This window comes from Phocoena sinus, chromosome 17 (genome assembly GCF_008692025.1).
Source record: "Phocoena sinus isolate mPhoSin1 chromosome 17, mPhoSin1.pri, whole genome shotgun sequence".
Taxonomy (NCBI): domain Eukaryota; kingdom Metazoa; phylum Chordata; class Mammalia; order Artiodactyla; family Phocoenidae; genus Phocoena; species Phocoena sinus.
The window spans coordinates 20,811,730-20,955,908 of record NC_045779.1 but is presented as its reverse complement, the minus strand read 5'-3'; positions in this window follow the sequence as shown (position 1 = coordinate 20,955,908).

Here is a 144,179-nt window from a genome sequence, read left to right as displayed (position 1 = left end):
GTGGTAGAATGGCTGTATTAATTCTATTTTGAATTTAGTGTTTTCTTTTCAAGAGCATTAGAATTTGTCATCACAACTAATTGGGGCTTGTTGATTTTATATAAAGTTATAATTGTCTTCACATTTGCTTTGTTGTTTCTCTAAAGGTTTGGCAAGGTTGAGGCCATAATTATCATAATTAGTAAGTAAATAATAGAGTGGAAATAAAGGTGATATCCTGGAATCAGTTTTCTAAATTGCTAATCATTAGCTAGCATTTTCTAGGCAAACCTTGGTTTAAAAGAGCATTCTGAAAATTATGTTCCTTAGTACACTGATCTCAGAATATTCTACCCCAAAAAAAGAGATTCATAAGAATTTGGGATTCATTTAAATGGCACTCTATACATTTTTTCTTGGTAATTCCTTAGCATATTTGTATACTAAATATTTTGAGGAATATTATAGTTAAAAGATAAAAAACTATCTTTTATTATTAATCAAATATTTTACTTCAAATGGCATTTTTAGAAAAAGCACTTTTCAACATTCCTTGGAACTAATTTTTCAATGGAGGAGTCTTTAGGAAACACTAATTTTCAAGGACTAATAAAAAAATAAGAAATAGGAGTTAAGAACATGAAGATAGCCCCGCTTTCTGGTGAAAAGAGTAGGAATGAATCAAGCTGACTTCCATGCTAATTTCAACTTTGCCCCTAACTAATGAGTGAGGTTAGTGTTTTACCTCTCAGAAACTCAGTGTCCTCATCTGAAGTGATAACAATGCTTAACCTGTTGCTTTATCATAACAATTACATTATATATAATGAAGTTAAGCACCAAATCTCTATTAGGAGCTTCTCTTAAATTTTTTTTCAAGCAGCTATAAGTTACCATTAGATTTTTGTTGTTGTTGTTACTGTTGTTGCTTGTTTTCAGTAATGCCTTGCAAACAGCTATTGAAGTATTAGACTGTGTCCTCCATATTGGACTATGTGACTTGTGCAGCCATACCGGACATACCATGACCTCTTTCCTTTCCCAAATCCCATACATATTCTATCTCTTTATACCACGGTAGGTTAAAATAACTACCTTTAAAAACTCTTGGTAAGTACTGAATACAGACCTGGAATTACAGGTTTAAGCAATTTGAGGTTATCTCAGTTCTAAAACATGTCCTAAGGCACTCAGACTAGATAGACCTGGACATAAGGGGGCATAACGTCATATGACAATAGCACCATGATTATTCATCCCACATATTTTGTAAAGATCCAGCCATTTGTGCCTTCCGAAATTCTTGGGACACTGTGTCACTGAAATGATCTAAAAGGACATTTATACTGCATTCTGTTATAGCTTAAACAACACTTAGCAATTAAATGATGGCCTCTGTTTTTGAAAGCAACATTTCTCAACAAAACTGCATATAATTTGAATTGTTTATATTCTATGTTTTAAAGAGAATAAGACACTTTTTCCTGAGAAGAAGAAAAAGTATCACTTAAATTAGTTGCTGAGCTGTGGAACAACATAAATGTATAAGAGAATCTGGAGGAGGTTAAAGATACACCAGGAGTTAAAAACTGCATTATTGGGGCTTCCCTTGTGGCACAGTGGTTGAGAGTCCGCCTGCCGATGCAGGGGACACGGGTTCGTGCCCCAGTCCGGGAAGATCCCACATGCCGCGGAGCGGCTGGGCCCATAAGCCATGGCCGCTGAGCCTGCGTGTCCGGAGCCTGTGCTCCGCGACGGGAGAGGCCACAACAGTGAGAGGCCCACGTACCACAAAGAAAAAAGAAAAAAAAAAAAAAAAAAAAAAAAAACTGCATTATTTTTACTTAATGCTTTTATGTCATAATAATTATGAATATATATTTTACTTATTAATCTTATTTATTATCTGTTTACCCCCTCAAGAATTCAAGGTCAGTGAAGGCAATTATTTTGTTTGTTTTTACTGACTGCTGTACCTCCAGGACTTAAAACAATACCTGGCACATCACAGGGTTTGAAATACTTGTTACATAAATTAATCCAGAGGGTTGTAAATGAGGACATATCAAATGCAAATACTTATAAAGAAAAGACTGCCAGAAAGAAAAGAAAATAATATATATATATATATATATGTATATATATATATATATATATATATATATATATATAAATTTCTGTGGCTAGAGAGAGTAATAAAATTATTATAAACTGTATTTCAGGAAATCAAAATAAATTTCTTTAGACTGTATTAATTCCATGAGAATTAAAAGCTGTTCTTCAAAAATAGTTTCATAGGAAATATTTTTTAAATCTCTGATCATCAAAAATTTCTGTATGTTATTCATAAGAACTCTACCTAGGTTTAAATGAATCCAAAATTGATTTAAATTTTATGGAAACTTTTCACAAAATATGGAAAAGCTAGTAGCAAAAAGCCACCATTGGGTACTTAAAAAAATATGATGAGTAATAAAAGGTGAGAGAAATAAATATAAAGATATCATTAGCCCCAAGAGTGAGGGAAAGAGGACACAGATTAATTTAAATAAATATGGACACAATTATCAATAGCATTTATAAGTGACAGCTAATAGAAACTATGATATACTTAAAGCAGAATTGATTAAGGACGTGAACTAGGGGCCCTAGCCTCACATATCCTTTTTGAATTCTGTGAGCAACAGCACATGAAAAAATTCATATGGTTCAAGGGTTTTACTTCAGATATCAGTTCCCAGGCTGCTATATCCCTATGCTAAATAGTAAGGTATTATCACAAATGTAAAATACTCCCCATCTGTCTGCATGCCAGTAAACCAGGTAATTTGGCAAGGAATTTCATTAAAGAGAACATGTACAATTTTTCCAAAGCATTGCAGGTAGTATTATTCCCTAATGTACAGTAAGATATATTCTCTTAATTCTGTATTTTTTATTCATTCATTCATTCAATTAAAAATGTTTTGGGCACTAAGGTATTATGCTAGTTACTGGGGCTAAAAAGATGAATAAAATATATTTATCTGCCTCAAGAGACTCACAATTCAGAAATATGAATATATAACCAAAACAACTGACGTTACAATTGTATCAACACTATGGCTTTAACAAATTGTTTCTTTGTTACACATGGACTGAAGCTTGAAGCACCATAATAAAAATATTATTTCTGTTTTATGTATTTTAATCATCATTGTGAAATTCCCTTTTGCAAGATCTGATTAACCCCAGTAGTCAGGTAAGATATACCTTAAAAATATGCTTTGTAACAATGAAAATGCTAACTTTAATTTTATTGTTACCATGATTATTATTAGAACACAGAAAATATTTTAACTTCATAAGTACATTTAATTTAGTCTTTTAATAAATCAGTTACAGTTGAAAATCTTCAAAGTCTTTTATATTGCTCCAAATAAAACACAAAGCTGTTCTCCCCAATTCAACAGGAAAGGGTCTGTTTCTGAGAAAGCATTTGAGTATATATTTTATTTGCACAACATACTTATTCAGGGCATATATGCTAGGTAAATCTACAGACCTTTTTGCTATAAAAGTTATGCAAGAAATATATACCCCTGATATTCCCTAGGGGAAAGACTTCAAAAGCATTACTTTCAAATAGAGATAGAATTTCCAGAGAAGTTCTTCATATCCCTGATTTCAAGCTAGACATCTGCAGGAAGAGAGAAATTTGAATTTGTTGGGAAATAAGTGAAAACAAATTCTGCACTTGATGAATATTGCTGAGTTCTCAAACTAGATGCCTGTCAGAAATAAGTCATCTGCAACAGTAAAAATAGTTTAAATTTACACAGCACGTTCCTCTGAAGAATTCATTTAGCACTATGTTGGAAAATGCTAAGGGAAGCAATATTATACTTAAAAAAGATACAGAAAGAGGAAAATAAAGCTGGTTGTGTCTACCTAGGAAGACAATAGACCATTTTAAGTCAGGAGTTAAACAAATCAAGCAAGAAATTTTACTGATTTAACTCAGGGAATTGGCCAGTTGCTTGAGATAAATGAATCAAGAAGCTTTCAGCATCATCTACATAGATCATCAGATTGTTTTCAAATAAAGATTAATATTTGAGGACAGTTATTGAAAAGTTAAACATTTTAAAAGATGTTTATTTTGATGTTAAAAAAAAATAACACAGCAGTAGACTCCTTCAGATATGAAAATACAATTACTTAGTAGCAAAATGTACCTAAAAGTCTAAAGGACAATCATCATATCAGAAATAATTTAAATAATCATTATTGACAAATTTCCAATTGATAGTATTGACTCCTCATTTTTTTCTTCATCTCTTACACTTCTATTGAGCTTCCTGTTTGTGTCAAGCAAGGTAATGGGCTCTGGAGGAATTTCATGGTGAATAACAACACCAAAAATGTTTCTTCATTTACAAAGTCTTGTTCAGTGAGGATATTACTCCTTGTAAAATGCGTTGCTTGAAAATCCAGTCAATTATTTCTTCTTAAAATGGAATTGAAGGGGTAATAGTTCTGACAGAAATTATGTTATTTATTTTTTAACTCTTTATAACTCTAGTTTTCTGAAACTCTATTTTATACACATGAAAATAATTTTATATATCATATATCATTATATATTCATATTAATATATTTATATTAAAAATTTATATATATCTACATGCACATAACATATGTTGCTATTATATATTTAAATGTATAATTTATATAAATAAAAATATTGAGTTGGCCAGAAAGTTTCTTTTGGGTTTTTCTGTAAGATCTTACAGAAAAACCTGAACAAACTTTTTGACCAACCAAAGAAGAAAAAACAAAAATTTTATATATATATATATATATATATATATATATATAATTACATTGTAATACCCAAAGACAGTAAAATTGACTCAGTAAAAGCCTGAAAAAATGCTCTTTTGTGAACTTATGTATGGTAATTTTCACCCCAATAAGGCCATGTTCAGCAAAGAGTCTCTTGAAACCAGAACCTGAGTCAAAGATTAAAATGCGGATTTTTTATTTGAGAAGTACAAACCAAGGGCCATGAGGATGAAAAAAAAAGCGGAAGTGAGGCAAAGGTGCAAAGCGCTACTACATAATTTACTGCACAGACTATCATGTCAAGAAGTGTCACTAAGAAGCATAGCAAGTTATTCAGAGTTGTGATAGTTTGATACACTGAGTCACACGTTATCTTGAAGCTTATATGACATCTCTTGAAGAATCTACAGAAAGAAGACCAATGTGCAATATAAGCTTAGAGAGACTCTCAACAAATTTGGGCTTCTGAGTCCTATTTTGCAGGACCCAGGTAAATTTTGCTTCCCAGATGCAAAGGGACTGAGCTACTCATTTGGTACATAGACCTTTCACAAAACTATGTTTATTTCCAAGCATCAAAATTATATATAGATTTTGGCAAAATATCAGAATATATTTTTGTTTGTCATCAAATCCATTAGAGGTCTTTTTATGTTGTACAGTAAGTATTTCTGTTCTGCATTCACGTGTCTTTATTCACTGTTTTTGTTAGTTATTGATATTACTATCACTCTTACTTTTCTAGATTTTTTACTCTTTCAAGAAGGGATTTTTCTTCATTCAGTGAATATTCTATGATTTCTCTAAACACTGAGCAACCTTCTACATTTCAACGAGGAAAACTAATCTCATTTATCACACCTCCTAAAATACATCAGCTTTCAACCAGGCAAACCTTAGGTATAAGTTTTCACTTTACATCCATTAAAAGGTTATGCTTTTGTCTGACAATTTTTTTAAAATTGAGAATGGGTGAATAAAATGCTGACAACCCAGTGGAGTAAAGAAATAGCCTTATCATCTTATGTTTATTAAAGTTTTTAAAAGCAATTTCAGTGACAAATTTAATATATTTTTATTTATGCTGACTAAATAATCTAAGTGGCTGATTCCAACTTCCATTTTAAAATAAACATAGTAACAGGCTACATTCCAAGAAAAAGCATTTTCAGGGAAAGAGCTAAGGCAGAGATTTTGTAATTGTCCTTTAGACAATTTATAATATTTAGCATTTCAAAATACAGATGAATTTGCTAGCAACATATTTGAAATAGACTTGGATCTACAAATTATTATTTCCAGCATATTAAAAAATACTCATTCAATGGCACATTTTTTTTTTTTTTGCTTTGGATATCATTAGGCATGTGAATAAATGAAAATCTGATACAAAAACTTAAGGAAGCATACTTAATTTTGTTCCATTCAAATAACAACAAGAAAAAAAGACTATGCATGTGTATTAAATCCTTAGAAAAAAAAAAGATAAGCATAGAAATGTTGTAAAAAAAACTTTGAGAAAATTTTAGAAATATGTAGAATAGACTTAAAAGTTAAGAAATCTAAATTCTAGTCCTAACTATGTCTTGAACTAGTAGTGGGACCTTTAGAAAAGCAAATATTCTTCCTGATTTCAAATTTTTTTCTCTTCACCAAATCAGAGTTGAAATAGATGTCACAAAGTCCCAGTCTTCTGCAGCTATGACAGACATTGCAAATGGATCCCAGCCCTCCTCACCACCGTGCCCAAACAGGTATCTCATTCATTCTCATCCTACAATTTCAAGCAGTTACTAGCAGCTAATAGACTGACAATAGAGAGGAAATAATTTTGACATCTTTTGGTTAGATAGCTCTAGGATTTCTTTTTTTTTTCTATAATAACATGATTTTATTGCAAAAACTAATGAGAGTCACCTATAAAATTTACATCTATACACATACAAAATAGAAGAAAAAATTGTTAACCAGTTTTAAAATTTTCAAGAGCTTCAGTGGGTTTTTAAAAACTCATTTGTTAAAATTATTGTAATGCCACATCTTGCAAATAGCATTTCTTAACTCCAGGTGTCAGTTCTTCATCTACATATTATGTAAGCAATTGTTCTTTAACAAAATATAATCAAATTCTGGTTTTCAGTGAGCCCAATACACAATACCTGTGTACTGCTGACATTCAGAAACAGGGAATCATTCCATCTAGCAGCTAAGGCCTAAGGGAAAAATCAAGCAGCTATTTAAATTAATGACAGCTGAAAATTAATTCAATTTGAGTGACTTAAGTATCACAGAGGCAAAATAAATTACAGAATTAGAAGGTCAAGATATATGGATTAAAATGCTATCTTCTCATCTTTACCCTAGTTGAAGTATTCATTCAACAAATATGTCTGAAGCCCAAGCACTTTTCCAGATGGTGGTACAATGTTGAACCAAACTGACACAATCTCTGGTTTTACAAAGCTCAAAATCTAGTGTACGTTGACTGAAAAAAATGGCACAAACTAAAAGCTGAGAATTATGTTTTATTCGTTGAACTTGCTGAGGACTCAAGCCCATGAGGCAGCCTCTGAGATAGCTCTGAGGGACTGCTCCAAAGAGAGAAAGGAGAAGCCAGGATATAGAGGGGGTTTTGCAACAAAAAGCAGGTAGTTGGAACATCAGATGATTACTGTTAATTAAAGAAAACCAGGCATCTCAGGGTAATGAATTTAGCATATTTCTATGTATGGGAAAATGGAAGAGCCTGGGCTCATTGAAATTATTTCTTTGATATGCATGTTAACTATCTAGTGCCAGTACCATGTTCTTTTCCATCCTGAATCCCCTCAGGGTTCACAGTCAGGTGGCGGCTGCAGTGGTTGATGCTTGATAGCCACAACATCCTTTGCTTACTGATATAGCAGTGTCATTCTTCATCCACATGTAGTAGAGTAATATATATATATACATAATACATAATTACAAGTTTACAAGTTGAATTAAATTATTTTATTTGTAGGGGCAGACATAAAAGGTATGTTGAGAAAATGGATCTCTAAGCTAAGTCTTGAAGAATAAGCAGAAGTTAGACTTGGTACTCTAAGGAGGAAAACATGAACAATTTTAAAATATATTTTACAGGAAAGTGAAATATGACTTGGTAAAGGATTACATTTAACAGATAAAGGAGATAGAAGTTAGCATCAAATTTCTGGCTTTGCTACTGGGTTGGTGGAAGCACTATTGACTGAAATGGATAATTAAAATGAAGGAAAGATTTGGAGGAAACCTTAAGAGTTCAGCTTTTGGAATCAGACGTTTATAACAACAATAACACCTTACAGAGATATGCCAAGTATTAACTTGCTATACAGACTGGGAAATTAGAAAGGAGTCCAGGATGGGTATGTAAATTATAGACCCATCAGCATGTGTATTGCATTTAAAACCATGAAAATGTTTGAGATTGCCTAGGGAGAGGTTTCTGCATGAGAAGTTATAAAAGCTACAAATGAATCTTGAGGATTTCTAATAATTTTATAGAAACTATTCCTCAAAATGTGGTCTGTGAAATAATAGCATCAGCATTTCTTGAAAGCTTGTTAGAAATTCAGTGTCTCAGGAACAACTCCAGACCTATTGACTCATAACTTGTATTTAGAAGACCCCTTGATAACCAATATGTTAAATTTTGAGAAGCAGTTGAGAGAAGGAGTAGGGAAAGTAACCTGAGAAAGGAAAAAGAAAGGAGTATCAGAAAAATATGGTGACATGTAAGCCACTGGGAGAGACTGAAAACTTAAGGAGCAATCATTAGTGTGCAATGCTGTTGGGCGAACATTAAGATGAGAAAAAAAGTTTGCCTTATATTTAACAGCATGGGATTTGATAAGTGATATTAACCAGAGCAGTTTTGATGGAGCAATGCAAGTGGAAGCCAAGAATTTAGTCCGTTGAAAAATGAATGGAAAGTGATGAAAAAGCAACAACCACATGGAGACAACCCTTTCAAGAAGTTTGTGCTTCAGACCTACTAGAGAATGGACTTGAGGATGGGGGAAGGGAAAGGGTAAGCTGGGACAAAGTGAGAGAGTGGCATGGACATATATACACTACCAAACGTAAAACAGAGAGCTAGTGGGAAGCAGCTGCATAGCACAGGGAGATCAGCTCAGTGCTTTGTGACCACCTAGAGGGGTAGGATAGGGAGGGTGGGAGGGAGGGAGACTCAAGAGGGAAGAGATATGGGGACATATGTTTATGTAAAATTGATTCACTTTGTTATAAAGCAGAAACTAACAAACACCATTGTAAAGCAATTATACACTAATAAAGATGTTAAAAAAATCAACAACAACAGAAAAAAGAAGTTTGCACTTGAAGAAGAGTGAGGACTAAGTCAAGAGGTGAAGGAAATGAGAGGCTGATGAGGGAGTCAATGGAGATGATATCAACACAAACAACGATATGTGATGGGCAACATTTGAATGTTAATGAGAATAATCAACTATAAAAAGTGTTTTCTTTAATAAATTTATTTATTTTATTTATTTAATTTTTGGCTGCATGGGCTCTAGGCACATGGGCTTCAGTAGTTGTGGCATGCAGGCTCAGTAGTTGTGGCACACGGGCTTAGTTTCTCCACAGAATGTGGGATCTTCCCAGACCAGGGCTCTAACCTGTGTCCCCTGCATTGGGAGATGGATTCTTAACCACTGAGCCACCAGGGAAGCCCCTAAAATGTGCTTTAAGAAAATAGGAGGTAGACAAATTGAAGGAGCTCAGTATTAACAAAGGAGAAAAGGAATTCCAAGTAAACATGAGGAGTTTGTCTTTGATAGGTGAGGGGGTTTTCTTCATCATTAGAGGAGAAGAAAAGAGTATAGATGACCATAGGCTTGGAGATATGGGGGAGGAATGATTAGGGAATATGCATCCAATGTCTCTAATATGAAAGAAGGTCATTTGCTGAAAATGAAAGTGGAAGGGTTGTCAAATTTTGAAGTAAAGGAAATTTTTTATTCTTGCTAAATAAAAATTTATTGAACTAATAGCAACTCTTCCAGATAGGCCATTTAATTGCCCCCAGTTTTACAGATAATATATTTCATATCAAGTAAATGAAAAAGCTTGAATACAAGCTCAGCAAGTTTATTTCAGATCCATTCTTTGTCAACTACAAAGACAACTTTTTTGTGGAGAGAGAGAATTTACTAGAGAAACATAAGAATGTTTGGTAATGATGAATTTTAACCACAACCATTAACTAGATTGTACAATATCCAGTAAAACACTGTTCTTACAGAAATGAAAAATGACTTAATTTTACTCTGACTCATTTTTTGTCTTCACATTGAATATATTATTATAGACCATTAAGAGAGCATAATAATAATTACTAACAGCAAAAATAATTAACCTTTGCATAACAGTTTATAAGGCATTTTTACCTACTTTATTTTACTATGTATTATCACATAATATTTAATAATTGAATACATTTTCTTATAAAAATGAGTTTTTTAAAGATTTTTTGATGTTGGATCAGAAGTAAATGCTATTAGGATGGTTTATTTCTCATAACATTGTTGTATAGTCAAATTAAATAAAATATATGAAAGCACTTTATTCAAAGAAAAAATTTAAAGCCCCAGTATTAAGAATACAAAAAGAAAGATAAACTTCAAAGAATGAATGTCACTGCAATTTTTAAAACCATGAGCAGAGTCCTGACTTACCACTCAATGGATTTTGATGAAAGTTATATTTTATTAAAATACCAACTACTAGGTTTGACCATAATCAGTGAAATGTAAGTGCCCATTGGTTACAAGCATAATTTTGAGATGACTAGGATAGTTTGGCACAGTTCTATGAAATAAGAAACTTCCATAGGAAACTATTCAGTACACTTAAAAACAACATGTTCTAAGAAACCTTAGAAGATTTCTTTCTTCTTTCTGCACAGCCCTTTGTAAATATTGCCAGGACAGTAGAATATTTAAGAGATAGGGTTTGGTAACAACTAAAGTAAAATTGGGAAAAGATCTGCATGCCAAGATGTAAAAGGAAATCATAACAACAAGGGGCGTGACACAAAGGATAAAAGGGTCGGGCACCTAAAAAGCAAACAATGATTGCCAACTCTGTAGGAAAATCCTGAGGGCCTAGGGCAATAACACTAGTGAGCAAACAAGCAATTCATCTTTGTCAAAAGGCCAAATCATATACTTACTGAAACACTCTCTGACCAAATCTACAGACAAAACAGTCTCTTAGGAGATTTGATGATTCTGGCCTACGAAATATTTCTACTAAATAACAGGAAAAGTAGGAGGCTACTAAAGAAATATCTAAAATTCAGCAGGAATATAACCACTCCATTCAAAAGAATTTGACCTCTTTATCTTTTACTTTTATGCAATACCTTATGATAAAGCTAGGTTCTTTTTACCTACAGTTTTTTTTTTTTTTTTTTTTTTGATAAATGTGTGCTGAATGCTGATGGGGCAACCCAATACTGACACCATTCTGAATGAGATGTCATTTACCAAGGACATCAGAACCTGGATGTAATTGCCAATTGGTCTAACTTTAAAAGGTTCAAGTTTTTATTAAGAAAAAGAAAGCGACACAAAATATTTATTGAAAGTAACCAAATGCATACTAAAGAATAAAGTATATAAAGTTTTAGTGAACAAGAAATGAAAGATAATTTTACATAAAACACTAATAATATAGAGATTGTATCTCTGTAATGTTAGAATTAGTTTCAAATTTTTCTTCCATAAATATTGTACAAAAATTTACTAAACAACACTAGGGAAATATCTGTTTAGACATTTTGTCTAGTCCTTGCTATATATAATAGATTCTCTGTCAGTATTACTGATAATCTTTTTTTTATATATTTCATTTGATCCTTTTATTAACGATAATTCCTGACAAAATGATTCCTTCCATGTATAGTGAAAACTATGATAAGTGAAAAAGATTCCATCAATAATTTTACAATTGATCATTATTAAAAATTTGACGTTTAAAATTTAAATTCATTCTATTTCAGCAAATCTGGATCATATTGTTTCTACTGACAAAGCAGAGGTCTCTTCAGCACTAGGGCACATAGAGTTATTATTACTTCTTCAGTGCATAATTTTCAAGAACACTATTGTTTACCCCACTAGTACTTAAGAATAGCTTCTTCTATCCAATTTTCACTCTATTGGCAAATGAAATGTAATAGATTGACTCAATTTTTGAAGAGAAAATAATCCCTTTCAATTTGAAACCCATGTGCTAAAATGTCTCCATTACTGAAAAGCATGTAACTTTATGAAACTTCCGTTTTTTAACAATTTATGTCAATTAAATCTTTTCTATGAAATCTAACTATTCTGATGGACAGTCTCAATAACCATAGTATCTGAACTTTAGCTCAAGAAAACTCACTAAATGCCCTGACATTTAATTGCTACTATGCAAAATACCAATAAACATACCAAGCACCTGCATGTATTTCCAATTTAGCACCATTCCATTGCCTAATAAGGATTTACAAAGTATAATAGCTGTTTCATCTTTTTATTCCCACTTTCAAGTAATTTCATTTTGTATTGTGTATTGGGGAGGAAAGCAAATATCCATAGAATGAAACAAAAATATGTTGGAATGTCCAGGAAGTCTACTACATGTTAATGAAATACATGAAAGGATAATTGATAGCAATTGATACCCTTCTAAGAAGACAGGTAAGTATATAAAAGTTTTATATAATTGTCATTATTTTATGTATGAGTCAGAACATATTTTAATATTGTACACTAATTTTAAGATAATAAGAAAGCTATTTTTAAATATTTATGCATTACTTTTATATATCCAATTGCTTAGTAATATGTCATTAATAACTCCCAGTTAACCTGGAACAATCTTCATTCAACTAGCACCTCTTTTTCAAGATGAGTATTTGGAATGCTCACTGATGAAACAGAGTGTGCTTAATCAGCAACAGCTAGGGAGGGCTTACTCCTCTAGGACGGTGGTCTGGTCAGAGAGGTATTTAACATTCAGCCCAGAAGGTCATGTGCAGCAAAATGCACAAAGTCATCAAACCACCATTCAGCTGGGTCACTGGGTAGCATAGGACATTATAGATTAGGTGCACTTGTTTATACTGGAAATAGAGGCTGAGCCAGCTTCTGTAAATAGCAGCCCAAATATTCTACAGTGATTTTACCGTGTATTATGTAAATCTAAAAAGATTATATTTTAAGTTTTTGACAATTTTTAAATTTTGTCATAAACCCTTTCACAGCAATGAGCTTATAAAAATAAAAGCCCATATTTAATGAGAAATTAAGTACCAAATGCCTGTTTCTCTAGAAATTTAGTGGTGATTTGTAACATACACAAAATGTTTATTGATATTTGCTATTCATCATGGATCATACTTTGATAATACAATGAAATCAAGATGTATTTGATGAAAAATCTTTTACCATATATTTCAAAATTTAAGAATTTATATTATGGAGGTACATTTAGACATTCACACACTGTTTAAAATATGACTTTTCAGTCAGACAAGATGAAATTACTAGTTTCAAGTTTCTTATACACACACAAAAAGTAAAGTGATACTTAATGTTTTTGCTTCATCATGCCAACAAAGAATTTGACAGAGTTGCATGAGGCCAGATTTTTTGCCTATGTTATTAGAAGCTTGAAAGAAAAATCAGTTATGTTGATTCCAAAAATGGTTCCTTCTTTTCTTCCATTTTATAAAATCAAAGTAAAGATTTTGGAATTTTACTAAGAAAATGGAATAGCTGACATTATTATCAATTTAAAAGTTCAATACTGAATATAAAATTATGTTTTTTTACATAGATAATACCAACACAAATTGTAGTGGACAGTATTTTGACAAAATATGTATTTTACATATAGACACACATTTACTAAATTAAGAAACATATGGAGTAGAAACAAGTTGGGAATTCAATAAAATATACAAAATCCAAAATTGAGTTCAAATTGTGATTGAATATTCTACTGCTATAAGTAAAAACTAAAGTTCTAGAGACTTACACAAATTCACAGAGTACAGGTACACACACAGAGTAAATGAACTACAAAAATGTTATGCCATTAGCAGTGATACAAAAGTAAATATACATCAGCATGACATACATACTTTCTCTTTTTGTTTCCTTAGTAAGCAGAATTTCTAAATGTTTGAGGCTTTGAAAACAATGTGCTTTAATGATATAAAACATCCTGTTTGTTAATGAGCCATGTAAATTATTTTTTACACCTTATTCAAAATATGTTGTAAAACTTCAGTTAAAGTATTCAATGAATAGAGTGCTAACAAATTTCAACATTGAACACCTTAACCAAATTGCCATTATTGAAAACAAAGCTTACAAACCAGAGCTAAAACAAAGTACAAGATTAAATTTTATAATTCTAAAATGTAATTTCGGAATATCTTGACCTATGTGAAGGATGTCTTGATGAGCCAATTAATAGTCTATGTTGGAATAAAATGAAATTGAGAATACCTGTTATTTTGAAATATCTAAATATGGAAACATATTCAAAAGAATTATATATAGAGACAAGTTATTTGTAATTTTTCTCATGTAAAAAATATTTGCCAGAGAAAGTTACTCTGATAGAGCCAAAAACCATTGTCTATTAAAATAATTGGGTAGAAATAATTGCACATTTTAATTGTGATTTTTAAAAATCATCCATTTAACATGACTGGCTTTGAACTTACCAGCGCCTCAGCATCTGTGGAGTTTTCTCTCTTTCAAAATATTATCATCTGGCCCAGTGCTATACAATACATCAGCCACAAGTCATATGTGCCCCTAACATTTGAAACGTGGCTAATACAAATTGAAATATGTGTAAGTATAATATACACATTGATTTTGAAGACTAATATAAAAGTAATCTTTATATATTGATCATATATTGAAATTATAATATTTTGGATATACTAGATTAAATGAAATAATTTAAAATGTTCACTTATTTCTTTTCAATCTTTTAAATGTGGCTACTAGAAAATTCAAAATTGTATTTTTGGCTCACATTTGTGACTTACGCTACATTTCTATTGCACAGCACAGCTCTAAGTCTAGAAAACAGCCAAAAGAAGGTTCACACAATTTAAAATAATTAACTTTACCTTCAATTTTTAAAAGTTACCCCCAATTTTATTTTTTAATGTATTTAGAACACCATTATTTTTAACACCATGTTAAAAATAATAAACTTTAGGGACATCCCTGGTGGCACAGTGAATAAGAAGCCGCCTGCCAATGTAGGGGACACGGGTTCGATCCCTGGTCCGTGAAGATCACACATGCTGCAGAGTATCTAAGCCCGTGCACCACAACTACTGAGCTTGCGTTCTAGAGCCTGTGTGCTACAACTACTGAAACATGCTCACCTAGAGCCTGTGCTCCGCAACAAGACAAGCCACCGTAATAAGAAGTTCATGCATGCCTCAAAGAGTTGCCCCCACTCGCTGCAACTAGAGAAAGCCCGCATGCAGCAATGAAGGTCTGATGCAGCCAAAAATAAATAAAGATCTTGTTGAAAATTTTAAATGTTTCTTTAAAAATTAATAATAGTTATAAGCTTTAGACAAATACTAGTCACATGGTATCAGAGAATAAAAGGAATAAAAGGATTTCGTGACTGATTAAAGCACACAAATTTGTTGTGAGAATAATTATTTTGTATATATTATTTTTAATGTTCACATAATCAATATAAAGGAGTGAGGTAATACATATTAAATATATCCATGGAAGAAGAGGAACTTAAAACAGTTTCACTTGTGGAAGCTAAATTCTCCCAGCTTATGAAGAATTCTGAAGAAAAGCCTCTGACAAATGATGCCTGGAGCTACAGTCCTAGGAAAGGTAAAAGGTACAACCATAACCTAATGATTTGGATCCAAAACAGAAGCATCTGGTAGGTATCTTACAAGTTTTAGGGGGTAATTTACCAGGATCTAAGCATTTTTCCATTCCCATCTAACAAATCATAAAAGTAGGACATGGAAAAATAAAAATTTCTTTTAGTAACTTAACTGCATCCCAGAACAAATCTCAAGAAAACATACAGATATAAAAAATAAAATAAACTAAAAAGCCACTCAATGAGGTAAAATTTCTAGTATCTGTCATCCAACCAAAATTCAAGGCATACAACAAAGCTGGAAAATATGACACATAGTTAACCAACTGAAATCAATCCAGAACCAACATAGCTGTAAGAATTAGCAGACAAATACATTTAAACTTAGTATAACTGTATTCCTTATGTTGAAAAAATTAAATAGAACATAGACGATATAAAAAAAGCTACAAGTCAAATTTCTAGTGATGAAAACTACAATGTACAAGACAAAAAAATGCATGTGATGTGATTTGTGGATGTTTAGATATTGCAGAAGAAAAGATTAGTAAGATTACTGAACCTGAAAACATCAATAGGATCTATTCAAAATGAATACAAAAAGAAAAGATAATTAAAAAAATAATAAACAGAGCACCAGGAAGCTGAGCAACAACATCAAATGGCCTATAATTGGCATAATTGAAGCCTCTAAAGATGGTGGATGAGCTGTAGAAGCAGAAAAAAAGATAGCCAAAGGAATAATACTCTAATATTCCAAATGTGGCAAAAAGTATAAGTTTGCAGATACAAGAAGTCCTATAACTCCAAAACTACACCAAAGTACAACATAATTAAAACACTGAAAACCAAGGATAAAAAGAAAACTCTTAAATTCAATCAGAAATAATGAAGTGCAATAGAGTGAGGAACAAAAATAAAGGTAACAGATTTTTCATCAGAAAGCACAGGAGCAAAAAGACAAGGGAGCAACATCTTTATTTTTATTTTTTTTCAATAACTGTTTCAAGAGGTAAATTTTACACACACTGTTAAAAAAAAAAAAAGCACATATGAAGATGCTTACCATTGCTTTGTGTTAGAAAAATGCAAATGAAACACACAAAGAAGTATCACCTGGAACCACTCAGAATGGCCATTATGACAATGTCCACAAACAAGAAATGCTTGAGAGGGTGTGGAGAAAAGGGAAACATGCTACGCTATTGGTGGGAATGCCAACTGGTAAGAGCCACCATGGAGCACAGAATGGAGGTTACCAGGGGATAAGCTGGGGAGGGGATAAATTGAAAATTGGGATTGACGTATACACACTACTATATATAAAAGAGATAACAAATAAGGATCTACTGCATAACACAGGCAACACTACTCAATACTCTATAATGACCTATATGGGAAAGGAATCTAAAAAGGAGTGGATATATGTATATGTATAACTGAGTCACTTTGCTGTGCAGCAGAAAGTAACACAACACTGTAAATCAACTATACTCCAAACAAATTGAAATTGAAATGAAATAAAATAAAATAAAATAGAGCTACCAGATGATCCATCAAGTTCACTCCTGTGCTCATATCTGGAGAAAAGCATAAATCGAAAAGACACATCTTCCCCAATTGGAGATACTGCCAGTTCATTCCATACCACTGCAATAAAGCAAATATTGCAATAAAGTGAACATTGCAATAAATTCCTTGGTTTCCCAGAGCATATAAAAGTTATGTTTACACCATACTATAGTCTATTAAGTGTGCAATAGCATTATGTCTAAAAAAATAATGTGCATACATTAACTTAAAAAGCTTTTCTACCAAAAAATGCTAACCATCATCTGAGCCTTCAGTGAGTCTTAATCTTTTTTCTGGAGGAGGGTATGCCTCAATGTTCATGGCTACTAACTAATCAGAATAGTGGCTGCTGAAGGTTGGAGTAGCTGTGACAATTTCTTAAAATGAGACATCAATGAAGTTTGCCACATCAATTGATTCTTCTTTTCATGAATGATTTTTCTGTGGCATGCAACGTTGTTTGATAGCATTCAACCCACATTAAAACTTCTTTCAAAATTAAAGACAATCCTCTAAACCCTGCTGCTGCTTTATCCGCTAAGTTTATGTAATATTCTGAGTCTCTTATCATTTCAGCAATCTTCACAGCATCTTTGCCGGTAGTAGTTTCCATCTCATGAAATCACTTTCTTTGCTCATTCATAGGAAGTAACTCCTCATCCATTAAAATTTTATCATGAGATTACAGCAGTTGAGTCACATCTTCAGGTTCCACTTTTAATTCTAGTTCTTTTCCTACTTTCACCACATCTGCAGTTACTTTTCCTACTGAAGCCTAGAACTCCTCAAAGTGATCCATGAGGGTTGGAATCAACTTCTTCTAAGCTCCTGTTAATATTGATATTTTGACATCTTCCTGTGAATCATGAAGGTTCTTAATGGCATCTAGAATGGTGAATCTTTTTTTTTTTTTTTTTTTTTAGAATGGTGAATCTTTTTCAGAAAGGTTTTCAATTTATTTTGCTCAGATCCATTGGAGAAATCACTGTCCATGGCAGTTATAACATTACAAAATGTATTTCTTAAATAATAAGACTTGAAAATCAAAGCTACTCCTTGATCCACAGGCTGCAGAATAGATATTATGTTAGCAGGCATGAAAACAGCATTAATCTCATTGTACATTCCATCAGAGCTCTTAGGTGATCAGGTACATTGTCAATGAGCAGTAATATTTTGAATAAATCTTTTTTTCTGAGCAGTAGGTCTTAACAGTGGGCTTAAGGTATTCAGCAAACAGTGTTATAAAGAGATGTGTTGTTATCCAGGCTTTGTTGTTCCACTTACAGAGCATAGAGTAGATTTAGCATAATTCATAAGGGCCCTAAGATTTTTGGAAAGGTAAATGAGCATTGGCTTCAATATAAAGTCAGCAGCTGCATTAGCCCCTAAGAAGAGAGTCAACTCTGAAGCTTTGAAATAAGGCAATGATTTCTCCTCTGTAGCTATGAAAGTCCTAGATGGCATCTTCTTCCAAAATAAAGCTGTTTTGTCTACATTGAAACTCATTTTTTTAGTGTAGCTACCTTCATTAATTATCTTAGCTATATTTCTGGGTAATTTGCTGAAGCTTCTGTATCAGCACTTGCTACTTCACCTTGACCTTTTATGTTATGGAAACAGTTTATTTCCTTAAACTTCATGAACCAACATTTCCTAGCTTCAAACTTTTCTTCTACAGCTTCCTCACCTCTCTCAGCTGTCACAGAATTGAAGAGAGTTAGGACATGAATTAGGCTTTGCCTTAAGGGAATGTTGTGGCTGATTGGATCTTCTATCCAGCCCACCACAAATTTATCCATATCAGCAATAAGGCTGTTTCACTTTCTCACCGTTATTGTGCTCACTGGAGTAGCACTATTAATCTCCTTCAAGAACTTTTCATTTGCATTTATAACTTGGCTAACTATTTGGTGCAAGAGGCCTACCTTTTGACCCGTCATGGCTTTCAACATACTTTTCTCACTAAGCTTAATCATTTTTAGCTTTTAACATAAAGTGAGAGATATGCAACACTTCCTTTCACTTGAACACTCAGAGTTCACTGTAGTGTTATTAATTGGCTTATTTTCAGTATTGCTGTGTCTTAGAGAATAGGGAGGCCTAAGAAGAGGGAGAGAGGCAGTGTATGTCTAGTCGGTGTATGTCTAGAGCAGTCAGAACACACACACTTATCCATTAAGTCTGCTGTCTTATAGGCACACAGTTCATGATTCCCGAAAACAATTACAGTAGTAACATCAAAGTTCACTGACCACAGATCACCATGATAAATATAATAATAATGTTTCAAATATTGTGAGAATTACTAAAATATGACACAGAAACACAAAGTAAGCAAATGCTGTTGGAAAAATGGCACCAATAGACTTGTTCTACCGAGGGTTGCCACAAACCTTCAACTTGTAAAAAAAAAAAAAAAAAGCAGTATCTGTGAAGCACAATAAAGCAAAGCACACTAAAAATAAAACGAGTTATGCCTACACCAAAACCACACATTGGGGAAGGATTGTCTCTTCAATAAATGATGTTGGGAATTGGGATATCCACACACAAAAGAATAAAACTGGGTCCCTCACACCACTCACAAAAATTAACTCAAAATAGAGATTGAAATGTAACACCTAAAACCATAAAACTTCTAGAAGAAAACGTAGAGAAAAGGCTCATTGACGTTGTTCTTGGCAATGATCTTTTGACTATGACACCAAAAACATAAGCAACAAAAGCAAAATTGAACAAGTCGGACTACAATAAAAAAAAAAAATCCTTCTGCACAACAGTAGAAACAATCAACAAAATGAAAAGGTAACCTATAGAATGAGAGAAAATATTTGTAATCCATACATCTAATAAGGGATTGATATCCAAAATATATAAACAAAAAAAACCCAATCTGATTAAAAATTGGGCAGAGGATTTGAACAGACATTTTCCCCAAGATTTAGAGATGCAACAAACACATGAAAAGGTAATCAACATCTCTAATCATCAGGGAAATACAAATTGATATCATAATATCACAACAAACCTGTTAGGATGGCTTTTATCACAAAAACAACTGATAACAAGTGTTGATAAGAACGTGGAAAAAAGGGAACCCTTGTGCACTGCTGGTGGGAAAGTAAATTGGTAATGCCATACTGGAAAACATATGGAAGTTTATGGAGGTTCCTCAAAAAATTAAAAATAGAATGATCATATGATCCATTGATTACACTTCTGGGTATATATCCAAAAGAAACAAAATCAGTACCTCAAAGAGGTAGCTGTCCTCCAATGTTCATTGCAATATTATTCATAATAGCCAAAATACATATGGAAAGAGCCTAAGTATTTGTTAATGGATGGATGTATAGAGAATATGTGATATATACACAGCAAAATATTGTTCAGCCATAAAAAAGAAGACAATTCTATGATTTACAACAATGTGGACAGACCCAGAGGGCATCATGCTAAGTAAAATTAGCCAGACAGAGAAAGACAAGTACTGCATGTTCTCACTTATATGTGTAGTCTTTAAAAAAAGTTGAACTAACAGCAACAGAGAGTAGAATGGTGATTACGAGGGGTTGGTGGGAGGGGGAGGAGAAATGGGAAGATGCTGGTCAAAGGGTACAAAACTTCAGTTATATGATGAATAAGCTCTGGGGGTCTAATGCACAGCATGTAGCATGGTGTTCAAAGTTCATAATACTGTGTTGTGTATTTGAAATTCACTAAAATAGTAAACCTTAAGCATTCTCACCACACACATGCACAAAGGTCCATTTGTGAGGTGACGGATGTGTTAATTAACCTGATTGTGATAATCACAAGTATACATATGTCAAATCATCACGTTTTACACTTTAAATATATGCAATATTATTTGTCAATTATATATCAGCAAAACTGAAAACAAAGCAAAATAAAATAATAAAATTAAATATTGAAAAGAGTAGGTAGAGGAAGAGCTCTGGGTTTTCAGCTCTCAGAGTCAGGAGGGGCAGGAGAGCTGAGAGAAGCCCGGTGAGTCATTGTGGGACTTCACAGAGTGTAATCCAGCTACACTCTCCAAATTGAGAGACATGCAGAATGACAGAAAGAGAGAAACAGCCAGCCAAACAGCTAGAAAGACAGACAGAGATCATCCAAGTTGCAGAAAGCCAAGAGGAGTTTCTTCCAAGCCAAAATGCTGGCAATCAGACTGTAAGATAAGGGGAAGAGAGAGAGAAACAGAGAGCCAGACAGACAGAGAGAGAAGAAGGGAGAGAGATCTTTCTCCTGTGGTTTAAAGAGCTTGTGATTTAGCTGTAAAGCTTAAGGAACCATAGCCAGTAATAAACTGAATCAGACTAAAGCTACAAAAGAGCCCAGACTCTGATCAACAACAATTGAGTTCCCTGCTCTGCAGTCTGAATCTTTAGTTTTTACTGTTTTTAATACAAATTTCCCATGTGTAATAAAACCTTAAATTCAAGGTAAAAAAATTAAATTCAAAAGCAAGACAATGTGATCCATGATCATAGAAGAAACTAAATAGAGGATGAAACACAAATGGTCCTGATGCTGAATTATTCTACAGGGACTTTTAAATAGCTATGTTAAAGGTGCCAACTTATCCAGTAAACATAAGGAAAAAAATTCCACAAGTGGGACAGGATTGACTGTGGAAAGAAAAGGAAGGCAAAAAGATTATGTTCATATGATTGCAGAAGAATAGAATCATAAGTCATACCTTCACATGCTTCCATAGTAATTATATCCATGGTAGCACTTACCATATCATTCATTTCTATTTCTCCAAGCAGTCTGTGCATACCTTGAAGATAAGAACTTCTTGATCTTGGTTACTATTTTATCTTCAATGAGGTCATCATACAACCTGGTACAGAGTAAGTGCTAAATAAAAATGTGTTGAACAGATAATGAATAAGAAATAGTAAGGTTAACGATGACTTCATTGGGAACAAAGTATAGAAAGGAAAGAGAAAATTCATTGAAAAATTAAACAATATTTGTGGGTTGCCAAAACAGTATCTTCATCAATTCTTAATTTACTACTAGTGAGGGTATAAAACACTGCAAAGACAACAGCTTAATGTATTTCTATAAAATATATACTTTGTTTAATTAAAATACTGAATTCCTTGCATAATTCTAACTTTGAACCATTATAGCCCAACAGTAGAACTTTACTGTAGATTAAAATTTGTAAAAAATTTAAAATCTCAAACTCTGTAATTTGACTATTCATCAATCATTGGTTGAAGAAAAATTTACTCTCATGTGTGACCTTTACTGCAGTCACCTTAGTAGCCTCACAATGTGGGAAAGACAAAGCACAGAAATCTTGAGAGAAGGTCTTCAATGTAGAATTCCAGGTTGCATAGTGAGGAAACGGTTGGAGAATTATTAGACTTACAAGCAGCAAAGCCATGTGGGAAGACAAAAGAGAACAGAGGAGGTGGCACTTCAATTGGCCAATGTCTTCGACCAGCTTTACTTCATGCATATAGCTACATGTCAGTCTTTCAAAGTCTACTTCCATTAAAAGTGCAAAGTAATTTACAAGGATCCAAAAAAAATGATGGATTTCAACGATGTCATTATAGGGAGCAGTGGAGAGAATAAATTCAGGTAAGAAAAAATATATATATTTTTTCATTTGGAGTCTCTATTCTAGTAATAAAGATTTCCCTCTGAACTCTGTTTTATGGAAAGGACTGTAGCTGGTTATTTATTTCCATCTTGGTAATCCCTAACCAAATAGAAACTCTATCACTCTATCAAAAAATGGAAGAAAAGTGAAAGTAATAAAGAAAGAATAAGAAAGGTGGTACATCTCAACAAAGAAGCCTCTGAGTAGGAAACACAATAAGAGAGGACAAAGCTGTACTAATGATCAGGTTCAGTCCTTAGTTATGATTTCCCCTTTATCTCTTGTATAATGTCTCTGCAATAAAAAAAGAGAAAGGCCATGCTACTCAGTTCAATTTCACAGCTAAACAGTATCATCTGTTAATGGTGTATGATGGCACAGGGGTGTTTAGTTCAGGAGAATGTCCCCACTTCATCTGCACCCCCTTTATATACAGAGCATGATTTATTACTTGATGTTTGGTCTTAAGACTCAGAAGTGAACAATTGCATCTGGCTTCCAGAGTTCTGAAATGTCTTTTTATTGTGTATTGCAGGAATGTATACCTAATATTAGCAACCTATGCCAATATTAATAAGGTACTACAAATGTTATCATCTGTTTAGGAGTAAGAATCCAAATTGGTAGGAAAGAAAATGTTACCTTTAAAACAAAAAAGGAAAATATGGCCCAATGTTTTTTAAAAGGCAAAGGAATCAATATACCTCTCTGAGTATATTATCTCTTTTGCACAGGGAAAAACTCCACAGATTCATACAATATGACTTAAAATTACACAAAAATCAAGAAAATATGAATTCAGAAATTTTAAGAAAACTTCCTAGTGCAATCCACTCATGTGTATTAAAGAAAATAGATTTTAAAATATCATTTTTTTCTACCATCTTGCAAACAATTGATTCCAATTTTAGACATACTCATAACATTGTTTTCTCATAGTTACAGGTTTTAATTTTTATTTTCAGAAATCAATAGATATGATCTCATTTGTAGGAAACAAATGCCATTATCTTGAAATAATTTTATATAGCTTTTTTTGAGTCTGATATAATTTGTTTTCTTTAAACACTTTGAGCAAGCAATGTTCAAGCTTTAAGATATTTTTTGTGCAATTTCTATGAATTCCAATTAAAGATTTATTAGGGCATCATGCCATAAATTTGAGCTGCAGCATGCATTTTTGTATTTATCCCCAAAGAAGCCTGATGCTGATGGACAATCCACAAATCTACTTAAGGAGGTAGGGGAAGAAATAGGGAGAGAGAGAAGGAAAGAGGAAGGGGAGAGGAGGAGGAGGAGAGAGGAGAGGACAAGAGAGGACAGAAGAGGAAAGGAGAGGAGAGAGAAATGGACAGATAACAGAATGAAGCACGTGCTAAATTTAATTCACAATGAAATCAACCTCCTGTCAGATCGCAGGGTGCCTGCTTTTGACACATATTTATCCTTCTGTGAGTCTTTATTGCTCTGTTAATTTGTATATATTTTAATGGATTAAACAGATCTTTTTATATTTATATTTTATAAGTACTTTGTGAAGCTGGCACGACTAAATAGGCATATTTATGTTTGGAGTTAAACACCTGTTCTTCTGTATGGATTGTTATATAACAAATGAATTAGAGACGTTAAAAACATCTATTCAGTTCAGAAAGTATATTTTCTGTGTATCTATTTCACTGGAGAATATTTTTTTCTCTTTATGTGTTTCAGTTTCCATCACTCATCTTTGAATGTCTTTAAATATGTTTTTCAAACCCCCTTCTATTGTGCAACTTTTCTCTGTGGCAGACTCCTGTCTGCAAAGGTCATTTACTATCAAGTTTACTGTATATGCCTAATTTTATATTGTGTAATAAATCTTCAACAACCCCTACATGTGACAAGTCTTAAGGTTCAATCTGAGGTTGGACGTATCAATGTTTAATGCATTTCTCGATAAAAAATTAGCACGTCTTCAACTAAAATAAATGCTTTTGTTTTATGTGTTCTGTTTTACAAGATTATTAAAATGTTTTTTTTATTATGGTTTTAGTATTCAGATAGGCATAGTATCAAATTGAACTGTTAGGTTAACAAAGTAAAATACATGGGGAAACATGACTACCTTAAATCTGAAAAATCTAAAAAATACAGGTGATTAAATGTGTGGAGACAAATAACATGGAACAAAATGTATTTGATCTATATAGAATAGTGAAATGTTTATATATTTGAGAAAAAGATGGCTATGCGTTAAGATTGGAAAGTTAAACTTGCATTCTTTTTTACTTTAGAGGTGAAAATGATTCAAAGTGTTTTATTTGGAACATCAAGTGTTGTATGAACAATTACAAAAAGAAAATCACTGAATTATTTTCCAGATTATCAATACCTGAAAACTTACTCCAAGATGTAGGTCCTTCCTGATTCATTACAATACCTTTTCTGTTTCAATTGTGTGATGGTCTGAAAGCTAAAATAAATAAAGTAAATAATTTTAAAAATTTTAATATGTACAATAAAGTGTAGTTTATTTAAATTAATGTGTGTATATGTGTATGTATATATCATAATTAAAATTTTAAAGAAATATATAGTGTATATATATATATATATATATATATATCCATTGTTTTCAAAGTGAAACACTGTGTAGTATAAAAATCTCATTAATTCTTCCCATAAATTATTTGAATATAGAGATTTTTAGAGGCCAAAACCATGTTTCAGATCTGAGATAGAAATCAACACAGTAACATATGCACATTAAAACTGATGTAATTTTAAGACTTTCCATGGTCATTTGGAGGGAAAATATAAGCCATCTTGCTGATAGAATCAGGAGGCTCTCATATTCAGTCATTTAAACCAATGCAATTTCTAATGGTTTTACTTGTGCTCTGGTGAATTTACTATAAATCCCACCCGTGTGACAGATTCAATCAGTCCGTTTGTTGGAATGACAGGTCATATTTGCAGCAGATTGATCCAGCACCAAATATTTCAAAATCACTAAAGATATTAAAAATGACAAAGAATGTAAAGAGCAAGAAAATCGCAATCAGGACAACACAGTTTCAGAAATAAAAAGCCACTTAGATAACTACAAAATTACCTGTAACTTGCTGCTGAAAAAGAAATTGCTATCAAATCTTACATTAAGAATATTTTGCACTTTAATTAGCTTCTCCTAATTTTGACAATATTCTCTTTGACACACATTCTCTGTATCATAATTTCCATTAAGAAACAGTAAATCAAGCTGAAAAAAAACACAAAAAAACATGCAGTGCTTGGAAGCTTTGGCTCCTAGAACCAGCTCTGTGACCTTGAGCAAATCTTTTAATTTCTCTAAGCCCTGATTTCCCCAGTTGGAACATACAAAACCACCTGCAGTCCTTTGTCTCACAGTTGGGACTTAAAAATCAAATTCTTAAAAGACACCATCATATGATGTGTACTAAAAGCTGTAAATCAATAGACACTTGTTAAGATGTGTTATTTTCAAAATTTGGTGTTAAGAAATTTGTTTAAATGAAAATTCTTCTGATTGACCCTTAAAATTACTCTCTCTTATTACCGCTTTGTAAATTATGTGTTGCTCTTGCCTCATAGAAATTAGTTTTCACAGTGATTAATTTCCTATATATTTTCTATCTCATTTTCATATTAATATATCTAAGTAAGATTAAGTAAATGAAAGACCAAAAAATTGCACCATAAGCTAATATACTGAAGTTACTGCTAATTTCTTTTTTTAAAATAGTACTATGACTATTAATCAAATTAAGCTCCATAAGAAAGTTACAGAAAATGAAATACAGTTTTAACAATGGTCATTCATCTCAATCTGGAGCCATAAATATTCTCTCTGAAATATTTGGAAGTCTCACGGAGTTAAAATGTAAACAGACACTCCATTTTCTTCTGGAGGTCAAAAGTCTTGCCAATACCTTTACCCTAGCCGAGGGAATCTAATAGAAGTTTCCAATAGAGAGTTAATTACTAAACTATTGACCCTAATTTCTATATATATGTAGCTACTCATCCTGTATAGCTACTTATACAAAGGAGTCTCAAAATAATTGCTTCATATTTTATTTATACTCAAATTGTATACTGCTAATGAAAATAGATGATTGATGATAGAGATAGATAAATAGATAGAAAGATTGATAGATAGAAGCAAGGGCTCTACTAAATACAGGTGACCCTTGAACAACACAGATTTGCATGGGTCTGTTTATATGTGGATTATTTTAATAAATATATTGAAAAATGCAGGGAGATTTGCAACAATTTGAAAAACTTTTAGAAAAACTGCATAAAAACATCGAAAAATTAAGGAAAAGGTATGTCATGAATGCATAAATTATATGTAGATACTAGTCTATCCTTGTATAAGCATAAGGTGAGTGATATTTAATGTAAAGTTAATAATGTGTCAGTTTTCTGACTGTTTTATAACTTTGCTTTCAAAGAATTACATTACTGTACAGTATGCTTCTCTAGTAATGGGAGAAAGTACGTATCAGCCTATCATAAGTAAGTGGGGTTTTAAAAATGTAACAATGTTTCCAATACTGTATTGTGAATATGACTGTAATACTGTATGCCATAAAAATTTTATAATGATTCATTTATTAGTGTATAGGCAGGTCTACCGTGAAACAATCCTATCGATTACACTAGTATACCACAAAGCAATCATATTGCTGCTCTTCTGTTATCAATGTATGAATCATTGTGCTCAGGTAAGTAAATATGAATTTCTTTGTCAGATTATCTTTTCATATTTTATGTCTAGTGTTAGTAATACGTGTAAGATCTACAGTGTTTTGTATCATGTAAGATAATACATGATATTTACATTGTACTGACAGATGGATGATTCAACTTGTAAATAGATGATGTAAACTTATGGTATTGATAAATACAGTCCAGTACCGTAAATGTATTTTCTCTTTCTCATGATTTTCTTTTCTCTTAATAACATTTTCCTTACTTTTGTGTAAGAATGCAGTATATAATGCATATAACATACAAGATATGTGTTAATCAACTGTTTATCAGGAAGGCTTCTGGTCACAGTAGGCTATTAGTAGTTAAGTTTTGGGGACTCAAAATTTATGCATGGATTTTTGACTGAGTGAGAGTCAGTGTCCCTAACCCCCATGTTGTTCAAGAGTAAACTGTGCTGCATGAATTCTTGGGCATATTATTTATTCTCTTTGTTTCTTGGAGTTTCAGCTTCCTCCTTTGTACAAAAAGGATAATAACAGTACCTAATTAACAAAGTTGTGAAGATTAAGTGAAGTAATGTCTATAAAACTACTGAAATAGGGCTTGACTCATAGTAAACAGGTAGTAAGTGCTGTGTATTGATATTATTACTATTATTATTATTAATTAGTTTTATCATTGTTATTCCATGATCAATTTTCTTACTCAACTGTACTTTGTAGAACATCCTCCCATATCACAATTTATAGGTTTACACTATGTTAAATGGTTATACATGGCTATAATATGACTGCATAATCCATTTTTCCAAACAGTACCCTATTTGGGTATATATAATTTTTTGCAAGTTTTTGTTACTTTTTAAAAGCCACTGTAATGATTATTCCTGAACATAGCTTTCACATACTTTGGAATTGGGGGCTATTTGTTAGAACTTTTTTTCAAAGATGGCTTATTTTTAATCTAGGATATGTTGTTAATTTAATTATGTTATTTTAAGATAGCAGTATTAATCAATATATGGACCATTGATACAATTCCATTGATACGATTCCTAATCACATTCTAATTAGAGAGTACATTATTGTTTCTAACTACTATCTAAACTGACAATTTTAGATTCTATTACCTTCTTACATAGTTTTAATTTTTGGTAATGCATTACAAGAGTTTTACTTGAATATCTGGCTGATTTATATTAGTAGCAAACATAATTTTAGAACTAATGACTACAATATTTTGATTTAAGGATCTGATAATTTTACTTATCCTTTAATCCAAACATGAGGTTGCAATTTAAAATTTTTAAAAATATTTTTAATGCCTCATCCTTTGTTTTGGTTAACAATAAAAAAAAAAAAAAAAACTCCTTGAACAAGCCAGAAACACTTCCACAGAATTTAGGAAATTATGTGCAATTATACACTTGGTCATCAAGTAGTTTATCTTTAACAAAATAGGAAATTTTTATTTGCGGAAAGTTAGAGTTTCCTTACAAAAGAAATTTTGAGAAGAGATCTGATAGCTTAACTGAGTTATTTTAAAAAGCACAAATGGAAATATATAAACATAGGTGTATACCACTGATTTTTTATATTGATTTTTATATCCTGAAACTTTACTGAATTTGTTTTAGTTCTAACACTATTTTGTGGAGTCTTCAGGATTTTCTATACATAACATCATCTCAAATACTGACATTTTTACTTCTTCCTTTCCAATTTGGTTGTATTTTATTTTATTTTCTTGCCCATTTGCTCTGGCTAGGACTTCCAATGCCATATTGAATAAAAACAATAAAACTATTACATAGTGTCCTTGGTGCTTGAAGAAAAAATGTAAAGATGAAATAAAATTATAATTTTTGTTTAACCTTCATAGTAGCAAAATTTTTATTTTTGTTTGAGTTCAGTGTAAGACAACACTGAATTTAAAATAGACTATTACATAGATTTCAATAGTAAAATTTTGCCAGTGCTGCGCCTCATTCATAGTCTACATAATTTTAGAGAATATTTGTATAATTTCTCTATGTAAATTTTAAAATGATTTGTAGGTGTGAGTGATGTCCATCATTTCAATGTATATAGCTGAGTTAATTGGGATACATGTTTACTTGATATTCTAGGTCCCTACTATATCCCATTAGATGAAATCACTTTTGGAGTTAATTTCAGTCTTTATAATGCATAGTACTATCATTAAATGCGTAACATCATTATGATATTATAATAATAAAGTGGTCACAGGATGAAAAATCTCTACTGAGAGGCTTGATTCCTCTACAACAAATTATGGAAGAGGTGGTTGAAGATATTTAGTTTGACATGACTTAAAAAGTGGTAAAGCTTGAAATATGCTTCTCATAAAAGATTGCATGTCTAATTTTGATATATTTCATTTTCCAATTAAAAAAAATTTTGTTCTGACAATATGTTTTTGAAACATGGACATTTATTTCCTAAACACAATTGTTGAGAAATGAGAGGTAGTATATTGAAAAGAAGATAGTGTCAGTGTTAGATTAGAGCAATAGAACTACTAGGGATGATGTAGAATAAGAGCTTTACTAAAGGGCTTGGACTTGATGCAACTGTGGTAACAGATAAAATAGTCTTGGTCTGCTATTTCACCTCTGTCTACTCTTGGAGACTAAAGGCACAGAACAGGTGGTAAGGTTCAAAAGATGAACAAGAAGTAAAGAAGAGCAGTGACAAATGAAACTCATGTCTGTATCTCATGGGAGCCAAAACTGAGCTTCTCACATCCAAGTCTCCAATCTCACTGCCATGGATGACTCATAGAAGAAGCTATCACTCTACCAAAGAACCAAACTTGTACCTGGCTCAGAGCTGAAATGTTGACAACAGAGTTCCAGCAGGAGCTGGAGATATGGGCTGGGCTGCTACCCATGCCAACAGTGAGTGAGCAGATCTGCAGAAACTTTGAAGAGCTGCAGAAGAGCCATACCTTATCAACCTGCATAGAGTGAACACAGTTCTTGCTTTATTTTCACCTTCCAAGTCTCACACAGATATCTCTAGTGGCCAAATCTAAGCAAAGACATTAAAGAAAAAATTCTGGGAAATGTACTGATAGTTCCACTTAGCCAAGTCAACACATTCAAAAGCCACCACAGTCTACGCCTTGTCAGCTAGGCACCAACACACCTCTTTTAACCATACTTAACTTCCAAATAAAGACAATAGTAATGCCATGCTTCTGCCTAATATTACACATCTATCCTGCATATAAATAAAAGCATGCTAACCCACCTCCTCATAAAGGGTACAATCCTTGTATCCATTTTTTAGTAATATTCATTTTTCTGGTTGAGTCACAGTCTCTCTGATATCTTAAAACTAAAATATTGAACAGTTTAATTAGCCAGTATTTACAACTCTGATGTTAGATACTAGGAGAATGAGACATGGAAAAAGAAAATTAGTTGTTTAATAACTATATAAATATATTCATAAAAATTAAGAAGAAATACACATAACTGGTGCAATTCTCATTTCTACAAATAGTAACATGATTGTAGCTGGTACATTTCTCACTTCTTCTATTCTGTTCCCTGTCTTCTTTGCCCTTAGCTGGTCGAAGTTTCTTACCTACTAGGTGACTCAAATTTTTAACACCCTCTGTATTGAGTTACTGAAATGATTCAATCCTGCCTGAATTGGGTTGTAGTTCTCCAATGATTCAATTCATAGGATTTAGGAGAGGCATCCCAGAGAATCTTCTGAGTTTCAGACATAACCCTCTTGTCATTCACATTATATAGTTAGTAACCCAATTCCCTCCTGATTTTCAAGATCAATCACCACAACCAGCACAGACTCATTATTTTGCCTGATAATTTATTGGCAACTGGAGCCCAAAAGAGACAAGTGACAGTCTCAACTAGCAATTTAAGATAACCCATTGTGTGTCCCATGATAAAAACACTGTCTTTGGAAACTAAGACTACTAGATCAGCAGAGTCCAAACTTCGAGGGATAGGAAGCAAAATTTTGTTAATGAATCAATAGGGGCAATATTGCGAAAAGCTACACACATTATAATGTTCTTTGATTACTGAACCCATGAATACTAGCTTAGGAAAAATCCAATATATATATACTACAAACTAGAAGAAATTGCCCCAATCCAAACTATGTCACTGGGAAATTTGATTTCTTTATACAAATTACAGGAGGAGTAGTCAGGAAGTATTATTCTTGCTTTGATTGTGTATTTTGAAATGCACACTCTTTCTCCAGATTTGCTTGCCTAATTGTGCTATTGCATTTCAATTTCAGCTACGTAATTTCTGTGTTGTCACTATTCCACTGAAGTATAAGCATTTATTTCCTAAGTTATGCTGATTGTTGAGAAATGGGAGTTAGTATACTGGAATGGAAACAGCATGAGTGTGGAAATAGATAACGTGAGTTACTTCTTGGCTTTGCCATGAAGTAGGAATGATCTTCAGGGAGTTAGTTAATGTCTCCAAGCCTTCTCATCTTTAAATGGGTATAATAATAGCCTCACAGTGTTTTGTGAGAATTAGATAAAATATATATAAATCAGATAAAAATAGACACATAATAAACATTAGTATTCTAATTGCCTTTTTAAATAGAGATACATACTTTTCCATAAATTAATCAGATTGAATATTATAAGGAAATAGAAAAGATCATAGATCAAGTAATTTTATTCAAAATGCATCTGAGAAGTTGCATTTTGTCCTCCATAACAAATACTGAAACAATGTATTTACATTTGCTTTTACATATCTCTGTTAATTATTGGAAGAATCCAATTGTATTTATTTAAGTTTTTAAATAAATATTTTTAAAGATTAATCTTTTATTAAATATATACCATATGTATTATATATTATATGAATTTCTTTCTCTGTAATATTTGTATTTGGAAATCTGACAGAAATTTGTCTTTCTATTATTGTGTTTGGTAGTTTATTTTCCATCAGAGTTTAGTTTGAATCTACACTGTTAGTCAAATCCCTAAGCAACCTTTTAGCTAAAATCAATGAATTTATAGAAGCTCTAATGGTGAATTAAAAATATATATATATTATCTATCCGACCTTTGATTTAACTGACTGCATCAATGTACCCAAAGCATGATGTTTTTTAAGGTATGTGAAGTCAATATATCAGCATTTGGTCAAGATTGTGTGTTTTGAATCTTTCATTCTTCTTATTTTAATTCCAAAGTATCTCAAATCACTCATAAAAACATAGCCAAAGGTATGTACTTACATTTAGTATGTGTGTTCTCTAATCTTATTTATATTCCAATATCTAGTTAAAACATGGCATCATGAATTCCTAAAATAAATTTCCCTCTTTATATTCTGTTCAAATTACTTCCCTCTTTATTCTAAGTGTTCTTATTCTGAGGATACACCTGTTTGCTCTATTCTAGGTTAATATTTATAAGACTAAGGTCTAAAATCATCAACCCTTTCAATAGTTCTTTGGAAACCTAATGCAACAAACAATAATTGTATGGAAACATTCTGAGTTTTTAGTTGTAAGTTGATGGAAGATAAAAGATTCATTCATGTAAATGAATGTAGAAAATTAGCTTGCCACTGTACTTATTTCAGGAATAATTTTAAAAGCAAAAGACAAACAAAGAATTAGAGATAAGCCAGTTCAAAAACACAACACTATCATTGACATAAATGGCTTCCATTCATTTGAACATCACAGAGACAATCCTAATCTTTATTTTTTAAAATTGTTGCTGATTTATGTATTTTTCTTCTGTATTGTATGCTTGTTGAGTTAAAATGTAAGTGTCTCAAGAATTGCTGGGTTGAAACACAAAACATTTGAAAAGGTTAAACCTTTCATATATAATGGGAAAGTAATCCACACACTTAAGAATAAATAGTCTTAAAAAAAAGATTTCTGTAAGTGAAAGAAAAACCTGAAAATAAATAGAGTCTACTTTTCCTATGAAATTTTACTATAGGCTATAATTTTTCCAATGTATCATTGTCCATTTTGAAGAAATCAATTCTCATTTATTTAATGCCATGCATTCAGATCCCAAGAATTCTGAAAATAAACTACACATGACATGCAGAAAAAATGTAAGTGATGTATAGTTGAGTGTGATGTGCAAAAGAGACATGGGTGAAAATGTGAAATCTTTTCAGACAATCTATGAAAAGTAAATGTAACTGTCTCTCCATCCCTCTATCAATAGCTTCACCAACAATAATATATGTCTGTCTTAAACCTACTTTTAATGATAATGCACTATGGATTTTGGATTCTATGAGGAATGAAAAAGCAATTCTTGTTCCTTCCAGAGCCTTACAATCTAGAGAAAGTAAGTAAAGAAAAAATTAACAGGGTAGGGTAGTTAAAATAAATACTCCAGAGATTAAGAAATAAGAGCAATTATCAATGGGAGACCAAAAGGATGAACCTACAGAGAAGGTGGTTTGTGAAAGATAGTGCTAATAACTGCTTAATACATATTAGCTATGTACTAGTCCCTCCCTAAGTACTTTATAAATATGTTCTAATTTAATCTCACAACAGCATTATGGAATTGTTTCCCGAACTAAACAGATGGAGAAAATGGAGCATAAGTCAAGTTGTTCAGAATTACACCACTAATAAATTGCCACAACCTGGATTTTTCCCACTCTGAAATTTAATCTGAATAAATGGTAAGAAAAGCAAGATCTTGAAGCTAGGGAGGAAAAAAAAGGATAATCGTAAGGAAGCATAAATGTCACATACAAAGCCCTAACACAGGAAACACTATGGAGCACATTTCTAATATAATATTTCTAATACCATATTCTGATTATAAATGAACAAAGATAATTTTGTTTACTGTAAAGTTTGTATATAAAAAAAGGATAATGTTTAGTCATTGGTTTCTAGAAACTGAGTTTCTCTAGCAAGAATACTAATTTATATTTCTAAGTATTGATAAGATCTTGAGCCACTAAATATTCTGTTGGTCATTGTGACAAATATTTTAAATCCCTCAGGCCCAGGCTACAGGTTTGTGGACACAGCACTACAGCTTCAACAAGAAAATCAAGAAAAACGTCAAAATCATACAATTTTTACAGTCTTGATTTTTCAATTTTACCTGCGCTTACAGAGCTACTCTTGAATAACATTTATTTAAACTTTGTATTTAATATTTTGGGAATATTCTACTTGAAAAGTTTCAAATAGAAAAATAGTTTATCTACTTTATTTTTTAAGATTTGCATTCTCCTGGGAGAGAAAGACAGAGAAACTTTTTAAACTAGCGAGTTTCTAGCTTACAATTAAATTGGAAAAGTCTTTAGAGGCACTTAAAATTCCTTGCAAACTCATACTGGAAATTAATAAATGGTTATTGAATGTTTATAAATAACATTTAACATAGCATAATGTTTATAATAGTGAGAAAGGTATTCATTTTAATTTTGAAATGTATAACATTATATCAGAATCTTTTATAAATATATGACCAGTATTCTGGAAAGAAAAAGGTAGGATCTGTGGATTAACAGGAAAAAAAAAAAAGTCATGAGATTATTTTAAGTGGAAAAAAAAATAGAATATGTGACAGTAAAATATAAAACATTAGGAATTCAATAAAATAAAATTTACATAGAGCTCATAAATTTGACAATAGCAAGAAAGGTAATAAAAATTTATACATACATGAAAAGCTTGGCTCTGGTGTACTAATAAACCATCTCTCTGCGGGGGAAAAAAATCCTGGTCTGAAGCATTTGCCAATTTCCATGATGTAAACATTCCTACCATGGTCAGTTTCAAGCTTCCAATATAAGATCATTGAACAAGGAATCGGGAAGAAATGCTAACAATCTGATCTCACGATGCAGTGGTGACTGGCTCCAGCATACCTCTGTGCTTGTTCCTCCAGCAATTATCATGAGAAGTTCCTAGCAAGCACAGATTGAATTTCCTATTTTTGTATGTATGATATATATGTAACCTATGAAACAGTGACCATTACATAGTGAAGTAGAAAAGCCTCAGCTGCCAAAACAATGTTTACTTAAGTAGTAGTATAGCATCTACATTTCACTTCCATCCAGAACCATATTAGCTTTGATCCCAAGTCACTGCTCTTCTCAAGGACAGAGAAACAAAACACACCTTTCCTGACTACATGAGTACAATACAAATGACCAGATGATATGAGCAAAGTACACAGCTTAGGGAGTAAGCCTAAGAAAAGAAAATATTCCCTGGGAATTTTATATTATAAGCAGAGAAGGCAATGTTTTGCAGCAATAACCAGAGTGAAGGAACACATTCTTAGCTCCACAAACAATTAAATCTGCTACTAAAAATCTATTATTTGAAGAAGTATATGAGTAGAAAATGAATAATGAGATTTCTTATACAAGAAAGTAACATTCCAATATAGCACAGTATGGTTCAAGAACAGTGTAGGATACACAGTAGAGTGTTAGAACATGGATAAGACAAGAAGAAGAGGAACATAGTTTCAGAAGAACATAGTGTTTGAATTATTCCCTAAGGAGAAAGTAATAAATATGAAAACTATACTGAATGTCATTTTTGGTCTGTTTTATATAAATTATTGTTGTTAACTGTAAAATTGACGCCACTCTCATCTCATAATGTGCCTCTTCCAGGAAAAACCTGGGAAGAGTAAATCCAACCTAATCAACATTCTTGAACCAGAATGGACAAAACCAATCTCAGCAGCATTCCCTTACAGACTTTTGCTGAAACAGGACTTGCCTTCACTTGAATGTACTAAATGTATTTATGGCTACATGTGAGTCATTTGCTTTCAAAATTTAGTGTGTCTTAATATTGGCCAGTTGAATGGTTTATTTGGGGGAAGCATGAGTTAACCATAAGCTGGGTAATCAGGGATGAGAACTATTTCTCTGGGCGGAAGAGGTAGGGCATTCAAAATAGAGGAAAAGATATATGCATATGAAAGTATTATGATTCATTTGCTGCAAGCACTACTAAGATATAACAGAGAGTGACCAAAACCAAAGTGAAATATAAATAAGAAGAGGTAACGTAGGATTTTGATTCTTCTCTTAAGGTTTGTACTTTATGTGGCAGGTCAATTGTTTTAAAACTTCTGTTTAAAACAGCAGAGCTGTTTTATGGTAGATAGTATTAGTTATTCACAAGTTTCTAGTATTATTTATTCACAATCTTTCATGCCCTCCATGCCCTTGTCATTGTTTCACTCTGGGTTTAAGATACTTCTTTGCTATGTGGCATTGTAGGCCAATGTCATGCGAGTATGTAGGTTTTGAGCAAACTTGGAAAGGCACTTGTGTTTTTTGACCTGTCTCTGCATGCTTCATGAGGAAAACAGGCCACAAACTGCCATTCACGTCAGAAAGAAAGACATGTGGAAGAAACTTGGAGTACCTGCTGCAAAACTTCCTCGACCAACCCAAAGATCTGCAAACAAGAAAAGTGAATGTTTGTTACTGAAAGACACTGCCATTTGGAAGATGTTCATTATACAGCATTATTATAGCAATCATTGACTAATCCTTTTTCTTCGGATATAATTGTAACTGGGCCTAATAAAGAAAAGCAGAATTGTTATCATTGATTGGTAATGAGAGGCTCAACGCACCATTTGATTTAGTTTCTCTTGTTTACCTATTCCAGATGACCTCAATTTGAGAAAAAATTCGATAGTTAGCTGGGAATATAAAAGGATTTTAAGTGGAGGAATAATACCGTCAGATTCCTGTGTGTGTATATGTGTGGATGTTTTAAGGCCAGCCTAGCAGCAGAGGGATGAGTAAAAGAGGATGAGACCAAAGAGAGAGAGAGAGTGTTGCTGAAGTACAGGAAAGAGATGCTGAAGACCAGGACTAAGTAGGCAGAGAAAGAGAAAGAAATGCATTTAAGACATTTATCCCAGTAACTGACAGGACTATAGCAACCAGAAAAGTGTCTGAGGCATGGAGACACTTCACCCACCACCCCACGATTAATTAATACATTTAAGACAACAAAGATCTAGCATTTCCACCTCACCAAGTGTATGTTTTAAATCATTTGACAGGTAGAACAGTGGAAAGACTAATTGAGCTTTTAATATGTAGCATGAAGTGGTGGATGAGCACAAATATAACACTTAACACAGGAGAAACATTGGAAAAAGTGATGAAACCTTGATATCTATCATTTGTTTTTCCTCTTGTTTATATTTCAGCTTGAATAATAGAATACAGAGGATGAGGATGATAATTATTTTAAAATCATGACTTTTATAACTAATGAGAAGACACTGTAGCACGTCAGCCTGATAGATTGAAATGAGGAACTACCACAGAATTTTTAAACGTAAGGAAATTACCATTTTAATAATCAGTGTAATAGAAAAGAACATGAATTCTGGCATTAAATAAAATGGTGGTGAAAAGAGGATAATGTACAGTTATATAGGTCCTTTGGTTTCCATAGACTTTCAATCACCATAGTATGAAGCAATCAGACTCCTCACACATGCCAATCTTTCACGAACTGTGTGTTAGTCAAGTGAGAATCCTGAGTAGCGGCTGCCATATGGAAACAATGACAGGTCAAAGAGGAATTGGAGACAAGTGCTCCTGTTTACGAAGATCTCAGTGGAGGCCAAAGGGTGTAATCGCCTGGTTCCCTAATTTATCATCTCATAGCAGCACGCTTAGACCTTGATCCCGAATCAGAGCACTAAGCATCATTTCAAGAAAGTAAGTGCTTAGCTGTGGATCACAGGGCAGGTCTGCTTTGATCCTCAGGGTCTGCAGACTGGTGAATTGGAAGCTTGAAGTTTCCACATTGAAGGAAACAACTTTGATATAAGCCTTGGGGCTGAAATATTAAGAAAGGACTTCTAAGAATCAATTGATGATAAAAGCTCTATTCTGTTTTAAGTTACTTTTGTGTATGTGAAAAGAATGGTACCAATTATTCTGTTTGCTAAGCTGGTTGGTTGTTCCCGGTGGCAGGATGCCCATACTTCAAAATAAAGGGGTGCTGACCCACAGAGACATGTCAAATTAAATCTTTAACGTAAGGAAAAAATATCAAGAACCTTAGAACCTTCAGAAAATATTGTCACATAAGTACTATTACATGGAATAGAAAGTATAAATGTTCAGCTGCTTTAGTAAATGTGTAAATAATGAGGTTAGAATATCTCATACTAAATAGGATAAACTAGTGTAAATAGTTGTGAGCAATGAGAATATCCAGAATAAAGCTTACTAGAAGAATAGGAGGCCATGAGTAAATGTAAGACTGTGCAAAGATTTGCAGTTATTGGAAATTAGGATGTAAGACATCCTCAGTGGAGAAAGGGTGTCAAGAAATGAAATGGCCATAGTGTTGGAATGATCAGTTATGAACAGGTAATTCACAGAAAACAAACAAACAAACAAATGTAAGTAGCCTTTAAACATAAGGGTAGATGTTCAATTTCATCTGTAATAGCAATAAGGTGTTTCCAATAAAGGGATTATTGAAATTGAAATTAAAACTATAATGAATATAGAAAGCTACCATTTTTTACCTACAGGATTGTCAAAAGCCAAAAGACTTATCACAGTCTTTGCTGACAAGTCATATGCTCATACTTTGCTTATGAAAATGAAAATAATTTTCTATTAAAAAAGTAAATAAAAATTATAAAACTAAGGGAGGTCAGAGGTGATGGTATGCCATGAACTGAGGGGAATGAGTAACTCAGCAATGCACCTAAAGTTTAAAAAATTACTGGAAAAGAGATCAAGAAGTGATTACTGAATTCAAATATGAAACAAGATTTAGCATTAAACTTCCCAAATATAAAGAACATATTTTTGATTGTTTATATATCTTTAGCACAAGAGACAATGCATCTCATCAGTTATTTGTTCATCTATTAAACATTTCTTAATTTCACACTTCATTCTAAGGACTGTATTTGGATGTAGTGAATGTGAAAGTGATCCAAAAATATATCTTGCTTTCAAGCAGCTCACAATCCACTGAATAGACAGAAACTGAGCACACAGTTTCGATACAGAATGTTAAGTGGTAGAAGTGATACACATATTGATCTGAAAAAATTGGGGTCAGATAAATTTTCAGTTAGAATAGACCTGAACATTCTAAGTAATCTGGCTTCATTTTTATGGCCAATTTCTTCCTTTACTGTCCAAGAAAAACATTTCTTGCCTTATTCTCATTCCTAAACCTTCCAATACTTCCTTCCCCATTCTTACTCTGAGATAACTTGATTTCCTTCACTGAGAAATTAATAGCTCAAAACCATCATATCTAACTCATCTACTTGTGTCTATGTCTGTACACGCTTCCTTTATTCATACTGCTGTGGAACATTTACCTATGCTCCTAATCCAAACCCAACTTTCCATTTTTCCAGTAGATCCTATCAGCTCTTGCATTCTCAAGCTACAGTCCCAAAGATTATTCTCTCTATTTCCTGTATTATCATTTTTTCTGCTCTTCTGATCATTACAATCAGGCTAAATAGGCACCCACCAAGACACTAAAACTGCTTTCGTCAAGATGGCCGATGACCTCTACATAGCTAAGGTTTACAGCCAATTTTTAGTTCTCATCTTAAAGACGATAAGGAGTATTTAACACAGGTGATCGCTTTTCTCTCCTTGAAACACTTTCTTCACTTGGGTTCTAAAGCTCCTGAGTCTCCTGGATTTTTTGCGATGTCACTGGCTGTTCAGCTCCTTTCTTGGTTCCTCACATTCTTGACCTCTTACTGTTGGAACGCTGCCAAGGCTTCTCCTTGATTCTCTTCTCTTTTCTTCTTGGTCTTCTAACTTTTTCTCCTGGCTTTAATACAAGCTATGTGCTAACAATTTCCTAATTTACACTTCCAGTTCAAAACTTTGCCCTGAAAACTTCAGTCACACACAGACACAGACACACATACACACAGGTCCCTATAAAACCTCTCCAATTTGGTGTCCAATAGAAATCTCATACATTACAAAACTAAAAGTGAGTTTCTGATATAGTCTGCCCAAAACATAAGCTTTATCTCCTACTACTTTTATACTTTCTCACATAAATCCACATTAGATTTTCAAGGGACAGTGGTCATTTGATATTTCCAAATGAGATTCCAGTAATTTGTGATTCCCTACTTCACTTAATCTGCAGTAACTATTTTTCCCCTAAAATTCAGGAAAATATGGCTAAGAGTTTAAGTAAGCCAGTCAAATCTTCAGTGAAAATCACTGCACATACAAAAATGTGTGGAAAACAACAGTGCCCCTTTGAATACAGCTGCTGAATTACTTTCTCAATGCTAAGGTATTTGCAACAGGTATGAGATTCAAACTTGTGATGCATACATTACTATAACTATTTATGAGCTTTCTGTTATTCACAAATAATGAGAAGGTTAAATCCTCATATGCCCACAAGCTCCTACAGTATTAATTATACATAAGATGTTGTCAACTGTAATGTTACCCACGTATGTCTTATAGAAGCAATTAAATTTTTAATCCATCCCTGACTACTCCAATCCACAGAAATATCTATTTCTCTGAACTTCCGGAACAAGTAACACTTAAACCACATGTATATGAGAATTAGCAAGGACCTCAAAAAAGTCCTGAATCCAAGTTCCATTATTAACTCCATTCTCAGATAAAGACCTGAATTTGGGAGACATAGAGCAAATAACCAAAGCAAGGTCACATACTTTCTTTATATTTATTTTACTTTCATATTTTGACCAACCTTATTACAGTAACTATCATAGTAAACAATTAAAATAATTATAATACCTACAATTAGACTACTAGCACTAGTAAAATGTTCTAATGTACAGATGCTGAAAACATAAGAATGATCCAATAAATATGTTTTGATTAGTGGATTATAAAAGTTGGGTAGTAGAGGGCAACATAGTGAGGTATAACAACCCTCACAAAATCAGTAGATAAAAGGTCAAAATTTGAAGGATAAATTTTTGTCTGAACATATTCTCATGTACATTAGTTCTACTTACCACAAGAAATTGAGAGTGACCATTCATGCTATAATCTTTCCACTTTAAAAATATCTCTCAAATTAAATATCTAGAGAAAATGATAGAAACTGAATATTTACCTAAGAACTTTCTTCAATGAGATTGCTCCACAAAAATATAGTTTAACCATACATTAGGTAAATATTAATTTCCAAGATGTAATTAAAGCTAATTCTTGAAGTAAATATAATAGATCATTTATAAAGATACTTTAATATCACAACTATAATAAGTTGAATCACTCTACGTATTTATTTCATTTCAGAAACCAAATTACACGTAACAATGAGAAAAAACTACTCAAATCAACCTAAGCATTATTGGCAAAGAAAAATACTACTCAGGATAAAATTTTAAATATAAACTCACTGTGCATAAAACATAGACTATAGGACATAGAAATAAATGGACAGTTGTTTTTTTTTGTTTTTTTTCTCAACAATCACAGGCTAGAGAAGAACTAATTGAAAACCAATAAATTAAATACAGTGCAGTCAACGGTCTCTAGCTAACTCGGCCTATCCATCAATAGGTCATTCTCAGTTGATTAAGTGAAGGCATAATCAGCTTAATTTATGTAGTTCACGGAAGTTAATGATGTCATAGTACAGTACCTGACGTTTGGCCTGTCCATATAACTCGTTTATACGTGCAGTTCTTTCTGTTGTTCCTCAGACCGGACACTTTATTTCTGTAGCTCACCTCCAATGCTTGTCTTCCTGCAGAAAATGGGAACATTAACAATTAGAAAAAAAATGAAGGTAAAAGTTCACTAAACAAAAAGTTATTTTAAAATGACCTGAGGTTTCAGTGAATTATTTTGCATTACATAAACTGCAGCAATAAGTTTTCTGAAATAAAAGCAAATATTAAAATCAGGTTGGTATAAATGTATATGATATGCAGATATAGATACTAAAAAGATGAACCAGTGAAAAAATCTGTAAAATATCCTGCAATCATTTTATATATATATATATATATATATATATATATATATATACACATGAACTTAAAATATATAAAAATTATTTGATTTATTTATAAGTGGTGTTGCATTTCAACACTAGATTTTATAGCTGCTAGTGGACTGCCTTCTTTCTCAGGAAGAGAGTTTCTTTCCACTGTCTATGTAGCTCATCTTCTCTTTTCTGAAGTTGCAAGTTTACACACAAAGACAAACCACAGTGTCAACCAATTGGACCTCACTTAAGGAACCTAGGAGATCGATTTGTAAAGCAAAGAATGAACAGGACCCTATTTCTAAAGTACGTTGCTCAAACTGCTCTTTCATTAAAAGATGCTCTTTCTTATTGATTTTGGCTTAAGTAATGAGAAAGCTTATCCAAAAATCTTTAGCATTTGGGCTCAAGTTAAGGAAATCAATACAGTCATTTCCCATTTGCACTGCATATGTGAGTTTTATGTACGAGAGACAAGACAAAGCCAAATTCAGATAAATCAATAGCAGTGTCAATAGAACATGAAACTGACAAATGGCGTTTTTCAGCAATTAAAGTAAGCTGTAAACATACAAAGACTAATCAATTACAATGTTGTGCCATTAACAGTTTTTAATTGGCAAAAAAGATATGCATGAATGTGAGTCCCCAGGAATGAAGAGTAGAGAACCTACCTCAGCATCATGTGGGACAATTTCACCAATGTTTTTATGAACACAGGTAACTCTGCATCTGCCAAAAAAATTAAGACCTTAATTAGGCAGATTGTATTTGAATATCAAATAACCTATATAAGCCAATGAAATATTCTACAAATGCAGTAAGGATACACATACTAACTGCATTCTTTCTTTTGGGATATACTATTTCAAACACTGCTTTAAATTTTCAAAGCTTTTCTAACATACATTGTATCTATTAATTGAATAAAATTAAAATAACTTGCAGCTAAGTTGAAATAATAGCATTATTCCTAAATCTGAGAAGCAAAAGCCTAAGTTAAAGCATTACATTTCTTCCATGTTGTATTCTTCAAAAATACAAAAAAGCCTTTAAAAATTATTTATGGTAATACATAGAGGATTCTAGCATTTATTCAAATGACTTCAAAAAGTGTTTTGTGTCAATGATAACCTGTAATAAAATACTGAGCCACTATGGTTTGCCATTACCCTGAAGTATTCAGGAAAATTGCACTAAAGATAGCCAAATATAATTCATAATATATTAAGATAGGCATGTCATTAAAATGGAGATAAAACCATTGTTTTTAATAAAAAATGATATAACAAAAGTAAAAGGTTAATTGAAAAGCAAAATAAACTACCGAATTTAGTAAGACACATTACCTAGATTAACAGAAATCAATGAAATCATTAAAACAATTAATAACTTAGAGCTCCATTCAGACTAAGATAAACTCTGTGGCTATTAGAACGTGGATACAAGGCTACAGAGACATATCTATTCTGACTGGGTAATTTCCTCTCCTCTGTAACAGTTTAGTAATATATGCAACTGGCATTATACGGTCACCCATTTCTTCCTGAGAGACAGGAGATCTTTCATGCTTTTCACTGTCTATGCTAAGTGAATCATAAGAACCACAGTCTTTACAGAAAGGAATGTATTTCCCCGGCCATTAAAGCATCAATAGTATTAATCAAAGCCTCATAATTGTTCAGCCTGTTCCCTGGATAACCTGTAGAGTTCTACCCATCCTCCAATCAGACTCAGAGATGTATGTACAGCAAAGAGAGGCACATACTTCTTCTAAATGTCTGTGAGGGTACACCTAAAGCCATCATGTATTTCTCTGAAGATCATGTTCTGGGAAGAAACTGAAAATAAGCATTCTTATAACTTCATGAGTTACATGAACAAAAGTTATAATTATAAATGCTCTCTTTTTGCTCAGTGCAGAAAAAAAGAAGTAAAACTCTAAGAGCAAAACAGAAAAGTAAGGTAATGTTATGAAAAAGAAAAAGAAGTTTTAGTTTTAACCCTATTCCAAAGCTCCAGCCTTGATCTAAAGGAAGTTTGTATCTTAGTCCTACAAAACAAGAAACACAAATGACATTTTAAACCTATTTCAAGGCTTCATCGCCACCACCCTCAAATGCCAAGACTCAATTATCACATACTATTTTCATTCAGACTAAAACCAAAAATTTACTGATGCTCCCCAAGAGCAGCATAACTTCAGAATAATTCATCATTTTAGATAAAAATCTTTGTATTTAATAAGGGGAGAATGAAACCTCATAAAGAAAAGCAAATTTTATTCATTTCTGTAATATCTAGCTAAGGAAATGCAAATTATTAGTAAATGGTTACTAAATAACATGCAAGCAAACAAAAACTGAAATCTTAAATTTTTGAAAGGGATTCTGATGAATAATACTCCAGAAGAATGCTCTCTGTATATATATGAAGAATGTTCATCTAAGAAAGTATGTGAACAATTTACAAAATATTAATAAACTAAATAGAAAATAGTATACTAAAAAAAATGTTCATTCTTAATTTTATATTCTAAAGAAAAATATATCCCAGTTCAAAGAAGTATGATTCATGTGGAGAGTGCATATTAGACAAAATCCTACAAAAAGAGATGCAAATATAATGAATAGTTATAACATTCTAACACTGAATTGCAGTGGGCTCCAAAGACAGACAGAACTTGATTTGACATTGAAGCTTGGCCATTTGCTAACTGTGGTGACTTGGGACATATTTTAATTTTTTCTCTGAGAGATTCTTTATCTGTAAAAAGTAGAGAAAATAATAAAACATTCTCACAGGGTTTTTGTGAAGATTAGATCAAATGCTATATATCATACCTGGCACTGTACCTCACATATATAGGCTTTTGCTAAATGCTTCAAGACCAAATGAATTAATTAGTTTATTAATCGATAAACATTAATTTTACTATAATACATAATTTGAATATAGTACTAAAATTTCAAAATATATTGCTAGTCAAGTCATTTGTATGTAAATATAATAAGAAAACCTTTTATTGTATCTTCAACAATAAAAGGTTCTGGAATAATTCTACTAACAAGGATTCAGATTGTTGTATAGTCGTGATCACTCATTCATTCAACAAACTCTTATTGCATACCATGTCAAACGAGGCACAAGATTTTTAACCCTCCATTGAGCAGAATTTTTTAAATGACATTCAGTAGCAGAACCATTTTACATATAACTGAGAACCATAAAGCAATTATTATACTCAATGACAAGACAATATTTTGCCAAGCACCCTAAGAAGCAAAATACGGTGACAGCTCTCTTCCAGGTTTCTGATTTTGCCCTGGCTCAAAGGTTGCTAGAAATGGAATACAAGAAGTATCAAGGCTCAATTTGCATTTCCAACAATTGGTAAACGACAATAATCCAATCTCTAAAGTCAAATTTAGTGTCTACATCTACAGAGTGCAGAAAATAATACCTCTCTTTCTCTCTTCTTGGAGTTTAGGGTGAGAATCCAAGAAATAAACCCTATAACCTCTAAAGAATTATGCCAATATGTGTTGTTGCTCTTATTGTTTTCAACAGGAAATATAAGCAGCAATCAATATTCTTATTCCCCCAGCTATACCAAGTACTTTACAAATTATTGAAAAGCATCAAGGCTTTCTCTCTTCTCCATGCTTTGCACTGCTGTTCCTCATTCCATCTGGTTTCTAAACCTATTCTTGCTTCAAATCTAAGCTCAGTCAGGTCTTCTATGAAGACTTCTTTTACATTCTCCAACCCACTCACTGTTGTTGATTCAGGTTCCATTTCTTTGTAACTCCTAAAATTCTTTATTACCTGTCTATAAGAGCACTTCAACTATTTGGTAATTGCCTTCTTATTTGTCTGTCTACATTACTACACTGGAAGTTCCTGGAAGATAGAAAACTTATTTATTTATTTATTTTTTTGTATATCTGACAAATATTTCAGTAAATAATGATTGGGTTAGTAACTAAATTAATATTCAGGTGGGAGCAATTTTTTTAGGGTTTGCTATATATTACACACTCTGCAAAGAATTATATAAAAATTATATCACTTTGTTCTCAAAAAGAACACTCTAAAATAGGTATGATTACTATTCCAACATTATAGATGTGGAAACGCATGAGAGATTAAGTAACAGCCAAAATCATACAGATGGTAAATTGTGGATCTGAGAGTACAAGTTCTCTCAATCTTATTAATTGCCTTGGTCCAGCAGACTTATTTTTATAGGTTCAGAAACTGTATTTTATCAATTTTTCAAGAGAGATCAGGTCTTGGTTTATTTATACAATGTAACTAATCTTATGAGACCAAAACATATGACAGAATACTAAATTATTAATTTCTAATAAAGTATACTAATGCTAAGAGGCCAAAATATTATTTTCTGTGTTTCATGATCTCATATTTAAAAGTCAACATAACATATCAAATTCTTTCAGCTTTTTCAGCAAATATTGTTGGCCACCTGTTACATAGTAGGTGTTGGAGATAAATCAATAAACTAGATGAGGGGGAAAAGCCATGCTTTTATGGGGTATATTCTCGCTAATTCTTATTTGGCACTTACTATATATCAGGCACTAAGCATTTTACATTTACTAATTTACATAATCTTCATAACAACTCCATGAAGTTATTACTATTATTACCCCTATTTTACAGATATGGACACTGAGGCAAAGAAAACTTAAATAACTAACTCAAGATTAGTTCAAAGTAGGCTTTCTGTACAATGAACTTGCTGTCCGGGCAATGGAGCTGTATGTTAATGGATGATATCACTCAGCCTAATGGGATGCTACAAACTGAGCACTGGCTCCTTTCCTCAGGGCCTCTTGTTCCCTGAGTAATGCTGCAGATGCACTGATACAGACCTACTTTCCAGTCTTCTTTTATATTCATCCATCAAAAGCACCATTACCTCATGCCTCATAGGTGTAATACAATTAAGTCAGTTACATTCCCTCCATATGGATTGCTGGTTGAAATTAAGAGACAGCCCACTTGTACACTTTTCCCAGAGTGGAAGATCTATTTTATGCTTTGTTTTTTTAAAATTTTAGATTGTTCTCAATTTTGTGTTTTAGGAGTATAGGGACTTCTAGATTATAGCTATTGCAAAAACTGAAACCAGAAACAAGCATTTATATTACTAAATCATGCTGTTTCTGGCAATCAACAGCACATCGTTAGTATATAGTATGAGCAAGGACATAGAAACATTTTCTCTGCATACTTGAGTAATATTTTAAATATATATCATATAAATATTGCATAACTCTTTATATTTAATTATCTATAATATATTTAAATAGTATATCACCAGGTATAGGCAGGCTACATTCTACAGTAAAATAACACCATCTTGTTTTTCAGCCTTCCCCAAAACTATATCTCCTCCATAGTAGCAGTTGGTATTGTATCTGAATTTAAAAGTTTAAAATTTCTGTAGCATTTGAAATTGGCTACAAACAAAATTTTATTAAATATCTATCCCTTGAAAAATTCTTTAAATATGTACTTATATTTCTTTTGTTTTGTGGTTGTTCCCTGTATCTCTTTTCTTTTTTTCCTTAACTTATGTTAGTCCCGTTCAATTTCCTTCTCAGTACTTCACTAACACTTCCTCTCAATTCTAACTTAATCTTCTATCTTCTTTCCCATTAACCTTTAATATACACACTTGCTATTTCCTCTTTACTTCCTATCTGGCCCACTCATCTCTCATTTCTTTCCTAATATCATAGATGTGAGAAAGGAAACTCAATACTCTATAAAACAAATACAGAAATTAAGTTCTCAAAGATTAGAAAATGGGATAACTCAATTGCACCACTTGAATACAAACAGATTTACATATCACCTTTTTCTCAGATTTTTTTTATCTTGTTTTCTAAACCAATATTTCAAGGGTGTAAAAAAAAGCAGACTAATATTTAATCCCTCTCTGCCCCATCAACTGCAATTTCTCTAAACTGCATTTGAAACAACCTGTTCAAAGGATTAAGTGTATCTGGTATATATCTTTGTATCTCTGCTACCTGGCAGAGCTACTGCCACAGAGTAGGCCCTCAATGAGCGTTTGGTGAGCAGAACTGAAATAAGTAGGCTTAATACTTGATAGGAGAATAAATAGGTAAATCAAAGGAGAGAACTCATTTCCTGTTCACCAATAGCTGTGGTGAGAACTGTAGAGTTGGATGAGGCAGGTAGTCAGTGCTCACAATTTTATCCCGCTATTCAATCTTTCACTCTTCTCTCTGATGATCTTTTCTCTCCTAGGCCACCTATTCAAAGGTTCCAGCAGCTGACTGAGGGTTAGGGTTAGTGTTTTACTTGGAGGTTCAAAGACTCAAATAACTGTGCTGTAATAAGTTGCTTTTTTGATCCATAAATAAATGAGGAACCAATCTCACATTGTGCTAAAAGAAAAATGTAAATGTAAAAAACTTCTTTAATGATTTGCTTTTCTTCCATTCCTATCTACCCATAACACTCAGATTTTAAGACACATTGAATTAAACCCTCACATACTCTCAGTAAAACTTGGACTCATGGAATGTCAGAAGTGCAAGTAACGCTACGTATCATGGAGAACAGTGGTGTTCCAAATGAACTCCTACAGAGGCTCCTATCAGGGGGCTCAAGCTTTTCACCCCTTTCCCCATACTTTAGCCAAAGAAGATCTGGTTTACTTTATACATTTGACTTCAGTATACATTTTTGTTTAAAGAGAGGAATCTGTTGCTATCTATGTTTTGACATCAATCAACCCAAACCAATTCTGTCATCTAAAAATGAATAAAATCAGAACTGGAAAAGCTAATAACTGATATGTTCAAAAATGAGCTAGTGGAAGAACTTGGATTTGAGCCACTAAAACTACCATTAATGTCATTCATCTTCCAGGAATAATTTTTCTCTGGTCTACTATATTTGGAGGGTAGAACAGTTGATAGAAAAATTATTTTGTGCTACATAGCAAACTATTTTGCTCTACTATTTATTTCTGCTGTACCATTCAGAGTAAATCTCATTCTGAAACTTAATTCAACCAGTTCGGGAATTGACATTCAATGAAAAAGAAGAAAGATATGCAAGACAATAATATGTTGTACTTAGTTAATAAATGAATTAATTTCATACTAGAGAATGGAAACTTGTACGTGGTAGAGTGGATGCCCATGGCAGGAAGTGATATTACTTCAAAGGTACCAAACTAAGACTGATAAAGGTAAATGACAAAGACTCTGATAAGAGTCAGGTACAAGCACTGGTTGAAGCAGGCAGCTTAGCTTTCAGAGTTGACTATGGTCAAGTTTAAAACAGATTGGGGCATTTAACTGGAAATACTGAAAGCAAAGAGGCAGTCTTCACACTGGTCACCACTTGAGCATTACAGGATTTGAGAGTTTTCTAGAAGTCTCACACCTTCAAGATCTAACAAATTGTCCTTATCTCTAAGTCCTTTCACCTGTTTAAAAAGGGCTTTTTTTATTAGTCACTGTGACACCAATCATCTCCATTACTTTTGAATACTCCATCTGATAAAATGATTTTATCCTCCAGGTCTGGCAGTTCATTTACTTGTCAATGTAGTCCCATATTTAGTAAAATTTGATGATAAATATGAGTACTGAATCAATCATATATAAGAAACGTTATGTGTTATTCCTATTTTTGCTTATTTTTATTTGTGTGTTTGTTTTGCTGCTTCATTGCTCTCAGGATCAAGACCTTGACACATTAATGAGGTATTAAAAAAAAAGTTATAAGAGACTCTCATATTATCATAGTAAGATTCACACTAACATTCCATTAAACATATGGGGGATAAAGAAGCATGGCCTTGAGCAACCATTTTCACTGCATTGGAGTTATCATCAATCTCTCAATAAGGAACTTATCCACTATAATATATCAGATATAAATATTGTAGCAAAATGTAAGCCATTCTCATTACAGAATGAAGATTCAATTATTCTCAGTGTATATGTTAGTCACATTTTTAAAGTTTAAAAATAAAGAACATACTTCGGTTATTGTTAAAGACAGCTACCAGGGCTACGCCTGATTTTCATGCTCAGAAGGCAAATCAAGAGAAAGATATGAAATAGCATGTTTGTAAAGGAGAGGTTGAATACTCCAGTAATAAGGTAGCATATAATAAATGGTGAGGGGCTTCCCTGGTGTCGCAGTGGTTGAGAGTCTGCCTGCCGATGCAGGGGACACGTGTTCATGCCCCGGTCTGGAAAGATCCCACATGCCGCAGAGCAGCTAGGCCCGTGAGCCATGGCCGCTGAGCCTGCGCGTCCGGAGCCTGTGCTCCGCAACGGGAGAGGCCACAACAGTGAGAGGCCTGCATACCGTAAAATAAAACCAAAAAACAAAACAAACAAACAAAAAAAAATGCTTAGGAATCAGAAAAATTAATCTGTTGGTTTTAAATCCTAAGGGATTAGATTATCTCCAAATTTTCAATTTTACCAATTCTCTGTTCTTAAGATCTTTTCCCATACCAGGAAAACAGTTTCACTTCATCAAATTATTTCTTTTGCACACTCCTTTCCAAATGAAAGCTACAGCCTACCTTTACATTTTTCTATCCTAAACCTTTTCAACTCTTTCTCCTAACACCAACATGAGCCTACAAAACAGATCTATAAACAGTGCCTCCTAAGAAAAATTCCTAAGTAAAACTAAAGAATAATGGCTATCAATTTCAAAACCATACTTATTAAACACAAAACTCCAATAACTTCCTTTTCTTATTTCTCCTAGCTCATTGAAGTGGAGGGAAGAATTCCAGAAATATTAAGGAAGACATAATAATTGATTAGATGTGGAGTCCAAAGAAAGAATTGTTAAGGACGTTTCTCAAATGTCTGCCTTGAATAATTGGATGAATGTAATTTCTGTCATGAATAAAGACCAATGACATTCTGATTAGATTTCCATTCTGGAAAAGTCAAAGCTATAGGGACACAGACAGAGCAGTGGTTGCTAGGGGTTAAGGGTGGGGGAGAGGTTTAATACAAAGGGCAGCATGAAGGAATTTTTAGGAATGATGAGACAGCCCTATATATTGATTGTTGCATGATCTACATGTTTCTGTGCAATGGTCAAAACTCATACAACTGTACATCAAGAGCAGTGACTTTTACTATAGGTAAAATAAAAAGTTAATAAAAATAATCAGTGCTTGATGACAAATTATTTTAAATGAGGGTATATCTTAAGAAACAGAAAAATTTCAGAATGATTATGGGGACAATAACTGAAAATTAATAGAACATTAAACTAGACATTAGACTAGAACAAGGAAAATAAGATTGTAGCAGACTAGAAACAAGAACAAAGAAATAATATTAAATTAAAATAGAAATGAAAAGTAAGAATGATAACTCTTAGCTCTTCTCCAGGTGTGTTGTGTTTGAAAATTACTTCTGCATTTCTACTCCTAAACCCCATCAAAAAAACATTTTCTAAAGAGTGGTTGGTCTCTGCTACTTTTGCTCTACTTATCTGGTTAGTAGAATTTTTACTCTTGAGTATAGAAAGAGGTGGGCTAGAGATGTAACATAAGACAGACAGTTCAGACAAGTTTGATGGGTACAGTTTAATCTGGTCTCTCACTATGGTCATTCAGTTTTACTGAATGAATGAGCTTTGCTGGTTTGTCAAAGCACATGGGCTCATGACGATAAAAAGGAGAGGGCGACTACAGTCTTGGAATAAATCCCATCTGCATACCACCATCAGCAAGAGTTAGCCAACTGCCCCTGTCTCTCCTCTGTAGGACTCAAAGACTTTGTCAGCAGGAGTAATTGGACTGCCCCCCAATACTTCTGCTTCCCCTCACTGATTCCCACTCACATTCTTCTCTCCCATCAGCAGTCACAGCCCCGCTATAACTGACTTTGGAAGGCCAGGACATATGGCATCATGCCCTTTTACATCCCTGTTAGCCCAGGACAAGTCCTCATTCAGCTGTAGCCTCTGTCCCTTCTGACTTTATCTCCTAACCCTGACCATCTCCTAAATTTTAACACTCTGGACTTCAGGGCTTATCATCAGAAAATAACTTCTAAAGTTTATACCAAACTATTTTCATTAAAGTCCCCATCTCCTACTTAACTCAAACTTGACTCTCCCATGACACTGCTTCTAAGAAACTTTTCAAATAATATGTTCTTTGGGCTTCCCTGGTGGCGCAGTGGTTGAGAGTCCACCTGCCGATAAAAGGGACACGGGTTTGTGCCCCGGTCCGGGAGGATCCCACATGCTGCAGAGTGGCTGGGCCCGTGAGCCATGGCCGCTGAGCCTGCACGTCCAGAGCCTGTGCTCCACAATGGGAGAGACCACAACTGTGAGAGACCCACATACCACAAAAAAAAATAATAATAATATGTTCTTTGTCCATACCACTGCTGCCTCAGGACCTAGAAATGAAGCATGTGTCTTTTTTGTTCCTCACTGCTCTTTCCATACCAGTACGCCTAGATTTTGTAGTCATCTAACACTCCTTTCTTAAAAAAATTTAGCTCCTGTCTCACTAATAGTCTCTCCAATTTCACATCTCTTCTCATTCTTGGTGATTTCAAGTTCCCTGTAGCAGTCAATATGCTGATCTCTCAACTGCTTGACCTCATTCATCAAATGATCTTGTTCTCCATCCTACAACAATAACAGCAATCTCTCTATCTCAATTTAACACACCCTGCTTCCTACTACCATTTGCAGAGCACAGGCTCCGGATGCGCAGGCTCAGCGGCCATGGCTCACGGGCCCAGCCACTCCGCGGCATGTGGGATCTTCCTGGACCGGGGCACGAACCCGCGTGCCCTGCATTGGCAGGCAGACTCACAACCACTGCGCCACCAGGGACGCCCCCTATTACCATTTTGATCTTTCCAGCTCACTCCTTCTAACACCTGTCTCTCACAACCTTTGGACTTTATCAGAACTCATTTATCCTAACAACTTGCATGTGGCTTACTTCCCTTACATCCTTTCTTTACTATTTATCCAGCTTTGATTTATGGTAAATTATTATATAAACCTTTCTCTTAACTCATTCCACTTGCTTGACAAAAACAAAACAAAACAACAACAACAACAAACCTGGTTAAATCCAACTTTCCACCAACTCTACCCAGGACCCCTGAAGCTAAACCTGGCTGGAAAAAAAAAAAAAAACACACAATCATGCTGATTATTGGCCCATTGTAATACGACAAAATTTAAGAGAACCATTAAGCCTTCTTATGAGTAATGTTATATTTCCCTAAACTATTTTCTCATCTAATATTATCTTAGATAATTGTTCTCCTCATACCCCCAAATTCCAATTTCTTCATACCCAGCTCATGACTTTGCTTCCTACTTCAGTGAGATTATAGAAGAACTAAAACCAGAACTTCCAGGGGAAAGGGGGGTGGAATGAATTAGGAGATTGGGATTGACATATATACACTAATACATATAAAATAGATAACTAATGAGAAGCTGCTGTATAGCACAGGGAACTTCGCTGTACAGTAGAAACTAACACAACATTGTAAAACAACTATACAAAGAACTCATATAACTCAACATCAAAAGTCAAACAACCCCATTAAAACATGGGCAGAAGATCTCAATAGACATTTTTCCAAAGAAGACATACAGATGACAAACAGGCACACAAAAAGATGCTCAACACCACTAATCATCAGGGAAATTCAAGTCAAAACCACAATGAGATATCACCTCACACCTATCAGAATGGCTATTATCAAGAATACAACAAATACAAAGTGTTGACGAGGATGTGGAGAAGAGGGAACCCTCATGCACTGTTGATGGGAATGTAAATTGATGAAACCACTGTAGAAAACAGTACGAATGTGTCTCAAAAAATGAAAAATAGAACTGCTGTATGATCCAGCAATTCCATTTCTGGGTATTTTTCCAAAGAAAACAGAAACACTAATTCCAAAAGATGTATGCACCTCTACGTTCATTGCAGCATTACTCACAATAGCCAAGAGATGGAAGCAACCTAAGTTCCCATAAATAGATGAATGGATAAAGATGTGGTATAAATGGACTATTACTCAGCAATAAAAAAGAATAAACTCTTGCCAATTGTGACAACATGGATGGCTCTAGAGAGTATAGTCTAAGTGAAATAAGACAGAGAAAGACAAATACCATATGATTTCACTTACATGTGAAGTCTAAAAAGCAAGACAAATGAACAAAAACAAAACAAATGAACAAACATAACAAAGTAGAAACAGAGTCATAGATAGAAAAGCAGGTGGTTTCCAAAGGGGAGGGGAGAGGGAGGATGAGTGAGATCGATGAGGAAAATTAAAAGGTACAAATTTCCAGTTATAATAAAATAAATGAGTCATGGGGATGAAATGTACATTGTGGGAAATGTCAATAATAATGCAATATCTTTACACTGTAACAAAGGTGGTCAAAATGTACAAACTTACAGTTATAAGACATAAGTACTAGTGATGTAATGTAAACATGATTAATATAATTAACATGGGTGTGTGTTTTATTACATGAAAGTTGTTAAGAGAGTAAATCCTATGTTCTCATCATAGGAAAAAAATAACTTTTTCTTTTATTTTGTGTCTGTATGAGATGATGGATGTTCACTAAACTTACTGAGGTAATCATTTCATAATGTAAGTCAAATCATTGTGCTGTACACCTTAAAACTTATACAGTACCGTATGTCAATTATATCTCAATAAGACTGGAAGAAAAAATGTAGAAAAAAATTAAAGAATCATTATTTCATTCTAATAGTAATTTTAAACAAAGGTTTCCAAGAATAATTTATTTTATTATTATTTTTACTATTTACATCCTTTAAGCAGTTACTATGTGGTCGATAAAAAGCTGAAAATTTAGAAAGGTAGTTAGAAAGTAGGAATGTAGAAGTATAGGAGGACTCTAATGAAGAGAAACCTACACATTTCAAGAGTTTAACGCATTGGAAATATATTTCTTACTCATGCAAACCCAGTGTGGGTTGGTGGAGATCTCCCATTCCAGTGGCTCAAGAATCAAGGTCTCTTTTATTCTGTAATGCAGTCATCTTAACATGACACTTGCATGGTTTTATTTCAGGGGAGAAATAACGTAGAGTTCCCTAGCCAGTACTTAAATTCCTCAACCAGTAAGTGACAGATCCTACTGCCATTCAAGGACTCATTGGAAGAGATAATCATAGAGTTCTTGCCACAACTGGTTACAATATGCTCATGAATAAAATAATGTGTAAGCTTCAAATAGTGTGTGCGTGTGTGTGTGTGTTCAGAAAACATATATATAATCATTGCAAACTATACCAGGGAGCATGAGGAAAAATTGAGTTGAAAAGAACATAACTACTGAAGTAAATCAATGAGAAGCAGAACTTTCAACTGGAACTTTAAGATGAAAATGATTCTACCAAGTGAAAAGAAAGCTAAAAGTTATTTCAATCTGAATTACTTTAATATTTTACTTTATTTTCCTTGTGCAATAACCAAGTTACATTTTAATATTTCTGACAAGTGGTTAGAGACACTGAGCATGACCAAAAGTACAATAATCTTATTTACATGTTCCCCCTGGATTAACATATTAACTGTTAATAGGTTATGAGTATTGGTATTAAACACATGGCTATAGCTTTATAACTCTTAAAATACGTTATTCTGTACCATTGTAGTCCATCTAATGTGCAGATGGATCCAAGTTTCTCTAATTTTTAGGATCTCTTCTTAAGAGATTATTTTAAAATAAGCATAAAATCTGCAATAATACAGTAATACTTAAAATACTTGGAGATTTTCATGAGGAAAACAATTTAACTGTTATAATAGTAATAATACAACTAGTATTATGTGAAATTTAGTTATTACATAATAATTTCAGTTCCTACAAAAAGTCTATTGCCAAACTGGCATATAAAGTCATTAAAACTATTCAAATTTGATCCAGTTGGTAAATCTGAAGCTAAATTCTTCATTTTTTCATTCAAAGCTAAATTATTAATATTTCATTGTATAATGAATGAGGATCTATCACAGACCATATCTAGAGATTCCGTTGTCAGTCTCATTTCTAACATGATTCTATGGCAAATCAGAATAAGATTTATAGAAAGCGTTCTATGTAGTTGAAAAATGCATAGAAAAATATATAACCATTCATCTCATTTTATTTTTAACTTTGTTTTACATGAACTTTGAAGTTTTATCAAGTTTTTTTTTAATTTTGCTTTCTTGATTACATATTATCAACTAAAATTTCTGATATAAATAGTAAACTTGCGGCACTTATTATCTACTACATACATTCCCAAAGAATTGAGGTAAATTTTGCTTTACCTCCCTCCCAGGAAGAAAAATTATAGGAATAATTCCAGTTCTTCTTTCTTGCCAATCAATTTATTTAATTAGCAGTTAGGCTTAGAGCTGAAATCAAAGTTAAGGGCTAGATATCTTTCAGGTTTCCATTTCTAAACATCAATATTAAATTGCCTTTAAATCTTAATCATTTACAAATACTTTAGGCTTGCAGTTTATATACATGCCATCAATATAAAGCTACATTATTATCATTATCTTTGATTACTAATATGTGAATAAAGCAAGTGTTTCTTCTTGTAATGGGGATGGACAGAGAATGCATTTTAGCACTTTAAATATGGTTTTCATTAGCCTTACCTAGTGCCATAAACAGATTATATATTTTTAAATTGATTTTTTCTTGCAGAGAACTTTCATATTTATTCGAATATTATTTTACTGCTTATGAAACATTAGGGTATACCACATAAGACATAGACTAGATAGTGTTCTAACCTATTTAATCAGCAAGTCACAATAACTCTTTCTGAATATAATGTTTAAACAGCTGGATTCCAGAGAAAATGTGAACACTGGAACTTAGCTTTCATCTGACTCATTCATACTTCATTTTTTGAATTGATTGGCAGGCATTGGCATTTCTTTGGGGAAAAAAAAGTGTATTCAATATAATAGATACTCTTTCAGTAAACTGTGTACTTAAAATGAAAACTAAATAATATTAATTGCTTTGGTGACTCAAGATTAAACCTGCCTCTATTTTTCCAGTGACATCATATAATCATTTCCCAAATTAGATTTAAAACCTCAGGGTATTGGAATCAAGGATTCATGCAATTTATCTTCTACTCCTACCTATTCTCCTCAGATGAAAGTAGTAACAAAATTCTCTTGCTTCTCATTTTATAATAGCTCTTTAATTAAGCCCCTCTTTTTTATTTTCTGGTTTACCTACCAATCTCTTCTTACTTGTTGCACTCTTTAACCTGCCAATGGACCTCTAATACTCTGGGTATGATAATCATCCTAAACATCAGTCACATCCTGTTACTGCTCTGTTCAAATGCCTTTAATGACTCCTCCTTGCCTTCATTCCTGAAAGTTGGAAGGCCTCTCAGTTTTTGAGATTTGCCTCCTTCTGAATCTCTCATGAGCCTCTGGAGAACTAAGAGGATTTATACAAAGTCCTTAAAGGAAGATGTTTGACTGTTTAGGGCTTAGTCTAAGATCCAAACTCTAGATTTAAGAAACAAACTAAAACTTTCATTTTCTGTGTTACATAATTTTTTTCTAGGTCAAAATAGATGGAATTCAGGAATACTTTTTGTCTGGAAGTAAAAATACCGATATTTGACCTCTATGCCTCTTGGCATAATACTTGATGGAATTTTATGGAAAGAAAGAAAACCCCCAAATTTCTAACTCTTCTTCCAAACCTGGTGTTCTATAATACAGTAATTTTGTGAATGGTACTTTCTTATATTTTAACTAGCTGGATCTCAAAATTCTGTATTTCAAATGATACCTGGGTTGTGGAAAAAGAATATAGAAGCATCATAAATTGACCATTCTCAAGAAGTTTGCATTCTTTTCTAATATATATGCAACAATGAAGAAATAATTTATAATAAAAGAGAGTCTTTTTCTAGACTTTGTGGAAGGCTACCCTTAGAACGAGGAGAGAATGATCTTGTGTAGAATAGTGCAGAAGACCTCCAGGAAGAAATGTAACCTAACTTCATCCTTGAAGGCTACCTGGGCTACAGAATGTTGGAGAAAGATGATCTGGGGCTGTGGCAGTTGGAAAAGATAGACAATATTAACGGTACAATGTTGTCATGATCTTTAGAAGACCAGACTAATCAGAGAGGAGTAGTCATGATTCAACATAGTAAGTAATAAATTTGAGTAGAGAAGTAGAGCTAAGACTGATAACAATGATATGAGGGCACGATGCTAGAACTAGAATGGGAAAGTTTACTCAGAGAAAACTTTCAAAGAAAAATGAAGAGGACTTAGAAGCACATTGGTAGTGGAAAGAACTTTATTAAAAGTGAGGTGTTATAAATGAAATGCTTAAAAATGATAGAGCTATCCATCTGAAAAGATGTGTTTAGTAGAGGAGGATGAACTGCGTGATGCTGCAACATCTTTTCCAAATCTATAGATCTTTCAACACACATGTAATTAATTTATGTTTTGTTCAGTCTATTCTTGTCAATGTTCATTTTAGCCTGTGAACCTAAAGAATAAGGCTTATCAGGTTGAACATGTTTTACATGTAAACTGAGTACACAGAATATTTTCATACAAAAATATACAAATTCTGAAACATGATGGAATTTTGGAATTATTCAGGAAATGTTCACATTTTCAAAGAGTATATATGTGTTCCTATACTTCAATAATGCTTATCAGATCTGATTTCCCCATAATCACGATTTTGCTACTAGAGCCAAAATAAAAGTTGGGAAATAGTAAAGGGGTGAGGGTTTAGAAATACAGTTTTTTTGTGAGTCAGGGTTTGGGTTCTGGATGAACCATTAGGCAGGAAGATGACTAAAGTGGCATATGGGTCAAACAATATTATCTGTGAAGTTATCAGAAAACCTATTAAAATATTGTAAATGGTTTGACCTAGTCTTACACATCATCATAATGTCATGACAAAAATTCATCAAAGCTTTGTGAAAGAATAAAGGAAATTAATACCAATCAGATTTTAAGAGTACCAATAGACTATTTGGAAGTTACCTCTCCTAGAGTTTCTCTACCTGTGTTCCAGTTCCACTTCAAAGTTACCCAGCAGTTATAAGTGTCAAGGAACAGTCTTCACATCTCAGAATCACAGCAGCCCTTGTATTTAATCTTCAGATGAATACACATTTATTTACACTTTCTGCATATTAAGGAGGTATATTATGCAGCCACTCTGTAAATAACAGTATATGTCTCTTATTAGGATATGAGACTTTATACATAATTGCTATATTGATCACTGTAAATTTGATTTTTTTAAGTTAGGCAGTATTAATCTATGTAATGCAAACTACGTAGTATATAGAAAGTATAGATGCAAAATTTTCATTACAGTAGTATTTTTCATGTAAAATAGAACAAGCTATGCATCTGCTTATGTAACAAATCATGTATTAAAATACCCCCCTCTCCCATTTAACCAACAAAGATTCTATTGTAAATCTTGAGCAATAAACAAAACTCTTTGAAGTCAAGTGCTCTATATCTATCTTTACCAGTTTTATTCACTAAATATGTGTGCAGTGGCCATTATGTGCCAGCACTATTCAAAAGTGAAGTATGACATTTTTTATTGTGCCTTTCAATACCTAACTTTTCCTTTTTCTGATAACAGTAGTGCAAATGTCTTTAGGAATCACCTCTCTCCTATACTTGATAATTTATTTTTGATAAATTTGTTTTCTCAAATCCCTCTTAAAATTTTAGTTATTAATCTGTTATTACTTCATTCCCATAATTTTGCCTCTATATTTTCCTCATACCATCATTATGAAAAATTATTATTATTCATCTATCTGCCTTTGTAAATAAAGGGGAGCAACTATGTCTGTGGCTTTTAATAATCAAAGAGATGCAAAATATCCTATTAATCTAAATTTTAATAATGAGACACTTGACCTTGTCATATAGAAAATGAAAGAGACCAGATATATTCATTAAAGAAAAAAAGAAAAAAAAAAGGAAAAGGGGACCTAGATGCTGTCTGTTTAGTTCAGTGAAACCAAATTTAATTCACTAATTCTCATTAAACTCAAGAGAGCTTAAATGTTTTCAATAATATTTGGAATGAAAGAAAATGGAAGATTTGGAGAAGTGGAGGAAAAATTGCCAACTATTATTAAGCTACAAAATAGTGTCTTCATATCTTTCACTCTCTCCAAGAAACATTTTTGAAAAGTCCAAATTACTCAAAATCATTCTATCCACCTTGGAAATGATCAAGTAGAGGTCAACTTGCCCAGACCATATAACAATCTAAAGGAAGTTTGGAAACTGTCTTTGAGAACAGTTAAAAGGAATCAGGGAGAATGCTGGAATAGGATAGCTATAATTCAAGCCACACATAATGGAGAGAGAACAGTTTCAGAAAATTTTGCCATGTATTATGGTTCCCTGACATTTAGTCTTTTGTGATCTGTGACCTCTGCTTTACCTAACATACCTTTCTTGAAGGCCTACTAAATGAAGCAATCTGTCAAATGCTGGAAGAAGAAAAGACAAAAGATAGAGATATTCTATCCTAATGGAGCCTAAAATAGAAAAAAAAAAGAGTGTGGAGGGGTTTCCATCCTATGTATTCATTTACTCATTGACTAAATATTTAGCTGCTCAATATTCAGAAATGAACAATGATCCACTGTTAAGTTCTCTCTGTTGAGAAGAGTATGATCCATTTAGGAGTCGATTTAGTTAGGCAGGTATGAAGACACAGGGATGCATAAGCAGCAGCAGTTTGAAGCTCTGTGAGACTATAACAATTAGTTATCCTAAAATTGTAATAAGTGTAAAAATATAGATATGCCTCATTAGTACCTATTTTGGGGAAAAGAAAAATATAATTTCATTGTAAATTTCAAATCTATAATTGTCACAAAGTTCTCCTTTTACTGTTAGGGAACATTGTTTTTAAATAAATTTCTAGACTAGATAGACATATGTTTACTTACATATCTTCCCCCAAAACCAATAAAATAAAGAAATAAATGCAAATGGATTACAAAAAATAAATGGAGACATGTTCCTGACACACTGTAAAGGGTTTAATTAAAGATAACTTATTGAAGGGACTATGTAGACCTGTGACAGAAGTGTTAAGGAGACACTAAGGGACCTGTGACGGCAGTACATCATCACTAGTCCTAGGCTGAATGGCAAGAGGAACAAATGGTGTTTCAGAAGCTTGGAAAAAATGGAAGATGTGAAAGAGGAGCCTCTGGAGTGCAATTGTGGCCATTGTGGAATTCAGTCCCAGCAGGAATCACAACTAGACATGAAGAGAGTGTGAAATATCTACTCCACCCTTTCACATTGCCTGCCCATTCCTCATGCCAGCAACCCCTTTTGGCCAAACCCCCAAACAGAAGCCAGAATGCAAGGGAGTCTGTGTGATGCAATTGATAGTGATCAGCCTCCTGTGCTGTAGAAAAATACAGAGAGAGGTGGAAAATTAATCTGGAGATGGAGAGGACCATAGAGATTAACAAGCACTAGATGAATAAGACCTCAGCTTCAGTTTTCCTTGATCTACTTTGGTTATTTTGTAATCTGTCAACTTGGCTGACTGAACTACATTTCCCAGTATCCCCCCCCCCCTTTTTTTGCTATGTTTCTAATTAGGGTGGGTCATAAGAAAGATTCTTGTGGGGGATATCCAGAGCAGAAGTGAAGTGACAGCCATTTTGTACCTCACCCACTTTGTCACTTATCTACTGGCTGACCTCATGGCACAAGACAATGGCCAGGTCTGCAGGTGGTCCACATTCCTCTGGCTTCTCCTTCTGTTTCTCTGATTTATGGGCTAGTTGTGTGTATTTACCTCCATAAGAAAGTGTCTTAGAATCTGTGGGACACACACACTACTAAGACAAGGGGTAAAAATATCTGACAAGATGTTGGTCTCTCCATGTGAATCTGATCTGCTTGTCACTTCCAACTTGTTTTCAGTGTCCGCTACTTTGTAGCCATCTTTTCTTCTTGACTGCCTTACCTGTAGACTTCACATTTCAGCATCAGAGACACGGACAAGAACCTTGCCGACACAGCTTCACCAGTCCACACAATTGTGTAAGGTCAAATTCCTGTAACAAATCCTTTAAAACATATAATATACATAATCTCCCCATTGTTCTAGCTCTCTGACTGAACTCTGAGTCTCCAAGAAAGTAATAAAATGTAAGCCAATTAGTCACAGGACATTAAAAAGAATTCATGAATTAGAGGCACCGGACACCTCTGAAGATACATGTACATACTGGTTTGGTTGAAAACAAGATTATTTGAACAGGTTCTACTCTCTGTAACAATACAAAAACCCATTCCTCAAACATCAGAAGAGAGAAAGGGTACTAACTGGGGAAACTGAATGAGGGGTTCTGGATTGGGGAGTACTAGTCTCAGTTGAGAAGAAGAGAGAGAGGACATGTAACTGAAAATAGGAAGATTATGTGAAATAATACATACGGAAGCATGAAGAACCCCTTCCCCAGCCCCATTATTTGGACCCACTCGAAAAAAGCTGGCTACCAAATGTTTAACTGCTACTCTACTACTAACTTAGGCAGAAGATTTAAGATTCCTCTTTAACTGAAATGATCTACTTGATCTGAAGTGCACCTGCTTACATTTGGTCACCCCCCAAAAAAGGAGCTGGCAGTTAAGTTTTTAGTACTTTGCCCTTAAATATGAATGGATATTCAAGGGTCAACAGATTCTGAAGAAATCCATGCATAGGACAGGTATATTTTAATTAGGACAAAGGTTTAGATGCATGTGACAGAGACAGAAAATTAACAGTGATTTAAACAAGAGGGATGTGATTATTCCCTTAAGAAAAGTCAGAACTGGGCTTCCCTGGTGGCGCAGTGGTTGAAAGTCCGCCTGCGGATGCAGGGGACACAGGTTCGTGCCCTGGTCTGGGAAGATCCCACATGCCGCGGAGCAGCTGGGCCCGTGAGCCATGGCCACTGAGCCTGCGCATCCAGAGCCTGTGCTCCGAAACGGGAGAGTCCACGACAGTGAAAGGCCTGCGTACCACAAAAAAAAAAAAAAAAGTCAGAACTGATCTAACTTGTTCAGAAAATTTGGCAAGGCCTAAGACTTCTTATATCTAGTACTTGCTCTCCATATGATACTGTCATCATCTGCCTTGCATAAGATGGTCTACCTCATCTACAACAAACCAGTGAAAAACAGGGGAAGAAGAAACAAAGCTGATGCATCTTCCCTTTAAAAGTGTATACCAGAAAGTGCACACATCAAAATTGGTTACATGGCCAAATATAGCTGCAAGAGAGGCTGGTGAATTAACTGTTTATTCTAGTGGTTACATGCCCTGCTATACCCTGAGGATCCTAAAACTAAAAAAGAAGTTAAAAATCATATTGGAGAGATCATTGGAAACCTGTTTTCTCTTTTGGGTATTCACTAGCTGTGCAAACTCCCTTCTCAAGAGAAGCAGCTCCTAAATTCAATCCTGTCAATGCACTCAGAACAAAATCCAGGATCCCAGTATGATATGCAATCCTCTCCTTTAGGTCTAGATATGGCTCCACATGAACCAATGGTCCCAGCATAAAAGACAACTCACCAGTCTATGTAAAGTAGAAATAAGATTTCAAAAATTAAACCTTCTGTTTGGAAAATGGAAGAATAGGTTAGCCACAGCATTTTCAAATCCTGCTAACAGGAATCACCAAAGCACTATTCCTTGTCAGTGGAGGAAGTTTCTTGATTAGTCTATTAAGCAGCAACTTGACTATGGTTGGCATTGCACTGTGTCCCTTAGATGCTGCACTATTTTTATAGCACTTTTTCTGCTGTGGAATTTGGAGGTCTGGAGGTTTTTTAGAGGTGACCTGATGCCAGCTGCTGTAAATCAAGCTTGTGGTTTCTCAGGCAATCTAATTGCCTCTAAAACTTAATGGGAATTAAATCACTTTGCTTCTGGTCAGTTCTGTATTGAAGTAAACACAGACCATATTCCCTCTAGATATAGTCAATAGTTTATAAATTGAATAACTTAAATCTTTTATTTACTGGCCTCTGAATTCTGCCCATCTCCCACTCTTGTGAAACAATAGGCTTGAATGAGAAGTCAGTCCCACCGCTATGATCTTTGAGCACATATTACTGGCTGAGCTATACACTTGCTTCAGTTAGAGAAACAGAATCCATCAGCTGTTGCTTTTCTTTTTAAACATTTGAGATACCAATATATCTGGCTCTCACTCAGCTAATATTGCAAGCTGCATGCAGAGAAAACTTTACAGATAGGCTTACTTAAATTTCACCTTCTCTATATAAAAATATTTGAGACCACGGGCAACATTATCAATATTTTCTAGATCTTATGTAGTCCATTGTTTATCTGTCTTTCAATATATCACAGGCAAGAATTTCCTGGCCACATTTCCAACCTCTAACAGTTGTGTTCTCACTGCTGCACTATTTACAAGAAACAAAAGCCATATATTTTTAGTACTATCGCATGCAGCACCCTTCTTCTGATTTTGGAACTATGAAGAGAAATACCAAAAGAAGCAGCTAAAAGAGTTTAACTTTTTGAAAGCTGGACTCAAGAATAGAAATATATACTTCACATTTTTTTAATTTCAAATAAAATATAAAATAAAATGATACACTTCTGCATATAAACTTAGCCTGAATCAATACAAGTAACCTGGCCTCAAAGATCAAGTTGAAGTGTATCCCAAATATGAATTTTGCCCAACCATGGAAGATTAAGTTTAGAGATAGTAGAATATGGTAGTTCTGTGTGGGACCGTGGTTCTCAACTGGACCCACCGTTGCCTCCCCTTCCCTTCCAAGAGTCATTGGGTAATGTCCAAATACATTTTGCTGGTCATGACTGGGAGTAAAGAGGTATTACTGGCATCTAGTGAGTAAAGTCAGAGACACTGATAAACATCCTATTAAACACAGGACAATCCCCTTTCCCTTTCCAACACCTACAACAAAGTATTATCCAGTCCAAAATAGCAACAGTGCTAAGGCTGAGAAACTCTGGTCTAAGCCATTGAATAAAAGATATTAAACCTATAGATAAAAGCTGCAAAACAATAAACATGGTACCCCTAATCTCTACATTGACCAAACTACTATCTTAGGATAAAAAAGCATGCAAATAGAAGATGTGGCAATAGAGTTCTTATCCTAGGGGTACTGAGAAGTAAAGACCCTGTTGCAGTGTTTGGAGGAATTCACTTTACTAGCTACCTGAAAGCCTTGTGGATGTGACAACTGATACTGGTACTGGAAACTTCCAAATTTTCCCTCAACATCAATATCTTCATTGGACAGACTAGGTGAGGGGCACTGAGTTAACATAATACCACATCAGTTCATTGCAGAAAAAATAAAAACTTCAAGTATATACTTCATTGATATAGTAGGTCAGTCACTTACTAGAGACTGATTACTAAAGTAATAAAGAGAAAAACAATTATTTTGTTGGGTAGATGAAATCCAGAGTGTATATACTAATTTAGTTATTTAATTTTCATTACACTTATGAAAAACTAGAATTTAAAACTATGCATATTTCTTTGGGGAGTTTCATTTTTAATTAGATATGACTTGAGCTCACTCTTTTCCCACTGCAGAAATAATGTACAAACTCAGTAAGGGTGTGTATCGCATACATGCAGGTCTCTGCAATTGCAAAAATAATTTCTATTTCTTCACACATACACCCAGATGAATCTTCAGTGGAACACAATTAAATAACACAAAACAAAAGGCCAGAAGAAATTATTAAAAAGGAGTTTATCTGTTAATTTAACCATTTCCTCCCTAAGTTCTAGAATTTGGTTTCAATTTTGCTTTCAGTGATTTTAAATCTTCTTTTACATGAAAAATAAACTTCATTTTAAGTTAAAATTTTAAGAAACAATGTGCAGGTGATAGTCCTAGATATATTCTACTGTTCTTAAAGTACTTTTTCAAAGATGAAGGGGAGTCATTTAAAAGAGTAAATTGTTTATTTTAATAGAATCCTGTAGTAATGGTAAAGTGGCCAACTAAAGTTTATTATAATGCTATTAAGCATTTTGAGACCTAAATGTAGTTTTCCCAGATTTTAAACAGGTTTAAAAATAAAAAAATAAAATAAAAGTTAAAGAGAAATAGGATATTATCAGTAAATCTCAAAAACATAATTTGATTTAATAAAGTAATTTGCAGGGTTTTATATAATTAGATATCATTTATTTAATTTTTATAAAACAAAGCACTACTGCATGTATCCTTGGTTACACACACACACACACACACACACACACACACACACATTTAAAAGGCTGAGAGGATGCAAACTAAATTAATTATCAAGGATGCATGCAAATGGGAAAGAAAGAAGGAAGGCGGGGTATCAGACTGGTGTGTGACTGAGGAAAAATGGAGTATCATCTTTGTCTGTAATTTTTATTTTATCTATTAAAGCAATATTTAAACAGTATGATGAAATAGCTAATTCTGTGTGAAGAATGCAAACACCATATTGTTTCTGAAGTTGCTATACTTTTAAAAATTTCTCAAAATAAAAATTATACTGAAACTTGAAACAGGAAAAGTGTATCTGATATACAGTTGTAAATATTCAGAGACCAAAGAAAAAGGAACATAGCATATGTGAGCATCCATAAGTAATGGGACTTGTGTAGCTATCTTGCAGAGAATATTGTGAGATGAGCCTAGAAAAGGAGATGCCGGGTTTGTGTTAAAAATTTCAGATCTATCCCAAGGAGGGTGGTGAGCTGTTGGAAGCTAATGAGTGAGCAAGTAACATGATCCAGTGTGTAGCTGGAAAGATTGTCCTAACATAAGCAGAGACATAGTTTTCAGTATAACATTTTCCATACAGCCTTCATTGAAAACTATAATTATGAAGATTACATATATAGAAATCAGAAAAAGGAAACCCAAATATGCATTCTGGGTGTCTCTAAATAAGAAAACACATACAGTTTGATATATACATTTAATTATATATGAGAATACATTTTTCTGAAATAAAGAAGAACTTGAATTTGCCCTGAGAAGTGGACCAAGTCCAGGAAAAATTGATACAGAATACTCTCACCAAGGCATATCTTCTCGAAGTCATCAAGCTTCAAGAATAAAGACTCATCTAGACATCCAGGCAGTAAGAGAAAGTCATCCACAAGAGGAAAAGATGAATTGGGTGCCAGATGTCTCCAGAGCAGCATCCAGGGAGTGCCACAATGTAGAAGAGCATGAGGACACCCACAGTTCAGAGGGAAAGTGTGAACAAAGAATTTCATGCCTTCCGAAGTTGACCTTCAAGTTCAAAGGTGGTGGATAGATATTCTCAAATAGAGAAGAACTTAGAGTCCAGTGAATAGAGCACAGATAAATCCAAAGATAAAAAGAAGAAAAAAGCTAATGGATCATAAATATTTTTTCAGCAGAAAGATAAATCAAAACTCGGGGCTTCCCTGGTGGCGCAGTGGTTGAGAGTCCACCTGCCGATGCAGGGGACACGGGTTCGTGCCCTGGTCCGGGAAGATCCCACATGCCGCGGAGCGGCTAGGCCCGTGAGCCATGGCCGCTGGGCCTGCGCGTCCGGAGCCTGTGCTCCGCAACGGGAGAGGCCACAACAGTGAGAGGCCCGCGTACCGCCAAAAAAAAAACAAATAAAACTTTCAAAACTCTAGAATTCATAAATCATAGTAAAAAGAGACTATACGGTAAACAAGAAATCCAGTTAAATAGAGATCTAAGTTTAAATAATCACGGGCATTACATTTACACCACAAAATGGACATCTTATAGACCTTGACCTTATAAAAATTACTTAAACCTCTGTCAGAGAATGATCTTTTCTGGCAGGTGTTGACTTCCTGCTATTAAACAAATGGGAAAAATAGCAAAAATATACTTCCTTTTTCTCTCCCCTCTTTATTCTACCTCTTAGTTACCTCACCTTACCTTTATTGGGGCCTTTGGATGTGTGCACGCACGCACACACACACACACACACACACACACACACACACACTTCCAAAAACAGACCATGATTTTTAGAGGTAATGTAGAGGAAATATTTAAGGAAAAGGTATGTAGTTCTATACACATCATCTGCTGGGATTCCCTTGCCCCAATCATAGGTAGTGCTTTACATTATTTTGAAGAGTGGTTTCAGTTTCCTCTGCTGGTAGAACACCAGCTGATATGTGACTAATAAGGTCTATAACAGTTTTGCCAAATCATCAAACCATTTGCCTCAATGAATCCGCTCGCCAGTGCAGGGGACACAGGTTGGAGTCCTGGTCCCGGAAGATCCCGCATGCCCGCGGAGCAACTAAGCCTGTGCGCCACAACTACTAAGCCTGTGCTCTAGAGGCCACAAGCCACAATTACTGAAGCCCGTGTGCCTAGGGCCTGCATACCGCAATAAGAGAAGCCACCGCATTGAGAAGCCAGTGCACCACATTGAAAAAAGTAGCCCGCTTGCTGCAACTAGAGAAAGCTCGCGCGCAGCAATGAAGATCCAATGCAGCCAAAAATAAAATATAAATAAATAAATAAATAAGTTAAATAAAAATTATTTCTGCACTTTGTACTATGTCACACTCCACTCACTGATCCTTATAATCTGAAGGGAAACATTTATTTTTCTTCTTTCTACAACAAAATCAAAGTAGAGCTTTGTTCTTCTAACTACATATACAATGGTCTTTAATACTCTTGCTGTAACTTATTTTAAAGTATTAATTTTTGACATGTATTGCCCCACAGGCTATGAAAGTTTATTTCCCTAGACCCTGTTCTGTAAACAATCCAGAAATTTGACCAAACTCATTCAGCATTTTTATCCTTTCTACCTTCAAATGCAATACATGGAAATTAGAATTTCAAATCAGCATGCAAAATATGAGCCTGCTTAACTTTGTTGCGTGGTGAGCAAAAGGTCATATCTCCAAAGAAAATTGGAAAGAAAGCTTTTGGAAGCAAAAATTAAGCATTGAAACCTTTGCAACCTCAAAATGAATCTTAGAGATTTCCAAGTACAGACTATATTTTTTTTTCAAAAGAAGATTTAGACTGTGTGATTTCTTTTTTCTAAAGTCAGTTACTCAGGACCCATGTTCTATCTATGTGACATTGTACAAGCTGCTGAATGTCTATTTCTTGTTTGCAAAACACAGTAAGTTGTTACCAAATTGATAGCAATTAATGATGCTAACTTTATTATTTATTTATAAATAATTGTATTATTATTATGCCAGTCCTCTGTCCAGTTTCACATTGTTTCCATTTGTACCCTCAAAGAGACATTTTCAGAAGAGAATTGTCCAAATAACACCAAAAAAATATTTTCCCCTTAAGACTGAAAATAAAAATGTATATATATAGGCTACATTAATCAATTAAGAAAGCCAAATATTCTCAGGCAGTATGCAGTGACTGCACAGATTACTTTAGGGTGCTATCTCAGCTAATAAATCAAGTGAAGCTTTTTAAGAAGAATGGGCCTGTTGTACCTATGCTTCATGACATAACCAGCATTCTTACTAAGCACATGTTACCCTTAAAAAAAAATTATCTTGATATCTCAACATATGCTTAATTCAATAAAATGACAGCAGATTTTATATACATATATATATACATGTATCACATATATATACTTCTCTATGAAAATTTAACTCCCAATATGTTGAGAATACAGACTCAATTATTTCCATATCAGTTCTTTCTCTTTGTGTTGTATGAAGAGTAGCATTTTGCAATCCAAACATTTAATTGCCAACACCTTCTTCACACCTACCCCACTCCACTCTGAAAGATGCATACAAGCATGCACGGACATCTCTTGCCTGCATTTTATGGAAGAATAGTCTATTCCCAGAAATGAGTATGTGAAAAGGAGGGCAGGGTATAGCAAATAGGAAATTTCCTAGTTTCTTTTGCACAGGGAAATTTCATTACTTCATTCAAACTGAATTTTCTATACTCAGTCCCTTAGTTCTTGGTCTGTATCAGTTGTTCCAATTCTCAAATTTCATACTGCGAAAAGTCATTAAAATAAATTCAGAGGCTGGTATATCCAATATTTAATTTTATCAGGAAAGAATAACTTTAAAAGTCATAATTTTATTTAAGATAGGACATTTTAACTACAAAAATGTAGAAGGAACATAATTGCAGATTAAAATAAACAGTTTATAATTTTACACCAACATGTATACCACATGATAATTTTACTTTCTTTATTCTAGACTCTTGGAAGTTCATCACAGGTAAAATCTACCCATGGGTGGTATTAGGATTCATTGCTTTATTCCATACAGCATTTACCCCATACTGTCTTATATGGGTATTTTTAAAAATCTATTTTATTTAACATCTTTTTTCTGCTTTGTATTACCCACAACACATTGTCAGATGATTCATTCAGAGCGTGCAGTCAATATATGTTTGTAGGATGAATGAATAAAACAATGACATTTGTTTCATTTCATTTCATTCATACATTCATTCAATTATACAATACCAGATTCAAATGACAAGTGGATTATGTCGATTAGACTTATGCATACTCTGCTGTCTTTTAAGATGGATAATTAATATTTATTCTTAACAAGATGACGCTTTAAAAATTTAAAGTACATTTAAAAATCTTAGTACGTTATTTACAAAAAAAAAAAGATTTTGACGTAAAGAAACTATACCATATGCCAGTGAAGTCAGAGCATTCTAAAAACTGTTCTTAACAATTCAATTGTAACTGAAGTTCTCCAACCATGTCTAATATAGGAATCTGCTGACTTAAAGTAACTTTAATTATATTCCATGTGACTGTTGAGCTTTTCCTTTGGTTATTGCATAAAAGAAGCAACTAATGGCTAACTCTAACCTTGCTGTCTAATTCATTTTATACTCCTACCTTCTGTATTTCAGATATTAACACCTGAAAGGCACCAGTTTCTTACAAAATAAACTCTTAAAAATAAAGTTATTCCATTTTTTTGATATTGTATTTTACATCTAATTGTTTTGTGTATCCCTTAACTGCTTATTGTGGATATAGGTTATTTTACTACTTTTGTCTTTTAACCTCCCTACTAGCTTTGTGTGTGGATGATTTCTTAACTTTACTGTATGTTTGCCTTTACTGGTGAGCTTTTTCGTTTCATAATTTTCTTGTTTCTAGTTGTGGCCATTTCTTTTTTTGCATAAAGAAGTTCTTTTAATATTTGTTGTAAAGCTGGTTTGGTGGTGCCGAACCCTTAGCTTTCGCTTGTCTGTAAATCTTTTGATCTCTCCATCAAATCTGAAGGAAAGCCTTGCTGGGTAGAGTATTTTTGGTTGTAGGTTTTTCCCTTTCATCATTTTAAATATACCGTGCCACTCCCTTCTGTCCTACAGAGTTTCTGCTGAAAAGATCAGCTGATAGCCTTATGAGAGTTTCCTTGCTGGTTATTTGTTGATTTTCCCTTGTTGCTTTTAATATTTTCTCTTTATCTTTATTTTTTGTCATTTTAATTACAATGTGTCTTGGTGTGTTCCTCTTTGGGTTCATCCTGTATAGGACTCTCTGCACTTCCTGGACTTGGGTGACTGTTTCCTTTCTCAGGTTAGGGAAGTTTTCAGCTATTATATTTTCAAATGTGTTCTCAGCTCCTTTCTCTCTCTCTTCTCCTTCTGGGACCCCTGTAATGCAAATATTAGTGTACTTGATGTTGTCCCAGAGGCCTCTTAAATTGTGCTCATTTCTTCTCATTCTTTTTTTCTGTTTAGTGGCAGTGATTTTCACTACTCTATCTTCCAGCTTACTGATCTGTTTCTCTGTATCATTTAATCTACTGTTGATTCCTTCTAGTGAATTTTCCATTTCAGTTATTGTATTCTTCATCTCTGTTTGGTTGCTCTTTATATTTCCTAAGTCTTTGTTAAAAACTTCTAACTTTGTGCTCTGTGCATCCATTCTCCTCCTGAGTTCTTTCATCATCTTTACAATCATTATTCTGAACTCTTTCTTGGGTAGATCCCCTATTTCCACTTCACTTAGTTCATCTTCTGGGTTTTAGCTTGTTTTTTTGTCTGGAACATATTCATCTGCTACCTCACTTTGTCTAAGTTTTTATTTGTATTTTTATGTATGTGGTAGGTTAGTTATGTTTTTTGACCTTGGAGAAGTGTCCTTCTGTAGAAGAAGTCCTATGAGTCCTGGCAGTGTGCTCCACTCTCATCACCCAAGCTATATTCTCTAGGGCTTCCCCCTAAGAGGGCTGCATGGGTCCTTCTCTTGTGACGGGCTGACTATGTGGGTGGTCTGGTAGATTTGGTTGGCCCCTGGCCTGGTTGGTTGCCAGACCCTGCCTTGTGTAAATCCTGTTGGCTACTGATTAGCAGGGCCTGGTCATAACGTGGCTGACTGCAGAACCCCAGGGGGCCCTGGGACTAGTGCTGGCTCACTGGTGGGCAGAATCAGGGTCTAGAAGACTCTTAAGCTGTTGCCCCCTACTGGTGGGTGAAGCCAGGTCCTGGGTTAGTGCCAGACTACTGGCAGGCAGAGCAACATCCTGGAGGATGTGGGACCCAGGGATCACAGAGCTGGTGTCAGATCACTGGTGGTAGGGTCAGTTCCTGACACAGCTTGGTATGGGGTCTGGGTTGTCCCAAAACTTGTGATGGCCTGCTAGCAGGCAGTGCTGGGGCCCAGTTGGTCCCAGGATAGGGTCTGGCCTGCTGTGTGCAGGCCGGATCCACAGGCTGTAGGACTGTGGTTTTCTTGCATCTGATGTCTGTCCCCTGGTGGGTGAGGCTGTCTAGAGGCTAGTGCAGGCTTCCTGGAGGGCAGAGCTGATGCCTGCCCACTGGTAGGTCTTGGTGGACAGGGCCATGTGTAGAGGTGTGTCTAGAAGCAGCTGTGGTCTCAGGAAGTCCTTAGACAACCTGTCTGCCTATGGGTGGGGCTGTGTCTCCACCCAGTTAATTGTTTGCCCTGAGCTCAGCATCCCAGCACTGGCTGTTGGGTGGGGTCAGCTCTTGGAGCTAATGAGCTTGAGGGAGGATCCCACAATGGTGCTGATGAGCACTGGTTTCCACACAGAATGAGCTCCCAACTATGACTGCCGCCAGTGTCTATGTCCCCAGGGTGAGCCACAGCCACAGCCCACATCTCCAGAAGACTCTCCAAAACCAGCAGCTAGGTCAGGCTCCTGCTCCTATCAAATTATTGCTTTTGCCCTGGGTTCTAGTGCACATGAAATTTTGTGTGTGCCCTTTAAGAGTGAAGTCTCTATTTCTTTACGTCCTTCGAGATTCCCCACATTAAGCCTTACTGGTCTTCAAAGCTAAATGCTCTGGGAGGTCATCTGGTGCAGGACCCTTGTGCTGGGGAGCCCAAATTGGGTGTCAGAATTCTCACTCCTGTGGGAGAACCTCTGAAATATAATTATTCTCTAATTTGTGGGTCTCCCACTTGGGATATGAGACATGATTATATTGCAAGTCCACCCCTCCTACGATCTGATTTTGGTTCCTTCTTTATGTCTTTAATTGTAGAAGATCTTTTGCAGTAGTTTTGGGGATTTTTTGGGTTTTTTTTTTGCGGTACACGGGCCTCTCACTCTTGTGGCCTCTCCCGTTGCAGAGCACAGGCTCCGGACGCACAGGCTCAGCGGCTGTGGTTCACGGGCCCAGCCGCTCTGCGGCATGTGGGATCTTCCCAGACCGGGGCACGAACCCGTGTTCCCTGCATCGGCAGGCGGACTCCCAACCACTGCACCACCAGGGAAGCCCCTCCTAGTCCATTTTTTAAAGCAAATTTATATTAAACTATAATTTTAATCAAAATACTGATTCACTTTATTATTTTTGTTTCTCATGCTTTTCTTTTGCACTGGTACAACCTAAAATATTAAATATGCTATTCCTAAATATTTTATATATTTACATTTCATTTTTTTTTATATAATTCTGCAAAACATTTTCCCAGAGCTGACAGACTCTTATCTCTGAAGCTGTTGGAAATAAATGTCAAAAGTCCAGTTGTATTTTCATTATATCGTCTTCAGGATAGTTGTGATTTGGACTTCTGTAGAAGTTAGTTTCTTAAAGCAAAAGTCAGTAAACCCAATGAGTTTTAAATTTACTATTAGACATTTATTCAACTCAAGTTTTATCCAAAAACTTTTTAAAAAATTCTTAAAATTACAGAAAATTCAGCACTTAGCCAAATGTTCTTGAAATCCCGTTATTCTCCTAAATATCTTATTCATTAATTTAAAGTTTTCCCACATTCTCATATCATCACATACAATTATGCAACTCTTTATTTACCATGATTAATAACTGTATTTTTAAATAACTGTGTTTATTTATTGTACATGTTTACACATGAATTATTTCTGTATCATTTTGCCTTTATGTACCCAATTTTGTCAGTACTCTGTTACAGATTGTAGACAAATATCTAAATTTAATTTCTTTACTTTCCAATTTTTTCTATACATTTTTATAGGAATTGCTCACCATCTTTGCATCCATGAACTCAAGGAAACTGCTCTTTAATTAATCCAGGACAAAGATGATATTTTCCTCCTGTGTTTGGTTTAGGTATGGGCATGCAATAAAATTCTGGACAATAAGATTTGAGGTGATGTTAGCAGAGTCTTCTAGAAAAGGTTTTCTTTGCTCTTATAAAAGGTCACAATATGCACAGATATGTGCCCTGTGGACATTGCTATGTGAAGAAATCATGCTGCTATAACCATCTGGCAATTCGGAGCAGGAGATACTGAGTCCAAAACACTCAGAGAATCAAATAGAGAGGAAAGACCAAAACATCTGGGCTTTTAATGACATTGTTGGGTATCTGAAGCAACTGTGAAACTTTTCCAGATTTCTTGCTCTCTGAGATTAAGCAGCCTCTTACGTTTGAGCCACCTTGGCTATGTTTCTGTTCCTTGTGATCTGAAGCGGTCTATGTGACATCTTCATACTACAAATAAGAAAACCAAGACTCAGAGAAATTATGTGGCTGGCCTAAAAGGGTTCAGTGAGTGAGTGGTAGAGGCATGGCTAGAATATAAATTCCTAGTTCAGTTCTCTTTCTATCATGAAATCTATTCCTTAAGAACTTGTTGATTGCACAAATCATTGATTAACAGTGTGTCATATAAAGGTACAGTGTATATGGGGAAGGATTTTATGTGATCATGAGCAATATACATATTATCTTATGTTGAACTATATGAAACTACCATTCTTTGAACCAAGAAAAGTTCAAATGTTGGAAATTTCATGTGGTTCAACCTAACAGCTCTATAGAGTTCCAAATGCTAACATAGAACACATACAGCTAATTAGTGTACATTAAATGCTCTGTATTTTGATTCTTAAGTTTGCTAGCTAAAGTTTTTGTGGAATTTTCTTCATTTTTCTACAAGCTACCTTCATCAGCCTTTTCTTAAGGGTGAATTCTAGTTTGTTTAAACTAGGTTGAAAAGTTTATGAGAATATCCAGCCATTACAATATTGTAAAACTTTAAGCATCTAAAAGACATGCCCACTTTTTAAAATGAATACTTACAGGGCTCAGTCAGAAACTGTAGCATGCTTCAGTTGATAAAGTTGCATGTATATAGTAATATGATGTAAATAAGCCATTAAAATATGATGATGTAACAAAAGTGACGAGAACTATACCTTCCATTAAAGAATGCTGCATCATATTTTTGCACAAGAAATATAAGCAGTGAATTTTGCAATATTCTAATTTGTTGTCATTTAAAGTGGTATTTTATAACTTACTTATCGTTTTATGTCAGCCATTTGGGAATTTATTAAATCCTTTATCCCCAGTGTGACTCCCACTGATTTGGGGAAAGTTACATATAAAACCCAAGAGTTTCAATATTATTTTAATCGGTATGAGAATATAGTACTGAAAGGAGGAATTCAACTTTTGTGCTAAGTTGCTCACTAAGTACTTTCTGTTTACTCCCAAAAGTATATTTTCTACTTGTACATTAACAGGTCCTACAAAAACTAAGATTGTTTACTTTCAAAAGTTTAAACACTGTTTTTAATGCATAGAGTTCTTCACAAAAATAAGATTAGCAGCTTCAGTATTGCAGTATAGCAATATTATAAAAATTATTACAGAAATCAATAATGCTTTTATTTCTGCAACTATTCTGATGGTAAGATCTTATTTATATAGATATTAAACAAATGCATTATTCACATTTTTTAATGATTTTCTAGAGGAAAAAAGACATTTTTAATTATCTTATGGGAGTGGTGTAATAAATGAGTATAATTTTTATTAAAGAAAGTTAATTTACATAAAACAAATGCTCATTGAATTATTGAGTATGATAATATCTACATGCCTATTCCTGTTTGTCATATTTTGTGCCTTTTGGCGACATCAGATTATAACAATCTGATTTATGCATTAAATTTAATGCATAATATGACAACATACAGATATGTATGCCTTATAATGTATAATTTAAACAAGATTGCTATATATTTCACCCATTCTTTCACGGCCTTACCTATTTTCTCATGCAGCCAGAAAATCACGATTAAAATGCAGGTTGCCAGATATGAATGTCTGTTTGAATTAATGATTATTTTCATAAAAATACTCCAAGTACAAATGTTTTAAAAACCTTGTCATAACATTCTCCAAACTTGCACATGACAGCAAGCATGTGTTACTGCATTTTCATCTTAAATATTTGATGATTGCCTCTTTAAATCCAAGATTCATAACCCAAAGGCTTTCATTTTCTTACACCATGTGTAATTCAAGAGACATTTATTAGTACAGTCTTATTTGTATGCATCAACAAAACATATCTGAAAAACAATATATGAACTTCCCAGAATTTTGGACATATTTTAAAGTATTAATTATACATAACAATATTTTATAATATGCACACACTATTTATACTTTCTCTCTCACCCTCCCAATGGAATAAAGATAGGATTTACAATAAAGATGATTCTGGTTAAACATTAAAAACTACAATACAACTGGACTCTCTTTCAAGTTATATTTAAAATGTGTAAACATTTCCTAACCTACCCACATTTTCTGGAAATGATTACAGTGTACAGCTGCAATTTATGAGGTTCTAAAAAACACCAATACTCTTCTAATAATCTCCTAACAATAATGTCAGTTTTTAAATTGCAAATTCAAATTTAACATAGGTAAATAATGGTACCAGGTCCAGTCATCATTATTATTTAAGAAGGAAACCAACTCACAATTGTAACAGCAATTCCATACTAGGTTACAACAGAAGGTTGCCCATTGATAGGTCACTCTCACTTGACCTTGAGTGTGCAGAAAGGTAGTTCACCATGGTAACCTTGGTCTTGATGCTTTCCATACAGTAAATCATTTCAGTCTCTTCATGTAATTCTTTTATTGGCTGTGCAACTGAAATGTCACGCTTCATGAACAGAGAAGCTGGTAATTTCTTATGGGTGATTAAGCCACCTTTCTAATGTAGGAGCATGGATAAAGTTGTATGAAACTATTTTAACACACACTTAGTTCATCATATCTTTCCTCTGTGTTTTTTAATTATTATAGTAAACATAGTTTACCCTAACATATTTTCCTAATCTTTAAATACTTACAGTCTATCAATATACTATCAAATATCTGGTATCATTTGATAATTTATATGATGGTGTTTCTACTTACAATTTCTACATTTCTTTCTAAAGAAAAAATGTGTTTGTGTGTGTGTATATTTATGTTTATGTATAAAGCAAAGCTCTTGAAATAATACTGAAATTTCCAAAAGCAGGCAAGTTTTAAAAGGACATTTTAGGCCTTAAGCCAAAACTGACATTCCACTTTTAATTATATGAAAATCAAAAGAATGTATTTTAATGACAAATTATGAGAAAATCATGAAAAACATACTCTCTTTAAAAAGTGCTTACAAAATTGCTTTTTCCTTTATGAGCTGTTCATGTAAATATCTCTAGACAATCATTCTCTTATGCCTTTGTAACAACACGCTACTTTTTTGAAGCTCATTCTGTTTTTACTATATTACTCTCACAATCACATCAGCCACCACCCTCTCCTCCCACCCCCTGCGCTATCGCCCAGCCATCACATTTGTTGAAATCTTGGCACTTGACACAATTTCTTTACTCATAACAATTTCTGCCATCACTCTAGGAGATTTGAAAAGCCACATGGACAACACATTCCCAAATTTGGCTTCTCAATTCCTTCAAATCCTCATGACCTTCAACCCCTTCTCTAACTTTGACAAGTTCTCTTTCTAGAACAGTGTTCCCACTCTAAACTGATGAAATCTTATAACCCTTTAGATCTCAGTTCAAATGTTTCTTCTTCACTGAAGACTTAATATTCCCTCCAAAAGAAATCAAATTCCCATATTTTTCCATCTTATTTTCCATCAACTGTATTTCTTACTTTCCTGCATTTTAACTGGCATGCTTATCACAATTTGGAATTCTATTTATTTTATTATTGAATTACTATCTGCCCTCCAATACTGTTAGCATTACAAAGTCACCATTATGGCACATAGTGAGAACTCAATAAATCTTTGATAATGAATGAATAACAATAGAAGAAAACACTTACATAGTTTTGCTGTGTGCCAAGCACTATATTTATAAACTCATTTAACACAACAACACAATCTTCATTTTATAGATGAAAAACCTTGGCTTCAGAGTTTATGACCTAAGAACTATACTCAACTGTTCATGAATGGATAGAGTGAAATGATTATAGGATGGCTACCCAAAAAGGCAAAAATATTAGAGTATAACTGTGATGAGATTTTTTATGATATACAGTAAAATTATGAAGTGGCAAAGCTGAAGTATATTAAAAGTTAAGGACTTTTTCAATCCTTTAACATTTTGAATTGAAGTGTGAAAAAGGTAACACATTTTTATATTCATCTTGGGTGTTTTAACTTCATTCTGATTTTTTCTTCTTAGTAGATTAACAACATTCTAAGGCCAGGTTAATATCAATGGTGAATAAAGAAGGAAGAAAATGGAAATAAAAGTCTAGACTATGACATCGTTTGGCAGAATTATAGCAAATTACCTTTGGTGTACCTGAATCCTCTGGGTCGGAGCAAATGGTTATACTCAAAAGAGACATAGAGGTGCTGAAAGCTGAGTTTGGCTATTGACGTATAAAGAAAATGCTGGAAAGGAAGAGTATCATAATGGTGGAGGGAACAGTTGTAAAGAAAGGGAAAATTCAGTTAAATAATATCCCTCTTCCAATCCTGGCTTTGCCCCACTAAATTCTTTAGAGCTGAATCTACATAGCCTTCAAAATATAAGAAAGAATCACACTCGTTATATTTCACTTTTTACCAACATTCTATAAAGTATTGAAGACCTGAATATAATATCTGATTCAATAATCAAGAGAAGAGGAAGCAATTTTCAACAAAGCCATCCTCCATGGGAAAGAAACACACTTGAGAGAATATAAGAAGGCTTTCAACTCAGTGGGAAGGGAATGTGAAAGCACTTCATTGAAGCTCATTGTAGCTTGTGCACAGTTTGCCTGCCAAGAAATTCTCATTCAATATAGGGAAATAAATTCCCATTCACTAATAAATACAGTCAAATGCAAAGTTGCTTTACAAAGTCATAGTCTATAAATATCTCGTAAGTGGTTTATGCCTTAACATAGGTCCCCCAAATTATATTTTATCTCAAGGCTTTTTTAATTATTCAATTATTTTCTTTGTCTTCTATTGTTCATAGCAAAATCATGTGTTCCTTAAATTTTTCATATTTCCATGGGAGGAGCTCATAATTATCCATCCACAGGGATCATGCCGTGTGGGGATATTTAATTTTGCAGGCTTTGTGCATATGGATAAACAGGAAACGAGATCAATTACTACCAGTGTTAACCATCATCACACAATCCCTCTGTCGGCCAAGGCTCAAGTGTCATCTCTTGACCTGAACATTGACCCAGGAGTCAGGAAAATAGCCCTGGGGTTGTATTTTCCAATAATGTACTAGAGACCTATGACAAGCTCACAGCCAAGTAGTAAAACACTTCTTAACTCACAAGACCATCAAATAGGATTAAGTGCTTTGAAATCCATGGATAACAGGTGCTCCAAGGACTGAAGAGCTCACCAGGTCGCCTCTTTCCCTCTGGGTCACTCACCTCCTTACTCTTCACGTTAGGAGAATATTGATGAGAGGTGAGACAGAAGATGCCCATGGCAGCAAAAAGTGCTGTAAGGGAAGCCTATCAGTTTCTCATATACAGATATTATGCTGTGATGCTAAAAATTCTATAAATGATCTTTAAAAACATTGATTCATTTAATCATTTGCTGCAATTTTCAAAATCCTTAGAAGATTTTCATTGAATGATAAAACTTGGCTTTACAGACAGTTACTTATTTGCTTTCACATTAAAAGTACTCCTTATAAGCATGTTATTAGCCAATTTTGGGGAGTTTCTTTTTAAAAATAGTTTGATGAAGTATAATCATCCCATAGACAACAGTAGCTTCAAATAAGGATTTAAAAATACAGAAGATGATCTAGATATAGTATCTCATCTCAATGAGGAAAAAAATCAATTTGGAACTCAGCAAATGGTCCATTAGTTAACAGAAATTCACTGATTTATACAACTCCATTACTTGAAAATCCATAAAAAGTTATCTTCAAATAATCTATTTTTTTAATTCTAAAAAAGACTATCAAAAACTTCTTTGAAATGAAACATGGTATTAAAATATGATTTGATTATTTAAAAGTTACTTCATTAATTTTAGAAATTCATGCCTATTTGGCATTTTAAAACAAGGTATGCCTGCACTGTAGTGTATTCATCTCCCCAGGTATACAGTCTAATAAATCAGTGGCCTTCAAAACGTATTTTTTAATCCTTAGAATTCTTTTATGATGAATTTAGATCCTCCCCCCTTTTCCCATGACAATCTGAAGATGCTCTAAAGCTCTATTTCAAAACCTCTGAGTTACAGGATGACTCCGCTGGGCAGTCCACCCGTGTGACTGACTTGGGTTTCGGTGAAATAATGTTTCATTAGATACTCATTTTCTTCATAGACATCATAACAAAGCAGGAAAAAAATGAAAATACTCTGATATAGTAAAATAGCTTTGGTACTGTTAGCTTATCTTTTCTTAAACAAAATATTAAATAATGTGGTATAGTAAAAGAGTTTGCAAGTTGTTGGATTTTTTTTTTTTTTTTTTTTTTTGGAACACGTCAAAAAAGCATAGCAAACCTTTGTAAAAAAAAGACATATTGACCTTTCCATCTCATTATAAAATTAATTTGTATTATTTGTAGGAGGGAAAATACAAGGGCAGAAACCACCTACGAAAAATATCTAAATGTGGGAATAAATGTCTTTAAATATTAGTCAAGACAATTTATATATCTTTCTCTAAAGTTAGCTGAAGGGAAAAGTATGTAATTCCAACTTGGCCTTGAAGCACACATATTATGTGCAATGGGCAGCAAAAGCAACTGAGAAATTCTGACCCTAAAAGAATAGGAAAGTGGTATGACACAGCCAGCAAGATGGATAATTCTGTGGTGAACTCCCCGGTGCTAGTAACACAAATCTATATACTGTTGACATTGCTTCTCTCTGGATATCACCTGGGTTCTAGCGAGCCCCCAGGCTGGGTCATCAGGTCATCATTCTCCACTCCTAAAGCTGTAGATAAGAAAGAAGAAAGTTCAGATTTATTCTGTATCTCCACCAAATCCCTATTTACAGTAATAACAATCAAAAACTTTTGGAGATAGAGTTTATAGAACAAACAATAACTTCTGTTGCATTAAATGAGTATTTGAGAAAATGTAAAGTGCTTTGGTGATCTAGCACATAACTGTGAAAATCAATTTTTTTAAATGTTAGTCAAACTGATTTACAGATTTTTCTCAGAACATACCTAAAATAATGTATCTTCGTTCAACTTGGCTGTACGACTCAGATAAAATGTGTAATGGGCTGGAAGAATAATTGAGAATTCAGTGCCAGGGAGCCAAAAGAAAACAAAAATTCCATGAAGTGCCCAGGTATTTGCCAACATGTAGGAAAAATATACTCTTACCTTATTTTGAACAGAATCATTTACTTTATAATCAGATTTTGTTTTCTTGATAAACAAAGCTCTTGAATGTTTTTGTAACTGCTTTCTGTTTGTTTGTTTACCGTATATTTAATTATCTCCACTACTTTATTATAATTTAATAAACCTTGTTTATGACTGAAAGAATGAACTCATGTTTACCATTTATTAAGAATACTTCATGGGGCTCCCCTGGTGGCGCAGTGGTTGAGAGTCCACCTGCCGATGCAGGGGACACGGGTTCGTGCCCCGGTCCGGGAAGATCCCACATGCCGCGGAGCGGCTGGGCCCGTGAGCCATGGCCGCTGAGCCTGCGCGTCCGGAGCCTGTGCTCCGCAACGGGAGAGGCCACAACAGTGAGAGACCCAAGAAAAAAAAAGAAAAAAGAATATACATGATTGGCCTAAAGTCATAAAGCCAGAGAGGGGCAGAAAGGATTCCTAGCCAGGACTAGTACATTCCAAAGTCCATGTATTTAACTCTCACCTCAAAGCTTTTTCAACACGCCAGAACCTACTTCTTTAAATTTATATCCTAGGATGCCTTTATATAAGCCCTATATTCCAGCAAGATTGGTTTGGCTGTTGCATAACCCATAACCCATAACCCAGGACTATGCTAGGTGCCTCTCAGTTAATGTGAGAATAGAATAGAATAGCATAGCATATGCTATGCTATTAGCATATTCTATTCTAGCATAGCATAGCATAGCATAGAATAGCATTAGCGCCTAGAAAACGCCATCATCGTAAAGCTTGAAAAACTCTCCCAGTTGTCTTTTTTATTACAATGTGCCAGTCATCCATAAATAAGGAAATTTTCTTCTTGACAGATACTTTCATTGTTTCTGTAACATTTTTTTATTCAAGTATAGTTGTTTTACAGTATTCTGTTAGTTTCAGGTATACAGCAAAGTGATTCAGTTATATATATATATATATATTCATATATATATAACTGAAATTATTTGTTTTGCTCAACATTATAGAGCTTCCTCCAAGATAGTTATTTTCTAGGAATATTTATTTTGCATTTTTCGGCCCCCTGCAATGTTATGTTATGCGTTCAACATAATAAGAGGATTTTAATCAGAAAATTTAATATTTTAGAGATTGTGTTTAAAAGCCCATCACAGGTTGTGATCTGAATTTATCTCTAGATAAAGAAATATAGTTTTGTTTATATAAAAATGGCTGAAGTTAATTATTATAAATTTGGACAAATTGTGACCTGATGTCATATTTGTAAAAGTGTTTTCATTATCATTTGTTGAAGAATTCAAAATTTAGGGAAAAGTATCTCCAAACAACATAGTATAAAATATTTAAAAACTGAGTGATATTCTTTTTAAGCCCTATTTAAAAAATGAGTGCAAATGAATAAATATAGTTAAATAAGTGCAACCTGAGAAAACAATGCTCTTGTCCGTATGTTGAGACTAAGATAACAATATTAGCTAGCATTTATTGTGCGCCTACTAGTTGCTCAGTTTGCATGAATTACCTCAACATTAATCTTCCTAACACTTCCTACAAGAGATATTGTAACTATTGGGTTGGCCAAGAAGTTCGTTCGGGTCTTTCCGTAGCTTCTTATATATTATTGTATTGCATAGGTGTAACTGTTATTCTCCCCCAGTTTGCAGATAAATACACTTACATAGAAGGAGTGACAAAACTAGTAAGAGATGAGATTCAAACTCACGTATCCTGGATGAGGAGCCTATGCCCTTTACACAATGCTGGACTGACTACCATTTCCTGCTTGTGCTTTGAATTATATGGCCACATCCAAAGACATCAGGCATGAGATGATGCTTCAATCTCTCCTTCATAGTTCTGGAGGCTGGAAGTCCAAAATCACTATCACTGGTCTGAAATCAAGGTGACATCAAGGCCATATTTGTAGAGAGTATGTTCCTTGCCTCTTCCAGCTTCTGGTGGCTTCCAGCATTCCTTGGCTTGTGGGTGCATCACTTGAATCTTCAAGATCAGAATCTTCAAATCTCTCTGCTCCATTTTCACATCACCTTTTCCTCTGTGTGTGTCAAATCTCCCTCTGCCTATTTCTTATAAGGGCACTTGTGATTCAGGACCCACCCAGTAATTCAGAACAATCTCCCCATCTCAAGATCTTTTCTAAATAAGATAAGATTTACAGGTTTCAGGGATTAAGACTTGGTACCTTTGGGGCCATTATTCAGACTACTCTACTACCCACCTATAAATGCAATGCCGCCTGAATGAGAGATACATATGGCTGAAAGACAAAGTATCAAGGAATTTTGTCAAATAATAAAGCTCAAGGATCTCTTGAAAATTCAGTGTCCTTTCGGCAGTTTGTCCCATGCCTTCCAAATCTGCATTTGTACCTCCTATAACCAGATCTGAAGCCAATTACACTACCTGATGTTCATTTGGGTGACCAAGTCATCACTGAGAGATTAACTAACAGGAATCACTTTTTTCATGATACATACAGTGCAAGTAAAGAGTGAGGCCTCCAGGTAAAATTGTGACATAAAAACCAGGTAATTTACTGCCATTTGCAACAACATGGATGGACGTTGAGGGCATTATGCTAAGTGAAATAAGTCAGGCAGAGAGGCAGAGAAAGACAAATACTATATGATTTCACTTATATGTGAAATCTCAGAAACAAAACAAAGAAAAATAAACAAACAAACATCCCACCAAGCTCATATATACACAGAGCAGAAGAGGTTGGTGGTTGCTAGAGTCAGGGGATGGGAGGTGGGCCAAATGAGTGAAGGGGATCAAAAGGTACAAAGTTCTTGTTATAAAACAAAAAAGTCCTAAGGATGAAATTACAGCATGCTGAAAATAGTCAATAGTACTGGATTGCATATTTGAAAGTCGCTGAGAGAGTAGATCTTAAAAATTCTCATCACAAGAAAAAAACATTCTATAACTATGTATGACAATGGATGTTAACTAGGCTTATTGTGGTGATCATTTCACAATACATATAAGTATTGATCACACTTGAAACTAATATACTGTATGTCAATTATATCTCAAGTTTTTTAATTACAGAAAAAACATTCAAAATATCAACAATAAACATATTTGTCTAAAGAAACAACAAAAAAAAACAGGTCATTTAGTACACAACTTCCTACTCTCTCTGTCCCAGGTTACAGGGGCATTGACCCTGTTAGTATAATAATGTTGACATTTAAATATAATGGCCATGTGGTAAAAGGAAAGAAACCATAGGATCTTGGCAGATAGGGAAATGGGATATATTAAGTCTAGATTCTGAGTATAACTCATCCTCGTTGAAGGAGTAATCTAGAAAAAATTACCCAATAGCACAGGAATATAACAAAGAAACTAGATCTTAATAATGCTAATCACAGGCTTGTACCTTAAATGATCTTGGGATTTAAATTTATATGAATGGCATAGCATGGGAATTCCCACACAGGCTACTCATCCTTCTGGGACATATGACAAAAACAATACAAGCCCATACCACAGAAATATATCCTCCGGATGACCACACACATACACAAAGCCTCACTGAAGATAAGCAAGCTAACATAACAAAATGCAAGAGGAAAAACTCAGTAATGAAAGGTAGATACTAGATGCAATGGATAGTAGAGTTAGACTCTAGAATTGCAGAAAAAAGAACAATATGATAGGTATTGTATAAAGTAAAAAATCTTTAAAGTGGTTAAAGCATAAAGAGGAAACATCTCAAGATTCTGTATAAAAGAAAAAGCATATTTGAAAAGGAATTGTTCTGTTTTTCAAAAATTAAAGTATGTGAGTTATGTTGACAAAAAATCTTGGTCAATGGGTTAAACAGCCTACTAGAAGCAACTAAAGTAAAAGTTAATTAACTGGAAAATAAATCTGAAAAAATTACTTGGAATGCACAAAGACAGCAAAAGAAATTTTAAGAAAGAGAACAGTGAAGTTAATCATCATAGAGAATAGAAGAAGCTCAATTGCTATTTAGAGGGAAATGTACAACCTTAGATAATAATATTGGCAAAGAAATGCATAAAAGAAAAAAGACTGAACATTAATGACCTAAGTGTTCACAGCTTGAATGTTTTAAAAAAAAAGATAAATCAAGGAAAATCAAATTATGACATTAGAAAAATTAAAGAAATTGTAAAAAATAAATAGAGAAACTAAACAAACTCAATGGCCAGTTCTTTGAGGAAAAAACCCATATCTGTCTGGATGAAGCTATCTGCAATTCATACCAATAAAACTAGATTAGAATCTGAAATAGATTCTAAATATACTGTAAATCACTGAGAAAATGAAGAAAGCATATGTACGGACACCCCACAAAAGAGCAGCCAAATAAAATATACACTTGGCTTTAAAAAAAAAAAAAGGAAGAGGAAAATTTGTTTGAGCTTCTTTCATAATTTAAAAAGAAATCTAAAAACAAGAGAAGCAAATGCCAAGTTCAGCCAGAGATCCAGGAAGATGGGGCTGAAAGAGTAACGATTGGATTTGAGAATCCAGAAATCAAGGGTGATCTTTGTCAGATCATCAGTGAGGTTAAAATCAGTTTGCAATACATTGAGAAACAAATGTGAAGAAAGGAAATGGAGACAGAGTAATGACTTTCTTAAGTATCACAAATGATCCAGTAAGAGGAGAGATGAAGTTGGGTACTTGTTCAAAGTAGGTTGCTTTATTAACTTTTTTCACTTGATTGTTTTATCATGGCTGAACTGTGAGCTTGTTATTAAGCCAAGAAGTAGCCACAAGAGAGGAAAAATTCCTTAAAATGAGAGAGAAAAGAAACGATAGAGTAAGACTCCGGAGAAAGCAATCAATTACACGAATGCAAAGTTTAGCCTTGAGCAAAAGAGTAATAAGAATGCCTTAATTTTTAACTTAATATGGGTAAGAGGACACTGAACATGCATGAAGTTGAGGATATTCCTCAATATAGGAGAGCAAAGCAAGGGGCTGGGACTCTAATATTAGGTGAAGGAGAAAAGATTTAGATATAAAACTGTGGAGATCTAAGCAAATGTCAGCCCATAAGCATATTTTATTCATGCAAAAAATATATTACACAAAGCTAAATTAAACATGGGCCATCATGCCCTTAAGGAGCTCACCATCTACCAGGAAACATGAGACCTGTTTATGCACAACCAAGATAACTAATATGCTATTCATCCCTCCTTTCTCAGTATATGCATATTAGTTGGTTCTTTCTCCCTTAATTTTGTAAGATTACATGGTCCTCTTTCTTCTCAACTGTCTAAAGTGAAAGCATGAAATAACATGAAAAACATGAAAAAAGGAATATTTACCAAAGTACCAACATTAAGCTAAGGCTCCCTTCCACAGCTTAGAATTATGGTCTCTGTAGCAGCTCATCAAGGGCTGTGAAATAATTTGAGCTAAATGTATGAAAGAGATGAGGAAAAGGATAAATCATTAAAATCATTCTATTTTCTCCCCTGCCATACCAAACATTCTTCACCTTTGGGAAAAGCATTACCCCCACTCCCTAATGTGAAACTAACTTTTGTCACACAGCCAAAATATTTTAAAGATGGACATAACCAATCTATGGACCATTTCTCGAAGTCCTGTCCTTAACATAAAATATTAAAAGTTATGTTTTAGGAAGGTAAATGTTTCAAGTGTGTATTATTTAACTTCGTTGAAGATCATTTTAATGCTGATTTCATCTTTTAGATTTATTTGAAAATATTGTACCAAAGGAAGATGGTCAACATTTATTTTAAATACAATTTATACCAGCCTTTTGTTTTCATCAATAAATGTAGAGACCAATGAACTTATTACCAGTTATGATGCGAATAATATGTATTTTTCCAAGACAGCAATGTCTTTGTATGCATGTTGCTAAAGGAAGGAAATTTATTACATATTATGGCTTTTATTTTAATTTCACAAGATTAAAATCAATTTGCTCAAATTCCAAAGAAATTGTAACATATCTAAAGTTAATTACAACTTTCTTTTCTATATTTAATTATGTTTTCTTCTAAAGAATAAGCATCACTCATCAATTAACTGCATTTTATGGTTGGCATATTACAAAGAATCACTGAAGCAGAGTAAAATGTTTAAAGGGGGGCTGGGGGGAACCCCAGAGCACACAGTTCTCAGCTATGCCAAGACATTTGCTCCTTTTTACTTTTAAAAATCTCTTCAACGTTTCATTAATATTCTTCTTTTTAAGCACTGTAGGAAATACAGAGTGTACGTCTGATACACTATTTCTGGACTATGCAGCAACAAAGTGTATAAATTCACTTGGCCGCTCAGAGTGACAACTTGAATTCCCTTAATATATAGTTACTTTCTCTGAAATTAAACAATTAATAAGCCAGCAGCTATGTGAATTATAAATTATTCATACTTACTCTACCAATGAACATTAATCAATTATAAAGAGATACAGAAATTAAGACCGAGAGAAAAAGTCAACCATAGCCTTTAAATATTGAGACTCTACTAACCCAGTCTCTTTAAACATATTTGATTTGTATAATAACATCAATATGCACAGCTATGCTTGCTATTCAAGTTTCCAACAAAATAACGAATTTATGAGTATATATATGCTGTCAACCAGTAACAAGAAATACTCATCACAATTCTGTAGTCTTTGACTAAAAGGGCTTATTAGAGTTCTTTCAAATAATTGTACCTCATCAAATATTTAGTATTAAATCTCCTGGCTTCCCAAAGAACTTGAAGCACACTGAAAAACATCTTTAGAATTCCTTCATAGTTTGCATACAAATAACTTTATACCAATACATTCAAAATTATAATGATCACAAAAGCAAAACATCCACCTGGACAATGGCCCAAGCCAGTCAGTTATGATGCTCTGCATCATTAATGAGCACAGCACAGCTTCAGCAAGAAAGTCACCACTTACAATCATCTAATGAGAAGTTTCAACATGTTTATCCCCAACATGCGTAATTTACAGATTATGCAATTACCCATTCTGATTAATTTATTTAAAATAAGTAAATGAAAGAACTACAGTTCCTAGTCTGCATTTTTACCAAGAGTAAGGCAATAAAATAATAAGAGTATATGGATGGTAAATAGGGACTTAAATGGGGAGATGGAATTAATCAGAGTAAGGTAATTAGAATAGACACTTGGTTATAGCTATCAATCAAACGTTAGCATCAAGTATTACCTGGAAATAGATTTGAAACTGTTCTTCCATTGATGTTCTTCAGAAATAACGTGCTTGCATCTCAAAAAAAACCAGGGAAGGACTATTGAAACATATCATTGGATGCATTATCTCACTGCTTTTTGGAAGCTAGAAGAAATAGAGAAGCTGAGTTTATAATATGGGAAATTAAGAACATCTGAGTCTTAGTTACAAGTATTTTTATTTTCTGTGCCCTTGAGCATTTGTAGAGATGGCATCTTTCCCTGATCTAATGTGATATATGGTCAGCTCAAAAGGACAGCCAAAGAAATATTCCAAAAGTTCTCAGTAAGGATGTAGAACTTTTTGCTATTTTGTGTCAGGGAGGAAAAGAATCAGGACAGCTTTACTGGTGCTCAGAAAAGGTCACTGCTAGTAGCAGTTCTCATTCAGGGTCATAATACTGCAAAACCCTGAAAACTCACTTGCTCAACTTGAAAAATCACTAACTACATGTTAGCCTTCTCTTACAAAATCAACCAACACATATATACAATGTTCCTAATACACACCAGCACTATGTTAAGTGCTGTGAGAAATATATTAAAATATCAGATGCAATTACTATAAAAGAGCATATGATTTAATTAATGAATTAATTTCTATTAATACAAAATAATGGCGCTCTACAAAAGTATAAGTCACAAACAATAAGAGATGCTGTAGATAAAAGGACTACTAAAGCACAGGTAAGGTGGATCTCTTCATTGACCACCAGCGTGGTCACTTTTTTAGAAATGCAGACCCTTAGACTCCAATCCAAACCTACTGCACCAGAATCTGCATTTTAGCAGATGCCCAGATCTTGGGATTTATAAGCACATTCAAATTTGAGAAACCCATCTTAGATGTTTTCTTAAGAACAATGGTACTTAAGTCAGTGGTAAACTAATGAGTTGGCCAAGCACAGTGAGGAAAAATGAACGAGGAGAGTTCAGGCAAGTGGTCAGAGGAGAAAAAAAGCTTAGCATAAGAGATCTGACGCATGTTCCTGGAAGACTTTAGCTTGCCAGTTTAGCTTGTGGAAGAGATTTTAGTCAGAGTGCTAAGGATGAATCTTGATGTATCGAATGGGTCTATGTAAGAGGTGACCTGAAAGTTAGGTTGAGGGAACCACTGGGTATGTTTAAACAGACCAGTGCTTTTATAATAAATGTGATTCACTGTTCAGACTCCACCCTGCAGAAATGAAGACCTTACTCCCTCAGCTGCCTTGAGCATTGGCTGCTGGAGCCTCAAAGTTGAGAACTTACTTGAGAGCTGCCCTCAGCCAAAGGGAGCTGCTTTACCCACGTTTACACCTTTTTCTTGGAGGCAGTTCACATACAGTATTGGGTGAGGCAGGGAACAAAGGCCTAGCCTCTTGGTCTCAACAGGGAACATCTCTGAAGGGCTGGTCCAATGTCAGAGTTCCTTATGTGGGGAGATGAGTTATCTGGCACAAATGCACCTCATTTTAATCTCTCCCTCTACTCAGTCCTGCTTTTCTTTCCTCATTTTCTCACATGTATTGTTCCCAAGAGAAGCTGCGCAATAAATTTCCTGCACATAATTGTCTATATGAGTGTTTGTTTTCAAAAAACCTGACTTAATACCACTTTCCTCATAAATGACCATCATCCCTAAAAAAGTGGATAATTTGTTCATCTATATAATTTTATTCTGGTATTATCCTTTGGTTATTTGATTAATATGCTTTAAGTATCCACCTAGAATTTACATTTCTTAAAGGCCAGAAAGGTATTTTATTCTTCAAAAAAGATTCACTAATATAAAGATTTGGGTACATAATAAATATTTAACTCTCATTTTATGAATTTAAAAAATCATCTGTGTGAAGTTCTTTTATGTTAAAATTTCTGTGACATGCATGAGACAAGCAAATGAATAATTTTTGAAAAGCATTTATGAACTGAGACGTAGCTATTTCCAAGCCAATTTCAGCCCTGAGTGTCACCCACATCAGGTCCCACATTCATCTCTGTTACAGGACTTGGAACATCATAGGCACTCAGGAAATGTTGGTTAACTTCATGAATAAATGAGTAACAGTCCACCTAAGTGTTTTTATTTAATCCTCCAGGTAACTTCCAGGTAAGAGCATCCATTACAACAGAAAGTTAAGCACTCTAGAAACACCTGTTTGAAAAAACACATATTCCCAGGCTTGTCTCAGACTTCCTGAATTAGAATCTCTGTGGGTTTTCATTGCTTTTTCAACTGAAATTTGTGTTGATTTCTAACAAGCCACCAAGTGGTGCTGAGGGCCAGTGGCCCATGCTACCAGGAAGAAGGTTCAAGTCAGATGAGTGACTGTATGATGTTACAAAGCTCCTCAGGAGCTGAGATCTGGTTCCTCAGATTTCTCTTTCAGGTTATGCTCAGGTTCCATTCCCAAAGATTATGCTTCAACTTGTCCAACATGGAGTCAAGGTACTGACTGACTTTTTCTCCTAAAACGCAGCCAAGATTGAGAACCACGGCTATAGCGTTTGCTCAAGAATCCAGAAAGTGGTAGAAGTAGGACTACATTTGGGTTTCAATCCAGTGTCCATGCCTTTTCCAAAACCCCACACTATGTCCCTGGAGACTAAAGAGAATTTCTGAATTTCCCCCATTTATTCTGAGATTAGGTTAGACCCTGGTAAGTATCTAAAATATATAATAACCACTATTACATAGATTTCTAAAAATTGCATAGTAAAGGACAGATACATGATCAGAAAATAAAAGTGGGTAAACAAGATTTAATTCCTCCCAGAATTCACCAGTAATCTCCTTGAATCTTTAATAAATCTGTCCCCTAGAGATTCCAAAAAGTAGTTCTATGTATTCTCTGAGCAATCATTTCATCATCTGGAAACTGCCCCTTTCCAACTTCTCTCTATATTTGGAGAACACACATGCCTCTACACTCCCTAATTCCCTTGCAAAATTCTAATGAGAGTATTAGTAAAATGTTTCTTTTTGCTTCCCTTTTCTGTAGGCAACCCACAAATATTTTTCTGAAAAATTATAGTCACCCATCTTGATGAGTGAAAAACACAGGCATAGTTAGTTAGGCACATGTGCAAGCCATCAGTTTTCAACACAACACAGCAGGCGGTAAAGCGCAAATATTTCAGCTGAGGTCTCAGCCACTAGATGCCGCTGATGTGTCTGAAGGCCTAGGAAGTGGATTCTACAGAACTATAAAGGCTTACATCTTGGAAAATAAAATGCTGTTACTATGGTGACCAGCTGAGATTATGGATAATGAGAGTACCATGTTTTCCACTCTCTAAGGAGCTATTGTTCTCCACATATTGCTCTATGCTGAAAATTACTGACCTTCAAAATGTATCAAAATCCTTGGTACTTTTCCTTCTAAAACAAAGAATATTTCATTCAGTACTTTTGTGTGTGAGAAGCTGTACACCTCAGTTATTCTCATACACATACATACACACACACACACACACACACACACACACAATATGGAAAGAAACCAACAACATGTTTCCTCTTACAGAAGAGTGCTCAATGGTCTTCACAGTACATGATGCCATAGTTTCCACAACTTTATGTGTCTCTCTAAATTCTTTACAATTTTCCACCTACAAAGATAGAGGAATTGAAAGAGCTAGCCCTTTATCATCTCTGTAATAGCATTAAATATCTAGAATAGAAATATCTAGCTAGAAATAATTGTAGGCAAGAACATGTTTTCAGTAGAGCAAGGATATAAGAAATTTCCAGTTTAGTTGTAGAAAATCTTGAAATAGACACATTTCTTTTTCTTCTAAAGCTAGCAGTGAACAGGAAAGCAGTCACAGGGAAATAGAAATCTTTTCCATAAAACTGGTTGGAACAGGTGTTAAGAGATGTTACAAGGATGAATGATATTTATTACTTACTAACTATTTGTTGATTATTGATGAGTCTTTACTATTTCTATCTCCAGTGAGAAGTCTGTGAAATTAAGGTTTATATTTATATATTATTAGAAAATTAAATGTAAGGGAAATATTCAGTGGATAGTGTGATGGTCAATAGGAATATCTTACCAAAAAAAAAGTTCCTAAAATATAATTACTTGAAGTTGCATACCACAAAGAAATAAAAATTAATTAATACATCTCAAAATACAAGCAAGAGAAGAATTAATGATCAGGTTTTTCATGTCAAAAGACTTTACATAATAACTAATGAGTATGAAGAGTAATAAATGTCATTTTTCATAAAACATGATGGGTTTCCATTATTCCAAAAAAATCCACCCAGTCATTTCTTTCCAAAACTCTCACCAAGCTGCTTAATCCAAAAGTAAATATGATAGGCCATCTCCTTGGGCCTAATCTCCAATGGCATTAAATGATTCATAGAAATCATAACTTGGTATGTAGTTCTTAACAGTAGCTGCACCCTTTAAAAACAAATAGAAGATGAAACTGACAAGACATATCTGGAAATAAACGTCAAGAGACTGTCAGAATTCTAACTTGGTATTTTGAGTCATAGTTTCCCAAAATACAGGAAATTCTAAATGTACAAGTTTGTGGCCACCCAGGTGCAGTTGTCACATCCTTGAAAATGTAATGGCAACAATTACGGGACTAAAAACAAGAGTGTGAGATACCCTACAATGTATTTAACTCTTATTAGCTTCCTATGACTGCTGTAACAGCACCACAAACCAGCTGGCTTAAAACAACAGAAACATATTGTCTCACTGTTCTAGAAGCTAGAAGTCTGAAATCAAGGCCATGCTCTCTCTAAAACCTGGAGATGAATCTTTCCCTAGCTTCTGGTGGTTTGGCAGCAATTTTTGGCATTCCATTGCTGGCAGCTGCATAGTTCCAAACTCTGCCTTCAGTGTAACATGGCATCCTCCTTATGTCTCTGCCTTCACATGGCCTTCCTCTTACAAGGACAGCAGTCATGTTGGATTAGGAGCTCTCGCTATGCCAGTGTATCCTCATTTTAACTGATTATGTCTGCCACAACTCTATTTCCAAATAAGATCACATTCTGAGGTACTGGGGGTTAGGACTTCAACATATATTTTTTGAAGGGGGGACACAGTTCAACCCATAACACTCTCACAATACTGTACTAGAAAGTATTTGGTAGAGCATTAAGTCTTACAAATAACTCCCATTTTCTTCTCTTGACTTGCAATTTCTTATTAGATCATGAGATTTACAATCAGCTTAATGATGCCATAGTCAAGCATTAAAAATGGATTCCAGTGACCAGAAAGCAGGATGGACTAGAGACCCAAAGAATACAAAGGATTGACTAAAGTCTCTTCTGACATCCTCCTGCAATCAGGCAGAGATGTATCTAAATCATATACTCTTAAACAACATATTGACATTTTTTTCCCAGTTGTCATGGCAACTAAACAATTACCTTGTATGGATGGACATGAATGACATCAACAATTATTTTGAGGAAATAATAATTCTAATAATAGTAATTGTGACTTCATATTTTATTATGCAATATATAACACATACCGTTCATTCCCGTATGTTTCAAATAGTTATAAGGAAAATTTTAAAGATTATAGCTTCATGAGTGTACAGATGTCTTCCAATCTGCCCAACCAAGGGTATTCTAGTTATAGTTAAACAACGTAACGTTTCTTCAAATTTTCATCATGTATGCCTGTCAGATTCTCTTCCAACACTATACCAAAAAAGGAAACACAAATAACTTCCAAAGTATCAAAAACATAAAAAATGTGCTTATTGATCTATTGATACTTTCAGTCTCAACCATGACTATATCCCATATTCCAAGCATTGTGATAGGTCCTGGATTTAAATAGTCCCCAAGCCTGGCAATAAAACTAGGCTGCCATGCTAAATCCTAACTAGACCATCAAGCTTCCCATATATTTGTTGAATACACAGTGAGTCCTTTGTTTTAGAATTTAGAGAAGAATGCAAAGGACATTGCAAAATGCATATTTTGTAAATTACATTTTGATTAGTTTTCCCAACAGTGATGCTAATGTAATTTTCTTTTGGATTTCAAGGGAAGCTTTGGATTGCTACCACAAATTAAACATGTTCAACACTGAATACATCATCTTCATTCTCTAACTATACTTATTTATATTTGCTGCTGATTTTTCTTGTTAACATCGTCACTTTTCTATCACCCAGGCTCAAAAATCAATTTTTTCTTCTTTTTCTTAAACATTCCCTTTATGAGGCCTCTCATTCACTTTCTCATTTTAACTCCATTATTTTTTTTTTATCTATTCCCTCTTCTTTATTTTCACAAACACCACACTCATTACCTCTTTAGAACAATGGCTTTCCAAATCATCTTTCAACTTGCTTTTCCAGCATATTTATCTCATTGAAGCACAGATCTGATCATGATGTCCCCTTAAATAAAAGTCTTTCTTTTCTGCCTTCCACTGGTCCACAGAATAAAGGTCAAAGCCCTTTGTCTAACATTCAAGGTCTTCCATACTTCTTCTCCTATCCCCATTTCCTACCTTCCTGTTGCTCATCATACCCAGAACACTATTTTCAACTAAAATAACCGCTATTAACCTGAGCATTCTCAACTCATGACATTTCTCACATTAGCTGCTCACTGAGAATGCCTTTATATTACATGCAAATTCCATTATTCAATCATAATAATTACTCTTTCTATTTAACTATATGAAGTGAGAGCTTAAGCTGATTTACTGCGACCAAATGATACACATTCAAATCCTTCAAAATCTATAGCTTGTTTTAATATCTCCAAGATATATCAGAAATATAATATTTTTCAAAAATCCACAAATTAAATGATTATTTGCAAATTTTATGTTTCCATTATTAATAAAAGAAAGGCATGAATATGGAACTCATTATTAAAAAACTATCTAATATGTTCTTCTTTGTGTAAAATAAACTATTCAAATTTATAAGCACTTTATTTTGAAGTATTCCATAATAAGATTCTTCAAAAACGTATAGCAGGGCTTCCCTGGTGGCGAAGTGGTTGAGAGTCCGCCTGCCGATGCAGGGGACATGGGTTCGTGCCCCGGTCCGGGAAGATCCCACATGCCGCAGAGCCACTGGGCCCGTGAGCCATGGCCGCTGAACCTGCGCGTTCGGAGCCTGTGCTCCGCAACGGGAGAAGCCACAACAGTGAGAGGCCCGCGTACCACAAAAAAAAAAAAAAAAAAAAGTATAGCAAAGAATAAAACACAATTTGTTAACAATTAGATTTCCAATTTTACTTTGCTCACATAACTCTGTTCATTAGTTGACATAATATTTTCATATTTAATATGTTTAATATGATCATAGAAGAAATGAATGTTTGGTGTGAAGTAAGAAGACAAATTAAATTTCCAGTTATATGCTGGTAAGATATTTTACAAATTAGCTTTGCTACAACCAGAATTATTGCTATCCCCCCCAAAAAATAAGTTGTACAAATATATTATCGAAATGGTCAAATTCAAATTTATTTCTATTTTAGTATAATTCTTTCAAATCAATAAATTGTTTTAAATTTTGTTTCATTTTTAATTATGTTAGAACCTCTGCAGATGGCTTTGTTATTTAAAGATGAGGATTTATTAAATAATTTTGTTTGATGAAATTATATTAATATAGAAAAAAGATGTTTTCTATATATGGCATTACAGAATAGGAAAAAATAAGTATTATTCACTGAAAAAAATTTTTTGAGACTTCCACTCAAGGTGGCAAATAAATGTACTTTCACATACGCCATATGCCCCAAATACATAGTAGTGATTGATAAAATTTTAAAAAAAAATTCACCAGGCCTCAAAACCAAGATAGACATTTCTATAAACCAGAGTCTCAATAGGAATCAGGACAGAAGCCCAGGGTAGATGGACTCCTGGATGGAACAGACACAGTGACAGTTTCTGTTCAGGCGATATTCTGGAAGCGAAAGGGAAGACCAGAATCAGAGCCACGCATAAAGAGGAACTGGATATGTGATATGATGACCACACATGCCATTTAGTTTAGGAATGAATGTCCCAGCTTACACCTGTTGTCCTGGTGTTTTGTCTGGCTTGGGAATTATCTTGTTTGTTTGCTTGCTTCATTTTTCAATGATTCCCAATAGTTGCACTAAATTAAGTAAGGATGTGATATATTTTGCCCTTCCAGAATCTTCCAGGTCTGTCCGGTGTTGTGTGAGATGCATGTATAATGAATTGAATTAAAGTAGCTTTGCTTAATTCTTCCCAGATACAATGTAAGTAATGGTACATATTCTACGAAAACATGCAGGGTATTTTCTGATACCTGTGCTCTGAGAGTAGTAGCAAAATGCTCTTTCCAGCCTCCAGAAATGGTGAGAGAATTTTTTGATTCTGGGTGCTTTTACAAGCCATTTATATACCAGCCCACTTTGCCACATCCTATGCTTTGCCCTAGAAGACAGACCACCCTGTCAGACCACCAGATGGTGAACCGTGCTTTGGCCTGAAAGATGTGCAGTGCTGCCAGTTGTGGTCCTTGGGTGTTGTGGGAAATCATGGTATGTATTTGTAAGATATAAAGACAAGCAGAGTAGTTGTACTTCAAACTCTCTAGCTATTAGTTGGAATGCATTTATTTAAATAATTCTGTCATTTACTGTATAATGGAAGTATATAACTTTTTTTTTTGCAAATAAACCCTTTTGATGACAATGAGCTCAAAAATATGAATGTTTATGCTTAAGGAAATATTAAATATAGAATTTATGTATCCCAAAAGGTTGATGATGAACATATAACTTCCACAAAATACTTATGGATATATGTTATTCACTGTAAGTCCCTAAGACTATCATGACTACCTGAAAACCAAAACACACAAATTTGCCAAAGAACCAGCAGCATCTTGTTCCAAGTTAGAAGTTATTTTAAGTAGACCATGCTGAAGACTACAGTTTAATGAAGAAGCTACAGAAGTACATTTTAATACCTCCCTGTGAAGCATGACATTTCATTTAGATCAAATGATTGTTTTTTTTAATTAAGTTCACTCATCTACAAGTTTTCTTATGGTCAATTGAAAAGTTAATCAATTCCTGTTAACATATTGGGTCAATATTAAAATAACTTCACAGTTTAATGTTCTTGTTTGTATGTGTGTTACTAAATGCTTCAAATAAAATATAGGTTACTTCCAAAATTGATTGGATTTTTTTCAACGAATTCATGGAATAACACTACAGATGTCAGAAGTTCATTACGCCGTAGTTTAAACATGTAAAATTCTTATGAATGCTGCTATAAATTTAGTTTAAAAGTTCAAAAGGAAGAATCATCTTTTTTTAGTGATAATACAAATTTTGGTGGAGAATATTTAAGTAGAAATATGTGGATTTTATGCACAGTTCATAAACACTTATAGACCAATATGAAGAACACTTAAAGCCACATTTTACTCATCTTTATAATATAACTAGAAAATAATAAACACCAAAAATTTCAGTGAATAGGGTAGGGGAAGGGGAAGGTCTATAGGAAGATACTCAACCTCTCTTTAAGCAAAATAAAACAATGAGAAACTCACAGAAAATAAAAACTCATATTATTTTCATCACGTTGTGAAAAGGAAGCTCTAGAGCCATGAGTTGAGAAAGAAATCATGACCCAAAATTTCTTTCTGAAAGTACATTCATGTACTCATTTTATTTAAAGAAAAGTATTGTATAGACTCCAAATTTTCATTTGTAAGTTGTAAAATAATTATAATACCCCTATAAAAAATGAAAGTCAGCTAGTAAGTCATGCCTACAAATGAAATAAAAGCTATAATTTAATATTTCAAAATCAGCTTAAAGAACAAAAGAAATGTAGAAATTATAAAATAACATTATAAGTTAGAAAATCGGCTAGAAGTCAATGGAGTAACACATCTGAAATGCTGAAGAAAATAAAATAGAATCCACACATTTTGTAACCAAGCCAAGCTGATCATTAAACATAACCTCAGACATCTTGCTATGAAATGCAAGAATTTGTGAGATATTGTTTCCATGAGTTCTTCTCAGGGAATACAATTGGGAATGACCTTCAGACAACCAGAAACTCTAGACATCATCAACATAAAGACCAATGGACCCTTGAGGCTGGTCCTACCATTAACATGGTCAGCGCTATGAAGATGTTTGAATGCCACCAGGAATTTCAGCTTCAAACTCATCACCGCCTCACTTGCTCCTAGTTTTGAGCTTGAAAATCTTGAGCAGCTGGCAGCCAACCCTTGTGGAAGTCCTGATCTAAGTTACTCATCAGTGCAAATTATCCTTCTTATTCAGTAGTTTTCATGAGAATGTTCTGGAAGCTGTGTGAGTGATTGCCACTTAATTTTGTCCACTGGGCCTTTGCAGAAAGCAACTATGTTATAAACATTTATGTCACTGTATTTACACTCAAGAAATACAAAATTGCCTTTGGTCTTTTCAATATATGTATTTTCACAGTTGATGTGACTTCTTGATATTATCCTTTCTCTTTCACTCATGAAAGACCAGTTTTCCACAAAAAAGAATGCAGTTGAGGAAAAAGAGAAGGAAGAAGAAAGGGGAAAGGGGGAACTAGAAAGGTAAAGAGGGAGGTTGAGAGGGAGGTAAGGAGGAGGAGGAAGAAGGAAGATGGGAAGGATGCGGTGACAGGGAGGAAGGAAAAGACGGCAGACGTAGAGGTGGGAAAAGAGAAAGAGTAAGAAAAGGGAGACAAAGGGAGAGGATGAGGGCAAAGAGAAGAGGAAAGGAGGAGGAGGAGGAGAAGAGGAAGAGGAGGAAGAGGAGGGGAAGAAGAGCTAACTGCAGGAGGAACTATGAATTCAGAGTAACTGGACAGAGACAGCAAGGTCAACCCCAAGGTCAACACTGCAGTCAGACACCATGGTGTAAGTGACAAGGACGTCAGGATGGCAAGTTAGAGTGAGGAGGTTACAAGGCAAAGAGCAGCATCAAAGTGATTTTCACATCTACCGTGAAGCTTTGTGAATCTCCTGGGATTCTGCCAGGGGAACAAGAGAGATTTGGAAGGCCTGGAGTCTCAATAGTGTAGCCTGTTGGGGCTCAGAAATGAGGAATTTTGCTACCATGTCTGACTCACTGCTCCTTCACGTCGATTAGGCCTGGAGAAGTAGGGGTTACCTTAGAGTGAAAGTCACAACAACAAAATTGTTGTTTATGTTATACCATGAAAAAGTTAACCAGAGATATTAATGTGCCAAACAAATAGCTTCACACATAGGGTCACTGAATTTAATCTTATTTTTGGCCTTGTGAGAAACATCCTTGTGAAAAAACATTTAACTGGTACTGACAGAACTTACTTGGACATCTTCTTTGCTTGTTTGCAGAGCATAGAGTACTTAAGATTGCATTTTAGTATGTTGTGAGTCTTGTGAAATGCATTTCTCCTCTTACTTTCACTCCATAGTCACAACTCACATATGCTTAAATTTGCCTTTCCATGGACCAAATATGAATTAATGAATGGATTGTTTGACAGCACAAATTTTCTGGATTTTAGAATGTCATCAAATAGTCAAAATCTTTGAAAGCCATAAAAAGTTAAGCTATAAAAATGTATGCTATTACCTTAAAAATGAAAATAACTAAATGAAACATGCACTCACCTATCTGTATATCTATTACCAACTGAAAGGGTCGTTATAAACAATGTATGCCTAAAACTGATCATAAATTCTCAACAACATTTTCTCTTTCCTGGAACTAAAATACTTAACAATAGGAAACATATTCAGTTAGTATTAGATACTATCTGTTAAATTAGCCTGGCAGGAAAAAAAAAAAAAAAAAATTGCTGAAATTTAGAAAATATTCAAGAATTAAGAGATATATACTATAATTTATAACTTTAAACACATATAAATGTCTCCTTTTAGAATTACATGGGCTTCAATATCCAAATACAGAAACTAGAAGTTTAAGTTAAATGTAGTTTCTGAAAGAAAACAAAAATATTTTACTAATACACCAATGAGTGTAATTATACATCTGTTTGTTCAAAGAAATTTTTGCTAAACTTGTGAAATTTTACCAGAAGAGAAAGGAAATAATCATACAATGATGCCTTTTCTGAAGGCCAGATGTCACTTTAAACTGACACATGTAATTGGCATTTATTGAATTCTCTCTGTATATGTGTGGGTGCTTTCTACCCAGTTTACCTCTAAGTTTTAAATAACATGTTCACTTTCACACAGGCTGTTAAGTATTAGAATTGGAATTCCAATGCATATCTATCCGAGTACAACTCACACTCTTTCTACTATGCTACACACCTATCATGATTTATTTTCTAATGAAATTTGATTTTAAAAAAAATCAGGTTACTTTTGCCTAAAAGAGGCTTTCCTATCTCTTTTTTTAGATAGAATTTACAGGAGTTAATCCTAGATAAACACAGCTGAAAAACTGTTGAAGACAAAAGAGGATACTCATTATGGAAATGAAAGAACAATCAAGACAATGATAACAGAATGGAGTTTGGTTTCCAGAAAATCCAAGCTGCTTTCCTATGTTTTCTATACAAGAATAGTATCTTCATTATCAATGGCTTTTGCCAATGAACATATCAGACATCCTGTTAGTTATTTACTTTTCACTGTAAAACAGCATTTATACCCTGGGTTAGATAATAATCATATGCTAATCATTGATTTAATCTTTTGTTTACCTTTTATATAGCATCCTGATCCTAGAGAAGGAACAAAGTTTGCATAGTCAGACAAACTTAGACCCAGACCCTGGTTTTTTCACTTACTAGATCGAGCACAGGACTTTGAGGCTATTATTTAATCATTCTCAACTTCATCTCATCATTTGTAAAATGGGTAAATCAATAATTACCAAGTAGAGTTATGGTGAGGATTGAAACAGCTAATACATGAAAAGGGTTTAGCCAATCCCAGACTCATAACAGGCACTCAGTAAAATTTAGTCATTTTACTTTCTGTCTTTTAATCTCCAAATGTTAACCAAAGTATAATTTTCAAAAAGGTATAAGCGTAACTCCCATGCAAATAATAAATGGACATGTGCCAAAGATTTTAGTCTGCCTATTAATTAATGAAGACTTCAGTAAGATATCTAAGACTAGCTCAAAAAGGCATTTGAGAAACAGATGTGTATATAGGCAGTCAAGAATACCAAAATGAATTTGTGAATGGATGCAGAACTTGTTAAAATCAGAATTTTTAAATGTGATGTTTCCAGTGTTTGACAACAAAATGTAATATTTGGGGTTATCTTTTTAGGGGCTGAAAACCAATTGTCCCTCTACCAGACAAAATTTTTTGCATTACTACAGAAGAAAATCCTTTGCACTGCTATTAGTTTTCTACTGGTTAACCTCTACTGCTACTGAGTTGTAAAACAACTAGTCAATAGAAAATTCATCAAATGTGTACACCCCTTTACAATAAAATAGTCCCCATATGTACCATTAGACAGTGGCTAGTTCTCCACTGAAAGGACACTCAGTAATCTCTTTAGCACATTCCCAAATCTTGGCATGCTATAAAGTAAAAAGCTTCAGTTTATAATCCTCTAGCTCAGTTTCTGAACAAATGATTCCTAAGCTTCCACTCTCTCGACAATAAATAAGACAGGCTTTTAACATTTTAAGTAAACTATATACATTTATTTCTTAAAATGTTTTCTCATGTATTTCTCATGCATTTATATTTTCCTCTTTCTATGTCTTACTTGGAGACACCTCCTACAGAGATTAAGGTAGTGCACCTCCTACAGAGATTAAGAAAACTTGCTCCGTATGTATTTCTGTCTCCTCACCAACTAGCTGTATGATCATAAGCAAGTCCCTACTACTCTTGAAGCCTCAGTTTTCTCCCCTGAGAAATGAGGAAAGTGAATGGCCCTATGTTATTGAGTTGTTGTAAGGGTTCAATGAGGTAAGACATGCAAAATTTGAGAATCATTCCTAGCACGCAGTAACCATTCAGTAAATGTTGTTTTTATTTCATTGCTATTTCCTGGAGAGATGGGGACAACATTCATTGAACCTTCGGTTGTAGAGTAGCCACCAGAAGAAAATGAGAAAAAAAAACAACAGGTATAAAAAGCTTCTGGACATTGATAAGAATGATAACTGTGACCATAAAGTAAACTTTAGGGACCAGATAAAGATTGTGGTTCAAAAATCAGAAAGAGGCCCATTTATTAGTTTTAGGGTAGTAATTTCCTTTCTTCAATTAAATAGCCCCATGCATTTTCACTTAGAAGATTCAGTTATAAAACAGAGGTCGAGTTACACAAAACAAAGGCTTTGCCTCACAAATAATACCTCACAAAAGTTAACTATATAGGTTATGTTTAGGGTTTATTAATGTATGAAACATACTCTCCTATAGTATAGAACCCCTGGATAATACAGATCAAACTCAGACCTCTGGATTTTCATTTCTCTTGGTATTTTTGTTTGGTAATGTTCTACTTTTTACCTTTCAGAAGTTAAGATTAGAAAAAAAGAAGAAAAAAAACCAGCGTGATGAAACGATGTCTTTGAGAAGTACCATTAAATTTATATTCTATGAAATCTTATTAGGCTTATATTTCAACTAAAATGTTCTATAATTGCTTAAATTTGAATGATATATTACAATAAGTTTCCAAAATAATGTATTAACCTTTACCCTTTAAAAAAAACATATGAAACTTTGACAAAAACACAGAGGGTTACAAAGTATATTCTTGGCTGAGAGATGACTCATATACTTAACAGAAGTCTCTATTTATCCTCTAATTCAGAAATGTACAAATATGTACATTTAGTCCCCCCTTATGTGGGGGACTAAATTTCTATGTCTGAAGCCATGAATTACCAACCAATAGCCAAAATTTAGGGTCTCATAAATTAACTGAGCCATATCATACACTGTTTGAATTATAGTTCTCTAATATTTTACTACATAATTAAGCTGCAAATATGTAGTATTTATATAATTCCATGGTTTGGAATTTAAGTACAAGTTAGGAAAGATTTTACACTGTATATTATTTAACCAACCACATTTATTTTGGAAAATAGTTGCATTTTAGGCAAAAAAAAAAAAAAAGCAAGCTAACATGGGGCAAAGTTTTAACTTATTTTGAACTTTCCCTATAAAAGGAGTTTAACATAAATTATGAACTAAACATGGTAGACACTGAAAAAGTAGAAATTACAAAAAATACATTAAAAACTTTCATTGTGCTATGATTTAACCAGGAAAGCTACTGAAACTCTTTTCTTAATTCATTAACATAACCTACAAAGTTTTTGCACTCTTAGAGCAAGCAATACAATATATGAACTGGCTCATAATTTGAAATGATTGGCTGTTCAAGTATCAGATTGGGACTACTTGAGGATACAAGTATGATCTTACAAATCTAAAAGAAGTAAAATTAGAATGAAGGTAGATCTTACCAGTTTTCAAATGTAGATTTCTAAAGCTGCATTTTCCAATTCTTTATCTTCTCTGAGATTCCATAAAAAGATTTCAGAAGGCATTGTGGGCTTACATGAAAAATGTACTACTGTGCTTGAGATTTCTTAAGAATATTAACTACTTAGAATCAGATACTAAGTTCAGTGAATCTGTACCCAGTCACTTTTCTAAAACAGCAGACTTTTGGCTTTGTACCACCTGACAATTTCTTTGTCCAAGTCACACTAAAAATAGGTCTTTATATAATGGAAATGTTGAGACATTAACTATAGCAATGTGAATAAGCATGGCTATAATAAGGATTTCTCATCAACTCTTAGTTTATGTTGTATTAACATATGAAAAAGCTATTTAAACATTAAAATTAATACATCATAAAACAATGGTAATGCTTCATACAAAATATAGTTTTATTTGAATCACAACTACTCACAATAGCTATGAATATCCCCGTTCAAATTGCTATCATGAATATTGTATAAAATGAGAAGAATAAACTAAAAGTAAAATTAGAATACTGCTTTATAAATTATACTATGTCAAGCTAACAAATGGTAGGCTTGTCATATTGAGCAACTAAATGTCTAAATGATCATTCAGCACTCATAGTGTAGGAAGAAAAAAAACATGGGCTTTGTTGTCTCTAAAGCAGTTGCTCGATTTTTCATACTGTCATTCTGCTCTATTAGCAAAGCCTAACACAATTAGGTATGAATATGCAGTAATAACATGCAAATTGTTTCCTCACAATTGCCCTAAGGCAGCAGTCTCAGCCTTTCTAAGCTTGATTCCTTCTACATCATTACAGTCTTGGCATAATTCATCAGAATAAAAAATACCTCCGCCTTATTGCATGTGGCCAGCTAGTAAAATCATCAGTAGTTGTTAACCACTCTGCCTCGATGGGTTTGTTAGCGATGCTGTCCCCAGCTCCCTGCCACTCCTGCACTTGTACATGTTTCCCTTGGGTAATGTTAGACACTACATTTGAGCCTGCCAGAACAATTAACCCTACTGTTAATTAGAATGAAATGTCAGGCGCACAGATGGTACAAGCTGGCACCCTGCCATCCCGCCAACTGCTGCTGAAAGCAGCTACCCCACTGCTGACAGCTGCTCAACCATGTCCCAAACCAGCAGATGTCAAAACTTTCCAGCTGAGGAAGGTTAAAAAAAAGGCAAAGAGGAGGGGTTTCTCATCCCAGCAGTGATGATGACTGTTTTACTGCTATTGTATCTATTACCTGTTGTCATACTGTACCAATCAAGAGGAAGTCTGCAAGCAGCAAGACACAAATTTAAAATAATGATACTAATAATCATAACATAAATAAACACAATATGGCTATAATTCAATACAAGTATAAAACAGGCACAGGCAACAAACAAAATCTCTGAAATTTTCATGAAGTTCTCCATAAGCTGAGCAGCATGTTTTCAAAGAGAAAGAAAAATCTTTTAACATTCCCAAATCAGATAATTGAAATGACCACAAAATATTGCCTATCTAATATTAAGCCAAATTTCACTTTGTTTTCAGAATTCATGCCTACGGATGAAAATATTACTTTTCCCTGGTATCTTTTGTTACTCATAAGCTATAACATAATTATGAGATGATAATTTATGTTTCCCTTTATCCTCATACATATATAGGTTGTCACCAAGTAGAGACAACAAAGCATTATCCATGAAAGATATCAAAAACCAAAATAAAGTCTAACTGGACAATAAAAATCACAACTGGATATCATTTTGGTTGGAAAACAGCGTCAGAATTCTGCCTGAATAGTGTGTTCATTTTGTGGCTTAAAAAAAAAATAGTGATCTTACAATGAATTAGTTGGAAATTGAAGTTCTTTCTAAACCAAGAGGACTGGATCATAAGCTCCTAATATTTACTTTTGATTTTAGAAAGCAACAGTTTTTTCTCTGGTTATTACTAAATATGGAAAGTGTGGAAGTGTGAAAGTAATCTCTCTTCAATTGTACTATTCTGAGTCATTCAGTTTAACAGCATGAATGCAGGTGGACATTATAACTTAAATGCCAGAGGAAATATGTCATAAAATTTAAAGTTCATGTTTCTGCTATTTATACTTCAATGAGACATCATTTAGTGATAAATTATTCATTCAGTATTACGTAAGTATACACACATAGAAAACACAATGTAAAAGGCTTTTGAGTATTCAAAAGGAGTTAAAAATTGCACACATGCCAACCATTCCTTTAATTAGGCAAAAATAATCATACTACTAACAGCTGTATGGAGAAAGCATCAGAGTTTTTCTCTCACACATAATCAAAATTAACTTATACAAAGTGGAGATTTATCAGAAAGGTATGAACTGGTTCACAGTACATTAAAAATATTTTTTAAAAAGCTGAAGAACTGACTTGGAAAATAGAGAGACAGCTTGAGAAACTAGGTGGCAGGAATAACGGACAATTTAAGATGCTAAGATAAATCCACTCAATTCATTTTTTTTTTCATTTTTTTTCTTCTAAGAATTTAAGGTTCAATTGGCTTATTTGGTCTACATGCTTAAGCCAGGTATGTGCAATGCAACTTAATTAATGATTCCAACAGCACTGCAACAAATTTTTAGGTTGTTGTTATCAGAAGACAGGCAAGTAAATTCAATGGGTCAAATACAATAGTGACAAAGGGTGACCATAAAATCCTGTGAAGTCAACGCTAAAGAATTCCATGAAGGGATTTGAAGCAAAGTTGGTAAAACTAAAGAGATGAGTATAAGCAAGGGGTGAGTAGGTATTCCAGGTATAAAGTTGAGAATAAATAAGATTTTACACGTGGTGATAAGTCTGGCTGATCTGAGCACTGAATGTCTCACTAGAACAAATCATTAATAATGACAGTGACAACTATCACTGTTATTTCTTCTACTAATTTCTTCTACTAAGCACTACATTGTTATAGCATTTTATATTTTATAAAATACTTTTTCAGCTAGATTCTTATAATAGTCCTGTAGCATGTTACATAGATGCATAAAAGTCAATACATGAAAAGACTTTGTCGCTAGCACACATGAAGAATTTGATATTCATCAGACACAGGTTTTGGGAAAGCTAGAATTCTTTCTTCAGCTGGTAATGTTTTTCTAACAGCATTATAAATGAAATCTTTTATCATTTCCTACTTCATTATTTTATTCCAAAAACATTATTTGAGCAACTACCAATGAGATACAGCCCTGCCCTCAAGAAAACTCAGAATCTAATATGGACAATCATGTCTACAGGTGTAAAAATTGTTCATAATTGTTAGAACAGAGATGGGATGGAGTATAATGTGGGCACAAGAATGTAGTGGTGAACTCCTACATGGGGGCCAACAAGAAAAGCTCTTGAGAGCAATGTATCCATTGATATACTGTATTTGAAAATCAGTCTATTTGAGAAATTCACAAAATATCACTTAGGACACAAAAGAGGACAAAAAAGATATTTATGAATTAGAATAAATACAAAAAACTCATCAGAAATAAATCTGCTCCTAAAATACACAACCATACATTAAACAAAACTATAAAATATTTGTGGCTGGAACTCTTCTTTTTGTAAAATGTCTCTCTGAAAGTAGCACATTAAAATTAAGATGCTAGTAAATTCAGTAGAGGTGTTCAACTGGAAAATGTCTCCGTTTCAGCTACATTTTGAGTTTTAGAATGACATATTAAAGATGCACAGTATATAAAATCCTGCCATTTGCAACAACATGAACAGACCTTGAGGGTATTATGCTAAGTGAGATAAGTTAGATGGAGAAAGACAAATACCTTATGACTTCCCTCCTATGTAGAATATAAAAAACAAAATAAGTGAAAAATACATAGTATATAATAACTAAAGTGTTCTTTAACTTCCACAGAAGTTCCAGTACTGAAAAATGAGATATATATTAAATTGAAATTATGGGTTGATCCAAAATCATTTTGAATATTTTTGTTGGACAAAAAGTGAAAATAACATTTGCCCATTCAAAATAAAAGTATATGCAGGTATTGTATATATAAAATTGTATAATTTTACTATCTTTATTAGACCATTGAATAAAGTTAATCATATTCTATCTATATATATTTAACTCTCTAGAAAAAAATGTATAATTACAATGTGGTAATTCTCTGTTTTGTGCCACTGATTTAAAATAAGTTACAAAAGTTTACTTTGGACATAAATATCATTAGATAATATGGTGTTGAACATATTTATAATTCACAAACATATAGCAAATTCAAGTCATATCATTCAACCTCAATCAAAAATAAGATAAAATATTTTTCTTCTGGAATTCCTATTTTGGTTCCTTTTCTATTATTCAACTCTCTTTTACAGATGAGGGTTTCTTCTTCTTATCTACGTTCATTGTTACACAGATTGTAATTTTCAACTTTCATCTTCCATATCCAACCAATACAAAATTTGTATTTTTTCCAAGATTTAAATATGCAAATGAATGTATTATTTATAAGAATTAATAATAAACTCTTAAATTTTTAGTGTTCTGGAGTTTATTAATTGCTTTCACATGTAGCATATTATGTAATCCCTACAAAGCTACAATGCAATAGGTGCTATCATCTTCACTTTTCAATGAGTTGCTCTGGATCACACAACTAATAAGTAGCAAAGCTAAGACCAACCCAAGGTCACAACCCAAGTTCAATGCTCTTTACAACTTAACATCATCTACAGGTAGCCTACCACTGGTCAGCCACGTGACAGGGTAAGTCCACCAGTGCAGTGTAACAATATTATTGCTGAGAGAAGCAAAACACCCAGTCATCTATTTTACTCAGCAACCGTGATAAAAAGTCAAAGACCTCTAGGCAGACTGGAAAAATAAACCAGGGATATTTAGTGAACAGTTGTGAAAAGACCACAGTGCAGGCATTAAATATTTAAACAGAAACAAGCTTCTATTTCTTGAAGACTTAATAGTGCAAATAAATGACAAATTCTCTATCAGAATAAATACATTTAGATAGAAAGATATGCCTATTTAGAAAAATAAGAATTGTCAGGTAAAGTAAAACATCTTGCTTACACAAATCTTTCCTCTCCAACCTAGGAAGTCATCGGTTGAGAGAGAGACAGATATAAAAAGAGAGAGAGAAACAGATGTAGACACACAAGGATATGGAGAGAAGAAATTTAGGGAACCGGTGGGGGTTATTAAGTAGCATAAAAAAAAAACAAGCATGGGGCTTCCCTGGTGACACACTGGTTAACAATCTGCCTGCCAATGCAGCGGACATGGGTTTGAGCCATGTCCGGGAAGATTCCACATGCCGCGGAGCAACTAAGCCTGTGCGCCTCAACTACTGAGCCTGCGAGCCGCAACTACTGGAGCCCACAAACCACAACTACTGAAATCTGCACACCTAGAGCCCATGCTCCGCAACAAAAGAAGCCACCGCAGTGAGACGCCCATGCACCGCAACAAAGAGTAGGCCCTTCTCAGCACTAGAGAAAGCCCGCGAGCAGCAACGAAGACCCAACACAGCCAAAAATAAATAAATTTATTAGAAAAACAAAACAAAACAAGAATGCTGTAAGAACATTAGTCCTGACTCTAAGAAGAATGATCCCAGGCAGCTCTCATCTATGTGGCCGCCTCACTGCCTAAAACATTATTCCCCCAAATACCTAAATTTCATTTATACTTTATTTCATAAATACATTATTTCATTTTGTCACATTGTTTTACTTCTCTTAGAGGATTATTCTCTTAAAAAATTATGCTTTTTTAAAAATTTGAATATCTCCACGAAGGTTAAAATACTTTTATTGGTAGTGGAATCATAGAACAACATAACTGGGAATAAATTTTTAAAGTTTATTGTTTAGCTCAAAACCCCATTTTAAACATGATTTACAGACTTAGGAATTTGAAACTATTTGCTTAAAAATCACAATGCCCAACAATGTCACAACTGAGTACTCAAAATTTTCTCCTGAGGCTTCATGTAAGGATAACCACCATAATAATAATAATAACATTTTTGAGTGTAACCTGGAGCTGCCAGTGTTCTGAGCTAATTCCACATACAACATTGAAAAGCACTACCTATGCAAGTTTTCTCATCCTGTATTGAGCATGGGAGTGAGTAGCCTTTAGACTCTGTTTCAGGAAATAAGGAGATGAACCAGAGAATCGATTGATTCTAGTTTTAATGAGAGGAGGTCCACACTTGTCTATGTTAGTTATTGGGATTTTGCCTAAGATTTAAGAGCATTTCTTACAAGCTTCCTTTTAATGTGTCTGTTGATACCATTTATCCCTACCCTCCACCACCAAGGAAATCTAGTGAACTGCACTTTTCTTATGCGATAAAATGTTATTAGAATCTATGGCTTGAAATCAGTGTTCCATAAAGATTCTCATTATATGTTAGAAGTTCTCAACAACCTGTAATATTACTTACACACATACTTCTTTTTTAAAAAATTACTTAGAACCTCTATTAGATATCACTTTATAAAATTCACAATGATTCCAAGTATTTGAAAGCAGTACAATGGAATCATCTATAATGCATATTTGTGCTAATTTAGACCTCTGCCCTCAACCATCTAGTTAGTGTGGATTTAACAGTTCACCTTATTTTAGAATAGGGAGATTAATTATGCTTTTCATCCTCTCCAGTGTGGTCACTTCCCATGCCAAACTGACAAAATTCTTTCTAGCCATCAACGTTCAGTTTGAATGCCACCTCCCTTACAAAATCTTCCTAAATTACCCTGCTAGAAGTCATTGGCCCCTCTTTAAATTTTACTTGCAATTTGAGACTCTCAAAGATTTATCACATATCATTTTAGATGAGAATTGTTTATGTCGGCAGATTGGGATTGACATATATATACCAATATGTATAAAATAGATAACTAATAAGAACCTGCTGTATAAAAATATAAATAAAATAAAATTCAAAAATTCAAGAAAAAAAAAGAGAATTCTTTATGTACATGTGTTAGCTTTCTTCCTAGACGAGAAATAGTTTTACACCAGGAACCCTACACTCTTTACCAGAGAAGCAAGGATAGTGCCTTGAATAAACACCTGCATAAACTCTCAAGTGTTTATTTTTGTATGAATGAATGCACAAATGATGAGCAGAAGCCCATAAGGAATGCGAAGAAATGAGAAATAAGAGAAACAGGTTCTGAATGGGCTGGAGAAAATGTCTTGAGAGTCTCTTTCATGTTGCCTCACAGCAATCACTAAAGATTATTCCCAAAGTCAAACTTTCATATTCAATGCCTACCTATACTTGGATCATCATAAGATACAGGTAAACCAAACCTGACAGGAAAGTCTTTAAGAAGTATACAAAGATAATGCATACTGGTTACATTTGTTGGCAATAGCTGTAAGCCCTTATGCCAAGTCAGATAAAAAAAAAAAAAAAAAAGAATAAACATTAATTTGGCATCTAATGAATAAGCCCAAAGTTCCACATTCCAATTCAGTTTCCTTTTCTGTCTACAACTCTCACTGGCTCTCAAGGGAAATACATGGAAGACGTGTGCCAGATTGTGCAGAAAGTAAGGTTATCCAATTTTCTTTTTTTGATTCAGAAGGGAATTTTTTGTTTGCCATTTTTTTGTTTTGTTGAAATACAGTTGATTTAAAATGTTGTGTTAGTTTCTGGTGTACAGCAGAGTGATTCAATTTTATATATATGCATATGTATATATATATGTATAGATATATTCTTTTTCAGATTTGTTTCCTTATGGTTTATTACAGGATATTGAATATAGCTCTCTGTGATATAAGCTATCTGATTTTAATTGGGGTTTTTTTGCATTTGTTTGTTTTGGAGGTATCTATTGACTATTGAGGTACAATATTTATCTTCCATTAAAATAATCTAAAATTTACTTAAACTTTAGAAATAACAAAGAAACTGACAAGTATTTAAAAGAAAATTAAAGAAACAGATTTTGCTTTCTGGGAGCAAGACACTGTGTTAGACCTATCCAAGGAAGAAGCAGAGATGGGATCCCTGTCCTTGAGGAAGTTACAGTTCAGAAATTCAATCTTCACTAACCAGTCAATCATACAATTGAAATTTTGATAAATGATGAAAAAAGAAGAAGCATTTGGGTGAACATTTAAGTGAGGCATATGCTATAGTCTTAAGAGTCAGGGAGGTCTTCCTCAGAGTATGACATAGGAACTTAGTTTTGAAGAATTTATCTATAGGTTCTCTAAAATTATCAATTTATAATTTCCATAGATTTCTGAATGAATAATGGACAATTTAAAGTTGTAGAGTTACACACTGATTTTTATTTTAACCTCAGCTTTAGGATATGTTTCTTTCATTCGAACAGAACATAAATCGAGTTGAAAAATATTTATCAAACTGAATATGCATATTTTCATCATATTGTAGACTGATTACCTAATTGAAATGCTTGTATTTTTGCAATGTTATTTCTGAACAAATGCAGAAGAACTGCATTGGCATTTAAACAAAATAATTTTTCTGGGATGTTCTGATATATTAAGAGGAGGTTTAAGGTGCCATATAACTACATGTGTAAATACACCCTTATTGTTGACCTTACAATGCACTTAGTATCTTATACTTCACTAATGCTGTCTCTACTACCACAAGCACTTTATTCTGCCTCATGTTCCTCAAGTGCTCATAAATCAGCATTAGATCCTTTTTACTGAGTTGCTGATTTTAAGCCAGCAGAGTAAGAAGGAGCATTTGGATTCAAAGTATAATATTGGCACACATATTGATTTTAATTAGTCTAATTAGTTCATTACACAAAAAATCACACAGATCATTTATTACATCAACCCTAATGGTATATGATCAGGGATTTAATATGATAATGAAGTAGATCAATTATCACTCATAAAGGAAGTCATTAACAAGTGTAAACATTGTCAAGCTGAATACCCTTACAAATTACGAAGTCATAGCTAAGACAATTTGCATATACACACTAAAATTATTTTACAGTCAATCTTCTGTTTTAAAAATGAATATATTTTTGTTTTTAAATTCACTTTCATGGGTCTGCTATTACTATTTCATATGCACAAGCTGGTTAACATAAGTTGTGACTCTATCTGGGGCATTCCTGTGGTAATGATGTAGCAAAAAAATTACTATCATTGGCTGAAACTAAAGTCCATTTAGATTTCTCTTTTTTCTTCACCTTGAAAACTCAGAATGTGTTCACTTTGATAGTTGCATGGTCTTGGCTCGCATAACAATAAACAAACAACCAGACTAGTTCTTGAGATATTTGTGATCCTTAAGCCATCATGCAGGCTAATCAATGTGATTTTGTTATCTTTAATTAAATAATAATAGCAACAAATAATCACATTGAAAAGCACCAAGATCTCTGCAAAAAGGTTTCAGATTACAACACTACATACTCATTTATTAATGTTTTTTGCAGTCTTAACATTACCAAGACATCTTAAATAAAAGCAGCCAACTGTGCACCCTGTTCCTAACATAATGCATCTCCATTTATCATTATTATTGCTATCATTACCCTTTGCTTAGGGTCCTTTCGCTCTGTTTTAAATCCATTTGACAGTAGTGCACATTCAAGCCATTCAGAATTAATTTTTCTGGTGAGAACTTGTAACGTAGTGTATAAAATATTTCTCTGATATCCAGATGTAATATGATCTAATTGTCATTCCTCAAATATCAAAATTCTGCAAAAAAGTGCAGTCTCCAGAATTCTCCGACATCTCTTCAGAGAGTTTCCCCAACAAAATAGGACACCTTGTTATTGACAATGATAGATATGAAATCTAAATTTGCATTGTAAATGTTCCTGGGTGGTAAACTACAGTAGCTAATAAAGAAAATGAAATAAAATAAAATATCTATCTAAAATACCGTCTTGGGCTTCCCTGGTGGCGCAGTGGTTGGGAGTCGGCCTGCCGATGCAGGGGACACAGGTTCGTGCCCCGGTCCGGGAAGATCCCACGTGCCGCAGAGCGGCTGGCCCGTAAGCCATGGCCGCTGAGCTTGCGCGTCCGGAGCCTGTGCTCCGCAACGGGAGAGGCCACAACAGTGAGAGACCCGTGTACCGCAAAATAAAATAAAATAAAATATCGTCTTATTCTGTTGTCAAGATAGTAAACCTGGAAGCTACCTTCCATGGATTTGTCACCTGGTTCCTCCACTTCGTTGTGTTTACTCCATAGGCTTGTTGTGAGGATTAATGAGTTAATACCTGTAAAGAACTTAGTGCCTGGCATGTACTAGTCACTGAGATGCTAGATATTATTGTTATTTAGAGGCAAGTCCTTGTGTGTTCAGTTGTCTGACATTTTTCTAGTCAAGCAGCTTCCTAGAGCAGACTGTAGTACAATGAGTATACGTTACCCACTGTTGTGCTTTGCTTTCTGCATCCCATAAGGCATATTCATCAATGATACAACTCCTTAATTGTATTCCCTTATCAGACACTCTCACCCCAATGCATCCTCTTTATTGCCGTTATCTTCTTAAAACTAAACTGATTTCCTCTTTTCATCAGTTCCTCTTTGAGAGAAGAATAAAGTCAAGTTCAAACTTTTTATCATGGCATTTATCAATCCACCCCCATGCTGCCTCTCTACTCAAGATATGTGTGCTGCAGTGGTACCAAGTTCTACAGTTTCCTAACAGGCATTGTGCCTGTTAAGTCATGCCCATATTAGGCATTGTGCTTCTGGGTTGCCCACATCCTAGGCTTGTTTCCTTCTGGCTTCACCTTTTCCTCCTTAATAAATCCCTATTGATTCTTCAAAATCCATTCACTCCAAATGTATTCCATTCTTCCTTATAAGCTATACAACTCTGAGCAAGTCTTTTACTCTCTCTAAACTTTAAGCTCTGTGAAATGGATTAGTAAAGATATTATGATATTATGTTTCATAAGAAGAGCTCAATTAATTGTAGTTATTCTTATTGCTATTGTTAACATTGCTGTTATTCTATCTAAAAAAGATGAAGACCTACAATTTTCATCCAAGATACAATGGAGTATAATCTGGGATCAAAGCCTTTGAGACCTTGGACAACAGGTCCCCAAGTCCTAAGCAAGGCGTTAATGGGTAAGACACTGCCCATGAGCAACATGGAGGCAGCAGCTTAAAACTCTGTAGCATAAAGACACATATTAGAGAAGCAACCTAACTGATGATAAAGAGGCAACTAATATGGAGGCAGAACAGTTCCAAAGGGCAACAACATTGTCAACAAGGTTATTCTGCAAAAATACCAAAAAACAAAAAATGTTTATAGGAAATATTTAAATATTGGTACAGCCACTATGGAGAAGAGCATGGAAGTTCCTTAAAAAGCTAAAAATAAAGCTACCATATGATCCTATAATCCTACTCCTGGGCATATATCTGGAGAAAACCATAATTCAAAAAGATACATGCACCCCCAATGTTGATTGCAGCACCATTTACAATAGCCCAGACATGGAAGCAAACCAAATGTCCATCGATAAATGAATGCATAAAGAAGATGTGAGATATATATATATACACACACACACACACAATGGAATATTACTCAGCCATAAAAAAGAATGAAATAATGCCACTTGCAGCAACATGGATGGACCTAGAGATTATCATACTAAGTGAAATAAACTAGACAAAGACAAATATCATATGCTATCACTTATATATGGAATCTAAAAAATGATATAAATGAACGTATATACAAAACAGAAATAAATCCACAGACATAGAAAACAAACTTATGGTTACCAAAGGAGAAAGGGGTATGAGAGATAAATTAGGAGTTTGGTATTAACATATATACACTACTATATAAAATAGATAACCAACAAGGACCTACTGTATAGCACAGGAAACTATACTCAATATTTTGTAGTAACCTATAAGGGAAAAGAATCTGAAAAAGAATATATATATACATAATGGAATCACTTTGCTATACACCTGAAATTAACACAACATTGTAAATCAACTAAACTTCAATTTAAAATTTTTTTAAAAATAAAAATAAATATTGCAATATTCTATAATCTTATGAGCTATGAACATCATACCATATCACTGGTTTATGATGTATAAGCAATGTACTTACAGATTAGTCTACTCCGCAAGAGTGAGGAGAAAAAGAGCATATCTGTCCACCTCCTTTCATGACTTGTCAATAAGAGCTGTGTTTTCTCTGTCAAGAACATGAGCTTTGGTGAATTAGTCATGGAGTTCTTTGTTTTTAATTCAGATAAGCTGATTGTTTGCTTTTGAAGAGGAGTGTACAGACCTGTTGGCAAGTAGAGGGGAAACCCCCAAGGAGTACACTGAAGACTGCCGTGAAACCCCAGCCAGAAGCAGCGCACAGCCTGCTCTCCAGATTCCACTGCCTGCTCACACACTGGCTTAATTAATCCATCATTAACATCAGAGCACAGCACAGCGCCTACCACACCTGGCTTGACAGCTGGATTGAAAGCACCATTGACAGCTGGTGCTTATGCACTTGCTTGAAGTGCGGGGGCCGAGGATGGGCTCGCCTAGGGAGTAAGAGCTTTGCTGAGAGGTTACATGTTGGATGAAGGTAACAGTAGTTAATGAGAATATTTTTTGCTAGAGTGTGGGGACTGGTGTAAACAGCATTACAATAAAATGCACGTATCTGACAATTCAATACCTAAATGCGCTAAACACTGCAAAGTCAGGAAAACATTTGAAAAAAATATCTCACGTGTTAAGAAATAAGCTTCCACAGAGCAGCATTTTTTAAATAAATTTATTTATTTAATTATTATTATTTTTTTTTGGCTGCTTTGGGTCTTCATTGCTGCACGCGGTCTTCCTCTAGTTGGGGTGAAAGGGGGCTACTCTTCATTGTGGTGCGCGGGCTTCTCATTGCGGTGGCTTCTCTTCTTGTGGAGCACGGGCTGTAGGCTCGTGGGCTTCAGTAGTTGTGGCATTCAGGTTTAGCAGTTGTGGCACAAGGGCTTAGTTGCTCCACAGCACGTGGGATCTTCCCAGACCAGCGCTTGAACCCATGTCCCCTGCATTAACCACTGTGCCACCAGGGAAGTCCCACAGAGCAGCATTTTTAACATTAAATGGTGAAATAGAATCACTGCTAGTCCTCATGGCCTGGGGGTGAGACAGGGGTAGGGGTGTGATTAAATTATCCCATAAACATCAAGGCAATTCTCTCCTAATCCCTGACCACACCCTACCTTCCCATCATCAAGCTACTGAAGGAGAGAGAGTTTGAGTTTAACCCCAAAGACTTGTCTTTTGCCTAACTCAATGGTCAGCATTTCTATTTTAGGGCCTTATTCAGGTATTTCTAGTCCTATCGAACTAAGGATGAGGCAGAAACTTAGTGTGGTGGGATGATCCTTTCTATTGCTTTTAAATTCAGAGCACTTCTCTTTACTTGTTAATATAATGCAAAAGCATGGGGTCGGTTTTGTCTCCAGGATCACCACGTTGAGTGTGGTTTTTTCTCTAAGTGGCCTGCTCTTGTCCAGCTTTGCTCAATGGCAAATAGATAACCAACAATGATCTCCTGTATAGCACAGGAAACTCTACTCAATATTTTGTAATAAGCTATAAGGGAAAAGAATGTATACATATATTCAGGTATGTATGTATAACTGAATCACTTTGCTATACACCCAAAACTAACACAACATTGTAAATCAACTATACTTCAATTTTTTTTTTTTTTTAAAGATCCTTAATAGCTTCACAGGACCTATGGAGTTAGGGTTAACTTTTTAAATGCATTTAGATCCTTCTCCGCATGGCTTCCCTTGATCAATCCAACCTATGCCTCAGACTCTAAGTTTTCTCAAACCACACCTCTGGCTACACAGGAGAATGCAAGTGACTTGAGTCACTACTGTGAGTTTTTTAAAGGCAAGGGACCCTGCCATATTTAACTTTTGCCAAGCATTGGTCACTCGATATATTTTGTGAATAAATGAATTAATGATAAAATCAAGAACAGAACAAGGTCTTGACTTCTGATATGTTTTCCCTTCTCCCTACCCCCTGCCCTGCCCCTGTTGCATTATTCTACCAGCTGTGAATCAGAGGAAGAAATTTAAAAGGTTAAAAAAAAGAAAGCCAAATCTATCCCTTGAATTATATATAGTATATGTCCTTTTATTAATAATAGCAGCTACCAGTTTTAAGTCTTTATTAAGCATGTTCATTACATTTTTAATTGATAACTGACAATCAATGAGATATTACTACTCCCACTTTATAAGTGAAAAAATGTGACTCAGGAAGTTAAGTAAGTTTTTTTAAGGTCACAATGATAAAAAAGTGATAGAAGTTCTATGCCATAGAGCTAAATTTTTTTCAACAGATAGCATGTTTTAGAAACTATTCTGTGATTTTTTTCTATAGTTAAACATTCAATTTCCCCAACTACCCTGTGAAGTAGGTACTAATATAAGTTTCACCAATGAGGACTGAAGACAGGGAGGGTAAATACTGCATGTGAGATGCTCATTGGTGGGACTTAGGCTTAAACTCAAGTAGTTCAGCCTCAACTCTTACCTACTGGGCTATAGGGATTCCAGTATCTATGCTATCAAGCACTAAGTTCTCTGTGAATTGCCTTAAACAGAGCACTTACACCGTTGTGCTTTATAGTATCTGTGTGTGTATGTACATCCTTTAACTCCTTGAGGATGTGGACCATGGCTTCCCCATCACTGTGTATCATTCAGTGCCAAATACTAAGTTTTATAGAGTAGATTCTCAATAAATATTGGAGGTTTTGCACTTATGTATTTTGCCTAAATTCAACAGAAAGCTATGGAGAACCAGTTCTCCAGTGATCTGTCATGTTTCTGCACATCTTGGCGAGGTACTGGCTACCATATATTAGAAACTCTCTTCTCAGAAATATTTGTATAGCAAACAGCCTTGAAAGACCAAGATAGTGTCTTCCTCTAAAGTAAAGTGCAAGTGTGTTTCCAGCCCCAGAGGATAGAAATAGTGTCTCCTCTAGAGCAAAGAACAGGGTCGTGCACTGACCATCATAAAACATCCTGTTTCCCTCTCCTGTAACACAGCCCATTGCAAACTTCCATCAGGACCCGATGTGGGACATTAAAATAATAAAATTTCATTTACATGATTCTTATGTCTTTTTTTTCACAACTCTCACAAAGGTAAAGAGTGGAAAATTCCCAACAGAAATGTGTTTTTGCAAAGGGTACACTGTGAAAAAAAATATGAGTTTAGAAACGATCAATACCAACTCTCTAAGTGCCTGAAAGAACATATCGACTGCAAAGTTACCAGAAAGTCATTTGTTGCATTTTATCTTAATGCTTGCATTTCTATAATTATTGTTTTATAATTGCTTAACTGTAGTGGAAAGTAAATTTTAGAGATATTAAAAGTACTGGTCTTTCGACTGAATTTGAGCACTCAAACAAGTGCATGGCAGATAAATGCTGGATGAGAAAAGGTGACTTTTGAATTAAGGATTCAAACAATCAATGGATGATGATTTTTTTATGGAATTTCACATTTCTAGAAGGTAAGAACCCACTTATCCTAGAAAATCTTGTATTCTACATGACTCAGTACAGAATATTTATGCACAAAGATAAATGTTCGATAAATGTTTGTTGAATATGCATTGAAGTAGGTAAAATGCTGCATAAGCTCATTCTCTCCTTATTTTTTTCCCTAATGGGTCACTTTTTAATGGAACTTACTGTAAGTTTTGGACTACATGTCTTCAAGTCTATATATTCCATATTTCTCTTTTTAAAATATACACTAGGAGAATAATAAAAATGTACATATAATTTTACCAAGGATGACAATCTACAGTTTGGTATTTCTACTGTAATGGGCACAGCACAAATAAAAACAGATTGAATTGCCTAGTGTTTCACTATTGAAAACTTCATTGTATTTAAATAAGCTCTGTGAAATGTCTATTTGACAGATGAAGAAACTGAGCTCCAGAGAGATTAAATGAGTGCTTTTATATGGCAGGTTAATTCTTGAGTCTAGTTCATTTCATGTCAGATTCTAATTATTCAACACTATGACTGCTTAGAAATAGGTTTGTAATTAAGAAACTTCTATAACTGCAAATAATTATCAGCTGCCTGTCAAATCCAGATTTTGCATTTGCTGAACTTTCATGCTTGAGTGAGAGAGGAAGAGTCACTGAAGGTGAGGTCTCTGTACAGTGTAATTAAAAAGAACCAGGTAGAATCCTGCTGACAAAAAGTCAATAAAAATAAAATAGGGCTAATTCAGAAAAATAAAAGAATCATTTTCAACAATGCTTTAAAAAAATAATAAACCACTCTTAAAGATGTCATTTGATCTTTAGAACTGAAGTTCTCAGTAGTTATGCAAACTATTTTTAGAACACAATTAGCATGTCATCAGGATGTTTAGATTTTACCCAGTGAGTTCACTGTAGACTATACAGAGAACAGACAAGAGAAATTTGGATCTTTCTTTTTTTTCAACAAAAAAACATGGATCATCTATTTGATTAAAAGTTTTAAGCAAAAAAAAAAAATCTTTAGAAAAATAAATAGAACACATCCTGAATCATTTAAAACAATGCCTCACCTAGTTTACCATGTGAATGGTTTCCCTCAGTACAATATCTCATTTACTGAGTATTTAAGTAGAAAATAAATTAATTAAGAATGTTTACTGCAAACTATGCCCAAAATATCTACTAATCTCAATGTATTGATACATTTGTTTTATATATTTTTCTTTTAACGTTGAAATTTTATTGAAAACTTCCATACACAGAAAAAAATAAATGCAATTCTATCAAATAAGAAAAAAGAAGAGAAAGAAATGGAGCAAAATGCATTGCAGGGGGGCTTCCCTGGTGGCGCAGTGGTTGAGAGTCCGCCTGCCGATGCAGGGGACACAGGTTCGTGCCCCGGTCCGGGAAGATCCCACATGCCGCGGAGCGGCTGGGCCCGTGAGCCATGGCCACTGAGCCTGCGCGTCCGGAGCCTGTGCCCCGCAATGGGAGAGGCCACAACAGTGAGAGGCCTGCGTACTGAAAAAAAAAAAAAAAAAAAATGCATTGCAGGGAGAAATTATATAATGTATTACAAATATATTTACCCACAATTGGTAAATATATTTTTTTACAATACATTTATTTCCTCTTTCCTTTGTTTATTCATATTAAACCAGCATTTACCGAACACCTACTAGTGAGCAATAAGGAAAGAAAGGCAAGGTAGAAAAAAAGAAAGAGAGGGTTTTGAGACCCTCCTAAAGCTAATATGCTAGAGGAGTAAGAAGAAGTCACACAAATATATAATATGGAGAATTAACAGGAAAACAGCCCTACTAATATCATTTTTAGAGTGTTATAGTAGCAGAATTGAGAAATTACCTGACTGCTTAGGAAAATCGCCAAAAAAATGACATTCCAGTTAGGTCTTAATGACCAGGCATGAGTTGACCAGGCAGGGAATAGGGATGGAGAAATCATAGGAAGAGGAAGACCCTACATATATGCACCAGGCAGGTTGAGGGAAGGAAAAGTAAATCAGCATTGATCCCCTGAACTATTTTCCTTCTAGTCCTGACATACTTTTGTGTCATTTCCCACTAGAAGGGATATTGCTTATTCTAAAATCAATTTTAAAACCTTTCCCTCAAATCAATGAGAATACATAATTTCCTCCCTCATGGCACAAAATGCATTAATAATAATAATACAAACTTAAATTTGTATTACATATATACTATACTAAGTTAGAGTGAGGAAGTAGGTAAAGTTGGAAAAGGACATCTGTATGAAGAGCCTCATATATGTTTGCCTACTCTATCCAGCTGAAAATCAACGGAAGTTTTTGGAATAAAGAAACTGTAAATCAACACTGTGTTTTAGTAAAATCACTCTAATGACAGTGTGGATGGAGACAGTAGCAGAGACAAATCTCAAAGCTCAAAGACCATTTAGAAAGTTATTTGTTCCTATGAGAGAGGATGGGGCCCATACTAATATGGTGACCTAGAGCTGGAGAGAGTCTTTGGTATGTATTTGAAAGCAGACTAGCATTGGGGTGTGATAGGATATGGATGTAAGGAATAACGAAGGATCTGAGAGAATGCCAAGCTTTTGAATTTAGATGGTTATGTGGTGCCATTATCAACACTAAGAAATGTGGAAAGCTAAAGAAGTGTGCTCAACTGGTAATGAGTTCCAGCTGAGGCATGTTAAGTTTAAGATGCCCTTGGAATATGCAGAGGGGTTTATGAAGAAGGCAGATAGGAATATGGGACTAGGGGACTATAGGAGAGTTGATCTTAGGCTATGTATTTTCAGGAAATCCTGTGATTGGAATTGATGGCCACATATAAGATCATCCAGAGCAAGTAACCAGAAGGATGATGAGGTAGCCAAGGGGCATCTCAGTTTTTAAGGCGTGTGTGGAAGAGGAGCCAGTGAGAAGAACAGAAGGAATCTCCAAAGGAAGCAGAATCCATGAAAGAAGAGAAGTTTAAACAGATAATGATCAAGAGTGCCCAATATTGCAAAAAAGTGGAGAGGATAAGGACTGAAGAGCATCCAATTAATCTACATTCCCAAAAAAATGCAATTGTTGGAAATTTGGGGATAGGAGGAAAAAAAGGTGCTTAAAATTAAAATATGCCACAGATAATGAAACAGAACAGATAATTAGCATATAATTTTACTCTATTAAAATATTCAAAACTGCCAAAAGAAGTATTTTCTCTTAATTTATTCTTAAGCAGGGCCAGGTTTTGTGAGCCAAAAAAGATTCCACTCTAAATGAAATCTTCTGTCTTCATTTATGCATATGGATCCCAAAGTGGCCCTGAAAATATAGACAGGACATAGAACATCTCCGAACATACAAAAAGAAGTTCTTCCAACACCTTTTATTTCTTTTACATTCATTGACTTATCAGCACAGTTTCTGATGAGCCGAGTAAATACAAACCATATATTTATGGTGTTGACCATATTTTATGTTGATCCCCTGAACTCTTTTCCTCCTAGTCCTGACATATTTTTGCATTATTTCCCAATAGAAGGGATATTGCTTATCCTAAAATCGATTTTTAAAACTTTTTTTCCCAAAAAAAAGTTCAATAAGATATATATTCAATTATATATTCAATAAGAATATATAATTTCTTCCCTCATGGCACAAAATACATTAATAATAATGCAAACTTAAATTTTATAAAATATCATAAATTACAAAACCCTTTCATGAACTATCTCATCTAATATCCTCAATAACTTAAGAAAGCCAATAAGGTAGATGTATTTATCTTGCAGGTAATAAATCTGACTTTATTGTTTAAGTTACTTGTAAAAAAATCACACGGCTGAGAAAAACCTGGGCTTTTGCTCTGTGACATTGCCTCATGGTTATCCTTAGCCAAGGAAATAAAACTCCTCAGCAGATGATAACTTTTGAATTTTTATTGTAAAATATTCTTAATTTTATATTCTCAAAGAGAAAAATATATTGATTGATTTTCTCTTTAATAGCAATATATTCAACTACGCTTAATAGGATGCTAGGCATATGAAAAGTATAATACTTCTTGCATGAGCAAATTTATTTTATTGTGGGAAGCCACATGGCTTAGGAATTAAGAGTTTGGACTCTGTAGACACACTAACTATGTTCAAATCCTAGCTGTGCTAGTTATTAACTGTATAACTTTAGTCATGTCATCTAACCCCTCTGTGCCTCAGTTGCCTCATTTGTAAAACAAATATGGCAATTATAATAATAGTACCTACTTCAAAGGTTTGATGTATGAGTTATTACATCTAAAGTACTATGTATATGTTAGCTATTACTGATATTACCCTATAATGTAGTCACACTTTTCCTAATGAAACAAAAGGAACTAACAAAGAGAACATTTTCTAGCCTAACAACAATTTTTGACTCTAACAGGACTGTAAACATACTGAGCAGACCTAAGGAAATGAAAGAATCAGGCTAAGTTTCTACCGTAATAATCACAATAGTTGAAAGGATTTGAAAGTACATAGCTGTGTGTGACTTAGATATATAAATCTAAATCCCAAACTTTTGTTTGCTCCTGTTCTTACAAATTAAATACATTTTTAAAGGTAAACATATAATTTTACATGAGCAAAGGACATGAATAAACATTGTGAAGAAGAATTTTTTTAAAAGAATAGAACAGCTAATGAAATAATGTTGAACATCAACTAAGCTTTGGGGACCATGGAAACCCAGCCAGGCCTTGGGATGTTGGTGGAAGGATCCCATGGACTTTTGCACTTAGAGTGTTGCTCTTAATATGATTCTGCTGCCAACACCATGTCTCTCACTTCAATATTACAAATCCTTGGGAAGTCTCTGATCCAGTTTCCATTAAATGCCCACCTTGGACAACTAACCTACATAGGAGAGGCAAGGTGATGCAGAGATTTTCAGAATGCTGGAAACCCTCCTATAAGCATGATAGGCAATTCTAAATGAAGAGAGGCAGAATGGAGAGGTCTAGACAGACAACTCTCCCCAAAATTCACTACAATTTGTTAAACAGAAATATTTGATTCCATCTGCTTACTTCCATAGAATGTAGATTAGTAGCATAAAATTACTTCATCAAAGAATATTATTTCTGAAGCCTCTTCAAATTATTGCCAATTTGCTTTCAGAAAACCTGTCCTCTGAGCACCTTTCTCCCACCCCAACACTCACTGAGGTTATCTCTTTTATCACACCCTTGCTAATGTTAAATGTTATAATTTGGGAAAAGGAGCAATTTCAACTTGACAGGGTAAAAAATGATAGCCATTACTTTAACTTTAATTTTGTGAATCTTAGATAACCCACAAACTTTCAATAAATTCTTCTACCACTCTCCCTCCTTCTTTGGCCTCAGGCAAGCGCAAGATGGTTTCTCATACTTGCAAATAAAGTTTGAATAAGAAGGTTAAAAATGTAAAGATGTCAATCTCAGTATTATTTTAACTAGTGAAAATTTGGAAATAATAAGTATACCTCAATAGGAAAATAGCTAAATATGTTTTGTTAAACACATACAAAGAAATAATAAATTTAAATATTTTTTATTTTATACCATTAAATATTTAATGGTATAAAATATGTTCATGGTGCCATTTTAGTTGCAAAAAATTTATTTCAAAAGATTTTGTATATATCACCATAAAAAATGTATGAAACAAGTAAACAGAAAAAAAAGAGAAGGTAATTGATTAAAATGCTAACAGTAGTTATTTCTACATAGTGGGATAACTGGTTTTCTGTATTCTCTTCTTTATGCTTGTCTATTTCATATTTTCTAAGCATTTATTATCTATATAATCCATCAAAATCCAAGGCCTGCCTGGATTCCCAAGTCCCCAAAACTTAGCTGACGTTCAACATTATTTTATTAGTCATTTATATTTTCTTTTTATTCTTCCTCACAATGTTTATTCATGTCCTTTGCTCTTTTAAAAACAACGTATCTACCTTCAAAACAAATGTACTTAATTTTCAAATACAGAAACAAACGAAGAATTTGAGATTTTGGTTTATATCTCCAAGTCATACACAGTCATGTACATACAAATCCTTTGAAGTATGGTGATTATGATGGTAGAAACTTGTTATCCTGCTTCTTCATTTCCTTAGGTCTGCTCAGTACATGTTTACAGTTCTGTTAGAGTCAAAAATCATCATGAGGCCAGAAAGTGTTCTTTTTGTTAATTCCTTCTGTTTCATTAGGAAAGGGGTGACTACATTAAAAAATAATAACAGTGACAGCCAATGACTACACGGTGCTTTAGATGTAATTACTCATGTAACAAACTTATGAAGTAGGTACTATTATCACTATGTCTATTTTCCGAATGAGAAAACTGAGGCATAGAGAGGTTAAGTTACATGAGTAAAGCTGTAAAATTAATAAGTAGCACAGCTAGAATTGGAACCTAGTCAGCGTGACTCCAGAATCCAAGTAACACCCTATACGTGACTGACTCTCCGTCCACAATCCTAAACTGTTTGCCTCTCTCAGCCAAGCCAAAGCACTGGGTAATTCCCAGTGGCACTGATGACGCACATGGAGACTTCCTGATACAGGTTTTTGTGTAGAAGCCCGGACAAGCACAGGGCAAACAGTGCTAAAATTTTGGAGACAATTCAGAGAGTAGCAGATCCTGGAAACAGTGTGGCTCTTGGAGATCTGTAAATGCCTAGAGGCAAGGCAGCAGAGACCCTGAGAAAGCATCAGGACAACAGACCACAAAAGGAGATTGAGAACTGAATGGATGTACTTACATTTCCTTTCTTCCGAGACTGGGAGAGAGTCTGGTGCCTTGGCAGGGGATGGATGGACGGACTAATGTCCGCCATGCATGGTAAACTACAACATCTAGACCTGTGCTTTAAAATATGGTGTATTAATAGAAAATCTGAGGTGTAGTAAAGCCAACAGAGCAGGAGATAATTGATTTTGCAGGGGTGCCACACTGCGCGGCTTGCAGGATCTTAGTTCCCCAACCAGGGATTGAACCCAGCCCCAACAGTGAAAGCACAGAGTCCTAACCACTGGACGGCCAGAGAATTCCTGGGAGATAATTGATATTTAAAGATAGTTTACTACTCACAGTTCCCAAGAGGAAAGGGCATCCCCCCTTCTCAAGACGAGGGGGCCACACAGGGAAGCACTGGAGTCAGTCAGGAGGCAGAGGGAGGGGGGGTACTTTGGGCAAGTGCCTTTGTTATGGTTTCCTTGGGAAGGGATGGATGAGATAGGGTAAGTAGGCTTAAGACTGGCTGGTTTGAATGATTTCAGTGGGATCTGGGGCTTAAGGCTGTTCCCAGTTGTCGGGTACCTGGCCCTGAAGTGATTCGGGCAAGTGTGTTGTGGTCCAGGGTGTGAGAGCTAATAACAGAGGTGGGTTCTGGACTGGTTGGTTCGTATTTGAAAAACACGCCTGGATAAATCAGCAGCTTGAGATTAACATACACACACTACTATATATAAGGTGGATAACCAACAAGGACCTACTGTACAGCACAGAGAGCTAGCTCTCTGTAATGCTCTGTGATTATATAAGAAAAGAATCTGAAAAAAAAAAAAAAAAAGAATCTGAAAAGGAATGAATATATGTATATGTATAACTGAATCACTTTGTTGTGCACCTGAAACTAAAACAACCTTGTAAATCAACTTGATGCCAAAAAAATTTTAAAAAAACAAAAGAAACGAGAAGCATGCCTGGAAATAGGACTCCTCCCAAGGAGGATGGGTGATGAGAGAGGCAGGAGGCCAAGACAAAGTGACTCTGACACATTGTCAAGTTGTCCAGAACAAGGCATGTCTGGCCTAGGCATGTAGGGCAGATGTTAAAACATCAAGTTTACAGAAGCTAGAAACATGGTTGATACAACTTGAGCACTGGGAAGCCAAAAAATAAAAATAGCAGTTCATCTAAGGAGCCCCAGCAACTGAAGAGAGGAAAAACAATCAGAACACACACCCAGTGAAACAGAAATGTTGGAGGATTTGTGGAAAATATGAATGAAAATATTAAAATTATTTAAATTAAATGACTCAGTAGATGATTTGAAGGAAAGAATGATCACTTATGAGTTCTCACATGTGATAAACTTCCCACTGCTCAGAGAAAAATTATAAAGGGAGGAAAATCATAAGGGAAAAGATATGACTTGAAAGGTAGGTCTGGGAGGCCTACAATGTAAGTGCCTGACATTGAACTTTCTGATTGCTGAGGCATTCATTCCAAAGGCATTCACCTTGAATAAACATATTGCCAGATGTATGACGCAGCTACTAGCTACACAATTATATAAGAAGCCAGGCCTCCCCATCCATGAATTCCTCCTTTGAGAAAGCCCTGGGTAACCTAGAAAATTGACTGCCCCGTGAGCCCAATTTTTCCCTTCCCACACCCTATTTCCCGCTCTTATGTTTAAAATTCACCAATAAAGAATGAACCCTCCATACACTGGGTGCCCTACTCTCCTACCCCAATAAAGGCAGAACTTCAGATCCAATCTCTCTCTCCCTCTCTCTCTCTCTCCCTACAGCCTCCCCTATGTGGCTCTTGGGCATGCTGTACATCTTCCAGAACCTTCGAGTGATAAATATTTTTTTCAAGATTCCCTGATGTTTGTTGCTGAGGTGTGTCTTGCAATAATAGTAAGAACCACAGGAATCAGTCCACCCACATCATTCAACAGTGCTCACCACAAGCCTCAGGAGTTCAGGTGAGTGCCCCAGGCAATCCTAGACAATAGCATCACAGTTGATAGGCTAAGACCTACACAAAACAAGCCCATCCATTAGAACAACAGGAATTCAGAGGGAGGGAAAAAAAAAAAAGAGAGATATAACAGGGCTTCCCTGGTAGCACAGTGGTTGAGAATCTGCCTGCTAATTCAGGGAGAATGGGTTCGAGCCCTGGTCTGGGAAGATCCCACATGCTGCGGAGCAACTAAGCCCGTGAGCCACAACTACTGAGCCTGCACGTCTGGAGCCTGTGCTCCGCAACAAGAGAGGCCGCGATAGCGAGAGGCCCGCGCACCGCGATGAAGAGTGGCCCCCACTTGCCACAACTAGAGAAGGCCCTCGCACAGAAACAAAGACTCAACACAGACAAAAGTAAATAAATTAGTTAATTGATTTTTTTTTAAAAAAAGAGAGATAACAGAAAGGCAATAGCCTAAAATAGTCTCTGAAGAAAATTTCCCCAAAATAAAGAATGTCCTGAGACTTCAGATTGATTGGCTCCCTAACTTGCAGGTATGAAGGAGAACAGGTAACCTCCTAGGCATATAGTAGCAACATTCCAAAACCCTAAGAATAAAGAGAAATCTTACAAGATGCCAAGAAGAAAAACAAGATGCACACAATTGAAAACATTTATATCTGAATGATACTAGGCTTTTATACGGCATTTTGGAGGAAACCAGACAGTAGAACAGCAACTACAGAAACCTCCAATAAAAAAGACTGCAAGTGACACTAATTAACACATCCTTCATCTTTTGGGATCAAAGTAAAATGTTTGGGGATATGTAAGAATTCAGGTATTCACCTACAAACTCCGTATAAAGAAAATGCAGGCAAAAAAAAAGAAAATCTAACCAATTTACAAGTGAACCCAATGAGAGACATTGATGTAAGGGACAGTGAAGCATAAAGGATATAGCAGTGAGAAAAGAACATTGACATTTATAATTATACATTTATTACATACATGATATGTCTCTCTATATTTTATATCAAATATTAAATCTAACTATATAAGGGTATTACTGAAAGTGTATAATATAAATACTAAATAAACATTCTTAATGATAAAGGCTATACAGTGAACAGCTCTAACCTTTCTCTAGTTAAGATAGCAATTATAGGCAGGGGGAAGGAGGGAAAGTAAAAGTTTTCTACAGAGCTTTTTTTGTTGGTGTGGTTGAGGGATAACAGGAAAATAAAACATGTGGAAAACAAGTATTATGAATTGAATTGTATTTCCCCAAATTTCATAGGTTTAAGGCCTAACCCCACAATGTGACTTTTTTAAGAAGCAGTGTTGTTGCAGATGTAACATCTAAGATGTGGTCATACTTAGAGGGTAAATGTTGACACAGAGATGTACACAGAGAGAAGACAGAGACCAGAGTGATGTGTCTACAAGTCAAGGAATGTCAAAGATTGCCAGCAACCAGCAGAAGCTAGTCTAGAAATGTAATGGATTCTCCTCCCAGCTTCAGAAGGAACTAAAGCTGCCAGCACCTTGATTTCAGACTTCTAGCCTCCAGAACTGTGCGATAATAAATTTCTGTTGTCTAAGCCCTCCAGTTTGTGGTACTTTGTTACAGCAGACCTAGCCAGCTAATACACCAGGTAAAACTCTGTGGGAGAAGAAGATGGTATCTTGTTTTCAGATATTAGCAGAAATACATGTTTCTGATTATATATAAAAACAGAGAAAGAAAAAAAGTAAATATGAATGGAATAAAAAGGAACAAAATGAAGGAAAAAGGATAAAAAGGAAAGAAAAAATAGCAACTTGATCCACAAGAAATAATTAGGAAAAGGGAACAAAAATGCTTCATTAAATCAAGTATATCATTCACTTAACTAAGTATAAACAGAATGAACTCCTTGCATAAAAGATAGAGATACTATTCAAGATTTAAAAAAAAAGAAATAGCTGTACTTTATTTTCAAGAAACACATTATCATTGACATTAAAAGTATTAAGCATTATTAAGTTCTCTTTTTCTTGGGTAATGGAAGACCACATTCCCAGGCCTCTTGCAGTTCAGTGGGTCACATGACTAGTTTTAGCCAATGGGCTCTGAGCTAAACAGTTTAATAGGGAGGCATGGGTACCAAGTCTCTCTTCTGCTGCAGTGACTACAGACACCTCCTTTTGAGATGGCAGAATCACAAGACTGAAACAGCCTGAGTTATTGCAACAAGGGTAGAGGCAATGGAGATAGAAAGTCAAAAAAAAAAACGAAAGAAAAAAACTTCATTGGATTTAGTAAGAGACAAAAATACACTTTGTTTTTGCTTTTTTTTTAAGTCTCTGAAATGTCAGGGTTAAATTGTGAGTGAAACATAGTATTTTCCTATCTAAACTGATACACACAAGTAAAATTCAGTGAGTTAAAAAAAGATTAAAAATAAAAGGATAGACAAAGAGATACCAGGCAAATGAGAATAAAAGTAAGCTAGAATGGATATATAATGAGGTGAATTATAAGGCTAAAAGCAGCAGAAAAGGATATAAAGTGACACTGTCTAATGAGAACTATCACAATTCATGAAGATATAAGCAGCCTTAAATACACACACATTAATAATAAATTCATATCATATATCAGCGATAGTTTAAATACATAAAACAAAAAATAAACAGTGCAATAAAGCGTTGAATAAATTAGAGTATGAAACTTTAGTATATCTCTCACAGAATTTGACAGATTTAATAGCCAAAATGTAATTCATAGAACTGAATAATAATTGGCTTAATAGACATATCCCTTGAGTAGAGAATAAACGTTTCCTTTATATGTTTAATTTGGCCACAATATAAAGTTTACCATATTTTTAAAAAATTACTCTCTCTTATAATAATTCAATACAATTAGAAACTAATAAAATTATAACTGATATCATACTAAGAATTTGTTCAAATAAATTCTGGGAAAAATGACTTAAACCATAGCTCTTCAGAAGCTCTTATCATATTATCAATATCACAAGAGCACTAGCCCATGGAGTAAAGATAACTACCAATACTGCAATACATCCCATCTTCAAATTATCCTCCACATCTAAACAGCATCTAAGATAGATGTTGGCTTATATTTCTTTTAAAATGGGGGAGAGAAGAGTTTGTTTCCCTACAAAACTCTGTAATAGCCTAGCTATGAGGAACCAGAACTTACACATAGACAAGACAAGATATTCTAGCTCAGAAAAAAATCCCAAACCAAGTTACATTTTAGGCTTCAAAGATCCCATCCATACATCATTGTACTGTCTCCATATAATAGGATGACCATATGTCCTGGTTTTCCCCAGACAGTTGTGGTTTATGCCTGTTGTCCAGGTGTAATTATTAATAGCACTTCCTTTCACTTTCAAAAGTGTCTCCGTTTGGACAATAAATTTTGTAGTCAACCTACCATGTAGTGATACAGCCCATTGCTTAAGAGGATAGGGGTCTCTGGGCCTTTTCTATACCCAAGACTTGTGAGGATGCTCGGGTCATCTACAGGCACCTTTTAACTGTCCTGAATGAAGCAGTATTTATAACCCTGACCCAGTTAAAAAAAAACATGTTTATTAAAAAGACAGTAAGGAAATGCCATGTTTTACTACATAAAATTGTACTAGAAAAAATGATAATAATGTATTAAGAAAAATAGGTCTTTATTAACTATATAAGACATATTTTTTCTAAACAAACAAAAAATTCATCCATTCAAAATCAGCTAGGTATAAACTAGGATATGCTTCCTACCACTGTGATAGAAAGAATCAATATCAGTTTGATCACCTTATGTATATTTATTTTAAAATATATAGTAGATAAATTGTGAAAGCTATTGATAATATCTTGGGTAATTTGGTACCGTCTCGATTCTATTTTACCCCACACTGGCCATCGTTTTTTGGTACACATATTTCTACAATTTATCTCTATGAGTAAATCCCAATTGGTAGATTTATATTGTAATCATCCTGTGCTGTCAAATTTCATATGCTAATGTAACAAAAATCCATTCATTATTTCATTATTCTATTCTCGATACACAGACAATAGACCACAAGCTTGAAACACAACCCATAACCTTTTGTCTACTTCTTTTTGTTATTAGAAACTATGACTTCAGCTTATGCCTGGGCTATGCTTGAATATCTTATGTTTTTATTTCTTAACATCCCTACTTTCTGTTCTCTATTTTACTTTTTGCAGTGACTACTACTAGCAATGTCTTGTTTATTCATTTTCAACCTCAATGAGAATATCTCTATAATAAAATGAAAGCAATTATATTTCCTTTGCATTGATTGCATTGCTTTAGATACTTGTCAATTTGTATAGATAGATGAATTTGTCTTGAATCTCTGTCAAATCAATGTTTGGTCACAGAATCTCACTTTATTTATTTGTCACAGAAATATATATAACATTTTCTCTCAGATATTTAGTTAATTAGTTAGCATGGGGATAATTATTAAATATTGAACTTGAAGGCTATCCTTCCTCCTTGCCTCCTACAGGTGGTCCGACTGATCATCAAAGTTATCATGATAGCAATAGAAATGATAAATATAGATTATTCTCAGAGGAATAGTAGAGCTTTCAAAGAATATAATAAATTTTATATATTTTTTAAATATGCAGTTTCCAGTATTCAGAGTTAGAGCTTGGGGGCTTCCATGGTGGCACAGTGGTTAAGAATCCACCTGCCAATGCAGGGGACACGGGTTTGAGTCCTGGTCCAGGAAGATCCCACATGCCGTGGAGTAACTAAGCTCATGTGCCACAACTACTAAGCCTACGCTCTAGAACCCGCGAGACACAACTACTGAGCCCACATGCCACTACTACTGAAGCCCACACACCTAGAGCCTGTGCTCCACAACAAGAGAAGCCTGCGTACCACAATAGAGAGTAGCCCCTGCATGCCGCAAATAGAGAAATCCTGCACACAACAACAAAGACCCAACGCAGCCAAAAATAAATAAATAAAATAAATTTATATATACAAAAAAAAGTAGGGCTTGGAATCTGTTCATGAAAACTTGAGAAAGTAGAATAGAATAAATTTAATTTTAGAAAAATCAAGTAGTCGTTAATGATTAAGAAGTTATATACAAGATTAAATATAATTATTCAATTAAAAATTATTCCAAAAATTATTGAACCTTAGATATCAAAAGATCAGTATGCTAGCAATTGAAAAAGTGACCAGATTCAAAGCATCCAGTGCCAACATGCAAAGTACACCTAAATGAATAAATAAATATAGTCGGAAATCAATACCTATGAGTTCTGCATCCTTGGATTCAACCTACCTCAGATTAAAAACATTCAGAAAAAGGAAATTCCAGAAATTTCCAAAAAGCAAAGGTTGAATTTGCCACAGTATAGCAACTAATTATATAACATTTACCTTGTATTTACAACTATTTATGTAGCATTTACATTGTATTAGGTACTATATTCTAGAAACGATTTAAAGTATAGGGAGCATAGGTTTAAGATATATGCAAATACTAGGTCATTTTATATGTGTGACTTGAGCATCCATGAATTTTGGCCTCCTTGGAGGTCCTGGAACCAATCCTCCATGGATACTGGGGACAACTATAAATAAATAAAAACCTTCTGTGTTCTGTAACAGGCTGAAAACCTCTCATTTTAAATGAGAGATTAATTCTGGTAATGTGCATGTTTGGAAAGAGTTTATATACTTAATTTGCAAAAGTAGAAGAAAATATTTTCTTTTAAAATTTTTGTTACATGTAGTTTTATTACAGAAAAGTTTTCCAATTCACTCTGTTTTTGAAAACAAAGTGAATAAAGTTTGATACATTAAAAAACTAAAGCACATGATAAGAAGATATATATAAGAAAAAATATTTGTCATAAAAATAACCATTGCAGTGCTGATAAAATACTCTACTAGGCACAATATAAAACTGTAACTTCTGTAATGAATCGGGGAAACAGTGACATTTCGCTTTAGCCTATTATTCAGCCAAAATTGACTCCAAGGGTTTAATCTCCAGGCAAATGCATATTTCAGTATCATTTCTGTTAAATCAGAAATTATGAATGATCAATGAGGATGTGAGTATAGTAGGTTAGCATTTTACACAATCAGTAACAACCATGAGGAGTACAAAGCATGATTTTCAGGTTTCTGTTAATATCTGAATATTTAGTTTCATATTTAGGAAAATATCCAAGCTATCTTTCTGGTGAAAATCTATGTTTTTATATATTAGAATCCTATCAATCAGTTGAGATATAACTGTGTAGTTTTTATTGCCAGAATAAAATATCATGATAATTGATGAGCACTTTGTAAGCTCTTCATTTCAAGTGAAACCATTTTTTTTATTTCAACAAATTAAAAGAGTAGTTAAGAAGACAGTAAGGATATTAAAATAATAAGTTAGATAACCCTGGGGAGAACATTATATACTTTTTTGAATCAACAGTATTTATGAAAATTTAAATATTGTAAAGCAGAATAACAAAGCATAGATAAGTTTATGATTCTAATCTTTGTAAAATTATTTCTTTATTAGTATTCACAGTATTAAAGCAAATAAGCCTAGAAAATGCTGTTAATATTTTTAGATATACAAGTTTTTTAGGTCATAACATTTTTTGAGACATATCTTATTTCTCCAGTGTCATCAGTAGAAAGGAGGCATCTATTTTCTATATTAACATATAGCAGAGTGCCGGCAGGAGCAATCTAGAAGCTGACAGTACTGAGAAATTATTGTTTATGAATTATAATATCAAATTATAAAAAATTGAACCTTTAAATGTAAATGATTAATACTAATATATATGTTATTTGAATTGTGGTAAAATTCCAAATTTATTCTTGTATCCCAGACATTCTATAATAATGATTATTGGCGTCCACCTTGGCTTCAGCCAAATATTGATTTTACTATTCATCCACTTGACATGTGGTCCATATTCAGCCCTCTTCCCACCCCAGGAGGAAAGGATCCCTCCAGCTCTCCACTGAGTTATCCAAAAGGGGTTTCTCAAACTTGAATGTGTGTGGGAATCTCCTGGGGATCTTATGAAAAGTAGGTTCTGATTGAGCAGGTCTGGGTTGGAAGCTGAGAGTCTGTGTGTCTAACAAGCTTCTAGGTGATGCCAGGACAGCTGTTTGGGGCCCACAAGTGGAGAAGCAAGTTCCTAGAGGACCCCTCCAAATTGCTACATACATGTGGGTGAGCACCTGTGTGTTCTGAGGCAGAAATCCTGGGAGCTGATTCTGTCTACTCCACAAAATGTCTCTGTTGGATTCTAAGCCTAGGAAAGGGGAAATAGAGGGAATTGGGTATTAAAAGTAAAACTGAGGCATGCTAAACATTTTAAGAGTTTATTTGAGCAAAAATTGATTCAAATTGGGCAGGATCCAATCTAGCAGATAGAAAGGAGCTCTTAGGAGCTGTACAAAATGAAAGACTTTATAGGTGAAGGAAGCAAGAACAAGTGAAGTTATACTTAAAAAAAAAGGTGGGGTGGTGATTTTGAAGTTACTTTCCTTTAGAGGATGGCAAGGTCTCTCAGGCAGATGACCTAACTAATGCTGATCAGAACTTCCTGACTGACTGGTTCAAGATTCCATATCTGGGAGAGCCAAAACTGTAATGAAGTCTCAGTTTGGTGATGTGAGGATTCGATTAAGGAGCTCCATTTTGGACTTGGTTGTCTTGTTTTTTGTTTTCTGGGGGGTTTTTTGTTTGTTTGTTTTTAATGCAGGTTACCACTTGCATAGCTTAAGAATGTTCTACTGTGTAAATTTAAAGTAGAAGCATTAGAGAGCTAGGCAATCCACAGACAGTTTATATTAAAGACAAAAGTTTAGGAAATAATTATAGTATACTGAATGATATCATAAGTATAAAACTTTAAAAAAGCACTACATACACTTTCTATTGCAAAGCAGAAAGAAACAGCTGATAGAAATTCAAGAAAAGTATACAAAAAACTGTTATTTAAAGGTCCTAGAAATAAATATTAATAAGAGAAAAGCAACAATAAATAGCATTAATTTAAATTTAAAGGGGAAAAGATAAATCAGGATAAAGTGCTAGCTGTAAGACTAAAGCAACAAGATGGAATTTCATAAATACTCTATATTGAGGAAAATGTAATTGAGAAAAAATAGACCTACTAACCAAGAGGAACATGAAATTTATTATAACTGGAAAATGGCAAAGATATTAAAAAGCTTTCCATATCAGTCTTTAGGTAGAAAAATGGAAGAAACTAAATTTGTAGAGTTAGAAACTTCTGAAAAACTAGCCAAAAATGCTATAAAGTCAGATAGTGAAATATTAAAAAAATTTAAGAACACATAAATCACCCAGCTATCACATATTACCAGGAGGATGACATGTAATCTAAGATTAAGGAAAATCTAATAATGTCTCCATGGGACTAAATTTTTATTGTTATAACCCTTATTTAATATGTCTGAGAATGAACAATATATTAGGACTGTACCTATGGTAGAAATAGCCACTTCTGTATGAATTTATGATTCAAGCTGAAAGACAAAACACAAGAGAAGAATAAAATACATTCAGGGGAAAATCCAGAAATCATTTTTCCCACAAAACATTATAGAGTATGCTACATAAGGGTATTATTGTTCTATTAGTCCTTAGAAAAGATAATGATAAATGAAGGCTATGTCTGTTGAAAAGTTGAATTGAAAATATGCTAATCAAATATAATAATTTCTGTCCCATTTCGTCTAGATCTGAAATATTTTCTTACTTCTGAATAACCCACCAAACCATCCATTACTAACCCAGAGGAGTAAATGAAGCACTTTGGAAGAGAGCTACCTTTCAGACCACCAACGCTCTATTGGTTTAATTGCACCCCATTGTACTAAGTGGTACTTTAATGGGAGGGAGGATGTAATGCAACTACAGGGCACTTGACACAACAGGGAATATTTTACTCATCTGAGAGGACACTTACAGATACTGCGATGATAACAGTTGTCTAGTACCACTTCACACAAACATCTCTCTACATTCTTATATATAAATTCACTTTTAAATTTGTCACTGGAAGAACGGGTGATTTCTGCACACTTCAAAAACAGTCAGAAAGCAAATGGTATTTTAAAATAAAATTAAACTTTAAACTCTAACAGTTCTTTGAACTGCTTGAAAGCAGCCACATCTTCTGTGGGCACTGTCCTGGCCAATGTGAAACACTGTGTGCATGTACAGGAGTGTGTGCATTTTGAGATGGGGTGGGAGAAGCAATATATGTGTCTATGAGAATTTATATACATTGCAAGGAGTAGACATGAATGAAAAAATGCCTTGTCCCTGTCCCTAGGTCATCAAAAAACAGGATTCATGTTGAAGTTCTAACCTCTTTTTGACCACAATAAATAACTCTTGGCTCCAATTCACTCTGCCAGGACCCCAGTGGAACTCTTTCTGCTTAGAGGACATGGCCCCATTAAACATAAGGTGGGTTATCTCTAGCTGGGCTGCCTGAAAAGGCTTTAACAACACTATTCAAGGCAGCAACAAATATCCTTTGATGTAGCTATCTCACTTCTAGGAATTTATCTTTAAAAATCATTGTGGGTGTATGTGGAGCAAAGGTATACATTTGAGAATGTGTTTCAAAGTGTTGTTTATATTAGCACAAATTTAGAAACAAAAATACATGTGCAATAGTAGAAGACCAATGAACTATGCTCTATTCCTATATTCAGTTAAATACTTAGTAGTCATTATAAGTAATGGTGTAGAAAAACATGTAATGGCATTGAAAAATACCTGTTATATGTAATTGGATAAAACAAATTACCAGTTAACTTGTTAATTATTATACCATTTTGTTATATCTGCATATATAAATGCATAAAATAAATTATAAGAAAAAAGAATAAAATATGCAGCAAGGTTAAAATATTATCATCTGGGAATGGTAAAATCAGAGATTACCTTTACTCTCCACGCTTTTTGTTACTTTTTATATTTTATAAAAGAAATACACATAATCCATCAAAATATTATATATATGGAATATATATTTATTTATTTAGCTTAACACTCGGCATCATAATTCTCCCTGGTCAGGGAATGTTTTTAAGAAAAGAATTTGATGAACCAATTGAGGCAGAGGGTAGAAGTTGGAAGCCTGGGAAACCGTCAGCAGTATTCAAGACAAGAAAGGCAAATGTAGGTTACAAGGAGAGGGTTTTGCTTTGTTCTTGAGAGTAAGGGGAAGAATAGAGAAGAAGGGCAAACAAGGAGGACATGTGGAGGTGGGGACAGTACCAGAAATCAGCCAGTGGAAACCCACCTCAATTGGAATGGTGAAAGATCATTTGAAGAATAAAATGACTAGTGTCAATTTAATGTTTTTACATGTGTTGCATGTGTTCCTTAAAACTCTCTCCAAAAATCCTCAGTGAAGTACAACATGCTTGCGAATGTTATGTGTAAGAGTCAGTTTGTTAGGTTGCCTTCAGAAAGAGCTAAGTTTCCTCTCTGAATATAAGTGCTAGCCAAAGCTGGTACACCCAGGAGGAAAAGCTTAAAGGTATAGGAAACTGTGGGAACTTAAGACTGAGAAATTCACAGACACCTTGGAGAGGGCTCAACATCTCCACAGGACATGGAAATGTTCCACAGCAGAGTGGGTGAATGAACTAATCCTACCGGTTATAGTAGGACGTCACCCCAGTGGGTCCAGAAGGCAGAGCATCAAACCAGAGGATTATTCTTGAGTTTTAAAATCTGATGCAATTTTCCTTGCTAGATTTGGACTTGCTTAGGACCCATCATTTTTTCCTTCTTTCCTATTTCTCCCGTTTGGAATTGGAATATCTATCCTTTGCCTGTCCCACCAATGCCTGTACTTTGGAAGTACATAACTTGTCTCGTTTTACAGATTCACAGCTGGAGACAAATTTTGCCTCAAGATGAATCATACCTCAAGTTTCAATCATATCTGATTTAGATGGTATTTAGCTGTGACTTTAGATTCTTGAGTCGATGCTGGAATGAGTTAAGACTTTGGGAGATGTTGGGATGAAATGAACACATTTTGCATATGAGAAGGACATGAATTTTGGAGGTTCAGAGGTAGAATGCTATGGAGTAATTGTGCAAACACCCCCCCATTCACATGTTGAAGCCTACTGTGATGGTACTTAGAGATGGGACCTTTGGGAGGTAGGTAGATTTTGATGAGATCATGAGAGTGGAGCCCTCATGTTGTGATTAATGCCTTAGGAAAAGAGACACAAGAGGACTTGCTCTCTGTCTCTCCCTAACTCTCTGTCTCTTTGTCTACCTGTCTCTGTCTCTCTTTCTTTCTCTCTCTGACACATGAGGACAGAAAGAGAAGGCAGCAATCTGCAGGCCAGGAAGAGAACCTCCGTGGACAAACTGAACTGAACTGGCCAACACTTTGATCTTGGATTTCCCAGTTTCCAGAACTATGAGAAAATAAATTTATGATGTTTAAGCATGTAGACTATGGTATTTTGTTATGGCATCCCAAGCTGACTAATACACTGGTATTAAGAGGCAAGTATAACTGAAGCTGACACCTGGGTCACAATTTTAAGTCAAATAACACTTTAAAAACTTACTCCATAACTGGCCTGATTTTGCCACTTGTCTTTCAGAGAGAAATTCCAGTGTTGCTACTGACCTCAGCCTAATATTTTGCCATCTTTTTTACCTTCTTTAGTTTCTTCACATCCCATTGACTTGTTATTTCAAGTTAGCCCCTCACTTTTGTTTGAATGGCTGTCTATTGGTTTGTTGCCAGCTCAATATTCAAAAGTGATGTAAGCCAAGCTCAGATTTCTGTTTCCACCTTCAACTTACTTTAAAAACTATGCAAAGACTCACACTCTAGTTTTTAGGGCTTAGTACTATTTTTGCTTTTAAAGATTAGTCCTCAACACCCATAAGCATGCCAAGAACCCTTGGCTTCCTGCTTTGATTTTTCTCACCTACATTTTCTCATCTACAAAACTGGATTCTGCCTTCCTGCTCATAGGAATGTCAAAGTATGGGATTTAAGAAATTTCTTTCAGGAGGAAATTGTGGCCCTCTGCCACCTAGACCAGTAGTTGTTATGGTATTCCTCACACCTAGAATCATCCAGACTTAGAAAAAAGTACTGAGATTCCTGCAAGTTCGAACTGAAGTAGATGCATAGGAATAATGGCAGAGACTGGGGAGTGACACACCAAAAAGAGTGCTGGTGGATGGGAGTTTCAAACAGAGAAAAGAAAATAAGAAATCAACACTAGCCTCAAAGGCTGGAGCTCCATGAGAGCAGTGGTCGTGGATGTCTTATTACTGTTGACTTTCCTAGGGCTACTACAGTGCTTGGCATCAAATAGGAACCCATCAAATATTTGCAGAATGAATGAGTGATGAAATGGTGGCTGCATCTATACACGTGACTACTGAGCCTAGTCTCCAAGAAAGTACAGAGAATATTACTTCTTTATCAGCAGTGAATATTGTCATCCAACATTAAGTAACTTGCTCTAGATAATTTATCTTTAATTTTGAAAACTCTAACCTAGTTTCTAAGTGTTTTATATTCCTTAATTAACAAGAAAGTTAGTCTTAGGTACAGCTGTAAAATAGAAGACAGTATTCCTTGGCTTCATGTCTTCCAGTGTTTTCCCCTTTCAAGACCCACTCCAGATTTTCCAAACCCAGAAACTTACCTCTCAGATCAGATTCCCTCATCATCATTCTTGCGAACATACCCAGCAATTCTTTCTTTTCCTTTTGCCTCTTATCTGGGCTAGACTCTCAGAAACTTTTGAAATTACGCATTATCTGACTGATAAAATTTATGTAACCAACACGCTTACTTTTTAAGTAAAGGAAAGCTTCTTCCCAGTGCCTCACTGCTCACTTCTCCTTTAATATACATGTTTTTTGGAGACAGTAGACCTCCCTCCTCCCCTCTCCACTATAAGGTGCCACTTAGTACCTCAAATGATGGCATCAAGTATGGGAAGAGGAGGGGGTGGCATCAAGACTGTCTTAAAAGAGAGCTCCATACCCCATCAGATTTTGTAATAGATCATTGAGACACGTCCTCAAAAATGTTTATTTCAAAATTGATAGCATTTTACCTGTTAGATTTTTGTAGAATATGCCTTCATGGACAGGGCAGGGATGGCAATAGGGTTTTGAATTGAAAGAGAATCTTTAATTCTGACACTCTTCTCACTAAATGTTACTTATTATTTCTGATTTTCAACTTCTTAACTGTAAAATGGAGATATTACAGATGATCTGTAGATCTATAGCCAGCTAGCTGGCTAGCTACTAACTAGATAATAAATAGTTAGATAGATGATAGATAGAAAGATCGATAGATAGATATTGGTATGACCTATAAACATTTAGCTCAGGCCATGTTCCTAAACTAACTCAATGTAGTTATGAACGTGGCTATAGCTATAATGATAGGGATTTATCCAAAACCTACCTCTATTGAATTAAAATATGTGAAGCTTGATGAAGATTTCTATTAGTCCTGAAATCTTGGCTTCAGATAAAAAGTGAAGAGCTTCCTCTGAGTAACTAAACAATGTTTGTTCCACTCACCCGTGCACTTGCACAGTAGATTAAAATTTCAGCCACTTTTTATCTTCAAAATAAAACTCTGTACTAAAACATACTCCTCTGGATAATGATGTCCTCTAACACAGGTGTGTAACAGCTGAAATATAACTAAACAAGACTTGTAACTGTGAGAAATTTGGCAAAATTGAGTGGCAGTGCTCTCTATGAGTTTTCATATATCATATTCATTTACCAATAAGTAGAGTCAATTCCAGTAAGACAGTCTTCCTGGTCAAGGTTTATAAAGGAAGATGAAACACTTTTTTGGAAATCCATAATTAAGGATGAAAGAGATTTAATAAGAATTTCAGCAGAAGTACAATTTATGGTTGCAAGGTAATAGACTTTGCTAAGTTCCTGTGTGTGAAAATGGTGTGCGACACTTTTTTTTTTTTTAAAGTACAGTTGGTTTACAATGTGTTAGTTTCTGGTGTACAGCAAGG